This window comes from Sabethes cyaneus, chromosome 3, assembly GCF_943734655.1.
Source record: "Sabethes cyaneus chromosome 3, idSabCyanKW18_F2, whole genome shotgun sequence".
Lineage (NCBI taxonomy): Eukaryota > Metazoa > Arthropoda > Insecta > Diptera > Culicidae > Sabethes > Sabethes cyaneus.
The window spans coordinates 38,575,202-38,719,380 of record NC_071355.1 but is presented as its reverse complement, the minus strand read 5'-3'; the positions used below and the strand labels follow the sequence as shown (position 1 = coordinate 38,719,380).

Here is a 144,179-nt window from a genome sequence, read left to right as displayed (position 1 = left end):
AGTTTTTTTATTTTTGCTCCTTTTGTAATTGTTACATGACTTTTTTGTGTAATACAAAATTATACAAATAGTAAAAATACACAACTTTTCTGAAAATAGTATACCTGTATGTTTGTTTGTTTAGGAACTGTAGAACTTTGATTATAAAGAATACCCTAGTTTTGACTCCGAATTACTCGACCAGCAGACGGATACATTTTAAACATTTTACATTGGCTGATAGTTTTGCTGCATACATTTTCCCAACAATTTAAATTATTAATGCATTGAATAATTATGACATTTTGCTCACAATAAGTTAGTTGAAGAATATACGTTAGTTAAACAACGATTTGTAACTTTATAATAATATGGCGTTGAAAAACCTACACGTGTTGTACAAAATACAACAGCGTGAGTAACCGAAGATTAATAAAAATTGATGAAAATTATTCAAGAAAACTCTATTGATGTGATTCAAATAGAATGGCATTACAGGAAACTATGCATAGTTCAAAAACTAGATCTTTACTAGACAATATATGTTAAAGAATAAGATTTCCTCTTACAACTTACTTTTATTTGCACTTACTCAGATTAATAACAACTTACTTATCCTTACTCAGCAATTTCATGAAAAAAGGATCTATCAAAATTTAAAAAAGTTCCTATTTTGTTCAAATTTTGTAAACTTATTCAATTTTCAAAAATTTTATGTAAACCAACGCACTACGCAATGATAACCAATAGATGAATTATGTTCCGAAGACGTGTCGATTTCTATCTCAAATAGCAAGTAAGACCGTATAACAAAGGTTTCTTTCACCACTAGGTGGATTAAATCGGGTTTTTAGCTCTCTCGCTGCTTTTCTAACTTCGTCCAGAGTTGGTGGATTCACAGCTTGTCCATCATCCTCAATCGTCATCCTATTTCTGCTGACCTCTCCATCTTGTGTTGTCTCCAACGCCTAGCCACCTTCGATCTTCCGGTAAACAGGTTCTCGTTCTTGTCGTTGCACATAACAAGAATTGGCACGGTTCGGTTCATAATTCCGTTGATCGTATTAAAGAAGCTTCTCGTATCGTGTCTCTCGAAGGAATTCTCCGCCTCCGCAAGAACTCGATCCCAGTGCTGGCTTTTCTTACGACAGCGAAGTCTCGTTTCGGTAGCTCTAGCATCTCGGTATCTCTTTCCACTCTGGCGTGTCACCTTTGTAGCCAATATGTGACTTCTGGCTCGATTTTTCTCGTCAGTCACTCCCCAGGTAACCAATAAGCGTTAAAATAAGCAGTAAATCAGTCGTTTATTAGCATCCCTGGCGTTTTATACTGCAGGTTGTTGTTTATCAGCTGTTTAACTGCATAACTGTTGTAAATTGGCATCCACAATTCTATTTAAATTCTTCTTGTTGGTAACTAGCTGCAAATAAGCATTGTCAGCACTATAAGAGGGCTAGCAGTAAAGTAGCCGCATATTTTTCCGAAATAGCACTTAAGTAGCATTTAAGGCAACTTAAATGCTTATTGGCTTGCTTTTAAATTGCATTGGAAATGCTTATTGGTTACCTGGGTCGTTGGCACTCTGCGTCAAACAACTCATCACTGGAAGCACTGCAGCAGTAGTCGTACCCAATACTTTTCGCGCTGTAATGCTGATCGCGTCGTGGATGTGCCCCCATTGTTTGTTCACATTCGCTCCAAGTTGTTCACCGATCCGCTCTTCAGTTTTCTAAGAGTACTCTGCAGCAACTCCTCCCGCTAATAACCGCCGAATGTTCAGTCGTATCTTCCTCGTTGGCTTCGATTCGAATACGTTGGACAACCGGGCGCGGTTCTTGCTGAGTCCGAGATAGTGCTCCGAGACGACATTTGGTCCCCGGAAGGATCGCACGTCACGACATCAGAAAAGTGCCGGCCATCAGCCAGAACGTAGTCGATCTGAGAGTAGGACTCTTAGGACGATTAGGGTGTTTCCAGGTGTGCTTCCGAATGTTCCATCGTGCAAAACAGGTACTAGAGATAATCATAGTAGTCTTTCCAGGATACCCACGCGTGCCTGTTTCAAGAAGAGTCTTGACAAGTACCAAGTTTCCAATAATCTTTGTCCTTTTTCTTTTGCCTGGATCGATACCGATTGTTCCGTTGAAGTTCCTTGCCTGAATATCTCCTAGCATAAGGTTTTTAAGTATACTGCCTTACTAGGGCTGCGCTGCTTAGTCTCGCGAACAGGGCTGCCGTCTTAGGTATAGTTCGCAAGACACAGCGTTTTATAAGTCAGTGTTTTCTTGTATCCTCCATGTTGTGGGTTTCAAAGGAAAAAGCAAAAAGAAATAATGTTGCATTTCAATGCTTTCACTTGCATACCGATTACGAGGCAGCAATGCAATAGGTTATCACTATGTCATATTGCAAAGCATCGCGATCGAGATAGAAAGTAACAACTTGGAAGATTTTTAAGTTATTAGTAAAACATTGTTCTCAGACTTAATCCAATCACAAATATCGTTCATAAAAAGTACGAAAATTAATGGTCCTAGGATACTGCCTTGAGATACTTTTGATATCATATTCGATCTGGATTTTAAAATAGCATTTAATTCCTTGAATATTCACGACAGCGGGCCAGCTAATCTAATCATCAACTTACTTCTTACAGGGTTCTCTCATTCCGTTTTAATTTTAAGACATTTTGAGACCCTTTGTTCAAATTGCTGATAAAGTATTGTCTTTAACCAGCCGACTTGCGATAAAAACATATTTTATTGTATGCCTCTATCACCAACAACTAGCGCTTGTGAAAGCCAGTGTGTATCAAAACTCAAAACATATTCTCACCTAACGTTATCATTCTCAGTAGTGTGAAGGGACATACATTTGTCCTATAATTTTGTTATCGTGATACATTCTGGTTGCAACGTATGTTTGTTTTATAGGCACAGAATAACTGGCTTATCGCTCTTCGTTTTTGTCGGTTATTTCTGCGTATAAACAATGATATTTTGGTTCCCTGAACATAACCGAATAAAAATGTGGCAAAACTTCCGTACGGCTATAGCAAATGGACTACCGATTAATTGAAAACAGATGTTTTCAAACAGATGAGACAAAATCAATTTGAAATATTCTATTAAGAAAATCCGTGAATCTGAATAAAGCAGAATAAAAACACTGCAATCCAGTCATTTAGGGTTTTTTTGCGACACTCCAGACCCGAATTATAGTTTGTTCTATGCGTCCAGCTTACTTAGCCAGGCTTTAAACCAATTTTGAGAACGTCTGACCATCGACAGAAAATCTGAAAATGGTAAACCAGTAAAGGAAGCTAATCCTAAGACTCGTTCGGAAGATATGACACTTTTTAAACGAAAGCTAAAGCTACCATTGAGCGATAAATTGAAATTTGCCAGTATTCAGACGCTCAAAGGATTACCGACAAAGAGTCCAGTACCAAATGAACTGAAGACGAGTTAGTGATACGGCACAAGCTACTTCATCTCTAAAGCGCTAATGATGATGATGATTATAAATGCTCAGGATTCAATCAATTGTGCCATCAATTGTATGCTAAGTTTTAACGACTATATTCAACTTTCAACAAATATTTATTCTTGTCATTAATAGCAGGCAATTAAAAACTTTGTAAATTGCACAAACATAGCCTTAAATAATTCATGGCATAAAAAGAAAAACTTTTTAATTACAAATCAAGTCTTTCAAAGAAAATAATAATTAATAGAACCCTCAAAGCAGTTTAACTGCGTTCGAGTAAAACAATGTCAATCTCTTCATCCTGCCAAATATTCCTTCTTATATCTTAAAACTTTTTGAAACAACTTGCACAACTCATATTATTAGGATTAAATGCCTCTTACCTTTCATTTTTTTAAATCTTAATCGATGAAAGTCTCACAGTTCTGATTCTTTCAAATATTAAAAATCTAATGTCATAATTTCTTTTACTTCTTCCAAAATCCAGAACCGTCCCGGTGACCGTTCCGCAACCGGTCCCGGTTCCCCAACCAGTTCCCGTTCCACAACCTATCCCAGTGCCACAGCCCGTTCCAGTACCACAACCTATTCCGTACCCGGTTCCAGCGCCGGCACCAGCAATCGCCTATGCTCCATCGTATGCGCCAGCCATTGCTGCTGCACCAGCCATCGCACCGGCCATCGCACCAGCCATCGGACCGAGCATCGGTCCCATCATAAGTGGCGGAGGAGGTCTCATCGGTGACGGCATCATTAGCGGAGGCGTCCTCGGAGGGCAAATCATCGGCAGCGGGGCTCCACTGTTGTCCTCCGGCATCGGCGGTCTGCACGGCATCGGCCTGTCAGGCTTTGGACTAAAGAAATACATCAGATAAAGCAAGCTGGAAAGCACCCAGATAGATAGCTATCAATTGCGAAAGAGCTATACATTCATATAAACCTATACAGTCAGTCAGTTAATTACAACTAGAGATTACGTTATTACTTTTATTACGTCAGAATCGACGAGCCTCTTTAGAGCAGCGAGAAATGCAGTGCAAAACTAGGTCTTAAGTCAATTCGGCCATCCGCTGCGTAAGCTTTCGTGTTGCGCCAATACCATTTTAGAAGCTTATTTTGCTAGACATTAGATACCTAGATAAATACTGTGTGAGAACGAAAGGAGCGACGGATAACTGCGAAGGAAATATACAAAGTGCGAGCACAGTGTCACCACGAGTGACACGATTGAAAATGGAAACAAGCGAGTTTTTGTGTTTGTAGGACTTTTTTTCGCCCTTCTATGGTCAATCGCCTCGGGTTGTGCAACATCCCACAAAACAACGAACGGGGCCTGCCTGTCCCTGTAGGTGCCCAGCCGAGACTCTGTGACTGTGACTAGAGTGCAGTGCTGATTATGCGGAGCTAGCTAATTGACCACTCTCCGGTGCCTTTATATCACGGTCCGATCTGTTTCACTATTTCCACTATTGCTAAACGGTTTAAATTTCGATTTCAGATACGATGCAACGCACATACCGAAACTCCTGAAAGCTAACTGGCAATCGAACGAGTGACTATAACAATGTAGATTCATTATTCCTGAAGAAAAATAAAAATTTACCCAAAACACTCTGATTATTATAAGTAAGCACTTGAGATTGGAAGGTTTTTGGACAACCTCAAGGGCACTTGTCAAATTTTAGTCCCAATTAGTTGCTGATCAAAATTGTTGTTTTATCCGATTGGTTATTTCGAACTTGAGTCTTAAGAGCGGTGCTTAGCCAACAGGCTAGAGCTAATGGTAAATACCTACTTTCATCTACTGCCTCGAACGAAGGTACTGTCCTCGATCAACACCAAAAGTGCCGACCGACGCCCGAAGGGCTAGCACAACCTTTACCGCTAGCCAGCCATCGTACTTCGCTTAACGTGAGCCCAACACTTGGAGCCAACCGAAATTATGGAGACGATGCGAGCCTATATCGGGCTCATTGGTCTACAAAGATCGGTCATACATGCCACAGAGATCATATCAGATCAATAGGGTTTTTTCTAATGAATGAATGTTGAATTGGTCTACATTTTCGGTAAACGAATCAACAGAATTGGAAACTCATTGAATCGGAGCTAAAGCCTCAATTACATTAGGCGAGTGTACTGGCTACTGGCTAAATACAAACTAGCTAGCTACTGGACGTGATTACACTGGACAAGTTCACAATCAACTCGCAAAACTCGCCTAATGTCATTGATGCTTAAGTCGTGTACTATCAAAAATCATCGACCTTTCAGTGATAACAAAAACTTGACTCATTTGGTTGATTCCCTCAGTGAAAGTATTGACTTGTTTATACTATTTTACTGTTACTATTTACTATATTTAATTGTTGATTTTTATTTACTATATTTATTACGATTTAGTTTCTTAATCTAACTTTCAGCAAACCTAGTTGTTAACATTTAGTCACAAGTTACAGTTATAAAAAAGAACTAACAAGAAGACCTAAATGGAGGGTACTGTCGATGGGTTGCAGATCTTTTTATGAGAAAATATGAGACGAAATTTGAGCTAGGGATTTATTTATCTACTAGTTGGGCCTGAATCTTACGATCTGGAAAATATAAATGTCTGTTCAGAATTCAGAAAACTGCGGATACATTCCATTGGCCAGTGTTTGCGAAGATGTTTAATCTTTTTATTAGTTGTTTGAGTTCTTATATTGCAAAATATAGCTCTAAGATGTTGTACACAAAAGAATCATAGCCGGAAACTAAAACATAGTTTTTATGGTCGTATTGGATTTTATTTGACTGAATAAAAACTTCTGGATGTTTGCAACATTTATGTAATCTGATTAGAGGAAAATGTTGCTTAGAAAATTCTTGAACGTTTGCTATCATTAACTCATATTTTAAAATTTTACGACTTGGTCCGGTCTGATTTAACACCGACCATACGATATCGCAACAAGCAATCGAGTTGAGCAGGCGAGTCGAGCAGTCGAATCAAGCAATCGAGTCAAGCAGATGGGTCGAGCAGTCGAGTCGTACAGTAAAATCGAGCAGTCTAATCGAGCTAACTGCTCAATTAGATCAAGCTGTTCAGTCAAGCAATCCGGTCGAGCAGTTGAGTCGAGCAGTCGAGTCGAGCAGTTGAATCGATTGGTCGAGTCGAGTAGTCAAGTAGAGCAGTGAAATCGAGCAGTCCAGTCGAGCAGTTTAATCGAGCAGTTAAGTCGGTAGTCCAATCGAGCAGTTGAATCGAGTAGTCTAGGTGAGCTCTTCAGTCGAGCAGTCGAATCAAATGGATTAGTCAAGCAGTCGGGTCAAACAGTCAAGTCGAACAGTTGAGTCGAGCAGTTCATTCGAGCAGTCGAGTCGAGCAGTTGAATTGAGTAGGCCAGTCGAAAAGATTATTCGAGCAGTTGAATCGAGTAGTCTAGTCGAGCAGTTGAGTCGAGCAGTTGAGTCGAGCACTCGAATCGAACAGTTTAGTCAAGCAGTCTAGTCGAGCAGTAGGGTTGAGTGGCTAAGTCGAACAATCAAGTCGAGTTCTTTTATGAGAGTGGCTCTAAACTGTCTATTATCTGCCGCAATCAGATGAATCTGGCAATCAAATCGAGTAGTCTAGTCGAGTAGTTGAATCGAGCCATCGGGTTGAGCAGTTGAGTAGAGTAGTCCAGTCGAGCAGTGGAATGAAGCAGTTGAATCGTGCAGTTGAGTCGAGCAGTCCAGTCGAGCAGATGAATCATGGTGTCCAGTCAAGCAGTCCAGTCGAGCAGTCGAATCGAACAGTCCAGTCGAGCAGTTCAATCGTGCAGTTAAGTCGAGCAGTCGGGTCGAATAGTAAGTCAAGCAAATGTCTCAAGCAGTCGAATCGAGTAGTTAAGTCGAGTAGTCTACTCGATCAGTTAAATCGAGCTGTACAGTCAAGCAGTCAAGTCGATCTGTCCAATCAAGCAGTTGAGTCGAACAGTCGAATCGAACAGTTCAGTCGATCAGTTCAGTTAAGCAGTCCAGTCGAGCAATCAAACCGAGCAGTCTAATCGACCAGTCCAGTCGAGCAGTCTATTCAATCAGTTGAGCAATCGAGCAGTCCAGCAGTCGACCAGTGAGGTGACTGAAAATACATCCCATAATACTAAATGACGTCCTCTCAGGGACCTGTTTTTAGTTACCGATAAGCCCCTTACGATGTCTTGTCAGAGACCTGGTTATCGGTACAGACATCTTATATAAATAGATTTGTGAAGGGTATGCCCGCTGGAGTGGAACAGCATGGTTCCTTTTCCAGTAGGCACAAAACCTCCTATCTTTTTGTACCAACAGTTTGACACCGAATGATACAGAACAACAGTTTACCACTTAAAACTAGAAATACATTGCCGTAATTTACAGTAATTACAGTAATGGCGCGTAAAGGAGACATAAGAGCACTTAAAAGCATTTCACAATTACTTAAGGCCCAGACACAATGCATACGGATTTTACTACGTTGCGGCAATTTGACAGTTTTTCCATGGTTTTGCTGTCAAATTTCCTGCCACGTAGTAAAATCCTTATGCATTGTGTCTGGGCCTTTACTTCTTTTACTTTTTTGGCGACAATCCGCTTATCTACTCCATGTTGAATTCAGGAGCCGCATTTCACATTATCCTGTTGATATTGAACCAGTCAGCAAATATCATTTAGGTACAACATGAAAATGTATAGACCTATATGACTTCCTTGTGGCACGCCCGATGTGAAAAAATAGTATTTCCAAGTTTAATGGACATAATTCTACCGGTAAAATACGGAAAATGAATTAAATTATGAAATTACTGAAATTCAAATAGAAGATTGTGGCCGTGAGTGCGGGAACGATGCATTCGCTTTCAACGGGTTAATCTGGCTTGCTGGGAGATGTTCGGAAAAGATTTGTAAAAGTTATTGGTTGCGAACTAGAACGAACGAACGAACGAACTACATTTTGTGATCAAAGGCAAAAAGATAGGAGAAAAATTGATCTGTAAACGATAATAAAAGAAATCAACGAAAGAAAGAATTGTTTTGTCCCAGTTGCTGAAAAACTACGACAAATACTCAAACAACAAACAACGCAACAGCAGGAAGGACAGAAAGGAGATATAAATGAGCTGTGGAAGAAAATCCATCTCAAATAGCAAATTAATTTTTATTACGTTTCTCTAGTAGTTTTCATAACTAATTTTATAAAACCATGAGCTCCACAAGAACCTTCTGATGATCGCCATAAAATTTCACTTTGACTAAAAGGCCCACTCATTAGATGGTTTTATAACCTCTTGAAGAGGCAGGCCATGAGCTCAAGTAGATTTATTACACACTCCTGAAAGCAGCAATAAAACCGATTATGCTTTACGCTGCTTGATAACAACCGCCATAATCTAATGAAGCTTTTTGCTTTGTTCGACAAAGTTCCAAAGCACAAAGCTTGCTGTGTAAAAAGCTAAATCTCCTAGACAGTTTTGTTACATGATAACATATAGCCGTGTGCAGAAAAGGTAAAGTTTAACTGTCAGATCATGCTGATCGATTTGATTTACAGCGACCATAATAAAATATCCGTAAGAATATATAAGAATATATTGTGATAAAATTTACACGCCATCAAAATATTTTTTTTTAACGATGGTTCTGCAATTGATGAAGGGGCGGTAAGGGAAAGTAATGAAGAAGGATTTTTTGGGAATGGAGGGGAAAGGAGAGGAGTAATAGGTAGCTACGCTAAACAAGTTGTCGTTGTGACACCTACCTTTTCTCCAATGCTGGATTGAATCAAATGTTTGCTATTTTCGAAAATCAGTTGCTTAAACCTCTAGTGCCCAACCCCATCTAGTGCCAACCAATTGGCGGGTTAGGAGTATTTCTCTTTAAATCGCTATAAACCTCTGATACTTCATTTTTATATAATAACTAGCTGACCCGACAAACTTCGTATTGCCACAAATTAACCTGTGTTGTACATAGATCATGAATCTCGGATGATCTTTGTCACAATCTCGAGTTTTGCAAGCCCCCCAGTGGGCGGCGCTTCCGACGGCGGGTCACCGGCAACACTCGCGACCGTCTCGTCCTGAATGATCTAGTGTTACTATAGATAGTTTTTGTGGTCTTGTATTGACTAATGTTTTATGGAAGAGTCTCGAATTTCTCGAGTTCGATTAGTTTTTGAGTTTCGCAAAAATTTCTGTTTTATTTGTATGAGAGTCCATATCCCCCTACCACAGGGGTGAGAGGTCTCTAACTATCGTAAAATAAATTCAAGACTCCAAAATCTCCCACATGCCAAATTTGGTTCCATTTTCTTGATTAGTTCTCAAGTTATAAGGAAATTTGAATTTCATTTGTATGGGAGCTCCCCTCTTAAAAGGGGAAGGGGTCGTAATTCACCATAGAAAAAATTTCTGCCATCTAAAACTCCCACATGCCAAATTTGGTTCCATTTGATTGATTAGTTCTCGAGATAAGAGGAAATTTGAATTTCATTTGTATGGAAGCCCACCCTCTTAAAGGGGAGATGGGCCATAACTCGCTTTCTAAAGAAGAGAGGGGTCTCAATTCACAATAGAAAAAAATCTTGCGTCCAAAACCACTTACATGTCAAATTTGGTTCCATTTGCTTGATTAGTTCTCGAGTTATGAGGAAATTTGTTTTTCATTTGTATAGGAGCCCCCCCTCTTAAAGTGGGAAAATCCATAAAAAATATACCGTAGAAAATATTCTTGCCTACAAAAACACCCACATGATAAATTTGGTTCCATTTGCTTGATTAGTTCTAGAGTTATGAGGAAATTTGTATTTCGTTTGTATGAGAGCCCCCCCTCTTAAAAAGGTAAGGGGTCCTAATTCATCATAGAAAAAATGGTTGCCTCCAAAAACACCCACATGCCAAATATGGTTCCATTTGCTTGATTAGTTCTCGAATTATGAGGAAATTTGTATTTCATTTGTGTAGAAGCACCCCCTCTTAAAGTTGGGAGGGGTCCTAATTCACCATAGAAAATATTTTTGCCACCAAAAACCTCCACATGCCAAATTTGGTTCTATTTGCTTGATTAGTTCTCGAGTTATGAGGAAATTTGTATTTCATTTGTATAGGAGCCCCCCTCCTAAAGTGGGTGGGGGTCCCAATTCATCATAGAAAAAAAATTTGTCTCCAAAAACACCCACGTGCCAAATTTGGTTCCATTTGCTTGATTAGTTCTCGAGTTATGAGGAAATTTGTATTTCGTTTGTATAGGAGCCCCCCTCTTAAAGTTGGGAGGGGTCCTAATTCACCATAGAAAATATTCTTGCCCTCGAAAACTTTCACATGCCAAATTTGGTTCCATTTGCTTGCTTAGTTCTCGAGTTATGAGGAAATTTGTATTTCATTTGTATAGGAGCCCCCCCTCCTAAAGTGAGGAGGGGTCCCAGTTCATCATAGAAAAAAATTTTGTCTCCATAAACACCCACGTGTCAAATTTGGTTCCATTTGCTTGATTAGTTCTCGAGTTATGAGGAAATTTGTATTTCGTTTATATAGGAGCCCCCCTCTTAAAGTTGGGAGGGGTCCTAATTCACCATAGAAAATATTCTTGCCCTCGAAAACTTTCACATGCCAAATTTGGTTCCATTTGCTTGCTTAGTTCTCGAGTTATGAGGAAATTTGTATTTCATTTGTATAGGATCCCCCCCTCCTAAAGTGAGGAGGGGTCCCAATTCATCATAGAAAAAATTTTTGTTTCCAAAACCACCCACGTGCCAAATTTGGTTCCATTTGCTTAATTACTTCTCGAGTTATGAGGAAAATTGTGTTTCTTTGGTACAGGAGCCCCCCCTCTTAAAGTGGGGAGGGGTCCTAATTTACTATAGAAAATATTCTTGCCCTCGAAAACCTTCACATGCCAAATTTGGTTCCATTTGCTTGATTAGTTCTCGCGTTATGAGGAAATTTGTATGGAAGCCCCCCCTTTTAAAGAGGAGAGGAGTTATAATTCCCCTTATAAAGAGGGGAGGGGTCTCAATTTACCATAGAATAAATTCTTGTCACCGAAAACACCCACATGCCAAATTTTGTTCTATTTGCTTGATTGGTTGTCGAGTTATGCAGAAATTTGTGTTTCATTTGTATGGGAGCCCCCCCTCTTAATGGGGGGAGGGGTTTCTAACCATCACTAAAACCTTTCCTGGCCCCAAAAAACCTCAACATGCATATTTTCATGCCGATTGGTTCAGTAGTTTTCGATTCTATAAGGAACATACAGACAGACAGACAGAAATCCACAGACAGATATAGATTCGTACCTTCTCATTACAGTTTAATCTATCCATTTAAATATATAGGGTATGTTGCTGCTTCGTCGTAGTTGCCTATTCCCGTCCTAAAATTATTAAAAATATCAGCGATTTTTATGACACACAATGCAAAATTAGTTATTCTCTCATATTTTAGTTTGTTGCCTCTCATACGCGATCAATCAAAGTGAGCTGAGATCTATTTAAATGCTTTTTTCATTGAAGAAAAAGCCAAATTTCCTACGTTTTTTTGTGCGACGAAGTTGAAAATGTCGACCAATCGTTTCAATTTCCGTTATTCATAAAATGAAAATAACCCACGCAACGCATTTTCGTTATTCTGCAGCCGGGAACACTTGCATGACCTGCAGAAATTTTGCAGAATAACATTTGTCATGCTGTCCTACACAAATACATGCGCGCTAGCGTAGTAAACATTACTGTGGTTTTTAGTACGGACGATGAAAAATTTTGATGGACGGATTTTAAAACGGTACGACGAAATTAAGATATAAAGTCAGTTGCGTATTTTCAGTAAAATGCTTTAATAATCGCTTTTAGTGAATTCAAAGGGCACGGATCGGAAGATAAGTGGGTTTGAGTCAAATCAGCAGCAGAACTTTTGGAGTATTCCTTAAATCCACCTGAGAAATGATGAAAATTAGAGTGGCTTTCCTTACTACGACGGGAATTAGAAATAAACCCTAGTTTGATTTATAATGTTACTAGCTGACCCGACAAACTTCGTATTGCCACAAATTAACCTGTGTTGTACATAAATCATGAATCTCGGATGATCTTTGTCACTATCTCGAATTTTGCAAGCCCCCCAGTGGGCGGCGCTTCCGACGGCGGGTCACCGGCAACACTCGCGACCGTCTCGTCCTGAATGATCTAGTGTTACTATAGATAGTTTTTGTGGTCTTGTATTGACTAATGTTTTATGGAAGAGTCGAATTTCTCGAGTTCGATTAGTTTTTGAGTTTCGCAAAAATTTCTGTTTTATTTGTATGAGAGTCCATATCCCCCTACCACAGGGGTGGGAGGTCTCTAACTATAGTAAAATGAATTCAAGACTCCAAAATCTCCCACATGCCAAATTTGGTTCCATTTGCTTGAATAATTCTCAAGTTATAAGGAAATTTGAATTTCATTTGTATGAGAGCTCCCCTCTTAAAAGGGGAAGGGGTCGTAATTCACCATAGAAAAAAATTCTGCCATCTAAAACTCCCACATGCCAAATTTTGTTCCATTTGATTGATTAGTTCTCGAGATAAGAGGAAATTTGCATTTCATTTGTATGGAAGCCCACCCTCTTAAAGAGGAGATGGGCCATAACTCGCTTTCTAAAGAAGAGAGGGGTCTCAATTCACCATAGAAAAAAATCTTGCGTCCAAAACCACTTACATGTCAAATTTGATTCCATTTGGTTGATTAGTTCTCGAGTTATGAAGAAATTTGTTTTTCATTTGTATAGGAGCCCACCCCCTCTTAAAGTGGGGAAATCCATAGAAAATATACCATAGAAAATATTCTTGCCTACAAAAACACCCACATGATAAATTTGGTTCCATTTGCTTGATTAGTTCTAGAGTTATGAGGAAATTTGTATTTCGTTTGTATGAGAGCCCCCCTCTTAAAAAGGTAAGGGGTCCTAATTCATCATAGAAAAAATGGTTGCATCCAAAAACACCCACATGCCAAATATGGTTCCATTTGCTTGATTAGTTCTCGAATTATGAGGAAATTTGTATTTTATTTGTGTAGAAGCACCCCCTCTTAAAGTTGGGAGGGGTCCTAATTCACCATAGAAAATATTTTTGCCTCCAGAAACCTCCACATGCCAAATTTGGTTCCATTTGCTTGATTAGTTCTCGAGTTATGAGGAAATTTGAATTTCATTTGTATAGGAGCCCCCCCTCCTAAAGTGGGCAGGGGTCCCAATTCATCATAGAAAAAAATTTTGTCTCCAAAAACACCAACGTGCCAAATTTGGTTCCATTTGCTTGATTAGTTCTCGAGTTATGAGGATATTTGTATTTCGTTTGTATAGGAGCCCCCCCTCTTAAAGTTGGGAGGGGTCCTAATTCACCATAGAAAATATTCTTGCCCTCGAAAACTTTCACATGCCAAATTTGGTTTCATTTGCTTGATTAGCTCTCGAGTTATGAGGAAATTTGTATTTCATTTGTACAGGAGCCCCCCCCTCCTAAAGTGAGGAGGGGTCCCAGTTCATCATAGAAAATATTTTTGCCTCCAGAAACCTCCACATGCCAAATTTGGTTCCATTTGCTTGATTAGTTCTCGAGTTATGAGGATATTTGTATTTCGTTTGTATAGGAGCCCCCCCTCTTAAAGTTGGGAGGGGTCCTAATTCACCATAGAAAATATTTTTGCCTCCAGAAACCTCCACATGCCAAATTTGGTTCCATTTGCTTGATTAGTTCTCGAGTTATGAGGAAATTTGAATTTCATTTGTATAGGAGCCCCCCCTCCTAAAGTGGGCAGGGGTCCCAATTCATCATAGAAAAAAATTTTGTCTCCAAAAACACCAACGTGCCAAATTTGGTTCCATTTGCTTGATTAGTTCTCGAGTTATGAGGATATTTGTATTTCGTTTGTATAGGAGCCCCCCCTCTTAAAGTTGGGAGGGGTCCTAATTCACCATAGAAAATATTCTTGCCCTCGAAAACTTTCACATGCCAAATTTGGTTTCATTTGCTTGATTAGCTCTCGAGTTATGAGGAAATTTGTATTTCATTTGTACAGGAGCCCCCCCCTCCTAAAGTGAGGAGGGGTCCCAGTTCATCATAGAAAATATTTTTGCCTCCAGAAACCTCCACATGCCAAATTTGGTTCCATTTGCTTGATTAGTTCTCGAGTTATGAGGAAATTTGAATTTCATTTGTATAGGAGCCCCCCCTCCTAAAGTGGGCAGGGGTCCCAATTCATCATAGAAAAAAATTTTGTCTCCAAAAACACCAACGTGCCAAATTTGGTTCCATTTGCTTGATTAGTTCTCGAGTTATGAGGATATTTGTATTTCGTTTGTATAGGAGCCCCCCCTCTTAAAGTTGGGAGGGGTCCTAATTCACCATAGAAAATATTCTTGCCCTCGAAAACTTTCACATGCCAAATTTGGTTTCATTTGCTTGATTAGCTCTCGAGTTATGAGGAAATTTGTATTTCATTTGTACAGGAGCCCCCCCCTCCTAAAGTGAGGAGGGGTCCCAGTTCATCATAGAAAATATTTTTGCCTCCAGAAACCTCCACATGCCAAATTTGGTTCCATTTGCTTGATTAGTTCTCGAGTTATGAGGAAATTTGAATTTCATTTGCATAGGAGCCCCCCCTCCTAAAGTGGGCAGGGGTCCCAATTCATCATAGAAAAAAATTTTGTCTCCAAAAACACCAACGTGCCAAATTTGGTTCCATTTGCTTGATTAGTTCTCGAGTTATGAGGATATTTGTATTTCGTTTGTATAGGAGCCCCCCCTCTTAAAGTTGGGAGGGGTCCTAATTCACCATAGAAAATATTCTTGCCCTCGAAAACTTTCACATGCCAAATTTGGTTTCATTTGCTTGATTAGCTCTCGAGTTATGAGGAAATTTGTATTTCATTTGTATAGGAGCCCCCCCTCCTAAAGTGAGGAGGGGTCCCAGTTCATCATAGAAAAAATTTTTGTCTCCAAAAACACCCACGTGTCAAATTTGGTTCCATTTGCTTGATTAGTTCTCGAGTTATGAGGAAAATTGTGTTTCTTTGGTACAGGAGCCCCCCCTCTCAAAGTGGGGAGGGGTCCTAATTTACTATAGAAAATATTCTTGCCCTCGAAAACCTTCACATGCCAAATTTGGTTCCATTTGCTTGATTAGTTCTCGAGTTATGAGGAAATTTGTATGGAAGCCCCCCCTTTTAAAGAGGAGAGGAGTTATAATTCCCCTTATAAAGAGGGGAGGGGTCTCAATTTACCATAGAATAAATTCTTGTCACCGGAAACACCCACATGCCAAATTTTGTTGTATTTGCTTGATTAGTTGTCGAGTTATCCAGAAATTTGTGTTACATTTGTATGGGAGTGTATCTTAGTGGGGGGAGGGGTTTCTAACCATCACTAAAACCTTTCCTGGCCCCAAAAAACCTCTACATGCATATTTTCATGTCGATTGGTTCAGTAGTTTTCGATTCTATAAGGAACATACAGACAGACAGACAGAAATCCTTCTTTATAGGTATAGATTTTGAAAGAGTTATCGCTTACGAACGTTAACATTTTTTGGAAAACTAAGAAAAACACTAGAGGGTTAAATAAAATAAATTTATTCGATTAGTCAATGCTCGAAAACGGCAAAATGGCCTCGCATAAAAAATATTCCGATGTTGAATTCTAATATTCTTCACAGTAACAGCAATACTTATGTTTGGTAAGGATGTTACAATATTAATAGCACCATAAAACTAACAGAATTATTACGGTATGATAAGCAAATCAGCAGTGGAGTTTTAAAACCTGATTTAATCCACCTAGTGGTGAAAGGAACCGTTGTTATACGGTCTTACTTGCTATTTGAGATAGAAATAGACACGTCTTCGGAACATAATTCATCTATTGGTTGACTTTGCGTAGTGCGTTGGTTTGCATAAAATTTTTGGAAATTGAATAAGTTCACAAAATTTGGACAATAGTAAATTGTTTAAATATTTAAATAATATGTACTCATGTTTTAGGCGTGAGAAATAACTGAAGCACTGTAAGTCGAAACGTCCGCTGAAAACATTTTATTTCTTATTTCTCACCGTAAAAGTCAACAGCAATAATATGAAAAAAGAAAATTGTTGACTACGATGTTGAGGAGTAATATGCGCCAAAAGAACGATAGAGATCGTGAAGAATTGGAACAACTGATTCGAACTAATGACACGCGTAAATTTTAGTAGAAGGTGAACCAACCTCGTGAGGGCTACACACCGAAACCTGACATATGTAGGGGCGAGAGAAGTAATCTAATCATAAACAAGCGCGAGGTGGTCGACAGGTGGATGCAGTTCTTCGATGACCACCTCAATGGCGGAGTTGCAGAAGGGTATTAAACGAAAGTTAACTCAGGAATGGCCATGGAAGTTAGTAATGTCGAACGAGAAATCGGGTTACTGAAAACCAACAAAACCGTTGGTAAAGCCCGACTACCGGCATAGCTTTATAAGCATGACCGAGAAACTCTGGCAACAGCTTTACACTGGGTACTTTCCAAGATTTGTGAGAAGTAGAAGCTACCAGAGCAATGGATGAAAAAAGTGCTTGGTCCCATTGAAAGGGTGATCAGCTCAATTGCTGCAACTATCGCGGCATAACGCTGGTACACGCCGCCTACAAACTACTTCGTATAGCCTAGATCACCGATAGCACAAGGTTTCGTAGGATATTATCAGGTGGGTGGGCATCATAAGGGCTCATGCCACTACGGACGTTCTGACAGATCTTGCAAAAATGACGAGAGTACAACGTGCCAACGCATCATATCTTTATTGATTTCAAAGCAGCATGCGATACAGTCGATCGAGACCAGCGATGGCAGATAATGTTCGTACACGAACGCAGTTTTCCGAATTAACTGACGCAACTGATCAGTGCTACATTGGATCGAGTGATGTGTTTCATGAGCATCTCGGGGACGCTGTGGAGTTCCTTTAAGAAGCGGCAAGGGTTGAGACAAGGTGATGGTTTATCCTGCATGCTATTCAGCATTGCTCTTGAGGGGGCGTCAAAACGAAAGACACGATTTTCACCGAGGGGAGCCAACTCCTAGGTTTTGCTGAAGAGTTTAATATCATAGCCAGGAACTTGGTGACGGCGGGGGCTTTCTACCCCAGACTGAAAGCGGAGTCTAAGAGGATCGGGCTAAAAATAAATGCATTTCAAAAATAAATGGGCTTTCAACCGTTGGTTGGTTCGCCCCAAAATAAATGCATGAAAAAGAGCCTCAAATGAAACAAACGCGCGCCGCCCACAGACGATAAACACGACCCTTGTCGTGTTCGAGCGGAAGGTGCCGTGGGTGATATTTGGTAGAGTACAAACTGCAAGCGGAGAGTGGCGGAGGCGTACCAATAACGAACTACAGGCACTACTTAGAGAGATTCCCATCGTGCATTTGGTGAAAGTCGGTAGGCTAAGGTGAGCCGAAAACGTACTAAGATGCCGGATGACAGTGCGACGAAAACAGTTATCTTTAACAACCCCTCCAACACCAGGAACAAAGGGGCCCAACGTGCCAGATGGCTCGACCCGGTCGAAAGTGATGTGTGACTTCGGAGACGACTGGAAAATGAAATCGAGTTTAATGTAGACGAAGCTTGAAACAGCACGAGCCGACCCGGCTTCGACATTGCTGAGAAAATTGACTTACTTTTTCATAAAAAATATTTGGTTTACGATACTTATTTCGTGAGATATGAATTTTTGAATTTGATAAATGTTCAAGAAAATCTACCAAGTTTTGTCCCAAGAGGTAATTGAAAAATCATGGAGGCTAGAGTCATGTTTGTTAATTATACCACAAACTACTTTACCAGATAACCTGAATTGGAAAGATATAATAAGAAATTTTAAATAAGATGTTTTATGAAGTTAATTTTCACTAGACATGTTCAGAAGGCAAGTGCAATTTAGCTATAGAATTGAATTGCTTGTCTCAATGAACGTCGTGTCGGAATCTGTGGGATAATAGCACCCAATTAACATGACACTTTCAACTACTCAACCGTCCGGTTCGGGTTGGCCCCTTGATTAATTTACATTCTAATACGGTATTTGTACACTCCACTGCACTTAACTACAATTCAGAGAAGAAAGAAACTGGTTCATGGCTCAATTGACTGTTTACCCCACACATAAATCCATTAAAGTGCGTGATGCAAAACAAGTCAATGTTCCGACCAGACACCACCGACCGCACCGTTTCGCGTTCCGAAACCAACGACCCAGGCCAACCCAAGATGGATGAATTAAATCAACTTACCCTTTGCGTACGACCTTCCCGATTCAATTCTCTCAAACTTGTTCTGTATTGATCATGCTGTCTGTCACCTGTAGCGCTAAATAGCTACATACTTAGTTTAAAGTTCACTTTCTGTGTTTACAAAAGATCGTCGGTCATATTGCTAGGGTGAGCTCTTGCATTGGTTGTACCCGTTTTCTGCAATAAAACCGATTAAGACTACAATTAACTTCTCAACCGTAGTCCCACGATCGCCCACTTTGATCAATGAACCACCGACAGACGCACCGAATCGCACCCCGCCACCCGGCCGCACGCTCGCTCACGGGTCACGTGTAACGGTAACCGGCGTAAAACCACCTGGCGCAAAAGTGGTCTGCGCACGAGGCACGGCACGGTGATAAGGCGAAACTGGTTCTAGACGTTTCGCGAGACAACGCCACGGATTGCGAACGTCTGACTGGATCGGAGAAGTGCGTGGACCAGGGCGCGACGGGCGGTACGGTTCCACGGCAAATGATTGACAATACTCGATCACAAACATCGACAGCGCCTGGCCGCCTGTCTTACACTGCGAATTGCGCAATTGCAAACCGCAACCGCAAGATTCTACTGCAAACCATATTTGGCACCTTCTGGGCCATATTTTTACTTGGAGATTTTCTCGTTTCTTTACCCATCCACAGTTGTCTCCGAAGTCAGAGTAACCGGAATGTCGTCATTTTCGTTGGAAACCACCAGACGAGACGAAATGCGTCGTGGCGACGCCAGTCAGTCCTTTGGAGTGAGAATTTTCTGCAGATCATTTCATGAATTCCAGAATTGGTTAATTGAGATTTGCGCGAGGAATTAAAAAACAATTTGTCAAGCCCGTGAGAAATGCCGTCACGGCACGACGAAGTGCCGATGTATGATTACCCCACATGTCGGAATGCCGGCCAGCGGGGCCCAAGCTAGTGGCAAAACATATTTCGAAACCAGATTAAGTCACGTTTGGTTCCTGGATGGTTGAGTAATTTGTTTACTTGTTACGATGAATGTTTTGTTGCGAAAATTGTGCAAATTTAGCTGTCTTTTAGTTATCTTGCTTTGATTTATAACTAATCGTAAAAATGATTTAACTTCTATACTGTTTTTCTAGTTTACTGTTTTATTATTTTACTGTTTTACTGTTAATATCATACATATACAACTAGCCGTTCGGTAAAAAACTATGGCAGATTTTAATTCCATTTTGAAAAAATCATTTATGACGCAACATTCCGTCTTGGGCATAAATTGAGTGGAGTCGCCATTTGCTTAGAACTTGAATCGGTACTAATACATAACTTATATCACCTCTAAATATAGCGTCAGTACGCGAAAACAACTGATAGCAATCTGCTATCGGTTGTCTGTTCATGTCATATCTTTAGATCGCTGTGCAAACGAAGCAAAGCCCATATGGAAGGTAAAATAAACCCTGCCAGTGCAGTGGCCCGTAAATGCAGTTTAAGTCACTTTAAGCTCATTGCCTCCACCACCGCCACCGGTGGCAACAGGCCGTCATAAGCCAATCAAAGCATTTTTCCCATCAACTCGACACCAGATAGTTACATACTAAATTACGGCGTAAATAATTCAAACTTTTCATACTCATGCATATTTTTTCTTTCTACCAATCTTTGCTAAAACTTTCTCCGTTCTTCTCCTCCATTGAAACCATGAAAAGCAAGAAAAGCTTTCAACTTATCTCCCAATACAGCTTTTCGTACTAAGTGACAAGCCTCTACAATTTTTATAACGAAACTTTCGTTTGACCATATGTACACAAAAATCCTTTCATACAAAACAGAAAAACTCTCAAAACCCGCCAAAGAAAATCGTACACTTCTCGAGCAGTCACTCGACAGTGCACAGTTATGCGGTATGAATAAAATATTAGTTAGTTCAAACGATTCGCCTGTTCGGGGAATCCGCATTTCTTCCGCTAGAAATAGCCCGTAAATCGTCGTAAATATTGCATTCCATAATCGACGTACCGTTGCAAGTGCATTGTAGCGAAAGCAGCATATCATATCGAGCCCGGAGGCCGAGAAAGCGTCCCAGAACGCACTTCCGCATTTTCCATACCCACCCCCCAATGGAACACATTTCACCGATTGACGATTTAAGAATCAATGCGCAAGGAATGCAAATTTTTCCAACATTTTAATATTATGCTTCCCCGGTTGTTTTGCACGTTTGCTCCATTCGATTCGTTCGTCCTTTTATGGCAATCTATGACTATGGAATGCAGCAGTAAAATTAAATTCAAAATCAAAACCGAATCAGCGTGTCGAACTGTCCCGAAAACGCAACGTTGTTCCGTGAAAAACTGTCGCATTTCGGGTTGCTCGCACGCAACCACGTCCGTCCGCAGTCTCCTCCTAGCTAAACAAACCAATAAAATTATGCACATTTCAATTGCCGAGTGCGGTTTAGAATATTTGGTACCTATGCCTGTATCGTTCGCCGGAATCAACTCGATCGATCTAATTGCATTTGAATGCGGTAATATTTCGCAACAGCGTGGCTTCCAAAATTTCCGGGCTCAACGTTTCGATTTTCCCTATTTTCCACGGGTCAATATTCCGGTTCGTGTCACAAACGGTGCTCAATAACGACGCATTTAGGCTGCCTTGGCTATGATACGGATAGCATTGCTGTGGCATGTTGTTGGTAGGTACTTATGGCTAGGACCTTGAACCACCATCAAAGGGAAAGAGCTGCTAAAAAGCAATCAGCTGTTTGTGGTGGATACGCATTTGACACATTCCAGCGTTACGGGACACAATTAGCAACCATTTTTACCGTGTAAATTGGTTGTTGTTTCACCAAATTTTTGGTAAATAGCTTGTAAAATTAGTGACTAAAGGAGACTTTACTTTCCAGTTGAATTCCAGGAATTTGATTAAATAGGAACTGATTTGCATGGTGGGCATGGTGTCCCGTAACGCTGGAATGTGTCATTTGACGATGCTTATCGTACGCTAAATTACGTGAGATTAAATGGGAGATAATTCAAAAAATTGTTGAGTTAGATTCACCTACTTTGGTTAACACCACACCACACACTCAATTACTATATGTGAGCTTCATGTTGCAACTAAATCTTTATTTTAGATTGTTTTATAATAATTTTTAGTTTTTAAACTTTTTTTTGTTTGTTGCTAAATTTTATGCTAATTTCTTGTTGTATTTTGTTTCAGCGTTGTGCAAATTTTGCTTCTCTAGTTTGCTGCTAGTTTTCCTTTGTAGTGTTTAAAACATTTTTGTTTCATTTCAATTATTAATCATATTCTGCCTACTCATCCTACCTTCTTTACCTACCTATTCTAGAACTTCTTCTTTTACAAGCCGAGTGCTAGTGTGGCTCTTGGCGTATGAAAAGTTCCTTTCCACTGTAGTCGATCCTGGGCTACTCGTCACCAATTTGAGGAGCGTCTCGACACACGCAAGTCGGCTTCAACCTGGTCAAGCCATCTAGCACATTGCGCCGCTTTATTCCTGGTGCCGGAGGGGTTCTTCAAGAGAACGGATTTCACTGCATAGTCGTCCACCATCCTTGCGACGTGGCCGGCCCAGCGTAGTCTCCGTAACTTTCGCCAGGTGTACGATGGGAAACTCTCCAAGTAGTGCCTGTAACTCGTGGTTCATACGCCTACGGCCACTCTCCACTATCCGTTTGGACTCCGCTAAAAATAGTCCGCAACATCTTTCGTTCAAATGCGGCATGTGCACGTATGTCTTCCATAAGCGAAGTTACTGTCTCAAGTCCTTAGAGGACTACCGGTCTGATTAGCGTTTTGTACATCGTCAAATTTGTGCGGCGGCCTGTCTTACACGTTTTACCCCAGCTCCATTCTCGTTTTTTCACTTTTTGTACCGTTTTTTTTTTCGCTGCTGTACCGTTTGCTTAGTTTATGCTCTCACTTTCCTTCCATTTTTCCCCTTTTTCTCTTTACCTATTTTATGTCTCGTATTTCCCGTTTTATTGTTGCCGTTTTTGTTTTTCGTGTTCTGTCCTATATTGTCCTATTTACAGTCCTTTTTTCCTCGTGTTTTTCACTCGAGTTTTTGTTATTTTCTTTCCCGTTTTCCGTCTTTTCTCTTCTCTTTATGCCGCTATACGTTGCCAGTCTAACTTCTAACTCTTTTTATCCCTTTTTTCTCGTTTTTCGTCTTCGTTCCGTTTTTACTCTTTTTGGTGCCCTGTTTTTTTCATCTTTTTGGGTCCCTTTTTTCACTTTCCTTTCCGGTTTTCCTTTTGTAACTCCTGTTTTACTTCTTTTATGTTCCGTTTTAAACTTTTTTAGTTAATTTTCCTTCTTTTCTTTCTTCTATCTCTGTCTCATTATCCCATTTTGTCCCATCCTTGATACCCGGTTTGACCTATTTCCCGCTTTCCTCTTTTCCTCTTTCAGTTCAGTTTAGTTTCTACTGTTCACCTCTTTTTATCTCTCCTTATTGCTTTTTTGGCCCGCTGTTTCCTTTATCTTTGTTCCTTTCCTCTTTTTTTCCTGTCCATATTTTCGTCTGCTTCTTTTTTCGTCTTTTTCCTTGTTTACTTGTTTTTTTCCTTGTTTGGGTTCCAGTTTTTTCTTTTGGTTTTCAACTCGAATTCTATCCCCGTGTGTTCCGTTTTTCCTCTTATTATGTCCTGCTTTTCTGTAACGTTCTGTTTTTCTTTTCCGTTTTGTCCCTTTTGTCTTCCGTTTTCGTTTTTTTTCTCTTCTTTTTTCTTGTTTTCTGTTGCGTTTTTCCTCTTTTTCTATTCTCGTTTCTTCATATTCCTGCACTCGCTTATCCTCAATTGCGTTCTCGTTTTCGTCGTAGTTCTTTCTTTGTTGCTCTCATTTGTCTTCTTTTCTCTTCCGTTATTCATCTTTTTCTATTCAGTATCCTCATTTCTCGCGTCGTTTTCCCACTAATTCTCTCCGGTTTCTTCTCCTCTGTTGGGTACTCATACCACTGCGTCCATTATTTTGAACTATTGTGGTATGCCCCGTTTTATTATTTTACTATACGCTTCAAGCTTACCTATCAATTATTAAGGAAAAGACAAGCTGGTAGCTGGAGTGAGACATGTCCCAAACAGGGGTGACTAGGTTTATGAACCTAGTTACCCTGATCGGCGACGCAAACCAGATCTCCCCTTTTTTAGTTTGATTATAGTCACTTTGACCAGCTTGGGTCATTCATGACTTCTGCGGGGTTGGGATTTGAACCCGGGTCCTTGGCGTGAGAGGCGTGAATGCTAACCACTACGCCACGACTGACCCCATGAATCTCCCCTTTTGAGATACTGCAGTCTGCGTACTATTTGTGCTCCACAATTGCAGAGCAAGTGTTCCGAGATTAAATATCACCTTGTACGAAACCGTGATTCCGAAGATGATATTTGCTGGGACAATGTCCTGTCGCAAGACCGGTAAGCTTGCTGAGATCTCTCTTATTGAGACCCAGCAACATTTAAGTAACCCAGGGTGGATACTCGACGTTATATATTTTTAGATTATTTGAGCGATTGTACAGCCATCCTACTGGCCATAACTGTTCGGCTCTCCTTTTGTTTCCTTGCTCTCCTTGCACACAGTCAGAGATCAGGCAGAGTGAATCTCTACCCGTGAGTGGAGAGTTAGAGCCACATCTTCGTTTGTCGACTCACAACGAGTTGGCGTGTTGAGGCTAGACGAGGATCAGGACTGAACCTCAGCTAGCGCATCGTTCAAGTCCTGTTCATCCCCTACTCTGCTCTCTGTCTGTCTGTCTGTCTGTCTGTCTGTCTGTCTGTCTGTCTGTCTGTCTGTCTGTCTGTCTGTCTGTCTGTCTGTCTGTCTGTCTGTCTGTCTGTCTGTCTGTCTGTCTGTCTGTCTGTCTGTCTGTCTGTCTGTCTGTCTGTCTGTCTGTCTGTCTGTCTGTCTGTCTGTCTGTCTGTCTGTCTGTCTGTCTGTCTGTCTGTCTGTCTGTCTGTCTGTCTGTCTGTCTGTCTGTCTGTCTGTCTGTCTGTCTGTCTGTCTGTCTGTCTGTCTGTCTGTCTGTCTGTCTGTCTGTCTGTCTGTCTGTCTGTCTGTCTGTCTGTCTGTCTGTCTGTCTGTCTGTCTGTCTGTCTGTCTGTCTGTCTGTCTGTCTGTCTGTCTGTCTGTCTGTCTGTCTGTCTGTCTGTCTGTCTGTCTGTCTGTCTGTCTGTCTGTCTGTCTGTCTGTCTGTCTGTCTGTCTGTCTGTCTGTCTGTCTGTCTGTCTGTCTGTCTGTCTGTCTGTCTGTCTGTCTGTCTGTCTGTCTGTCTGTCTGTCTGTCTGTCTGTCTGTCTGTCTGTCTGTCTGTCTGTCTGTCTGTCTGTCTGTCTGTCTGTCTGTCTGTCTGTCTGTCTGTCTGTCTGTCTGTCTGTCTGTCTGTCTGTCTGTCTGTCTGTCTGTCTGTCTGTCTGTCTGTCTGTCTGTCTGTCTGTCTGTCTGTCTGTCTGTCTGTCTGTCTGTCTGTCTGTCTGTCTGTCTGTCTGTCTGTCTGTCTGTCTGTCTGTCTGTCTGTCTGTCTGTCTGTCTGTCTGTCTGTCTGTCTGTCTGTCTGTCTGTCTGTCTGTCTGTCTGTCTGTCTGTCTGTCTGTCTGTCTGTCTGTCTGTCTGTCTGTCTGTCTGTCTGTCTGTCTGTCTGTCTGTCTGTCTGTCTGTCTGTCTGTCTGTCTGTCTGTCTGTCTGTCTGTCTGTCTGTCTGTCTGTCTGTCTGTCTGTCTGTCTGTCTGTCTGTCTGTCTGTCTGTCTGTCTGTCTGTCTGTCTGTCTGTCTGTCTGTCTGTCTGTCTGTCTGTCTGTCTGTCTGTCTGTCTGTCTGTCTGTCTGTCTGTCTGTCTGTCTGTCTGTCTGTCTGTCTGTCTGTCTGTCTGTCTGTCTGTCTGTCTGTCTGTCTGTCTGTCTGTCTGTCTGTCTGTCTGTCTGTCTGTCTGTCTGTCTGTCTGTCTGTCTGTCTGTCTGTCTGTCTGTCTGTCTGTCTGTCTGTCTGTCTGTCTGTCTGTCTGTCTGTCTGTCTGTCTGTCTGTCTGTCTGTCTGTCTGTCTGTCTGTCTGTCTGTCTGTCTGTCTGTCTGTCTGTCTGTCTGTCTGTCTGTCTGTCTGTCTGTCTGTCTGTCTGTCTGTCTGTCTGTCTGTCTGTCTGTCTGTCTGTCTGTCTGTCTGTCTGTCTGTCTGTCTGTCTGTCTGTCTGTCTGTCTGTCTGTCTGTCTGTCTGTCTGTCTGTCTGTCTGTCTGTCTGTCTGTCTGTCTGTCTGTCTGTCTGTCTGTCTGTCTGTCTGTCTGTCTGTCTGTCTGTCTGTCTGTCTGTCTGTCTGTCTGTCTGTCTGTCTGTCTGTCTGTCTGTCTGTCTGTCTGTCTGTCTGTCTGTCTGTCTGTCTGTCTGTCTGTCTGTCTGTCTGTCTGTCTGTCTGTCTGTCTGTCTGTCTGTCTGTCTGTCTGTCTGTCTGTCTGTCTGTCTGTCTGTCTGTCTGTCTGTCTGTCTGTCTGTCTGTCTGTCTGTCTGTCTGTCTGTCTGTCTGTCTGTCTGTCTGTCTGTCTGTCTGTCTGTCTGTCTGTCTGTCTGTCTGTCTGTCTGTCTGTCTGTCTGTCTGTCTGTCTGTCTGTCTGTCTGTCTGTCTGTCTGTCTGTCTGTCTGTCTGTCTGTCTGTCTGTCTGTCTGTCTGTCTGTCTGTCTGTCTGTCTGTCTGTCTGTCTGTCTGTCTGTCTGTCTGTCTGTCTGTCTGTCTGTCGGGATGTTCCTTATAAAATCGAAAACTACTAAACCAATAGGCGTGAAAGTTTGCATGTAGAGGTTTTTGGAGCCTGGAAAGGTTTTAGCGATGGCTAGAGACCCCTGCCCCCACTAAGAGGGGGGGCTTCCATACAAATGAAACACCAATTTCTGCATAATTCGCGAACTAATCAATTCTAATTCTATGGTAAATTGAGACCCCTCCCCTCTTTAGAAGGGGAAATATGCCTCCTCTCCCCTTTAAGAGGGGGGCTTTCATACAAATGATATACAAATTTTCTTAAAACTCCAGAACTAATCAAGCAAATAGAACCAAATTTAGCATGTGGGTGTTTTTGCAGGAAAATTTTTTTTCTATAGTGAATTGAGACCCCTCCCTTCTTTAGGAGGAGAATTATGACCCCTCTGCCCTTTAAGAGGGGGGGCTTCCATACAAATGAAATACAAATTTCTTCTTAACTCGAGAACTAATCAAACAAATGGAACCAAATTTGGCATGTGAAGGTTTTTGGAGGCAAGAATTTTTTCTATGATGAATTAGGACCCCTCATCTTTTTAGGAGGGGGGGGCTCCCATACAAATGAAATACAAATTTCCTCATAACTTTAGAACTAATCAACCAAATGGAACCAAATTTGGCATTAGGGAGGTTTTGGAGGCAGGAATTTTTTTTATGATGGTTTTAGTCGCCTATTCCATAAAGTTTTAGACTATTCCATAAAACATTAGTCAAAAACAAGATCACCAAAAACTATCAATTAGATTTGTTTATTTTTCTAGGTCTACTGACCTCTATTATTTCTTTCAGCTGGGTCCGAACGAGCGACAGCGAGTAAGGAGAGAATAACCCCTGCGAAATGGTGCTTTCCAAGAAAACATTTTCCGTGAAATGGTACATCCCGCATTAGGTTTTTCGCGAAATGGTATTACGCGAAACTCTATATTCCGCGTTATTGGCAACCGAGAAGTGGTGTTCCGCAAAACGGTATGCGGCGAAATGTTATATAATCATGGCGAATATTTTAATGCTATCCGCTTTATTTTATCATGTTAAGCAATGAGGGGAGTTGTTTTCTACATTACTGTGAGGAAAATTTGTATATTAAAATACCCATGAACTCCTCAGAAACTTGCAAAACTCGAGATTGTGACAAAGGTCATCCGAGATTCACGATTTATGAACAACACAGTTTAATTTATGGCAATACGAAGTTTGTCGGGTCAGCTAGTATAAATCAATAAAAATCATTACTTAAAAATTGTGTCTCCCAGTACCGGACACTTAACAGAAATCACAAAATAAACCAACTTAGGGCTTATATTTCTGAAAAAGACATGTCAAAATGTTTAAAATCCGTTATTACATGCATACTTGTTGACTCAGATGTTTGAAAAATTGCCTTAAATAAAAATCAATAGTTTTTTATGCACTACATCGAAGCTCTTCTGTTTGCATAAAAAAATCGATTATCAACTGTTTTCCTGTTTTTTCATATTGAAGATAACCGGTTCGGTCTAAGTGATGTTTTCTTTCTTATCAATCTCTTTTTTTTGCAAAATATTGATTTAATTTCTGAAAGTCAGAAGTGTCCAGTGTTGAGAGCTGTCCGGCGTTTGGGGACTTCCCCCTAAGCATTTTTTTTGTAGGCTAAGTTGTTTCAACTTCACTATTATTAAACCGTTTTCAAGATACCTATATGTTTTGATAATTTCAGGTTGTTCTGTATTCCGGTTTTACATGAACCACGAGAAGTAGTCTTAATTAAAAGTAGTCAATTAACAAGGTGAAACGATAAATGGATATCAAAGTATATTGCGGTGCACGATAAGGCGTTCAAAGTTCAAATGGCACGATTTTTTTAATTTCATTCTTTACTACCTAATCGTGAAAATATTTCACTCAAAAATATTCGACTTTCGGCTCAGAAACCTACCCTACAGTTTAGTCGAGGTTCGAAGAACATACGCTAAACACAGTTAAAATTAATTATACGGCCAACAACCTACACGACAAGTGAATGAAATGAAAATATCGAATCAATTTACTGTGGCAAATTGGTCCTAACGTGTTTCACGCTACCACCAGCCAGCTGTAAATGACTAATCATTACTAGCCCCCACTTCCTATCAAACTTCTAATCAGTGAGTGCAGTGCAGTGAGGCTGTGGGACGCTGCACGCTGCACTGGTGCAGTCAAACGCAGAATGCGTGCGTACTTTAGGTAAAGATATCTCCTATCACACGAACTCAGTCGTTGGCGCTTACCCGCGCCGCGCTATGATTTGTTGAGCGCTTATGGTAAAAGCAATTTTATCACCATTCACCAAAGTGGTCCACCGGGGGGGTTCTTAGGTATACGATCGATTCACTGGACAGATACGGCAGCTTCCATACCCGGAGCAAGATCAAAGGAGCTCTGAATTCGATTACACGCAGGTCGCGTTACCTGTCAAGCACAGCCGCGCCGCCGCCGCCGCGTCGCGTTTGCCGATATAGCAGGGGCAAAACCATCATGGGCGGCTATGAGCAGTGACTTTTTGGGGTTTGTTCATGATTTGCTGTCGAGATTATTTGTTGTTGGAGGGTGTTGTTGTTGTTGTTGACTCACCACCGCACCGATCGCAAGAGGGGAGCCTTTTTTGCGGCAGTGCGTGCGGGACAGAGCGCTCCACGACTCTGGGAAGGGGCCGGGGGTTGAAAGGTGGACGACAGCAGGTTGACTATATGTCGCGACATATTCGAGTTCTTGGGTCGATACCTTCTACTTCTCCTCGGTCTCCTCCGTGCGTGGGACCACCGGATCCACGCGCAAGACCCCAGCAACGATCGAGTGCTGGGCGTATGCGTATAAAAGGGATAACATTTTCATATTTCGGCTCATAAATCTGCGCAAGTTATCGCGTGTGAGTTTAGTTCTTCGGATCAGCTGCCGGTTCTATCGCCCATTTGGAATAATCTTATCAACATGAAGTTCTGCGTAAGTGATGTGACTTTTTCGTTTAGTTTATGCTGCTGTTGTGAGAAGAATTCGTATAAACATCAACTGTGGATTAAACAGAATCAAACAAGGACTCTAAAGTTGCATAAATCGTATCGATCTACAAATTGGTTCGTTTCTAGATCAGTGAAAAAATATTTAAATAGTGCAATCAAATATCAACAACAATAACAGAAAAGTCAGACAGAAAAAGAAGATTCCGTATTACTTTTCCATTATTCACTTCATAATTACTTCCAAGTTTTACAGTTATAACAGGATGAGTTCAAAACAACAAATTTTTATAACAAAAGCTCGTTGGAGTTTTGTTATAAACTTGGTTTCGTTAGTAATTAAAAAATAAAAATTGTAACACAATCCGCACAAGGCAAATCACAAATACCTATATCCAATTATAATATAATTTGAATAGTCACCAAAATTTCCGTCTAAAAACATGGTATATTTTTGGAAAATTTCGGACTAATTGCCTGAAAAATAATAAGTTATAGGTTATAGGCATTTACATGAAGACAAAAAATATTGTCGAAGTCGGGGCATATTGTACAGGTTGGGTCACTGCCGAAAATCCAAGAAATACCTATTAAAATTTTATATAGAGACATGAAAAGAATGAATTCGTGAAAAATGACCCGTATAAATACAAATCCTCTATTGTCAATTGCATTTTTGCGAAATTTTAGCAATCTTGTAAAATCTTGTAAATATTACCACAATCGACTTTGCCGAAGTGTACTACTCCAATGGAAAAGCAACAACAATCCTGGGTTGTATTGTATTAATTTTGCTTTATTTCATTACATTTCATGTGACTGACGTTTTGTAGTGAATATTGCGCTTTGTGCCTAAAATTAAGGTGGCCCAACAATAACTACACAAGTGGCCCGACCTTAACAATACGCGCTTTTGTAGCAGTTCGCGTTACCCTACCGAAACACCTTACTGAACATGATTTTTCTGTGGTTTTCGTATGAAGCACAATACACTTAATACATTTCGATATTTATCTTGATAATTGTATTTTATGAATCAGCTGACCCGACAAACTTCGTATTGCCACAAATTAAACTGTGTTGTAGATAAATCGTGAATCTCCGATGACCTTTGTCTCAATCTTGAGTTTTGCAAGTTTCTGAGGAGTCCATAGGTGTTTCAATATACGAATTTTCCTCACAGTAAAGTAGAAAACAACTCCCCCCATTGCTTAGCCTGATAAAATAAAGCGGATAGCATTTAAATATTCGCCATCATGACAAAATATTTCGCCGAACACCATTTTGCGGAACACCAATTCTCGGTTGACCATAACGCGGAATATAGAGTTTCGCAGAATACCATTTCGCGAAAAACCTTACGCGGGATGTACCATTTCACGGAAAATCTGTTTGTAGAAAGTACCATTTCGCAGGGGTTACCCCACTGAAGGAAAGTAACAGAAGTCAGTAAATCTAGGAAAATAAATAAACCTAGATAGAGCTGATCTCCACGGGGGAGAGCCCCCCGCAGTGGCCGGCGCTTCTGACGGCATGTCGCCGGCAACACTCGCGGCCTGTGCCCGTCTCGCGCTGAATTATCTAACGTTACTATTGATAGTTTTTGATGGTCTTGTTATTGATTAATGTTTTATGAATGAGTCTAAAACTTCTCGAGTTCGATGAGTTTTTCAGTTACGCAAAAATTTCTGTTTTATTTGTATGAGAGTCCTTCGTATGATCACCACAATATATCAAAGAACTGGTCGCAGTGGTCCAAAGTCCCCAACAAGGAAAAAAAAAATGATAGTCCTTATCCCCCTACCACAGGGGTGAGGGGTCTCAAATCATCTTTAAAAAAATGCCTGCCTCCAAAACCCCCCACATGCCAAATTTGGTTCCATTTGCTTGATTACTTCTCGAGTTATGAGGAAATTTATATTTCGTTTGTACGGGAGCCCCCCTCCTAAAAAGGGAGAGGGGTCCTAATTCATCAAAGAAAAAATTCATGCCTCCGAAAACACCCACATGCCAAATATGGTTCCATTTGATTAGTTAGTTCTCGAGTTATGAGGAAATTTGTATTTCATTTGTATAGGAGCCCCTCCTCCTGAAGCGGGAAGAGGTTTCAATTCACCATAGAAAACATTCTTGTCTCCAAAAACACCCACATGTCATATTTTGTTCCATTTGCTTAATAAGCTCTCAAGTTATGCGGAAATTTGTATTTCAATTGTATGGGAGCCCCCCTCGTAAAAAGGTAAGGGGTCCTAATTCATCATAGAAAAAAATCATGCCTCCAAAAACATGTCACATGTCATATTTGGTTCCATTTGCTTGATTAGTTCTCGAGTTATGAGGAAATTTGTATTTGATTAGTATAAAAGCCCCCCCTCTTAACAGGGAGAGGGGTTATTTTCCTCCTCTCAAAGAAGGAAAGGGTTTCAACTCACCATAGAAAAAAAAATGCCTACAAAAACACCCACATGCTAAGTTTGGTTCCATTTGATTAATTAGTTTTCGAGTTATGCAGAAATTTGTGTTTCATATGTAAGGGAGCCACCCCCCTTAGTGGGGGGAGGGGTCTCTAACCATCATAAGAACCTTCCCTGGCACCAAAAACCCCGCCGATCGGTTCAGTAGTTTTTGATTCTATAAGGAACATTCGGGCAGACAGACAGAAATCCATTTTTAAAGGTATAGATTTGTATGGGAGCCCCCCCCCCTCCTAGTGGGGGGAGGGATCTCTAACCATCATAAGAACCTTCCCTGGCACCAAAAACCCCTACAATGAAATTTTCACTCCGATCGGTCCAGTAGTTTTCGGTTCTATAAGGAACATAGGGCAGACAAAAATCCATTTTTATAGGCAGAGATTTGTATGGGAGCCCCCGTCTTAGTGGGGGGAGGGGTCTTTTGCCATCGAGAGTACCTTCCCTGGCCCTAAAAACCCCTACATGCAAATTTTCACGCCGATCGGTTCAGTAATTTTCGATTCTAAAAGGAACATAGGGATAGACAGCCAGAAATCCATTTTTATAGGTATAGATTTCTTATAAAAAAATTCTAATGCTCCTAGAATACTTTTTTAAGGTTACGTCACTGAATTCAATACGCGTTTTTTGAATGTAATATTGTGAAAAGTTCTCTCTATCTCTCTTTGTCTATCTCATTCTCCATCTCTATCTCTATATCTATCTCTATCTCCATCTCTACGTATATCTATCTGTGCCTCTCTTTCTTTTTCTATCTCTATCTATATCTATCTGTATAGCTCTCTCTATCTATTTCTCTCTGTATCTCTCTCTATCTCTGTCTGTCTATCTCTCTTTTTCTCTATATATCTCTGTCTCTGTGACTCTCTCTCTCTTCTTTTTCTGAATGTCAATTTCAACATCATGGGGCGATCTTGTTTGGCACGCACCATGCCGATGCCTGGGCACCACTGATCTAGAAAATCAATTATTTTATACTTCATTGATCATACATTACTTTAATAGGGACATTATGAGTCTTTACGGCGGTAGGATTCATTTAGGTTTAGCAAAAACTGAATTCCTTGAACGCATGTAACAGGCCAGTGCATTTCAAATGCGCCAATATGACTGCTTGCTTTTTGACGTAGGACTACGTCTTTGTTTACTATACTGGGACTGGGTAGCACTTTGTGAAAACGAAAATAGAAGTGTAACGTTTGAATGAAAGATTTCAAATTGTAATAACTTCTGAACTATTGTATGAAACTGTACAATTTATATGTCGTTAGATAGATAAAATGACCAGCAATTTTATAGGCAGTAAGAGAGCAATTTTAAGGAGGGCGTAAGAGGGGGGCTCTTATTCAAATGAAACACAAATTGCCTCAAAACTCGAGAACTAATCAAGCAAATGGAACCAAATTTGGCATGTGGAGGTTTCAGAAGGCAGGATTTTTTTCTATGGTGTACTGAGACCCCTTCCCCTTCTAAGAAGGGGGGGGGGGGTGGCTCCCATACAAATGAAATACAAATTTCCTCATAACTCTAGAATTTATCAAGCAAATGGAACCAAATTTAGCATGTGAAGGTTCCAGAAGGCAAGATTTTTTTCTATGGTGGATTATGACCCCTTCCCTCTATAGGAGGGAGGCTCCCGTACATATAATATACAAATTTCCTCATAACTCGAGAACTAATCAAGCAAAAGGAACCAAATTTGGCATGTGAGGGATTTTGGAGGTAAGAATTTTTTCCATGATTTACTGAGACCCCTTCCCCTTCTAAGAGGGGGGGCTCCCATACAAATGAAATACAAATTTCCTCATAACTCTAGAACTAATCAAGCAAATGGAACCAAATTTGGCATGTGGAGGTTCCAGAAGGCAAGATTTTTTTCTATGATGCATTATGACCAGGATGCATTATGTTTAGGAGGTAGGGCTTCCATTCCAATAAAATACAAATTTCCTCATAACTAGAGAACTAATCAAGCAAATGGAACCAAATTTGGCATGTGGGGGTTTTTTGAGGCATGAATTTATTTTATGATGGTTTGAGACCCCTCACCCCTGTACTAGGAGGATAACGGCTCTCATACAAATAAAACAGAAATTTTTGCGTATGTGCCAGATTTTCTGCTATGTAACAAGCGGTAAGGTGTGAAAGTAAACTAGTTAAACCTTCTCGAAGCAAAAGATAGTGAATCGACGCCGCTAACTTACGTGCCTGTTGCCATTCATGTCAAAAGAGAAGGACATTCGAATGGCACGTCCTATTAACGATGAACGTGCTTTGGCTTTAATGTTACTTGTAATCAATGGCCCTTTTAAAGGCCACAGGGGAGTTAAAGTAAGATTATTGGAACATGTCAAGCTACGCATAATCATATTTAATACAATAATCTGTAGGCTGGTCATTCATCACTATTTCAACCTTCATGATACACACAAGTGATTTTTAAAAGAAATTTCTTTATCTCAATGGTTGCAGGCGTTGTACTTATGAACCCCCGTCCAGGTATTGTCAAAGCCTCCATTGCATTCAATGAAGAATTGAATCTGAATATTTCACTTTTTCTCTCAATGGCACTCACAGATTTTTATAAACATACATATGCCTGAAATACAGTTTACATTAGTCTTTGATCTAATGATATGTTATAGTCCTACGTCACCCTTTCGTACAACCCTTAGGGCTGTATACCTTGTAGTTTTTACATGCATTTTTTGCGATTCAGATTTTTACCCACAAAAAACCATGTTTTGAAATTTTGCTATAACATTTGTGTTTTAAACAAAAACAATATACTTCTTTTGGCAAAAATATAGGTATACGTTTAAACTTTCCAATGCTTCAAAAAGATTTAAAATTGGATGATCCGATCAAAAGCTATGACCGAAAAACAAAACCTCTTTCATAACCAGGGACATTCGCCTACATATTTGTCCACAAAATTTCTCACGATGATGGAACATCAGATGGAGAGTCGGAAAAAGGGCGTTCTAGTTCTTGAAAAAAAATGAAAAATATTTCTTTCTTATTCGACAATTTATTATCTCTAATAACGAAAAACTGACGATAGCATTATGTGCTGTTACGATTTTGATCCCCTGAAATGTACTCAATCTACGGAATCTACTGGCGTTATGACCCGCAGGTACATCTAATTGCAAATAACTTTAATATGGTTTTATTATGCTTTAAAAATCTTCTGAAGGCAGGTTCAAACGATTTATCTCCAATCATAAAGTTTTGGTAGATCTTTATATTTTATAAGCAGTCTTAAAAACTTGCACTTGAAAACTAATTGAAAAGTACAATAAAACTTTATTTTGTCGCTTAAGATAAGTGTCTAATACATGTTAATGTTCACATACCAATTATTTCGTATTAACACATCACAACTAAGTTAGAAAACTAGTCATTCCGTTTATTGCCAAAATTTTCCAATTTTCGATGCAGGACTACGTCCTCCTAAGCGAAGGTAAAGAAATATCAAAAGGTTAAACGTGAAAAAATATTCAGGTTTCAAACGCATATAACTTTTTTATTTCTTGACGCTCATGCATTAAAGCTCTCAAATCTTAAATGCATCTTTATTGTTTCAGTAAAATTTCCTGCTAAATATTCACTGACGCCTTTCCTCTCTACTTCCAGATTGTCCTGCTAGCCATCGCCTCAGCCGTCTGCGCCGAAGAGATGGCCTCCGAATCGATGAAGACCAAACGTGGCCTAAGCCTGAGCCTGGGCTACCACGCACCGGCCGTCGTGTCGCACTCGTACGTAGCACCGGCTCCGCTCGTAGCCCACTCGGCACCGCTGTTGGCCGCGGCTCCCGTATACCACGCACCCATCGCCAAGGCCTACGTTGCACACGCACCGGTCGTGCATCACAGCTACCACGCCTACCACGCACCGGCTCTCGCCGTGGCTCACGCTCCCGTTGCATACGCTCATGCTCCTTTCTACCATGCCTACCACCGTCGCTAGGCGACATCGGGCGACTGCTAGGTTATAGGCGCTGATTTAGAGGGCGCAACCTTGATTTAGGGTAGAACTTAAGTCCGTTAGTCATATTTTGTAAAAGTGTGTGTGTAACGATTTTTTTCGGAACATAATGTGAACCAAATTGTTTTCGGGAAATACAAACGAAAAGCGGTCTGAATACGGTTGGTGTTTTATATTTGATTTATTTTAGTTGTCCCACTGAACTCAATTTTAAACTCCGACATTTCCGAGACTGACGTGTCCATTCAGCAGAAACGGACAGGTAAGTTAATTTGTTTTCTAAATATCTGTTAAAAATCTCACGGTTTGTCAAGTTATCTGTAAAAACATAGTGACACAGCGATTTGAACACCTGATGAAAAGCCGAAGTAATATTATTCTCTTGGCCACCCCGATAAACTTACCGGATTTCCGGCCATCTAGAATCTTCCGCAACCGTTTTAGCATTGATAGAGTCCAGCCTAATGAAAAATGCATCCGTTGAGTAGGCTGTGATACATTTTTGCCTGATACATGAGTTTTTCTGTGATAGGAAAAAATGGGGTGTTGATTACGAAATGCCTATGAATTAACCATCAGCGCTGCCACGCGTTCCCATGCGCTGCTGTCCGTTTGGCACACATCAAAATTGGCAGGGCGTGAATCAATGTTAAGATTGACACGTGAACGCTCGTCAGACGTCAAAGTCGAGGCCACGTTGGTCACGTGGTGAAATATTTATCCGCTGACTTTTTTCAGTTGCATTGTTCAGCAGCAACTGTTGGTTTTCTCATGGAAGGAGGATTGAAAACCCAAATGGTGGTGGTGCATCGGCTTGCGATTTCTGCCATCCAGTACAGTAGTGGACTCTACATTTAACATTTATTGAAGTAAAATTGAGTGCATATCACTTATACATAGGCATATCTAGAGACATAAAAACCTTTATTAAACCTAGTGGGAAAACGATTCCAAATTAAGCCTAAAATTGCTAAAAATCACTTATGCGTACCAGCATTTTATCCAGCAAAGACAACAGAATAAACTTCGGTGTTAAAACTAAAACAACATAAAAAATTCTCATTAAAATTCTCATTTCTCAATAAAGTCGTTTCATTTCTTGAGTTATAGGTATTCTAAGGAATACAGCTAGCGTGTTTTCATACATAATTCTAATTACATGAGCAACGCAATATGTTCAAATTTTCTGCAGCATTGCTAACAAACAACGTTCACGATTTATATACATGTGCGGATGTGAAACCTCAGAAAATCAGTTCGAAACTCTTTTCTTATTTATGTCCGGGAACTTCAATAAATTATATCGAGCCTTTTAATTATAAAACACTAAAGAATAAAAAGCAAGCAGCAAAGGAATCTAGATTTATTCCAGGTTGTGCGATAATTATGGGTCTATCGTACTCAACTAACGAGCGAGAAGTTTGATCTAACGGGTTTTTCCAACCGCCAAACCGGTAGGGTTTTCCAGCTGGTTGAGTCGATAACGGAGTAGCAGAGGTAGTAGTAGCGAGCGGTATCCTATGTTTATGCCCATGCTACCAATCTGTAGAATATTCTGAATCTCACGACTGGCGTCAGTGTCCGCTGGCACCAATGAGCCAAGATAGACAAATTCGTGCGCTACCTCAAACTCATCGCCGTCGATCACTACTTCGCACTTTAGTCTGGTCTGGTGTACTGTTCAGCCACCGCCGCAGATGTTCTGCCAATAATATCCATGTAATCGGTAAAGCAGACGAATTGACTAGATGTGTTGATGATCGTGCCCCACGTGTTGATATCCACTTAGTTCATAACACCGTGTAGCGATATATTGAACAACAGACATGAGAATCTATCACCTTGATGAAATCCTCCCTGAGATTTGAACCGTCCACCATGAATTTAATCAGTCTGATAAGCTCAGCAAAGCAGTCGTTCTCGTCTATGATTTTCCATAGCGTTTTGCGGTCGATAGTATCATATACAGCTTTGAAGTCTACCAACAACTCTTCTTTCGCAGCCTTTTTGGAGGATCTGCGGCAGATAAATTCCTTGCCCTGATTGATAAATTCCCACAAATTTGTTCTTCATTGGTGATAGTCGGTAAAAATTATTTGAGAGAGCACTTCGTAGGCATTGAGAACTGTGATCGCACAAGAGATTTCCCAGTCCAACTTATCGCCTTTCCTTTAGATTGGGCAGATAACTTCAACGTTTCACCTCTCCGGCAGCTATTGAATATCCCAAATTCTTACAATCAGCCTGGCCAGCTTTCCTGGTCTCATTTTAATCATCTCCTCTTCGAAACCATCCCGCCTAGCCAATTAATTGTCCTTTAGCTGTGTAATGGCCATCTTTACTTCGCCTATTGTTGGGGCTGGCACCACCTTCACCGAAATGTTGCTTCCATTTTTCGGTCACTCACCTCACGATCGTCTGTCAAGATACTTCCATGCTTATCCTTATACAATTCGGCTGCGGAACAAAAAACTTGCATGTTTCCTGAGAGCGATACAGCTGCTTCAACTCCCCACTTCACTTTTTCATCTGGGAGATTTGGGTTTTCTGCGACTTTTTCTATCTGTGCCTTTCCACGTTCCGACCACTGATATTAAGGATCTTTGCAGCTCGCACAGCGTTCTCCTCATCCATCGCCCTCCATCATTCATCGTCATACCAGTCGTTCTGCTGATTCCGTACCATGTGCCCCGAGGATACTCTCTGCTGTACTGTTTTGATAGTATTCTAATAGTTCTCGAGAGTGGCCTCGTCCTTTTCCGGCTGTGCAGCTTCAAATGAATGCGCGTAATTTGCGGCAGGCTGGAATACAAAGTTAAAGTTACCGCTTTGATAGGATATGAAAAGTGCTGGCAGTCGAGTGAAACGTAGTCGATCTGTGTTACTATCTGATTGGTATAGGAGTTTATGATGGAAGAAGGTACTACGTACGGCCATGTTCTTCCTCCTCCTCTAAGCGTTAAAACCCCGGAAGACGATATTGATGTCACATTTAGGGGGGCGGTCGCATTCATGGTCTTGCGTTCTTTGGGTGAGAGGAGCGAGCTAGGATTGTCTTTATGCATCGAACTGTCAGTGAAAACCGGGTAAGAACTGTCACTGCGAACCGGGCTAACTTGATTGGATAAAACAGGTAAAGTATTTATTTGCGAAGTTTAAAACCCCTCGCAAACCCGAGTAGAGGAGTTCCAGATAAGCTAGTCCACCTCATCGAAGCTCAGTACGAGGCGTTCTCGGTTTTGCACAACGTCGTCTTGTCCGACCCTATAAGGGCTGACTGCTGGCGTGAGAAAGGGCTGCATTTTATCACGGCTCCTATTCTCATCATTATGGATGAGATATTAGTTGGAGCAAGTAGTAGACAGTAGACCAAATCGAGGATTGCCTTGGAATCCTCTGACGATGGAGCAGCTAAAAGATCTCGACCTAGCCGACAACATTGTCTTGCTCGCACAATGTCGAGTTCTCCTCTTCGAGAGCTCCCAGGCTGCTGGTCTCACAGTCAACGTAACAAAAACTAAGTCTATGGTAGTGAACACTGACAATCCCACCAACTTTATAGTAGCGGGACAACAAGTTGAGCAGGTAGACGCCTTTCAATAACTTGGTAGCCAGACAACGCCCGATGGTGGTACCAAGACTGATATCCGTGTGGCTGATCAGGAAGGCCAGGGGTGCTTTTGGAGGCATGCGAAACATTTGGCGCTTAAACTAGATCACTCTACATACGAAAACCCGAATTTTCAATTCAAACTTTAAATCCGTACTGCTGTATGTTCTGCCGGACCGGGGGACACGGACACATAAGTAGGTAATTTGGTGGACACTTAAAGCAAAATCAAATGGAAGTGTCCAAATTATGACAGCTGCTGGCGAGGGTCAAAATAGGTTGGTTACTCTACTATTTCACTTTTTGCATCAAATATAAGAAGAAGGTTTTTTATGCCTTCGGGAGAAGCGACACTCAAAGAAGTTGAAGCACTCCCAAAGGCTTTCCCTACTTCATAAATAAACTTTATCAGTCAGTTTTGCACCAGAAGTGCCAGTGGCAGAAAAAAAGAACAAGAAAACAAAAACAATCAATCCATCACTAAGCTGACTTCTCTCTTTCAGATGATACTTTAGTATAAGTTGAACAACAAGCCCAGGCACTACCTGCATAGTTTCGTCATCCCGGTTTGTAAACAAGTTAGATTAAACTTCTCGTCCGGCAGTTTGACTACAATAGACGGAGTCGGAGGTAGAGGCATAATCAGGCAATTAGATAACCCGCAAGCTGCCGAGAACTACGCGCGAATGTTGAATGAGGCAATGCCTTCTTCCGAGGAGTTAGGTGCTTCAAACCTCGAAGACGGTTGGGGTAGAATACGCTCGGCCATCGGAGGGGCCGCAACCGCTATTGAACCTCGGAGTACACAAAATGATTGGTTTGATGGGGAATGCCAACAAGCGGTGGAGGGGAAAAAATGCTTGGAAAAATTATCTAAGTATTGCCGCTAGAGAGAACCTAGCCAAATACCGACGAGTTAGGAACCAGAGTCCTGAGGAGGAAAAAGCACCAAAAGGAGGACAGAGATGCTGTAGAATTAGAACAACTATTCCGAGCTAATGACACGCGCAAGTTTTATGAGAATGGTTTTATGAACCAAACTCGGAAGTGCTACACACCGAAACCTGATATGTGTAGGGACGAGGGAGGGAATCTAATTACAAACGAGCGCGAGGTGGTCGACAGGTGGAAGCAGTTCTTCGATGAACACCTCAATGGCGAAGTCGCAGAAGGAGGCGGAACGGAAATTAACCTAGGAGCGCCCATGGAAGATAGTAATGTCCTAGCACTAGATCTCCAAGAAGTCAAACGAGAAATCGGGCTGCTGAAGACCAATAAAGCCGCTGGGAAGGGCCGTTTACCGGCAGAGCTTTATAAACATGGTGGAGAAACGCTAGCAAAGGCTCCACACTGGGTTATTTCGAGGATTTCCGACAGATCTTGCAGAAATGTCGGGATTACAACGTGCCCACGCATCACATCTTTATTGATTTCAAAGCAGCATACGATACAGTCGATCGAGACAAGCTATGGCAGATAATGCACCAACACGGTTTTCCGGACAAAATGACGCGACTGATCAGAGCTACATTGGATCAAGTGATGTGTTTCGTACGCATCCTGAGACACTCTCGAGTCCCTTTGAGACGCGACGAGAGTTGAGACAAGGTGACGGTTTATCCCCAAGCAACCAAAAGTTCGGATTTAAGGAACGAACTCGGAAGTTCCTATTTGGTTCAAATTTAGTTCAGCAGGACTTTCTTGCTGATCAACATGATACTACATTTCCAAACCGAACTTGATTCCTAATAAAGTACCGTTAAGATTTGTAGTAACTTGAAAGTTCATCATGCGACTAGAAAGTGCAACATGCGATTTGAAAGTTCAACATACGACTTGAAAGTTTAACATGCGATTTGAAAGTTTGAAATTGAAGCGAAATGCGAAACTTCGACGCAAACACTGAAACGGCGTTTTGATTAAATAGTGAAATTTATACTCCGATATTAAAACAAAAAATGGATTTTTCTAAAACAAAAAAAGAAATGGTTTGTTCTATACCTTCGGTAAAGCGATTGGTGGTTGCATTGGTATGGGTTGTGGCTGAAACGGTGCGGCAGTTGGTCGTAGTGGAGCGACTAGTGGTTCCAGCTTTGCAATTACTAGAGGTAGAGGCAGACCTGCACTATTCAGAACCAGCATGTTTTGAAAGGTCACTGGATTCTGGTTAACCATTTCCTTGCGTTGGCTGTTGGCTGGACGCGCATCTGATGAGAACTCACCGGAGTTCCTCACATAAGCCCATCGCCACATCGTAGGACCGGATGCCATTCCGCTTGATCGTACATTTATATTTTAGCCATGCTTCTTTGGAGGTGATGTCGGTATCCCGAAGAATTTTTTTCACATCTTGAACTCGCTGTGAATTGGGCCACAGCATAATGTTTCCGGATTTGGAGCTTTGGATGGCACCGCCGAAAGCTCATGGTGGCCCCTTGCGTTCATAGTCTCGACTACGGCAAACGGCACATCTGTAATCAATGAAGCTGTAATTAATTTTGGGTTAGTCAATATTGTTTGCATTCAGCCTTATTCTTGTTTTCGTTCGAATGACATTCGTTCGAAAGTTAAGCCGATTCTCATTCTTGTTTTCGTTCGAATCAATTCAAACGTTCGAACTTTCGAATATGAGAATATTGCTTCCCGATTCGTTCGAAACAAACTATTCGTACGAATGCAGGATACGGTCGTAAACAAGATAAAAGGTGATTGTATGTAATTACTAACCTGGATTTTGCGAAAAATATTGCTGCAGAAAAAATTACCGCTTGCTGCTGCTGAAACATTCAAAACAAACTGGTGAACTGTCAAATGCAAGTTCACATAAAGCTTCGCGCGTATTTTTTTCGAACCATCCAGTTCGAAAAATGTTTCGCGCGTACTTTTTCTGAACTGTCACGTTCGGATGAAGTTTCGCGGGTACTATTTCAAAACTTTCACGTTCGAATGAAGTTTTGCGCGTACTATTTCTGAACTTCAAGTTTAGATCATGACTTTAAGTTCAAAAAGAAACCGGGGGCTGTCCTTGATGTTACAGTAAATGAGGAATCAGTACATCGAGTGAAATTTATGCAGATCTCATGTTTCAGCAATGGAGCAGTGGTATATGTCTAGGTTACCAAGAGGAGTACTCGAGTTCGAAACTCGAGGCAAGTTATGAAAATAAATTAATATTAATAAACAATCATTATTCTTCTGATCTAGGTTTCCGATTAAGCTTATCATTAATAACCAAAACAAATGGTTTAGTTAAGGAAAAAACAAGGCAAAGTGGAAAATTACTTTTTAATTTTGAGATTATCAATTTTTTTTTCGAGCTGAACAGCGTTCTATACAGCGACCTAAACAAATTTTTTGCGAACTTTCTAGTTCTGTTTGAAAGTTGCTTAGCATTCCTGCTTAAAACTTGAAAGTGCGGTTAGTTGCTTAAAAATTTAGCTGAATAGAATTCTATTCATGATAATTTGGGTAGCTGATTAAGCTAAAAAATTCACGTTTATCGGTACTTTTGGTTGCTTGGGTAGAAACCTTGGAGCGGCAGAGGCAATCTACGTCAGACTAATAACGGAGGCTTATAAGGTTGGGTTATAAATCAGTGCGTTGAAACCCCATATATTTGGGATATTCTCTGAAAGAGGCTCCTGGTCCAGAGAAAACAAAGTTTGTCTTTGTTTGTGTTTTGATGACGATGAACTGGAAGTGGTTGATGAGTTCGTATATTCGGAATCTCGCATTCAACCTGACAGTCGAGCCTACTTTTTCCTCTGCAAGACGGTTCGATAAAGGAACATTGGCGTAGCTAGAAGGGGTTCCTGGTGGACCAGGCCCCCTTCAGAAATTTTCCCCATTGGAAGCATTCGTCTCCATTCAAATTTGACCTTTCGTCGTCAATTTGCCAGTCGTCTCGGAATTTGCGAATCACTTTCGACCTGGTCAAGGTATCTTGCACGTTGTACCCCCTGTTCCTGGTGCTAGTGCAGTTCTTGAAGAGAATTATTTTCGTCGCACTGTCGCCCGGCATCCTTACGATGTGTCCGGCCCACCGTAGCGTACTGACTTTCGCCAAATGCTCAATAGGAATCTCTCCCAACAGTGCATGTAGCTCGTGATTCACCTTTCCACCACTCTCCGCTTTCAGTTTGTACCCCGCCAAATATCATCAGTAGCACCTTCCGCTGAGACACGGCTTCAAGCTCATAAAGAATCACTATTCTTCGTTCGGTGGCGTATGCTTCTTTATCGGAACGTTCTGCAAAGGTCTAAGTAGATCCTATTGCGCTTAACTATGCCGCTGGATCTTCCGTCTACAGTTACCGTCGTGGGAGGCACGCGTTTGTTTCCTTTGAGCCTCCTTCTTTCATGTATTTGGACTTCCCCACATTTAATTTTAGCTCAATCCTCCTAGACTCCATTTTCGTCGGAAAACCCCCTCAAGAGCGATGTTGAATAACATGCAAGATAAGCCGTCCTCTTGTCTCAAACTTCACCGCTACTCAAACAGATTCGAAAGTCTCCGAGATACGCACGAAACACATCACTCGATCTAATATTGCTCCGATTAATCGCGGCAGTTTATCCGGAAAACCGTGCCATAGCCGGTCTCGATCGACTGTATCTTATGCTTCTTTGAAATTAATAAAGATGTGATGCATGGGCACGTTGTACTCCCGACATTTCTGTAAGATCTGTCGGATGGTAAACATCTGGTAGTTGCGTAGGTCCCCATGAAGGCCGCCTGATAATTTCCTACAAATTCCCCTGTGTTATCGGTGACAGCCGGCGTAATAGGATTATAATGAATTTTTTGGAAGGCACCCCCTATGCCCCCTCCAGGGAAATTTCCTAGCTACGCCAATGTCAAGGGACTTACTCCGCCGCGTAAAGCTGACGATATACAAAACGCTTGTCAGACCAGTAATCCTCTACGGACTTGAGACGGTAATTTTGCTTACGCAAGTCATACGTGCACTTGCTGTATTTGAACGAAAGGTATTGCGGACTATATTTGGAGGAGTACAAACAGATAGCGGTGAGTTGCGCAGGCGTAGAAACCGCGCGTTGCAAGCACTGCTTGGAGAGATTCCCATCGTACAGCTGGCGAAAGTTGGGAGACTACGGTAAGCCGGCCACGTCGCAAGGACGCCAGACGACTGTGCGGTGAAACCCGTTTTCTTCAAGAACCCCACCAGCACCAGGAATAGAGGGGCTCAACGTGCTAGATGGCTCGACCAGGTTGAAGTCGACTTGCGTGTTTCGAGACGCGCAACGAATTAGCGACGAGTAGCACAGGACCGAGTACAATGATGATAGAAGAATTCTTGATACGGCAAGAGCCACCCCGGCTTTCGACTGGTAAAATAAATAGTAACCAAAAAAGGACTAAAAAATAATGATCCCGAATTGTGTTGTATTTAAATTGCGTTTAATTAAGATTTTAAATTAACTACGATAAAATAAGAATCATTTCTCAGATTTAAATATTAAATGCACCAACTCAAACCTTTACCGTACATTCATATGCAGCATTACTGCAGCAAATAACAAGCTCTCAGAATTATATTCCATATTAACTGTGTCATGTAAAGGACGCCTCTGGGGCTGATACAAAAACAAATAGTTATTAAAAAGTTACAAACGAGCCAGGAGTTTCAACCGTAATCCGATTGCGTAAAACCTGCAACCAAAACTCATGCATGCAGGTAGTTACTACAGCAAGCAAATTTATGAAACGGCATTTTACCTCCACCGAGGATATATTTATGTGACGGATTTCCGCCGCACCAACTCGACCGGTGCAGTGGTGCACGGTAGCAGCCGCTCAGCATCCAATGAAACTTTGTAAATGTATAATATGTAGGAAACATAAAAAAATTAGTTTAAAACTTAAAGTAACATTCACTCCAGATATATCTTTATACCCAAAAAAAATTTTTTTTTGGTTGGGAAAGAGTAATGAAATCAGTCGTTTGTTAACAATATTTGTATGCTACAAAAACTTCATAATACTGCCAAGGTCGAATACGCGGAACTATGCAACCCAGATTGTAAGCCAATTATGTCACAATTCCAATTTACGGAGATTATTATGTATGACTACACATCATACATCGTTGGACCTAGCCAACATCCTAACAAACTGCATTGCAGCAATGTGGGGACGTGTTGTCAAACAAATACGTAATCGATACCTAACCCTAAACAATTGTTTTAAATTTTACCGATTGCAAACGTTGTCGATTGACAGTCCAAAAGCAAGTCAACAAATTTGTTAGTGACTGACTGATACCTTGCAGTATCGGTTTTATTTGAAATCGATAAGCGAAGCACCTGTCTGTCACTAAAGTTAGAGTGAAAGTAATTACGGTTCGAACGCATATTCCGGTACTGGTTCCTTTCTGAGCTGGTGGGTGCCCTATGAACAGTGACATACGCATAAAGATACAAAATACCTGCCCCCTCGGTAAATTGACCGAAAAGCATGGTAGAAACCAGTGCAGCATGAGCAGTATGGAATTATATTTACAATCAATCGCAAAGGTTGGTACACGATCGATGGATCCCATGTTTCCTGTCTAGATGTGTATTCAATTACGTAGGATTTTGCAACAACACCGACATTCGAACGAATTCAATTTGCATTTTGCATTTCTAGATAAGAAACCTTGTAACGAAATTTCAACTGAATGAGGGAGCATTTGATTCATGTTGCTATTTAAATGCAGGGCATACGGAAATTTTCTAACTTGATTATAAGCATTATAAGCATGGCAGGATACATTGGAAATGATATTTCCTTCAGTTTGTAAAAGCGATAACGAATCGTATCGGTCTTTCTGAAATGACACTATAATAACAGTTATGCTATTGATACGAATTCCACCCACCTTCCTGATATCGGGATAATAACTAATATAATTACTAATAAATATTATTTTACTTAAAATCGATTTAACCAAAACAAACCGGACTTGAGAAACTATGACGTTAGTATATAGGGCATCCGCTTGCTTCGATCCTATGTGAGTTCTTGATTAATAAAAACTTTCGGGAGCTTGAAAAAATATCTGTTTCAAACTAGGAATGATCCACATTCCAATCTTTTAACATTCATGACAATATTGGCCTTGAAAGAGTGGACAAAGTGAACTGGAACCATAACTATTTACGATAGATGAGCCAATAACTAGATTACGATAGAGTCCGGCAAACCAAAAGTGTTCACCCCCTCGATCGACAATTACCCACCACGGCAACAAAGTATCAAACTGCGAATGCATTCCACACCGATTGCTCAAGAATGCCAAAGATACCAAACAACATGCGACACGATGATGGACAGCGACCGAAAAGAATGCACCACAAAGATGTGCCGCAGTGTGACGAGCTTACACGTAATTACTATCGCGCGCAATCAACCCAAAGATGTCCACCGCTTGGGGGTCGATCGCCAAAAAACAAAAAAAAACACAACAACAACAACAACAACAACAACGACGCCAATGGGTCTTCTTCTGTAACGGCCGAAGGGCTCACCCCGGTGGGAGACAAAGCTATAAATCGATCGGTAAATGAACAATTCAAATCAGACCCAGGACGGCTGTTTTCGCGCGCGCCGCCGCCAACGCAATTGTTTAACTTTAACCCGAAAGGGGCGATCGAGTGTGCGTTTTCCTGTTCCACCCAGCCAGCCGGCCAACGGAGGTCGTTGGTGAAGAAGTTCGGTACCACTTGTCGAAGTTCTGCTGAGATCAATTGAAGAATTCCATTGAAAGTGAGAAAAGTGATAAGAATAATCGTCCCAATTACGAGTTACGTGAATTAAAGTGTGATCACTGAAGCTGACTGAAGCAACAGCCGACAGCAGTTAGAAATGAAAATGAAAGTTCTGGTACGTGACGGTATTATTCAACGCCAAATGTGAATGGGGATCGTTAGTGACACTGTCACAGCACGGTCGGTGATGGTGGACATTCATAATATGCAATTAGTTTTTTCGGCACGTGAACGATATTGCACAACCACGTGCCCGGTGTAGGCATATTGTGTCACATATTGCCGGGGAGGAAAAACAGAAACACACGTAGTACTAATAAATGATTACAAATTTGAAATGTATTACAGTATACGGGAGGATAAGAGATCTAATTTATGTAACAGCTATGTAATATTGGCTTCTAAGTTCGAACTCTTATTCATTAGAAATCAGCGATCGAAGAGTTAAGCTTTTTTTTACGAAACTACGAAGCGTTTGTTAACTAAAATGTACGATTAATAGGTTTGTTATCAGAAGAAGGTAGAAATAAAGGTAGAAAATATTAGTCAACAGCTCAATTCTGTTTATAATTGCAAATGTATCGAAAATACTAACCTGCACATAAACAAAAGGAGGGGCCCGACCTATCAGAAGAATGTTATGGCCTGGAAAAACGGAGTAATCGTAAGATAGCGAACCTATTAGTAAGGCCCAAACAGAATGCTGCATCAACACATCCGTTACCGTCAATTTGACAGTAAACCCACGGGAAAACTGTCAGAATAACGCTGACCGACACGTTGACGCAGCATTTTGTTCGCCCTTTACTTATCACAAACATGTCGGCAGATTACTTAGATTTAACTTTGATTTAAAACTGGTCTAGAAATTAGATTTGGATCCGGACTAGAAAATGAGTTAAAATAGAGTTGAAATTGGATCTAAACCCGGACTTGGAAATTAGACCCGAATGTGAGCTAATTTGGGTTTGAAGCCTTGTTTCAAATTTTGTTTTATTTGAAATTGGACTTAGACTTAGCCTTAAAATTGAAGTAAATTCGGCTGGAAGTTTTACTTTGGACATGAAATACGACTTGAAAGAGAATTTGAAGTTTTCATGTGAAATTTAACTTGAAATTGGAATTGAATTAGACTTGGAAGTTGGAATTGAACATGAAGTTGAATTTGAAATTATGCTCGAAATTGAACTTAAAATTGGAGTTCAAATTTGACGTAAATTGGATGTTATTTGGACTTGAGATTAGACTTGGAATTACATTTGAAGTTAGACATGAAATTAGAATTCAAATTGTACTTGACATTAGACATAAAATTAGACTTGAATTTGGACCCAAAGTTTTTCTCAATTAAGTCAATTATTGACATTTTTTGTCTCTTTTTTTTGCTTTTCCATTTTTTCTCCTTTCCAGTTTCGCTTTTCCACTTTTTGCTCCGTTTTCTTCTATCCTTCTGTGCTGTATTTTTTGTTTTTGCTCTCACTTTTCTTCTTTTTCCTTCTTTCCTCTTCTCTCGATTTCCCCTCCTTTTCTCTCAATTCTCTTTTTTTCTGTACAATGTTTTTTATTCTTTGTTCTGTATTTTCGTCCACTGTCTCATTTTTTGTTATTTTCTGTATTTCCTCTTGTTTTTCACTCATTTTTTGTAATTTTTCCGTCCTGCTTTCCCTCTTTTCTTTTCCCTTTTCCTTTTATTTTGCTTCCAGTTTTCGTCTTGTTCTAACTTATTTGATCTCCTTTCCCTCACGTTTTTCGTTTTCGTCTGTTCCGTATTTCCTCTTTTAGATGCCCCATTATTTCTTCTTTTTCGTTACATTTAATCTGTGTTTTCCTCCAATTTTTCCCTTCCCTGTCTGGTTTCGCTTATCTCCCGTTTATCGTCTTTTTCTATAGGGGAGTGCCGTCTGTTTTTCCAAAAAAAAAATTTGCCGATAGCTACCAACGAGCTCCTTAATCCATTTGAAAGGTATATCCTTCTAGTTGTCTGAAAAAAAGCTTCAGTCGTTTTGGTTATAAGCTAAAATAATTACAACCACAAATGTGAAGATGTGTTTTTGTCTCACTGTTCCCTAGCAGGTAGGAAGAGTGAGACAACTAGTATTGAATACTAAGCCATATATTTGAATTAAATTTAAACTATTTTTTTGGTTATAAAGAATAGTTTAGAAGTCGTGCTGTTTATTGTGTGTATACAGGATACATTTTTGAGGGGTGCTTGAAAATTCCAATTTATTTTCGCATCTACATATATTTCATAATAGACAAATTCTGGTCATTTGTTACCTTACACTTCAGAATTCGTTTACAGTTAATTCATATGGATTGATTTCCAATATAGCGCAAAAAATTTTTCTCAGTGTTACTCACGTTTGTTTGTCTCACTGTTCCCGGTAGGAATGTTTTATATTAAACTAGCTGATTGCCCTATCTCACTCGGGATTCCTTTGTCGCCAAATCACTTGTATCTGTCTTTGTAATGAAAACTCTTATAATGCAAGAAACAAAACCGTTCTTTTCATTTGAGTATGTTTACTCACTTTGTGGGTTCCTCTCACGTTGTTTCCCAACAGGTTGTAAATCTGTCTTCTTCTCGGTAATCCATATAAATCGACACATAGCCTTTTTTACGTTTTTGAACCTCCCTCTTTTTAATGGCCCCCCTATGCCCCCTTTCAGAAATAAAACTACTTATATAACTGCTATCGTTCCAAATGCAAGAGAACTTACTGACTTACTTAGGTGGCTTGCCGTCCTAAGACAAAGCCTGTTGAACAAAATTTCTCCATGTAACTCGGTTGAGGGCTACCGCTCTCCAATTCCTCGGACACCGAGTACTCTCCGCCAGATCTCGCTCCACCTGGTCTAACCATCTTGCTCGCTGTGCTCCTGGTCGTCTTGTTCCTACCGGATTTGAGGCGAACACCATCTTTGCAGGGTAGTTGTCTGGCATTCTTGCAACATGCCCTGCCCATCGTATCCGTCCAGCTTTAGCCACTTTCTGGATACTGGGTTCGCCATAGAGCTGTGTGAGTTCATGGTTCATCCTCCGCCTCCAACTTCGTTCTCCTGTACACCGCCGAAGATCGTTCTTAGCACTCGTCGTTCGAAAACTCCGAGCAATTGCAGGTCCTCCTCGAGCATTGCCCATGTGTCATGCTGGTCTAATAAGCGTCTTGTACAGGATGCACTTTGTACGGGGACTTAGTCTGCTCGACCGCAATTACTTGTGAAGCCCATAGTAAGCACGACTTCCACTGATACGCTTGCGAATCTCACGACTGGTATCATTGTCCGCCGTTACCAGTGAGCCAAGGTAGACAAATTCGTCGACTACGTCAAACTCATCACCGTCAATCATTATACTATTGCCCAAACGGCGTCGTTCGGCCTCAGTTCCGCTGGCCAGCATGTACTTTGTTTTAGACGTATTTACCTTTAACCCAATCTTTTCTGCTTCGCGCTTTAGTCTGGTGTACTGTTCAGCCACCGCCACAGATTTTCTGCCGATAACGGCCATGTTATCGGCAAAGCAGACACATTGACTAAATTTGTTGAATATCGTGCCCCGTGTGTTGATATCCGCTCGGTTAATAACACCTTGTAGCGCTATGTTGAACAGCAGGCATGAAAGACCATCACCTTGACGAAGCCCTCTGTGTGATTCGAATGAACTTGACAATCCACCCGAAATCCGAACACAGCACTGTGTACCATCCATCGTAGATTTAATCAGTTTGATGAGCTTCCTGGGGAAGCTGTTCTCGTCCATGATTTTCCATACACTCAAAATAATTTTCACGTCGAAATTACTTGAAAAGTTATGTGATTATTTTCCATCTAACTTTTCCCGTACTATTTACGTGAATTTAACGTAGTTTGCATTAGTATGCGTGCATTTACGTGGAAATCAGATAGATGTTATTGTATTTTCCAATAATGTTCAACTGAAAGTCATGTAACTCCCTGTAGAGAAATTTACTTGATTTTTCATGTGAAAAGAACGTGTGGTTTATTTTGCGTGTAGCTCTTTCCGGTCGATGGTATCATATGCGGCTTTGAAGTCAACGAACAAATGATGCGTAAGAACTCTGTATGCACGGCCCTGTTGGATGATATGCCGCAGCGTAAATATTTGATCCGTTGTAGACCGACCTTCGACGAAGCCGGCTTGATAAGTTTCCACAAATCTCTTCGCAATTGGTTATAGACGGCGGAAAATGATTTGGGACAGCACTTTATAGGCGGCATTGAGAACGGTGATCGCTCGATAGTTCTCACAGTCCAACTTGTCGCCCTTTTTATAGATCGGACAGAAAACCCCATCTTTCCACTCCTCCGGTAGCTGTTCCGTATCCCAAATTCTAACAATTAGTCGGTGTATACAAACGGCCAGCTTTTCTGGTCCCATTTTAATAAGCTCCGCTCCGATGCCATCTTTCCCAGCTGATTTGTTGTTCTTGTTGCAAGATGGCCTCCTTAACTTATTCGCCTATCGTTGGGGCTGGCACCTCTTCCCCGTTTGTTGCACCGTCGAAATTGCTTTCCCCGCTGCCATGGTTCTCCGCCTGGGCACCGTTCAGGTGTTCGTCGAAGTGCTGCTTCCACCTATCGGTCACCTCCGTCAGAATACTGCCAGTTTTATCTCGACGCATTTCAGCTCGCGGCACAAAGCCTTTGCGGGATCCGTTCATTTTCTAGTAGAACTTTCACGTTTCCTGAGAACGATGCAACCGCTCTAACTCTGCATATTCCTGCTCTTCCAGGTAGCGCTTTTTCTCCCGAAAGATTTGGTTTCGCTGCATCTTCTTCTGTGTCTTTCCACGTTCTGACGTGTGGCACTGCGCATCTTGGCCGCCCGCGCAACGTTCTCCTCATCTATCACCCTCCGACATTCATCGTCAAACCAATCGTTCCGCTGATTCTGGGCTACATGCCCGATGGAGCTCTCCACTACACTGCTAATGGCTGTTTTGATGGTGTTCCAACAGTCCTCGAGAGGGGCTTCGTCCAGCTCGTCCTCTTCCGGCAGCGCAGCTTCGAGTGAATGCGCATAGTTTGTGGCGACGTTTGGCTGCTTCAGCAGCGCGAAATCTAACCGAGGCTGGCGTCGGTACCGAATGTTGTTCACAACGGAGAGTCTTGGGCGCATCTTAACCATCACTAGGTAGTGGTCCGAATCAACGTTAGCGCTTCGATAGGATCTGACGTCGATAATGTCTGAGAAGTGCCCACTGTCGATCAAAACGTGATCGATCTGTGATTCTGTCTGATTTGGTGACCTCCAGGTGTACTTATGATGGATTCTGTGCTGGAAAAAGGTACTACGTACGGCCATATTCTTGGAGGCGGCAAAGTCGATAAGTCTTAGGCCCATTTCATTGGTCCGTTGGTGTGCACTGAACCTTCCAATCACCGATTTGAATTCCTCCTCCTGGCCGACCTGAGCATTGAAATCCCCGATGACGATCTTGATATCATGTTTTGGGCAGCGGTTGTATTCACTCTCCAACTGCGCGTAGAACTCATCCTTGTCATCATCTGTACTTCTGAGTTGAGGGCTGTGCACGTTGATGATGCTTATATTGAAGAATCGGCCCTTGATTCTCATCCGGCACATTCGAGGATTGATTGGCCACCACCCAATCCATCGTTTCCGCAACTCGCCTATCACTATAAAAGCTGTACCCAGCTCGTGTGTGTTGCAGCAGCTCTGGTAGATGGTATGTCCATCCAGAGCCGGCGTTACAGCACGCGAGGCCCTGTGCAGATTAAGCAGCGAGGCCTTTTTTGTATGCCAGAGGGGCATTGGGTTGAAAGCCCACTATGACAGTCTTAATGATCATCTTTTGAGGCAGGCTTTAATTACTGTACACAGTTTCCGGACTTCTCATACCCATTAATGAAGTTGAGCTAGATAGTTGTAGAGGCGCCTTCAATATCAAGGAAATCCCAAAGTGCCGCCAGTTGATATTTAAGCGATTTCTTATTTAACGTCACAACGCAGAATAGATGCAGTTTCCGTAGATTTACCGTGTTGATATGCATGATGATTTCTTTCCATGGAACGGAGAGTTCTTTAAAAACTCATTGCGGATATAATTATCCGCGATTGCTTTATCAACTTGAAAAGCTTTGAATTAAAATTTTTGATCTGGAAGCCTTTTGCATGACCTTTTACAATATTTTTGAACAGTCAATTGTATTGTACCGTGGACCCCCGTTCGTTTGACCGCTTTTAATCTGAACACTTTTTAATTTGCACCCCGTTGGTTTGCACAACGTGCAAATTAAAAATGGTTCAAATGTCATTCTCAACATGACATCATTTGCTTATGCAGACAATGCGCATAAACGCGATTTGTTTGTCCTGATCTTGCGTGTTTAATCTGTTTCACATTGCGTTTTCCCAACGATTATGATAGAAATCCGATCGGAGAATGAAATATTCGCTGCTTCCAACTTCCAACTGAATCAAACCACCAAAATAATAACAAAGAGTAGGGCGACCAGATCACACAAGTTCCAGCATATGTAGAGTTGCCAGTTGTTCAAATTAAAAACTAACCCCGTTAGTTTGCATGAGGAATCGTTCAAACGAACGGGGGTCCACTGTATAAAGACAGGCATTGTCCATTAGAATTTTTAAAAGTTTTCTCTAGTCATCACCAAGCGTGAGGCCCCCCTGAAACGCGGGCTCCGTTCCACCGCACGGGTTTACCGGCCTAAACGCCGGCTCTGTGTCCATCTCTGAACGTACGTACCGTTGAGCTCTGCCAGCACACCTCTTGCAGCGCTACGACGTCGAATTTGCGGCTCTTCAATACGTCGCAGAGCACTTGAGTGCTCGCTTGGAAGTTGAGAGATCGGCAGTTCCACGTCCCGAGTTTCCAATCCATAGTCCTTTTTCATCGCGTGGGTCTATTCCAATTGTTCCAGTAAAAATTTGCTTGTTCTTCGTTCCGTGCTTTAGTATTTTTCGTGGTGACGGCTTGCAAAGCCTGCTATACCAACCCCTGTTTCGCCGGAGGACCAACGAAGCTCGAAAGAGTCCTCCTTCCCTGTCGGCATACGACCTTGGCTTCCACCGGGGTTGATTTCCCGATCTCCACCAAAGTTGCTCGTACCCCAGCAGGTACAACGAGGAGGTAGGGAGGTAGGTTTGGATGCTCAAACGCTTTTGTAGAATTGGACCTCGCCACCACGGATCCTCGACAGCTTCTCGCTTATACGACGCTATTCTGCAGTGCCACCACGATACCAAACATTCGAGATTCATCATGTTTCAGGTACAAACCATCTATTCCATGTCCTTTTTTCGTCACCTTTGTCCATACGCAATGTTTCGAGTCGAATTTTCTTAATCACTCATAGTAACTTTCCTTAGGTAGCTTGTCTTACTAGAGTCGCGCTACGGAGTCACGTGATGGGTTTAGGCTTTGCTTTAGTTCCGAGACAGAACATTTCTTTACTCCGCCGTTCACTCCGAATCAAACGCTATCGTGAGCCGCTCCTATTGTGGAATGCAGACGTTCACCAGATTGAAAAAACGTCATGCCGTCAAGAGCCAATCTTGACAGGAGAACAGACGCTTAGTGCTAACAAGATTATTCCTCATAGCAATACCTACTGCATTCACATGAGTACCTTCTTTCCTGTTTGCATGAGACCCTAGTTTCCATCGGGATTGATGGGTACCCGATCTACACTATGTTTGCTCATTTTTCGGCTGGTATCACAAGGAAGTATGGATAGGTTTTGCTGGATAAGAGGCTGCTATTGATTATAGACAAGAATCTACATGCTTCAATCCAAAATAGTCGACTGTTTCAAACAAGCCCGACTGGCCGAAAATGACCAAAATACCCAATTTATATGAAATCGAAAAAAATACTCATCTCTGTTGACATAATAGTCAAGTTAAATTTTAACACAACGCAGTTTGTAAAAAACTTCAATCCACAAAAACCTGATACTCCCACCAAATTTCATTCTTAGAAACCAACAATCTGTGTAACCTTTCGGTTACAAATTTTAAATAATTAGCTTTGCCAATTTAAGATCTCAACCTGCTCGAATTTCCTTAATCCTAAAGCCCTAAGTCCACATCTGAGTAAGCTGTCGGCTGTGTGAACGATAGCCCTCCAAGTCTTCTGGGCGGAGGGATGGTTTACAGGGGAAAGTTTTCTCTGATGCGAATGTCTCTCATTGCTAACAACCAGCCTCGGATAAGCTAACAACTGTGTGGGTGATAACACTCCAAATCTTCTAGATGGAAGGGTCACTCAGGCGGGATAACTTTACCGAGACGGCATACAGTCACCTATATGGGTGATAATATACCAAGTCTTCTAGGCGGAACAGTCACTCAGTAGGAAAACTTTGCTTACTATCACCACCCCGATTTGCAACTGTAAGGGTGGTAACCCTCCAAGTCCATGGATGGACGGACCACTCAGACACTAATACGCCCACAGATACGTCGATAAATACGAACACGGTGTTCAATACCACAGGGTGCTAACCAAGAGGATTGTTGCCAATTCAATAGGTTGTTTAAAATCGGGAAGCTTCGGATATCCCGCTTTTAAACTTGAAAAGCTTTAAAAAGGCCAATCCGTAAAATGAAGCTTGATTCTTTCTTGCAATCCAAAAGAAAACACAGGTGCGCGACGGTGATTTTTTTAAAGTTGTACAGTTTTTAAAATTAAATTGTGACGGAAGATAATGTTGTTTTGTTCAAATTCAAAACTATTGTGATAGTACAATGTAATCCAATATCCGAGAAGACAAGTGATTGTTAGTAGCAAAAAACAAAAGGTCCTTGAGGGGCCTTTTGTGTTTTGGTTCCAGAAATTTGGACCGTTTCTTCGACAGTCACCAAAAGTGCAACACAAGAACACCGCATCCGCATCTAAAATTACGACCACGAAGCTACGAACATCGTTCAAGGTAAAGAATCATTCATCACCGGAACGTCAATAAATCGGTGGCCGGGAAGTACAGACCCTGGTGGATTCGTGTGCTTCGGCTGCTTAGTCCAGCCTAGTCCTACCGGCTTGACCATTGCCGGCGGTGAGGGAAGACCGCAGAGAAGAAGGAGCAACCGCTAGCCCCTCTAGTACACCAAAACGAATGCGCGCAAGTAAACTTAATAAGGCCGTGAGAATTCTCGGGATAGGGAACAATAAAAATTGTAATAGTGATTATAACTTTGGGTTTAAGCAATATTATCCGCCACTAACTTCCCTGATTTCCGCTTACCGAACTCGAAAGGAGTATTCAGCCCTCTTCTTTTGGTTTCTTTTGAGAATTTTGCTTTTTCTATTTTATTTAGCCTTTCAACAGCAGCAATTGAACTGGTAAGTTTTTCCCTTGGTTAAACTTTGCATATTGTTTCGATATCCGTTTCTGTGTTCGCGCGAGTTACGTGGTGATAATAAGCATTGTTGTGACTGCACCGGTAAGCAACATAAATTCCTCTCAAACCCCCCCACCCCACTGAGCAGTTAGAGGCTAACATCTGAAAGCTATGCTAAAAGAGTATGAGAAGGACCGAAAGTATAAGCTGAAAATTTGCTTTCCACGATAATTCCCGTTAGCCCACGACGACAATACAGACATTGCAACATAGTTTCGTTGCATATAAGAATACAAGTTCCATCATATTCGATTTTATTTGCCTGCATATCAACCAGTTAGCACTTCGGCTTTCCACGAAAATTGTACTACACTATATGGTGGCATGAACACGTACTGAACGGTGGAAGAAAGTGATGTCGGAAAATTTCACCAGTCTGATAAAATATTTTCACTGGAGGAATTTGAAAGTTCCAAGGAAATGCAGTGAGTGAATAACGATCACTCACTCACGCCTTAGATACTTATACAGTTTGCTGTGCTGAAGTGTCGGTTGATGAATTTTTGTTATAATTTGTTGAAAGAACGTTGAATTATAATCAACTTGATTTACACTATTTAAATATCTATACTAGCAATAAGTCAGTGTTTCCATTAAAATTTTGAGTAGTTTGTGTTTTGTCAGTAAAATAGGAAGCCGCATTTTATTTTAGTAAACGATCATTTGGTTATTTTCGAAACAGATCCTCCTACTACCGCTGACAATCGCATCCACGATGGCCATAACGACAGCCCCGATTCGAAATCCCGCCGGTGACAACCGATTACCGGCCGGCTCAACGGCAACCAGTAGAAAGGAGAAACGTGGCATTTTTGGATTCGGGGCGTACGCCCCTGCCGCACCGGTTTACGGACACGCGTTTGCCCACGCACATGCCATACCGGCGGCTTTTCCGGCGCCTGCTCCCCTACCGCTGGGTCCGGATCCAGATGGCATTGTGGTACCGGCTGGTCCACTGGATGGGCCCTTTCTAGGAGCGCACGCTCATACGCACACGGTGGTCACGAAAAAAATCGGCGTCCCCATTCCGCAGCCGTACGCAGTGCCGGTCGATAGGCCATTCCCGGTGCCAGTGAAGGTAAGTTTTGTTTTCACAAAATGGTGGTCGGCTGCTATATCAGCGCTGCTGCGTGTGTTGCGTGCATCAAAAAGGCTCCTTCGCCATCTTCGATTGATGCAGATGTGCTTTTTGTGTTCTTCAAGGCTCTCATTTGGGACATCTTTTGTGCGACTTCAGTCGCAATAGAAGATAAATAAATAACATAATAAATTCTCAAGGAATTGTTTAAACAATCGTTTGACCAATTGAGTCCCTGGGAAATGATTAAAAAATATATTATCCAAATAGTCTTACCTACTATTCGAATAAACAATACCGAATCATATTACTTACTCATTCATTTCTTCTTTGGCCGCACAGGTTCACGTACCAGTACCGGTGGATCGTCCCTATCCGGTGGCCGTACCGAAACCTTTTGCCGTCCCGGTAGATAGACCCTATCCAGTTCCGGTGGATCGGCCGTACCCAGTGCCGGTGGCTCACCCGGTGCCGGTACCCGTTGTTAAACATGTCGGTGTGCCAGTGCCATCACCCGTCCCGGTAGCTGTTCCCAAACCATTCCCGGTTCCAGTGCACGCACCGGTGGTCGGCCCGGACCCGTGGGTCGCTGCCAAGCTGTGGTGAAGCGGCTAGCGATGGTCTAGCTTTGCTTCAACATTTGCGAAACTAGAACGTAGGCCTTACAAATAGTACAAGTTGTTAGTATTGAAATGGTAGAGGGTGCCGAATTTACAGATAAAATAGATAACTGTAAGTGATGAAATAATACACAACAAACTAATAAGACTATTTATTGTAGAATTAAGTAAATAAAACATAGACAATCAATTAAAAAATCAACAATTATAATTCGCGAGGCTGTGATACATCACAAACATGATTTAGCAAATGACAATTATAGCTTCCAGTACTATCACATAATGCCGTTGAAGGCGACTCAATCTTTTATTATTAATCCTATATCATAGTTTCAGACTCTTTTCAGGTCCTACGATTACTCTACAAAATAATGTCAGTTATAAAACATCTCCCAAGGTTGTGATGATGGATTATACTGTATATTCTCATAATAAACAACAGAAAAATATTTGCTTCGAATTGTGGGCGGTTCGCCAGAGCCTGCGCCGGATAATTGGACCTTCCAAGACAGCGTTACGCGTTAGCATCCGTCAGTGGAACGTATAGAGTAATAGCAGAATCGTACACACCGCAATCACTCCTCCTAGGATTAGGGAATCGCGCCGTTTACGAATGTTGATCCGTTGAACCAAACTGGAAACCGTACAGAACAATGTTAAGATGAATTAATCTATCCAAAATGTGTTTCTTTATGTTACATCTCCCACTTACCTTGAAATTATCGGGAATCGATGCGATATGTCATGCATCCTGGTTTGGAAGCGCTTTAGATGCTGCCGCTGTGAGCTCAAATGCTCCTTCGTTTCCATCGCAATGCTAATCTGATCGTTAACCATGGAACTCGAACTAAAGAAAAAGTAACGCTCAATAAAATTTACTGAGAAAACCTCCTTCTATGCGTTATCCTACTTATGCAAATGTGTGTTCTCCTTCAAATACATATCCCTCCGGCTCAAGCCGGATGTGGAAGGGGAGCTAACGGAGGACGGTGCCAGGCCGGATCCGCGCAGTAGCTCCTCTCGTTCCATCCTTGTCGTATGGTTAGCTTGAATTTTTAGAAACTCTTGCCGATAACCCTATCGAAATATACAGTTAAATTCCGATTGTTAATAACATTCATCGAGCGAAACTTACATGCAAGATTTCCCGATGCCGCTGCAGCACATGCATGACGGCCGCTCCGCTACCAGGGATTTCAGCCATTTTCTCATTGATGCCCGACAGCTTGTCCAGCATCTGTTCGATTTCCAGCGAGAGTGATTCGAATACATGATCGCCCAACAGCGGAGCCGTGTCGGCCGTCGCTCCGCTTCCCAACGAAGACGAACTCAACGGGCTGCTGCCGACTCCAACCTTATTGAATGCAATCAGCTTCAGATCGATGTCATTTTCCAAATGACGAGCCTGCTTCCGTAGGCCTGCCACATTTGATTGAACGGTACATTTTAAATCATCATGAGTAAATGTAAACAGTGGACTTTAGAACCAAAAATTTAATGTAATACTCACTGTCCCAGTCGGAAGCGACCATTGTTTAGAATGATTTGCACACTGACTACCGGGCAGTAGGTATTGCCTTAAACAAAACAAATCTTTATTTTATGAAAACTGATCCAGTTTTGCAATTTATTCATGAATCACATCACAAAGTTTCTTTTATTACTATAAACTTTCATTCGAATCGAATTCGAATGGACGAAAACACCGCAGCCACGACAGTCGACTTGACGAAGGACCGAAAACTGTCAAAGTCATGATGAGGGCGGTCATCCTTTTTCTTGTACACGCATAAATTTGGTACCGTTCAAAATTCTGTTTGCAGCCAAGTTTTTAGCCAGGCTTTATTTTCGGTTTTTAACGTAAAGCTACGTTTTTGTTTTCTATCCAGTTTTTCACGAGCCATAATGGCAGACGTGTTCGTAATATTTGAACAGCACTTTTTGACATTTCCCTAATACATCGCACATTTTCCTTCCGCACACGTCCGCCATTATGGCTCGTAATAAGCTGGATTGGGGTACATTTAAAAAGAACAAGAGTAGCTGAATTGCAAGAGCAATTGCAGTTTACGACTACTGTTTTTTTTTACCCACCCCATCGGCAGCAAACCATGTTTTCTCCGTCAACATCTCGTGTGTGCGGAAATGAGATAGCAAGTCAGCACTGCGTTTCACTCAACTACCAGCAGTCAAATTTTGAGCCCCGGGCATGCTGTCGCTGACGTTTACTGCAGTTCGATATCCAGCTTTTTACGAGCCGTAATGGCGGACGTGTTCGTAATATTTGAGCAGCATTTTTGACAAAATGACCTTGACCAAATCAAGGTGACGTCATCTGGCAGATACTGGCGCCCTTGTTTACAAACAGACCGCAGAGTCCAAAAAAGTTTCAGCTGTTTAAACGGCAAATTTGTTGTTTAAACCGAGTTTAAAGGGCATTAGGACTAAATTTAAAAGCCATTATGCCTGTAAAATGTTCAAAAACACGCTACATTCGTTATAAGCGGAAAGGAAAGTTTTCCAAAATGTAAACAAGGGCGCCAGTATCTGTCAATTGACGGTATGATGATTTGGTCTATTACTGCAAATATCGCTTTGCATCCACGGTTGCAGCCAATAGGGTAACCAACCTATTTTGGACCCCATCAGCAGCTGTACATAATTGGGTCCTAAAGCCCTATGTCGTTTTTAGCTTGAATCGATGAGGTTAGGGTTAGGAACACATATTTTGATATTCAATTTTATATTTTTAGGCTATTGCCGTTAAAAACCTTTTTTTTAATTTTGTGAAATTTTGAACAAAAAATAAACATTTGGGCAACCTTATATAGACAAACTATAGTTGTGCATGGTTGTGTCAAGCGGTGTCTAGACAACACGAATTATAAAAAGAAACCATAGTATGTCTTGAAATGTCACGCAAAACCTTTTGTTTACCTTCACGCTCATGTGATAGTGTGTCAAAAAGTCAAAAGTTGCAAAGTCAGGAAATGGCTTGGCAATCGCGACCTAAAACATTTTCTGAGTTTACAGCTCATTTTCCGGTTCCGGTTATCTCAGTTTAATTAAGGCCTTTGTCAAAATCAGCAATAAGCGTAGTGACTGCACTTGGTCACAGCGTGGATGGCTTCAGTTTTCGGATACAACACCCGCCATCGAGATGCGACCGTGTTTGGCTAGAAACGCACAGAAATTTTTGGTCTGCCGTTCGCCCTACTGCTGATTCACATCGGAGTAGCAGAACATACCAATCTGATTGATAATACGGTGCCAGTTTCGGTTGGCGTTTTTTTTTTTCATACTGTTCTGCGGGGTCGATTGTACCGAGATTATACTGTTGGCCATCAGTTTGACATCGTTTAGTCATTCTTAGCGCAAACTAGATTTGGACAAAGTCTAGCACCGTGAATCGATGGATTGGAATACATTGCCCGAATCAAAACTTTTATCCGATAACTAGTACAAATTTTATGTTCCACTTCCTCACGACCAGCAAAACGCAGACAAGCACAAGAGACAACTGCGAAGCTGTAACTGTCAAAACGATCAGCTGCTCTAATGTCAAACCAGAGTTGCCAGTGAGAAAAAGTTATCATTGTTGCCAGAAACGTGTTATTTTCGTTATGTCAAGGAAGATCTCTAATGTCAAGGGAGAATAAATTACAATATTTTTGTTTTTTAATTTTTTAGTGCTCTGCATCTTTTTAAAAAAGAAAAAACTGTACTCTGGTAGTCATTATGGAAGGCTTTATCGTTCCTTCTAAAAAAATCATCTTTTTATCACAAATTTTAGGACCCAATTTGGACACTTCCATTTGATTTTGCTGTAAGTGTCCAAATTATGTACAGCTGCTGATGGGGTTCAAAATACGTTGGTTACCCTAAAAAAACTTTGCAGCAAAAAAATCTCGCTTGCATTTTTGCAATGAATGCAAATGATGTAAAAAGCTAATGCAAAATTGCGAAGTGAGACACCCCTTGGCTATCTTATCTTAAATCATTTCTGTACCTTCGGCGCACTTTTTCGTTACATTCCAAGCAATAAGTGCGTCGAAGAAACCGAAACGATCAAAGCTAAAATAGCACCATCCAATTTTCCTTTACGAATATAGCTGAAAACTGTAACAAGTACATGGTTGATGATTTGTAAATACTTTTTCTGATAGCTATTTAGTTTCGTTAGTTTATTTATTTATAATTAATTTGTTTATTTCAATAATTGTTTCATGTTGTAAATAGTATTTGCGATAATTATTTATATTGTTAATTATTTTGTTAATATTTATCAATTTGTTAAACGTTAGAATATATTTAATTTGGTATTTTATTAAGCAAAAATCCTTTTGATGTTTCACCGCAAGCAAGGCAGCGATCGAAACATATCTAAAATCAAAATAAATGAGTTCCTGTACACTCGCTTACTAATTCGCTTTGACCACCGATGCGACCGATGCGATAAGAGGATTGACCTTGCCGAAAAAGTCTAACGACCTTTGCGCTGTCGGGAGAGAGGTTGCTTCTTTACTCTATCCTTTGGGAAAGGTCGGTTAGCCTGACGATAACCGCTCGCAAGAAGAAAATGATCTTCGCTGAGATTTGTCCTTCGTGCTTTTAATGCGATCAGACATTTTCGCCAAACAGCATCCGGTAGCGTCGTGTTACCTGACGGTTGATCTGAGGATCCGTATGCTCTAATAGATCACTTCAGTTTGACTAGTCGTAGAGGTAGGAGTATCCATAATTTGTGTCCGGTCGATTATTGATTAGAGGTGATAACCGTATGAAATTCCTTCATAAATTTGCTAAGATAGTTCTTTCTCTAGATAGTCAATCGTTCCCAGCCAGTGTAGATCGTGCGGGCAAATATATTTTATTCGGCAGATTCGTCGATCCCCAACTGAGCTGTACCATCGTTACCAATTTGCGACCGCTCCTGCTTTCACCGTCAACTGTAACACTTGCCCGGCAGCACGGAAAACCGGAAGAGGATCGCTACCGTTACATCGCGTCCTAGCGGATGATCAACCCGCTTAGACGGTCATCAAAAACCCGTCTATTGTTCTTCAGTTTCGGCCGGCTCGGCGTGTGCAGCACGCTAAGCAAATTCATCTAGAAGGGATCCGCGTGGGGCGGATCAGATCGATGGTTTGATCGCCTATCCCGCCAAGCAGCAGCAGCAGTGAAGTAGAGTGATGTCGCCATTTTGATCTCCGAGGGCAGCCCTCGCAGAATCGTCCAACACGAGCAAGTAAACCTCATGTAAAACGCGTTTTGAGTGAGTACAAACTTTGATAATTTTTCTGTCCATGCGCATGCGACCAAAATAGGGCCACGACTCTAAAGCACACAGCAAACCGATAGCTACCAATCGTACCCCACCGCCCAAAACAACAAGGGGTAACGAAAACCGATCGCACACCGCACACGTTAGATAGGAATCAAAATGGGAACGAAGATAGGGAAGAGAAGTTAGACTAAGCCTAGTGATGAAACGCAAACGACATCTAAGCATAAAAAATTGGTAGAATAAACGCACCTCCTTTTTGAAAGTGAAAACTACGCAATGCGATGTTATTGTTAAATAAATGCATGTATCAGGTACCATCAAAGTGATTGTTTTATGAAGGTAGCGCTCTCCCGTATTAGCCGCTGGTGAAAGATTTTCATGTGGTTCGGTCCGCCGTAGTTTTCCGTATTTTTTTCCGTTGGGGTTTTTTACTGGGGTGGCTGACCCTGAAATCAGCTCGGATAACTCCGGAATCACCATTAGACAGACTTAGTGGGAGATTGGGGCCGGACCAGTGATGAAAGATAACCCTCATTGAATCTGTTGGCAAAATTGAAATCGTATCTTTAGGCGCGCTGGTCATCGAGTAGGCTAGATCTTTTGACGCTAATCTCTGCGGAGTATTTCGAGTCGCTGTTTGAGTCAGCTAACTTGCTTCCTTTCCCGAGTTAGGGATAAAAAGGAACCTTCTCCCGAAAGGTCTCAGGCTGGGCAATCTTCAAACACGGCGGGTGGTCTCTCATTAGAGAGTGGCGCTTAAGCTGGCCAGTTACAAAACCAAGCTGTCAACTTGGACCACTGGACCACAGACAAACAGACATAGGGTTTATTTTTAATTCCTGTCGTAGTAAGTAAAGCCATTCTAATTTTCATCATTTCTTGGATGGATTTAATGAATACTCCAAAAGTTCTTGTGCTGATTTGACTAAAACACACTTACTTTCCGATCCGTGAACTTTGAAATCACTGAAAAGCGATTATTAAAGCACATTATTGAAATTACGCAATTGACTTTATTTACAAAATTCGTCCTACTGTGTTACCTGACTCACTGCGCATAGCGTTGTATTCGCGGTATCGTGTTGGTTCGAAAGGTTTCGAAAAATATCGCCCTTGTATCGAAAATATCGTTGATTTTGATCACTAAAAATAACGTACTTAAACGTTATATTGCAAGTGCTAGTAGTACGCAATAATTGTATTGTGAAACTGAATTGTTATTTATGCAACTTTTTACAAGTTAAATGCAATAACAAAAGCACAACTTATAAAAAATCGATTGTTATCGATATTAGCTGCATATGCGTTATAAACGAATAAAACGCATGGTGACGTTTTATTTCAATAACACGTATATTCGCAGTGAGTCAGGTAAAACAGTACCCAGGTAACCAATAAGCATTTCCAATGCAATTTAAAAGCAAGCCAATAAGCATTTAAGTTGCCTTAAATGCTACTTAAATGCTATTTTGGCAAAATATGCGGCTACTTTACTGCTAGCCCTCTTATACAGTGGACCCCCGTTCGTTTGAACGATTGCTCATGCAAACTAACGGGGTTAGTTTTTAATTTGAACAACTGGCAACCCTAAATATGTTGAAACTTGCATGAATTGGCCGCCCTGCTCTTTGTTATTGTTTTGGTGGTTTGATTTAGTTCGCACTTGCAAGTAGTGAATATTTCATTCTTCGATCGGATTTCGGTCATAATCGTTGGGAAAACGGAATGTGAAACAAAACAAACACGCTAGGTTAGTACAAACAAACCGTGCTTATGTGCATTGTCTGCATAAGGAAATGATGTCGTGTTGAGAATGACATTTGAACCATTTTTAATTTGCACGTCGTGCAAACCAAAGGCACAGACAAACAGACATAACTCTTGGAAGAAAAATCAACAAAAATTATCGTACCTCACGTTTAGCCTGAACACTAGCACCATCTATGATCGATATTCCCAAATATCAAATAGCAATATGGGTGTCCCTCGAAGTAGCAAGTATTTTTTATGGGGTATTCCCCTTCTTTCGTCAAAAAGCGCCACTTTGACCAAAACGGAGACATTCCCAACTAAGCCCAAATTTGAAATGACGGTTTTATCGGTACGATGAATGGAAAACGAGTGTTATGTCTGTTTGTCTGTGCCAAAGGGGTTCAAATTAAAAAGTGTTCAGATTAAAAACGGTCAAACGAACGGGGGTCCACGGTAGTGCTGACAATGCTTATTTGCAGCTAGTTACCAACAAGAAGAATTTAAAAAGAATTGTGGATGCCAATTTACAACAGTTATGCAGTCAAAAAGCTGATAAACAACCTGCAGTATAAAACGCCAGGGATGCTAATAAACGACTGATTTACTGCTTATTTTAATGCTTATTGGTTACCTGGTTAGTGTTTTAAAATCCGTCCATCAAAATTTTTCATCGTCCGAACTTAAAATCACAACAATGTTTACGAAGCTAACACGCATGTATTTGTCTAGGACGGCATGACAAATGTTATTCTGCAAAATTCCTGAAGGTCAGGCAAGTTTTCCTGGCTGTAGAATAACGACAATGCCTTGCGTGAGTTATTTTCATTTATGAATGACGGAAATTAAAACGATTAGTCCACATTTTCTTCATCATCGCACGAAAAAATGTAGGAAATTTTGCTGGCAGGACTTCTTTAATGATAAAAGTCATTTAAATAGATCTCAGGTCACTTTGATTGATCGCGTATAATAGACAACAAACTAAAATATTACGGAATAACTAATTTTGCATTGCTTGCAAATAAAAATGCAAATAAAAAGCTGATATATTGAATAATTCGTGTTGGATACGACGGGAATAGGCATTTACGACGAAGCAGCAACATACCCTAACACTAGTTTTCCATTCTTCGTACCGATTAAACCGTCATTTCTTAGTTGGCTTAGGCTTAGTTGGGAATGTCTCCGTTTTGTTCAAAGTGGCGCTTTTTGGCGAAAGAAGGGGAATTCCCCATAAAAAGTACTTGCTACTTAGAGGGATACTCGTGTTGCTATTAGATATTTGGGAATGTCTATCATAGATGGTGCTGGTGTTCAGGCTAAATGTGAGATACGATAATTTTTGTTGATTTTTCTTCCATGAGTTATGTCTGTTTGTCTGTGACTGGACTATCCAGCTTTTTACGAGCCATTTTTTTTTCCATGTGTGGACTCATTACTACGACCAGTATAGTTGATCTATTGTAATATCGCCCGGGTGTTTGCTGTATGACCTCCACTGCATTTCTTTTTGCTATAATCGCTATTGAGTGAGCGATATGCTTATTAAATTTATGCGTGCTTGTGTGTATTGGAGTTTACCCTTCCTTCAAAGCTTGATCTACTTTACCCACTTATTCCTCGCTGCCAGCACTATCCCATATTATAGCCGTCCCTGGCGAGGACTCATTCGTACCTCTGACCAGTATACTTAACTATAGGAAAGACACTTGCACTGTCAGGAGGCTTCAATGGGTAAATATATCCAGCTTTTTACGAGCCATAATGGCGGACGTGTTCGTAACATTTGAACAGCATTTTTGACAATTACCTAATACATCGCACGTTTTCTTTCCGTACATTCCTTTAGTTCTACCGTGAACGCGCGGAAAGAAAATGTGCGATGTATCCAGCTTTCCACGAGCGATAATGGCGGTTATTGAGCACAAGTGGGCACAATCTTTTGACATTCATTGGAGGAGCGTCGAGTTCGCCCTGACGGAGTTACTATGGAAACATCCATGATTGTTTGTTGTTCGAATCAAGGTTCGAATGTAAAAATGTAAACATTGTTCAATTTTGCAGATCAGCTAAAGAGGAACATAAATGAACGGACAACAAGTTTTATGAATTGTGGCTTCGCAGTTTTCGGATATTTCAGGGAGAATGGCCAAATACGCAGCGGAAAGTTTCTTATCAAAACGAGACGCTGTTCGAGAGCAAACTTGGCAACGGTTCGACTAATATGAAGTTCAATGTTCACGTTTGCCTCTGAGTGCATTCGAATGTTTAATTCGCACGATTGTAGAAAGTATCCTGAGCCGGTGCTTTCAGGAAATTATGGCCACAAACCACTACAAAAGTTTGAATCCGTTCAATTATGTTCCACTTCAGCTGATCTGCAAAATGAAACAATGTTTATATTTTTACACTCGAATAACAAACAATCATGGATGTTTCCATAGTAACTCCGTCAGGGCGAACTCGACGCTCCTCCAATGAATGTCACAAGATTATGCCCACTTGTGCTCAATAACCGCCATTATCGCTCGTGGAAAGCTGGATTAGGGAAATGTCAAAAATGCTGTTCAAATATTACGAACACGTCCGCCATTATGGCTTGTAAAATGCTGGATACTCATACAGATTTTCGGTGAAACAAACTGAATTTTGCATAAATCTGTCTCCCGTACCTTTGCATATCGCTCTGCTGTTTGACATAAGCGACCACTCGCTTGTAAGCAAGTGGTCGTTTGCTTGCAAGATCTTGTGAGTCAAAAAGAAACGCCCGTGTCACGTCAGTTCGTCAGTGATTATGGCTCGTAAAAAACGGAATATGATGGATGTTCTTTGTGTTACGTACTACGTAAACAGTCCTCATTAACAGACCCGTTGGCGACTTGCCGGCAAACTTCCGCTGATCTTTGATGGCTTGGAAAATATGAAAATGAAACGTCACCCAACTGTTGCCATTTGACGGCAATGATGGAGAGTTTTGCTCTCATTGAATCGAACAGCAGCAGCAGTGCCGATAGTGATCCCGACAGGAAGAATAATTTTTATCGTCAATAAATGGAATTACAGGAGCAGGAAAGACTCTCAGCATCTTGGACTGACCCGTAGTGCAAAGAACTTTGGACCGGCTATGGAAGCCGGTCTGTCCTTTATACAGTGCGAACAAACAATCGAAAAACTAGAACAGGATGAATCCTTATAAGTCGCGATTGTGTTTCAGTGATTGACTTTCAACACCGGACAAAAGTAGTGTTATGATTAATTAAACCCCAAAACGTTAGATCGGACAACGTAGAATAGATTCAACAAGTTTACAGTGTTTTATTGCAATCCTTAAACAAAGACAAGGCTAGTGATTTTGCATCCCAAATCTAGTTAGGTGAAACAAAGAAAAAGTCTGCCTCCACCTCTATCAAGGTAAGTTTTTTCTTCTGCTAAACAATAGACGAAAACATTTCCTCGTTCGAAATTTCAATATCCGTCCTTTCCGGAAGCGTTCCGTCCCCTACTTGTATAAAATCCAGCTCGTTCGGATCGGCAAATGGATCTTCTATTGCTGGCTCAGACAGAAGCTGCACTCCTTCACTGGGTGGGGCCGCCGTTCGGTGCGTTTTACGATCTGGGGAAAGCAGTGAGCCGGTGGCGATGTCTCGGAAATTTGTCACTCCTGCTCTCGGTCGAAAGGATCCCGTCGCAGGGGCAACGTTCTCATTCTGCCACCATCGCCGGGGATCGTCGACGATGGTAATCACTTTCGGCTGTTTTGGTATCTTCTTCGCCGGTTGCGTTGAAATTCTTTTACGCTGATACTTACGCTTCTGCTGCTTGTTTCCGGATGTTGATGGTTGCGCTTCTGGAAGTAGTAAATGTATTGTTAGGTATAAGCGTTTGTGTAGTAATTTAACAATGAGAAAGATATTTTCGTTTCACAATTCCAGTAAAATCTGGCGTTAAGTTATTCTTTATACTTTTGAAGCTCTAATAGCGAATTTTTAAGAAAACCACTTCAAAACAGCGATTTTTCAAAAACCCATGAAGATTTAGAAAACGTTACGCAATTTATTAGTACTATTAGCACATACTCCGTGCTCTACCGAAGCTCTTTTTATTTCGATCAAACGTGATGTTCATTTAATTTTTTTATGAAATTATAGCAAATTGCCATCAATTAATTAGCGTGTGTTGCCATAAAACAAGAATCATTGTCACATCTGGATAAATTAATTATCCACAGGCCGAACAACTTTTCGTATTTCTACAACGGAATCTGAACCACGAATTGGTCATCAGCTATAAATTTTATAAATTAAGTTATGTACCTTTCTTCGACATTTCCTTTTGGTCTAATACAACCATATCCGGCGCGTTCAGCTGCGTAAGCGTCTTGTACAGATTCGCGCTGCCCAACGACTCCTGCATAATCGTACCACGTTCGTCCCCATCAGCTGCTTCGGACCCTGCCGTTGCCATCGGTTCTTGCGGCTGCTGGCATGGAGCTGGTCCCGTTATGGCAAAGTATTTTCGACCGTCATGACTCTCCTTTTGGTATATCGTCGCTACCACAGCAATCGTAAAACTTTGCGTTTCATTCGGTTCGCTTCGCTGCGATTCGCGAAAGTCGCTATATTCGGCCGCCTTAAGGATACTGTAATCCCCTTGCTCCAGCACTCGAACGATAAGCGGAATCTCGTTGATCATATGCAACACGGCAAAGGGAACTTCCCCTCTGGCCTTGGCTACCGTCATCGCCGCCGTCTTTACGGCAGGAATTATCACCGTCGTCACACTGGGTGGTGATATCGATTCTCTTTCCGCTCCGGTTTGACTAACCAGTCCGTGGAGTTTCTGCTGGTGCGACCTCAGTAGGAAGTCTTTGCCGAACAGTCCACCGCAGATGTCACAACGGTGCTCTTCCGGTTGCTGGCGTTGTTGCCTAGAACTGAACATTGTGTTCCGTACTCGATCCGTACGATTTGCAGAATTTATCTGTAGGGCTGTGTGGCTGTAGGACTTGTGCAAAAAACTTGGATTCTTGAAGCACACGGAAATGCTTGAAACGCAACGTGCACGATCACTGGATGACACGTGGCGTGTCTGAAAATTTTTGTCAAGTAAATAACGAATTATCCAAAATTGATATTTTTGTTGGGTTTAGCATTAGATAGAAGATTTAAAATAAATTAAAGCTATAACTAATATATAACTTACAAAATTTGCCTCAAATAAATTTGCCGTTTATCCTCGTAACGTACGTCGCAGAAACTGCTTTTGCGCTACAGTTGGACTTCGTAAGTTTGCGCCCGGTTGCTTAGATGGTTTTGATCGTTTCTCGGGTTTCTTGTGCTCAAGTTATGTCGCTTTTTTATGAACGGAGTTATATGCAAAAGCTTACCGCATACACGCAGAAAAATGATAATAGTTAGGAACCACGACTTAAACTGATTTTAGTCGTGGTTAGAAACAACAATTACGTGTTGTTGAGTTCAACTTGTATCATATTCTTGAATCAAAAAAATATTGTTTAAACTGAATTCATATTTCTTTTAACTCTACTAGATCGTTTATTAACCCAAAAATACTTATTTTTGATTCTACAATCTTTTCTTCGATAGAAACAAGCTATTACCGTGTACCCCCTCTGGAGTGAACTTCTTTAATCTGAATTGGTATGAATGCGTTCACATTAAAAACTGATGAAGCCATCAAGCGTCATACACAATTGACGGTTAAGTTGACCGGGTAAATTTGAAAAAAACAACTTAATTCGTTTCCTCTAGCTCAGCAGCTTTGGCAATATAGCTCATACGCAACTTATCTCTTTCTAGTACTCAGAATAAACCATTTTCGTTGAAACTGTCGAACCAATTTCCTTTTCTATAAACTGAATGTTCAGATCATCATAGGGTAAATTAACCGTTAGTGAGCGCTTTATATAGTGCTTGAGTGATCTTCCATGAATTATTTGGAACTGGTAACGCTAAACACCCAATACGAGTAACTTTTGATAAAGCCTAAAGAAATGCCAATTTATATTGCAAATCTTTATATTTTTCACAGTTTTTAAAACAGATTAGAATGTCCGTTTTCCTTTCATGGAACCTTGTGGATAACGACCGGGTCCATTACAAGAATTTTAGTGTATTTTGCATGGAGAGGGTCCGCTAATGGCGACATAAATTGCATTGTTAATCGTATAATAGATCCATGTCAATTTTGAGGCATTAATAACTAACGGGTGACAACTAAAATTTTGAAATTTTTTTCTCAAACTGTCAAAAAAAGACAAAGATACATGAAGAAGATCTTCGGCTGTTCGGCGACGCTTCCGTTTGATGTCGAAACAGGTGCGTTGTCAACTTTGCGAATGCATCTCTTGATTCTACCAATCCACTGTTTGCAATTCGTGGTTCCCCAGTTGTTTTTGTACACCAAGGAACTCAAAATCCCGAAGCAAACTTCAATTGGGCGCACTGAGACACATTTGTCTGGTCGTGGTTTTTGGGTACAAATGGGATCGAATGGGTATTCGGGAACGATTGTATTTTTTTTGCGTAATGCGATGATGCTCTCTCCGGCCAAAACACGTATTGTCCATCTGTATGATGTTTTTGTAGAAACGGTATCAAAATTTTCTTTCGCCTGGTGCACATCTTAAATGATGCCAAACCAGAGGGCTTATTATTGAAGGCACAAGAAAGAGAACGATGTCTTGCTGCGTCCATTAATTTGGCTGGCCTTCCACTACCTTACTTGCGAATAGTTGTTGGGGATCTTAGGATATGATAAAAAATCGAAGCCGCAATATATTCGCTTTTTAAATGTTGTACCGCATACTTTTTGCCGAGATTTATGCTGCAGTTCGTAGAAATGTACAACGTGCTCCCGAAATGTTTCTTGTTTCGACGCAATTTTAAGCAAAACTGGGCAAGAGATAAACAAACAATATTGACAAAAAGAGGAGAGAGAAAGCTAACACATACATACTCTCATTTCTCTCTGAGCTCGCTTTTGTTGAGTATAGGGGCCTCGAAAAAATTTCAAAATTTTAGTAGTCACCCGTTACATCAAATTTTCTTCGTGATGAATGCATTATGCTCATCGCCAGCTCATCAGTGATTTAAATTTTTACAATCGGTAACTGTCTCTTGTCCTATTCGCTGGCGATGAATCGCCGACACAAAAGTGAGAAAAACACGAATTGATTACGCTTACAAATTACAAACTCTCTCTCGGTATCTCTGTCTCACACTCATTGTTCATCAAAATGGTTTCAAGATCTAGTTAGGATACGGGAGGGTATTTCCAGCACACTAAGCGGTAGCCTGAACAATATTCAGGAATTACGTTGAAACTATATTCATTCGAGACAAGATTTTCGTACCAGTTGATAGAATAACATTTACTGAATATTGGCGTGTATTTTGGTCTTAATAAAACGCTACTGAATTTGAGTTATAGTCGCGAGAACTGATGAAGTCGCTGCGGCTAAATTGACCCCATTTTCTATAATGGTGTCTGTGTTTTTTAAATCCGACCGGCCGAAATAGCCAGCACAGGAATTAAATCCTCTTCAAAAACAGATCAAAAAAGAGACCGATCGATAAAATGTCGCTATTGCCTACATTCCGGGCTCATTGAAGATAATTAGTTTTGCAGTGACCACAGCTTGCTGCTGGCGCTAGTGTATCATTGAATCGTTCATGTACATTAGCGCCAGAAGCAAGTGATTGTCACTCAAATACTAGCTATGTCAACACGATACAAGCTTTTCAGGCGTTTCATGCTTCACATATTGGTAGTAGTGTAAATAACGCACCATATACTGGAATTAAAAACAAAATGCTGCTAATGGCTAGTGAATGAAAATTGATTTATATTTTCATATCAGACGGGAATTTTTGTGTTCTTCCGTGAAAAAAGAAGTAGAATTGTTCTGTTATACCATATTCACAGCTGTTTAGTTTCTGGAATAAGTAAACGTGATCATAATTGTGTGTTTTCCAAACCATCATCAAGAGCGGATACGCGTAAGCGATTGCTGCTGGTTTTTTCAGCCTGACTACGTGCCAGTGGAAAAGCAGTGGTTTTGATGTTTATTGAACAAAATTTAGCAAATTACTTACATTTTTTGAAAATAATTATACCACATTAAAGCTTATGAGTGCTACATTCATTTCAGTATTGTTATATAGCGGCAAAGTTTTTATTTGGGAAAGCGCAGCAAAAAAGGGTAATGTATGCCGAATTTACTAGCGTACTGGAAATACCCTCCCGTACCCTACAATGGAATCCGGAGTGATTCGCGATTGGGGCGCAACTAGCAAAATGTAAACAAATCGCCTTAAAAAGACTGATAATATCCATAGCAAGAATCCTTTCTTCTGTTTTAATCGATAGAATTATTTAAAACAAGTTTTTAGTGAAAGCCTATCCAGCTTTTTACGAGCCATAATGGCGGACGCGTTCGTAATATTTGAACAGCATTTTTGACATTTCCCTAATACATCTCACGTTTTCTTTCCGCGCGTTTACGGTAAAACTAAAGGAATGTACGGAAAGAAAACGTGCGATGTCTTTGAGAAATGTCAGAAATGCTGTTCAAATATTACGAACAGGTCCGCCATTATGGCTCGTAAAAAACTGGATAGAATTGTTTAATCAAAACACAAGACAATTCGCAGTTCAGCCTCTTTCATTGTTATGAAGTAACAGGCTTATTTCCAAATCGTTTTGTAAACAGGCGTTAGTAAAGTGTGAAACTGCGTTGTTTTCATGACACAGGCGCATGTAAACAGGCGAAACTAAATTTAAAAAATCAAAATAAGGCGAAACAGAGTTGGACGAATCTCACTTTCAAAATGCTTTGAGGCTCATTTTAAGGGGTTGAACCAGAAAACTTAGATTTTGAGCTTGAATGCACAGATTTAAAGCAATATTGCTGTGAAATTATAGGATTGCTTTATTCTACACCAATTTATGTTTTCAAACTCGATTTTTGACACGTTTATTTAAATTACGACTTGAAAATGTACTTGCAAATTATCAGTGATATTCCTCTTCTTCTTCAGCAGCATAGAACCGGGATGGCTCGTGCTGTTTCAAGCACTCGTCTCCATTCACCTCGGTCTTGTGCCACTCGTCGTAATTGCCTAGTCGTCTCAGAAGTCGCAGCCATCGTGCACGTTGGGCCCCCCTGTTCCTGGTGCCGGTGGGGTTGTTGAAGAGGACTATTTTTGTCGCACTGTCGTCCGGCATCCTTGCGACGTGTCCGGTCCACCGTAGCCTGCTAACTTTCGCTAGATGTACGATGGGAGTCCCCCGAAGCAGTGACTGTAGCTCGTGATTCATACGCCTCCGTCACTCTCCGTTTTCAGTTTGTACTCCGCCAAATATCGTCCGCAGCACTTTCCGCTCGAACACGGCAAGGGCGCGTATGTCCTCCATGAGCAGCGTCATGGCATTTTTGATATTTCCCTAATACATCGCACGTTTTCTTTCCGTACATTCCTGGAAGTTTTACCGCGAACGCGCGGAAAGAAAACGTGCGATGTATTAGGGAATTGTCAAAAATATCGTTCAAATATTACGAACACGTCCACCATTATGGCTCGTAAAAAGCTGGATATTTGGACAGCATTTTTGACATTTCCTAAATACATCGCACGTTTTCTTTCCATACATTCCTTTAGTTTTACCGTGAACGTGCGATGTATTTACAACATGTCAAAAGTTCTGTCCAAATATTACGAACACAGATTATGCGGTTCGCCATAATGGCTCGTAAAAAGCTGGATATCAGCACGTTACCATGTCGCTTGTGTTGTAACGCAAAATGATCTATCCAGCTTTTTACGAGCCATAATGGCGGACGAGTTCGTAATATTTGAACAGTATTTTTGACAATACCCTAATACATCGCACGTTTTCTTTCCGTACATTCCTTTAGTTTTACCGTGAACGCGCGGAAAGAAAACGCGCGATGTATTAGGGAATTGTCAAAAATACTGTTCAAATATTACGAACTCGTCCGCCATTCACTTACACTTAATCAGCTCCAGGCCGTGGTTTCCTCTGCTGTACGAAGAAGTCGTCTCCATTCTACTCGGTCCATGGCCGCAATTCGCCACCCACGTAGTCTACGTAGGGTCCGCAAGTCGCCTTCCACTTGATCGATCCATCTTGCTCGCTGCGCGCCCCGCCGTCTCGTTCGAGCCGGATCGTTATTGAGAACTTTTTTAACCGGGCAGTCGTCCGACATCCTCACGACATGTCCAGCCCATCGCAGGCGACCGATTTTTGCGGTGGCAGCGATGGGTGGTTCCCTAAGCAGCTGATGCAATTCATGGTTCATTCGCCTCCTCCACGTTCCGTCTTCCATCTGCACTCCGCCGTAGATGGTGCGCAACACCTTCCGTTCGAAAACACTAAGGGCGCGTTGGTCCTCCACGAGCATAGTCCATGTCTCATGGCCGTAAAGGACTACCGGTCTAATCAGCGTCTTGTAGATTGTTAACTTCGTGCGGTGGCGAATTTTGTTCGATCGCAGCGTCCTACGGAGTCCAAAGTAGGCACGATTTCCTGCCATAATGCGTCTTTGTATTTCTCTGCTGGTGTCGTTGTCTGCGGTAACCAGTGAGCCCAGATACACGAACTCTTCTACCACCTCGATTTCATCACCGTCTAAATGAATCCGGGGAGGGAGGTCAGCATTCACTTCTTTAGAACCTCTTCCTTTCATGTATTTTGTTTTCGATACATTAATGACAAGTCCTATCCGTTTGGCTTCAGCTTTCAGTCCGATGTACGTTTCCGCCATCCTCTCAAAGGTACGTGTAATGATGTCAACGTCGTCAGCGAAACCAAGAAGCTGGACGGACTTCGTGAATATCGTGCCACTCGTGTCTATACCCGCTCTTCTTATCACACCGTCCAAAGCGATGTTAAACAGCAAACATGAAAGCCCATCACCTTGCCGTAACCCTCTTCGAGATCCAAAGGGACCCGAGACTGCCCCTGATACTCGAACAACACACATTACTCGATCCATCGTCGCCTTGACCAATCGCGTTAGTTTATCCGGAAATCCGTAGTAGTGCATAATCTGCCATAGCTGATCTCGATCGATCGTGTCGTACGCCGATTTGAAGTCGATGAATAAATGATGCGTGGGCATGTTGTATTCGCGACATTTCTGCAACACTTGCCGAAGCGCGAAAATCTGGTCCGTGGTGGCACGGGCACCCATGAATCCCGCTTGATATTGCCCCACGAACTCCTTTGCAAATGGTGATAGTCGACGACATAAAAGTTGGGAGAGTACCTTGTAGGCGGCGTTCAACAGTGTGATTGCGCGGTAGTTGCAACAATCCAACTTGTCGCCCTTTTTGTAGATCGGACACACGATGCCTTCCGTCCACTCCTCCGGTAGTAGCTCATCCTCCCAAATCTTGACAATGGCCCAGTGCAGCGCTCTAGCCAGTGCGTCACCACCGTATTTCAGCAGCTCGCCGGGTAGCTGATCAGCCCCAGCCGCTTTATTGTTCTTCAGCCGACCGATCTCTTCTGCTACCTCCTGGAGGTCAGGGGCTGGTATTCTGTCGTCTTCTGCACGTGCTCCAAGATCTATTGCCATATCGTCACCTCCATGTTCAGCTACATCGCTGTTAAGGTGCTCGTCATAATACTGCTTCCACCTCTCGATCACCTCACGTTCGTTCGTGAGAAGATTACCGTCTGAGTCTCGACACATATCGGCCTGCGGCACATGGCCTTTGCGCGAGCGGTTTAACTTCTCGTAGAACCTCCGTTTATCGTTAGCACGGCACAGTTCTTCCATCGCCTCGCGATCCCGATCTTCCTGTTGGCGCTTTTTCCTCCGGAAGACCGAGTTTTGCCTGTTCCGTGCTTGTTTATATCGATCCACATTCGCCCTCGTACGGTGTTGCAGCATCCTCGCACGTGCTGCATTCTTCTCCTGCACTAATTGCTCGCATTCGCCGTCGAACCAATCGTTTCTCCGGTTCGGATTCATTGTACCTAGTGCGGCTAGTGCAGTGCTACCGATGGCGGTCTTAATGCCTTTCCAACCATCTTCAAGAGTTGCTGCGCCAAGTTGCTCTTCCGTTGGTAGCGCTGCTTCCAGCTGCCGCGCGTATTCCTGGGCAACTCCGGTGACTCGTAGCTGCTCGATGTTGGGTCGCGGCGTACGACTTCGACGCGTGTTATGCACATTGGCGTAACTAGGGGGGGGCTAGGGGGGGCTAAGCCCCCCCTAGAAGATATTTAGCCCCCCCTAGAAAAATTAAGCTGGATTTTTAAATTTAAGAAAAAACTATAGTTAGATAACTTTACATAATAAAAACTTGAGAGTAATTTTTATATGCATCACAACTTAAAGTTCCTATGCATCAATATACATTTAATTTTAATATGCCAAGGGAATAAAATGGTCGAAAAAATGCCGGGGGCTATAGCCCCCCCTAGAAATGAGCGCTAGTTCCGCCAATGGTTATGCACCGTCGAGAGTTTTGAGCGCATGCAAACTGCAACTAGGAAATGATCCGAATCTATATTCGCACTGCGGTAGGTGCGAACGTTTATAACATCAGAGAAGAATTTACCGTCGATTAGAATATGGTCAATTTGGTTTTCTATTCGTTGGTCTGGTGATCTCCAGGTGGCCTTGTGGATATCTTTGCGGGGGAAGAAGGTACTTCGGACTACCATTCCGCGGGAGGCTGCAAAATTTACGCATCGTTGGCCGTTGTCGTTCGTTGCGGCATGCAGGCTGTTTGGCCCGATTACCGGTCTATATATAGCTTCCCGTCCTACCTGCGCGTTCATGTCACCGATGACGATTTTCACGTCCCGTCGCGGACAGCCATCATACACCTGCTCCAGCTGCGCATAGAACGCCTACTTCTCATCATCGGGTCTCCCTTCGTGTGGGCAATGCACATTGATGATACTGTAATTGAAGAAACGGCCCTTAATCCTCAACTTGCACATCCTTGTGTTGATCGGTTGCCAACCAATCACACGCTGGCGCATCTTTCCCAGTACTATAAAGCCGGTTCCCAGCTTGTTGGTGGTGCCACAGCTCTGGTAGAAAGTAGCCGCTCGATGCCCGCTTTTCCATACCTTCTGTCCTGTCCAGCAAAGTTCCTGCAGTGCTACGACTTCGAAGTTTCGGGGATGTAATTCATCATATATTATCCTATCGCAACCCGGGAAGCCGAGCGATTTGCAATTCCATGTCCCGAGTTTCCAATCGTAGTCCTTATTTCGTCGCGTGGGTCGACGCCGATTGTTCCGATCCCTATTCTCGTCCGCCATTATGGCTCGTAAAAAGCTGGATACTACAGGCGGTATTGCTGTTGCAGTTGGAAACCGTAATAATCGACGTCCGACATTCGGTTTTATTCTTGTTCTGTGTGTCGCAACTACGTCGCACGTGGTGTGCTGAATAGCGCATCAATGTGCGATCACAGCGCACCACGTTCGACATAGTTGTGACACACAGAACAAGAATAAAACCGAATGTCGCACGTCGATTATTACAGTTTTCAACTGCAACAGCCATATGTAAACTACAGATGCGCAAAGAGCGTAGCACAAAACACCAATCGAGGCTCCAAACGAACAAAGTAAACAGACTGGGTCTTCGTTGTGTTACGTGTAGTCAGGGAAGACCAAGTTTTGTAATCCACCTGAAATGTCAAAACTTAGACCACAGACTAACAGACGTAACATTGAAGCCTCATTCCAACGTCAATAAAAACGATCATTTCAAATTTTCGCTTAAGCTCAGACTCAAATACCAGTCGCTACGCGAGAACGCCGCTCGCCTGCGTTGACGCTGTTGTCAAATACAAGTAAATTTATAGCATTACTAAATTTGTAGCAAACTACTCTGCGTAAATGAAAAGACTGCACCAGGTGATAGTAGTATTTTTTGCAAGTTTTAGGGGTGTCAATGAAACGATGTTTTGTCAGAAAATTTGTTCGAAGTGTTACGTCTGTTAGTCTGTGCTTAAACTATTGATTTACTATCAACATATCAATCAGTTATTCTCAATTTACCATATAATGCTTTAAAAATTTCAATTGACTTATTTCCGATGCAAAATATGCGTCGTAATTTCCGATATTCCACGGGCATTCCTCGCGATTTACGCAACTTTCTGCTGATTATATGGAGGTCGATCCAATTCTGACTGATTTCCAAAATTGTTTAAATAAAGTAAACAAAAAAGTGTTGCCGAAATACGTAGTTTTTCTCTTTGCGCGTCTGTACTTTATCCAGTTTTTACGAGCCATTATGGCAGACCGCATAATCTGTGTTCGAAATATTTGGACAGAATTTTTAATATGTCGTAAATACATCGCACGTTCACGGTAAAACTAAAGGAATGTACGGAAAGAAAACGTGCTATGTGTTTAGGAAATGTCAAAAATGCTGTCCAAATATTACGAACGCCGTCCGCCATTATGGCTCGTAAAAAGCTGGATACTAACATCCTGTGAAGAGAAATCAGAGGCACGTGAAAGTTAAGTAACAAGTGCCTTCGGACATAACGTGTAACGTATTAGGAAATTTTTTTTTGTTTCGTTGGCACACGTTTGAAGAAGACTTATCCAGCTTTTTACGAGCCATAATGGCGGACGTGTTCGTAATATTTGAACAGCATTTTTGACATTTCCCTAATACATCGAACGTTTTCTTTCCGTGCATTCCTTTAATTTTAGCGTAAACGCGCGGAAAGAACGTGCGATCTATTAGGGAAATGTCAAATATGCTGTTCAAATATTACGAACACGTCCGCCATCATGGCTCGTAAAAAGCTGGATAATTTTTGTACTTTGTGTTTAGGAATTAAAAAGTTTTCATTTCTAATATCCAGCTTTTTACGAGCCATAATGGCGGACGTGTTCGTAATATTTGAGGAGCATTTTTGACATTTCTCTAATACATCACACGTTTTCTTTCCGTACATTCCTTTAGTTTTAACGTGAACGCGCGGAAAGAAAACGTGCGATATATTGGGGAAATGTCAAAAATGCTGTTTAAATATTACGAACACTTCCGCCATTATGGCTTGTAAAAAGCTGGATAGGTGACGCAAGACTACGTAAGTCTCGTTGTAGTGATAGTAGCATGTATCCATACTTGTAATCATTCGATTCTTCATGTATACATGCCATATGCAACATATATACATGCTACATGCGTTGTATCTAACATTTACCAAAGTAGTAACATTTCATACGTTCAATCCCCAAAAGATTTCTTTCTATGTGCATTTGGAAACAATTTAAGGTGAAATTAGCAGTCATCGATTCTGCCAATATCAAAAGCAGTTTTTTTTTGTTTGAAACAAAAATTCTGTTCATAAAAATATATTCGCTGTGTTCAGATTGACAAGAAGAAAGCAGTATTTATATTTTTTCAAACAGAATCCCGCGTTTGGGCCCAAAAACTGCTTCCGAAATTGGGCTCTCCGACTAAAAGTTAATGACTGCTAATTTCCCGTTAACAAAATCAAGAACACAAACTATTGCTTTCCTGCTACCTTACAGAAGTTAAAGACCGTTTTTATTACCCATGGTTCCCCACGTTGAAGGGATTTTACCAATTCAATCCTATTTTATCAATAGCACATCTTTTCACTACACTTCTAATGAAACGGTAAGCATGCGTATTCATACAGAGTCATATAACCGAGCACTACAGCTGTAGCACATTTTTTCCAACACAGATATCAAAATTCGCCTAGGTTTAATCGTCTCGCAGTGAAGAATTTGCGATCTGTTGGGACAACAAACTTGTGTCATTTGTTCTAGCACACTTCCCTAACATAGACATCAAATTGGACTAGTTTTAATCGCGTTCGTAAGAAATCTTTTGGCACGAGGGGGCTTTGTCACTCTTTCTGGCGTACTTCCCAAGCAAGGACATCAAAAAGGGTCTAGGTTTAATCGCGGTGTTAAGAACTCTTGTTGAAATGAGGAAACTTTGTCACTTGTTTTGGCTTATTTCACAAGCACAGATATCAAATTGGTATGGGTTTAGATCATCGTAAAGAATCTTCCAACCAATCACGAATCGAAAATTCTGACAAAACATAGGTTCATTATTATCAATTTTCCAATAGTTCAACATCAGGAATCCATACTTTTCTTCATTTGGGCCAATTCTTAGAAGATTTTCCAATCGATTGGTGTAAGAATATTAAAAATCGTTCGAGAAACCACTAAGCTAATTTCAAAAGCTGACCACTTTTCGAGAAAGATTTTTTGGAATGACACCCTATACCAGCTATCTTCCAGAAAGACGTAGTCCTAAGTCAAAAAATTTAAAATGCGATAAAAAAAACCAATGTCGTAAATATTTTATTCAAACAGTTTTTTTTTTTAATATTTTTGTCAATTTTTACAGAAAATATATCATTATACCAGCGTTCTTTATACAATTTCATGCAATATTTTAGTATATCTTGTGCTATTTAAAATGTATTTGTATTTACTACTTGTGATTGCGTTGTCTATGTGAATATGATTTGTATCGTACAGAGGCGATTGCAAATTAGGCAAAGCCTCTGCAAAAAAATTATGTCGTATTGGGTTTCTAATGCACATGCATGATGGGCATTGGCAAAGAGAAAAAATGATCTTCAGATGCACCGAACGACCGACTGCGATGCCTTACCCTATTTCTTGTTACGTTGAATTTCGGAACTCTCCACACTCACCGGCTCACGCCTTTTCTGCTGCCCGACGTGCCCGACTGCTGGCTTGATAGCGCTCGGCGTAGTTTCGATTTGCTTTGCCTGCCTTGCTTTATGATGTGCCTCTCTTCTCTTTTCATCTTTTTCTTGCAACAAAGCTACCCCACCCGCCCGTGCATCTCGTCCACAACCAACGCACTTGGTCTACGTTTCGGACTTTTCTTGCTGTTGCATGAATGTGTTGGTTGAGTACTGCCTTTGCCTCTATGCGAACGAGTCTCGTCGCCTTCATAGTCGCCAATCGCCATCCATTCGTGAAAAGCGAGCCATCATCAGTGCAAAGAAAAGCAAGTGTGTGCTTTTCGCGATTTCGGTGGAGCAAGAAAAGACATTTTGGATTTCGTGCGTGTGATAGCAAGACACCATTGAAAGTAAATTTTTCGTTCACTGACTGCTTCGTTGCAAAGAACCGTGCTTGCATGGCTGGAATTTAGTGAGTATAACAGTAAAAAAAACCTTCATGGCGAAATTTGTCAGAATGTTCCGTCGTCTGACTCGCATAAGAAGAACTTGCTTGAGCCCGCAGTGGATGCAGAAGTAAGAAAAAGAAGCCCTGGTAGCGCTGCAGTAGCGCAAGAAGTGAATAAAAAAGAAGAACGTCCGAGGGGGACAGAGTGTAGTGTAGAGAAAAGCAAATTTTTCTGAGACCCCCATATTCTCCACTGATTTTCCAACACAAACGTACGGTAGTGGCAGAAATCGCGACCGTGTCGGTCGAAAAAAGTGCGAACATCGCACAACGGGTGAGTTCGTATGCGTGCGGTGTCTTTTCCAACGCCCTGCAGCAGTGTGCGTGAGTAAAAACTTCAAAGTCGTCCGATTGCGAACGTGTGTGCGTGCGAACGAGCGGTGACATTTTCTTTTTTCTACACACTCATCGCAGCAGCAAAATTCGTCGCGATCGCTCATCATCGTCGTCGTCGTTCCAGTGAAGCACTTTTTCATCTATTTTTCGAATTTTGCGGAAATTACTATTGAAGAAGAAGAATCAAGAACCGAGAGAAAATGTGAGCTACGGAAAAGCGGAAGTGTCTGTGCTGAGTGCAGTGCGCGAAACATTTTCACAGACATGAAGATCTGCCAGCAGCAGAGGAAATCGGTTCGGGTTTGCCTTTGAGGTGGATCAGTAGTTTTTTAGATTAGGAAGTTCTCGTTCTGCTTTCTGGTGTTGCGTTGGAAGAGCCCACGACAAATTCTCAACAAAAGTGTTTGAAAGAAGCTCTCCCCGGAACTATTCCTGGAATAGTCATCGAGGGAGGACATTCACACCCTGCAGCAACGGAAAAGTAGTCGGCCCCTGGTGCTGCCAGGAGAAAAAAGTGGCCCATTTTCTTTCGTTTTTGTCTTTCTCTTGATTTTGGGATTCCAATGTGAAAGCACAGGTGTGTGTTAGTGGGAAATTTTGACAGCCCCCTTTCGGAGTGCTGTGCGAACATCATCCAATAACCTCGCCGTAATCGTCTTTCAGTAACGAAGAAAACGAATAGTAAAACCGAAAGGAAGAGTGGTAATAGCAAGTGCAAGAAAGAAGCTCCGCTTGTCCGGATATAATTTTTCTTCGCCTCACGTTCGCCAAGATGGCTCCGTCTCCGGAGCTCGGGGGTCAACCGAAAGCCCCCGATAAAGCTGGAACGGAAATTCCCAGTACTGCAACGACGGCCGGTATCGGATCGTCCGAAGCAGCTCCAGCTGCTGCTAGTACCAGTAGCAGCAGCAGTGCATCGCAAAATTCGTCCGGTGTAAAACATTCGACTGTACCGACAACTACCACCACATCTGCGGCGGCAGCAGCAGCAGCGGTGACGGCCGTTTCCGTTTCGGGCGGTTCCGGTGGTTCCTCAACGGCAGCAGGAACCGCGGCTGCTGCAGCCACATCGCAGCAAACTCCGCAGGACAGTAGCAAGGTGAGTCAATCATTTGTGGAACTTTGCTCTGTTTACTCGCTCGCTGCGAATGTCATTGGCACAATTCAGCCGATATACCGAGAGAAAGAAAGAAAAAACGCCCCTTTTCGTTCGCCGGTATCTTACGTACGGACGGACGGACGGATGGGGGGGCTACCGAATGATGGCAACGAAAAAAGCAATATTGCACGATGTCGATGGCAAGAAACTGTTCGGAATTGTAATTGAAAATTTAATCAAAAGCAGCATTTCGGAGGTTTTACTATTCCTTAGTCCTTTGTCCAATCACGGTCGTGATTTAATAAGTTCTATACTTATTTGGGGTATTTTTGACATCACTTGCTAGAGTTAGTCAGAGAAAAACTGGAGTATGCATTACAGTAAAATTTTTGTAATTAAAATCCATAGCTGTATTAAATTACGTTTCAATATTTATACTAGGAAAATAAAATCGGAAAAGAATGATGTATGTTCTGAGACTTATCCAATATGTACACTTTATTGACCGTATCGCTGCCAATGCAGGGCAGCAAAAATCCATTCCAATACCTCTATAATACTGGCTATACAATAACCTATACTAGAATGAGTCAACACCAAATGCAGTAACAGCCGATGCTCTGCGGTTTATGACAAATGAATTAGAGATGTCTACGTGATTTTCGTTCCGTCAGTCTATACGCATTCAATTTATCTAGCAATACATCCCACGCTTAATCGCAAAATGTTGCTGCATTTTCAGAATGAACCATTGAACATTTTTAATTTCGCTTCGACAACGTGGTTGAAGGAGAAGAAAAGAGAGTAAATTTTTATTCCAATAAAGAAATCCTTGGCTTTTGGAGTTTGTTTGAAAAATATGGATGATCCAATCAGTGTCACTGGCTGGCGTATTGGCTACAGGCACTGTATGGATTCCATACAGTGCACTCCAAAGTTTGAACGTGTTGCAGAAAAACGTTTTATTTTGTTATTTTTCGACGGTTGTCGTTTCTTGTCTCAGACACAGAGGAAGGATACGAGACACAAATACGAGGACTTCCCATTTTGAATTTTACGAACCATAAATAAATAAATAGACGGGGTTGTTTGAATATTTGTGTTTTGAGCAGACTCTGCTAATTGACTTCATCGCTGCCGAAAGTTGCTTGATCAACATGCAGACGACCAATTAATGAAATAGATAATGAAAATCTCACTACTTCGCTGCTCCAAAATGGAATGACAGTCCAGTCAATTCGATAGCATAGTAAGCATAATGAGTTAAGGCCGCTTTAAATGAAACTTCGATTTGTTGTAATTTAAATTCGTCCGGCAGACAAGGTGAGACAAGAATGGTTCAATCACTTTGACTCGATTTTGATTCATTTGACAGTACCGTCTCAGCCCACAGTGGTCAAATTTTGAAAAAAAAAAATCAGAGGTTATGTACAAGACACGACCGCATATAGGTGACGCAGGACTACGTAAGTCTCTTTGTGGCGATAGTAGCATATATCCATGCATGTAATAATACGATTCTTCATGCTATATGCTACATGCAGCATATATAGGGTGTGTTGAGACTGCAGGTTGAGAATATTCAATTATTTTCGAATGAATGTTAATAGCGCCTCAAATCTTACTTCAACATCAAACACTATTTAGTTAAACAGCTATGTATTTATGTATTTGATTTGATGATATCAAAAAATTGTTATGTTAAAATGGTTTGGTTGTGCTGCAGGTTAAGAAATCCAAATTTTCGCATGTCCGTTTTATTCATTCCCATGATTGAAAGCTACTCAATAAGTTAAAGTTGTTTGCAAAATGCTTCGTACCTTACTGCCTTATACTGAGTTGACAGTCAAATAAACATTAGCATCAATGCGGGTCCCTCCTACCTTGTCTTGTCCATCATTTTTGAAAGGAATTAATCTTAATGTAATGCTTGACTATGCAAAATATGTAAAGAATTGCTAGCAACTAACTGATGTAAAGCATCAAATGAAACGTTCTAAACTATTCCCGGATAAAAGAGTCGTTGATTTTCCTTGCTTTGAGAATTCTATCTTACGTTACATGCACAAATGCAAGACAACAGTTTCGAACAAATTCTTGCAGTACCTATATGGATACAATCTGGCAAAAGGAAAGGATGACCGCTCACTTTTCGATGACGTTTCACCTTCAGGACATCAATTTGGACTAATCTCAATCCTAGATGTTAAAGGCGGTTGAAGAAAAGGGGTGGTTTTAAACTTTAAGAAAATTGTTTACCTTCAGGACATCACATTGGATTAAGGTTAATGCGGAAACGATAACATCGGTTGAAGAATAGGGGTGGTTTTGCACTCTGAGGTACTTCCCAAGCACAGATATCAAATTGGTACAGGTTTAAGCGCCGTAAAGAATCTTCGACCTATTGGGACGAGGAGTTTCTGTCTCTTTTCAACAAAAAACACATGCTAACCATGATGACGTCTTTTCTTCGACCAATCAGAATGCCAGGATTTCTAGTTGGACAATGCTTCATGATTTTCAGTTTTTAATAGTGTACACTTACGAAATACATAGTAGCGTTCTTCATTTGAGCCAATTCTTAGAAGATGTTCCGATCGATTGGTTGAGTTTTCAAGTACAGGACAGACTTTTTTTAAAGGTCGCAGTGGTGCAGGCTCCTATAAAAAAAAGTCCGTCCTGCAGTACTTGAAAACTCAAACGTAATTTGGCATCCCCAGTAGCTCACCTGGATAATCGAACGCTCCAGAGAAGGTTTACCCGTATGGTTCTTAGGGATTTGCTTTGGCATGGTCCTGAAAATCTTCTGCCTTGTCCATCAGGTTGCTATCTACTAGAGGTGTGCGCCGGTCAGATTATCGGCGGCGGCGGCGCAGGAATCATTTTTGTTATTTTATTTGAGAGGTTTTATACTTTCGTGAATTCGCCTCTAAACCTCTAAGGAATCATTTTTGTTCGGCGGCGGCGTGCGAGTATTTTACACGCAACTTCCGCAAGCGTACGATAAGCAACCACCGATGCTGCGTGCATACATCCTGCTACCTATTAACTAGCGAGCGCACAGCCTCGAAGTGTCTTTCTGCACACAGCCCGCTTACAAAGCCTCACTAACTTGTGGGAAGTCAACAGCCCGTGTGGGCTAGCGGAATACTAGGATACATTGATACTAATTTTGCCTTTTTACCTTTGTTATACAATATAACAAAGGTTTAGGAATTGGTCGAAAAACGCGAAGTTGATCCGAGGCCCGGAGGGCCGTGTCACACATACCAATCGATCAGGTTCGTCGAATGAGCAATGTGTGTGTGTGTGTGTGTGTGTGTGTGTGTGTGTGTGTGTGTGTGTGTGTGTGTGTGTGTGTGTGTGTGTGTGTGTGTGTGTGTGTGTGTGTGTGTGTGTGTGTGTGTGTGTATGTCTGTGTGTGTCTGTATGTGTGTGCGCTTCAATTTTCAATCGCCTATTTCTCGGAGATGGCTGAACCGATTCGTCTGCTATAACTTTTATTCGAAAGGTATTATTACCTAGTATATCACTATTAAATTGTTTCGTGGTCCGACTTTAGTTTAAAAGTTATAAGCAAACATGTGAAAATTACGTGACACGATTTTCTCCGGAACCACATAACCGATTTCATCGACCTTAGTACCAAATAAAAGCTTTTACTGTTGCTAAACTTCACGCCAATTTTTATTAAAAACAAACAAGTGGTTTAAAAGTTAGCCTTAAAAAACCAGTTTTGACAAGGTTCAAATGATCGCCTGTTTCTCAGAGATGGCCAAACCGATTTACGCGCTATTAGTTTCATTTGGCAGGTAATATAGCCGGATAGATCACTATTGAATGGTTTTTTGATTGGATGTTTAATTTGAAAGTTATGAGTAATTGAATGCACCACACTAAAATTAACAATAATTTATAATTATAACCAAGACAAATAACCTAATTTCAATTATTTTAATATCAAACGAGAGGTTTTCACATTACGAATATATATGCAAAATTTCATAAGAATTGGTTTTACCGGTCAAGTCTAACCCTCGAACACTCGCGCCAACTTTTATAACACAGTTACTCGCGCGCACAATAGCCCAAAACCATAGAAAATGTGCGCACTAGAGTTTTGACTAGGAAAACTTGGTTTTAAGTGTATCAAATCTTTGGAAGAGTTTCTTAAAATTGAAAGCTCTATCGTCTGGTAGAATCTGAATTTTGATTAATCCCCCTAAAACTGAAATTAAAAAATTATTTTCCTTCAGTTTCAATATAACACATTGATGTGTTCTGCAAAGTTTTAGAGCATATTATTACAAGAAATTTCGCTGAAGACAGCAACCTTCTATCTCTTCAACGAAGAGATCTTATTTATTGTATATAAATTTATAAAATCAGTTTTTCTATTTCAGCTGTTTTTGTAATTGTTGTATAACTTTTTCATGTATTACAAAGATGTATAAATAATGAAAATACACAACTTTGCTGAACATAGTATACCTCTAAGTTTGCTTGTTTAGGAACTGTAGAACTTTGATTATAAAAAATACGCTGATTTTGACCCCGAATTATTCGACTATCAACAGACGGATACATTTTAAACATGATATATGCTAATCTATTTTCCTAACAATTTAAAGTATTAATGCATTGAATAATTCTGACATTTTGCTCATAACAAGGTGATTGAAGAATATACGTTAGTATATACGTAATATACAATTTGTAACTATATAACAATATGGCATTCAAAAACCTACACATGTTGTACAAAATACAACAGCGTGAAAAAAATTGATGAAATTTATTCAAGAAAACTTTATTGTTGTGAATCAAATAGAATGGCGTTACAGAAAATTATGCATAGTTCAAATTTTGTAACCTTATTAAATTTCCAAAAATTTCATGTAAACCAAACGTGTCGATTTCTATCTCAAATAGCAAGTAAGACCATATAAAAAAGGTTCCTTTCACCACTAGGTGGATTAAATCAGGTTTTTTCTTTTTTGTTCACCTTACGCCCTCACTTACACACGCGGATAAGACTGCGAGCCCTCGCGAGTGATCGGTGTCAGCTGCTTGGATAGCAATGACGAGCGAGAGCGGCGACTGTGGCCGATAGCTAAATACACACTCGCAAAAACTTGTCGCAGTGCATGAAAAAATAAGAGCGAGAGTCCGTAGGAGATACTCATGCCGGCGTGTTTGTTAGAACTAAAACGCGCGTGTGGGGGTAAGACCGGCACCTAATTTTGGCCCCAGTCAGTCTACAACCGCGAAATGAAAAGCAATAATGTCCAATATGTCGCTATTGATTATGGTTGGATTCGGCTAATCAGTTCCGAATATATGGCCAGAGTAATTTTCAGTAAATACGGAATATGAAAATGGACGCAATTCGAAATTAACCAAACGTATTATGTGACACTAGAAATTACACTAGAATTTAAAGACAGGCACGATGAAAGTCAAAACATGTACTTGAGCCTCAATGACTGAGTAAGTTCCGTATCCACCGACAAAGTGGCCAGTCCTTTGACTTGAACTATTTGACTATTTTATATAAACGAAACCAAGTCGCGCTAAACCATAATAAAATTGATAGCAGAGCGTAGTTTAGCACGTGTTTATTGAAAGGTAGCTAATTGAAGAAGAATATAATAAATACATTACAATGGTTTGTAACCTATTCAGGTGTAACACAACGAGTGTCTAGGGTTGTACATCTAACAAACCAAACAGTAAATAAACTTTTATGATCTGTTTCTACGTTAAATAGTGCTTTTCCTCTAGTAATCGGTAGACGGTACGCGCGAGTTTTCAAAAAGTTGAAAATTCTGCGCAACTTTTCTGCGGCTTACAAAAGAACACTGATAACAAGGGATTTACAACCTGCAGACGGTTTGGAAGTCGCAGAAAATGTCGCCCATGACCAGAAAACTTATTTCCGTCATTTGCTGGTCATCCGCAATGGCGAAAAATTTAACTTTTCCCTCGTTGCCTGTGTTATTATGATAACAAACTCTTCAATCGTTGTGTGGCCCTTAAAAGAACCGATTGTTTGATTACCATAACTCCAGCTTGCAATAAACTTGCACTAACGCATTTAACGTAATTATCTGTTCGGTAAATTGGAATACCGATAACCGCAAACCAGGTACGGCTTGTTGCAACGGACCAACCGGAAAGTCTCAGCAGCTATGCGATCGATGAAGCTGTTCCCTGAGTCACGATGAAATACCACTCCAAGTGGCCAGCTGCAAGTGACGGAGGATGATATTCCATCACGGCAGCGAAACGAGTGCTCCAGCTCCAACACACGCTCAGCATACTTTCCTTTCCTCAGCAGCCGATGAACACGACCGACCCGACCGGGAACTGCAGACGTGCACGAGTCGAGCGTGACTCGTTTGCCCTTGGTGCTTTTTCCTTTGTCGCGTCCAGACAATAAGATGTTGGCAGTAGCTCAGCTAGCGTTTGAATAATGCTGTTCGCCGGACCTCGTGTTATGTAGCAGAGCAAGCGACAAGAATCGGCCACACCTATTTTTCATGGTCCTTCATTCTATCATCTACGTTAAATAAAATGTAGCATTTCAATTTCAGTCGGAACAAAAGAGCAAAGTTACCAGTGAGCCGTTCGCCTTTTGCGGCCAAAGAAAAATTACGCTACGTATTATTACTGTAGCATTGGTGATGCATAAATTTGTGTTGCTAAACAAAACCGAGTGAAAAGCCCTATGTTCCAAGTTTCCTAGGTTTCATCAATTACCGAAAACCGTTCTTTGAAGAACGAACAAATTCTTATATGAAGATGCAAAAGATGTTACTAAAACTATTTCATTTTATTAAATCCATGGTTTTATGCATTTTGACGCTTGACCGAACACATTTACTTGGAGCTGGTATATTTGTTGGCTGCTTTGATACCTTCCGAGACGGCCAACTCAAGCAGCAGCAACAAGCGAACAGAAGCGCGTGAGGTGATCGGTTAAAATTATTTGATAAGAAGCGAACAATTAGAATCAATCGAATTAAATAGAATTAAAATCAGTGAGCGAAAATTTCTCAAATCTTCATGAACATTATGTTTCGTCCTTAAAAGAACATTTTGTCGACGTGATATGTTGGAAATTTTAGCCGTCTTTTCCGTCTTCTTGGGCAGCAACAAAATAACTTGGATGTTGGATGTTCGGATAAACACTTCTCTGAGCAGTGCTGACACCGGACAGCAATTTGTACAACTCTTCGTTGTTGCGGATGGCCAGCTGCAAATGATGATAATTCTGGTAGTTTAGTTGTCGCGAGCAGCATATTTCCTACCAATTCCAGAACTTCGGCAGCCAGATATTCCATCACGGCAGCGAAACGAGTGCTCCAGCTCCAACACACGCTCAGCATACTTGCCTTTCCTCAGCAACTGTTGAATACGACCGACCGGGAACTGCAGACGTGTACGACTGTGTCACTGTGCTGTTCTGTGACTGTGCTCGTATTGCCGTTGTCGCTTTTTATGCGACTATTTTTACGCGAATTTCGGATTTACGCGGTTTTTACGCGAATTTTGGAATTTACGCGGTTTTTTTACGCGAATTGTGGAATTTACGGGTTTTTTACGCGATTTTCGGAATTTACGCGGATGTGCTCAAAACGTCTATTTTTTCGCGGAGTGTTGAAATCCACAAAGTTCTTTTACGTGAAATTTTGGTTTTTTACGCGAATTTTGGAATTTACGCGGTTTTTTTACGCGAATTTCGGAATTTGCGCGGTTTTTTACGCGATTTTTGGAATTTACGCTGTTTTTTTTACGCGAACTTCGGAATTTACGCGGTTTTGATTAAGCGGGACATATCCTTCGCGTAAAAAGCGACTTGAGTGTAATTCTAATATGCCACCAAGAATTGATCGCAGAATCTTAGTCTCAAAAACGCGAATAGCTTATTGGTCGTTCTCTTTCAACGTCCACGCTTCGTGGCCGTAGAGTACCACCGGGAGAATTAGCGTATTATAGAGCGCGAGTTTTGTACGGAGTTGCAGGCTACGGGATCTCAGCTGGCTACGTAATCCGTAAAAGGCCCTGTTGGCAGCTGCTACCCGCCTTTTTACTTCACGACTCACATCGTTGTCACATGTCACTAACATACCAAGGTAAACAAATTCGTCGATCACTACAAAAGCATCTCCACAACCCGACGGGCTACCACGCCTTCCGCCAGCAACCACATACTTTGTTTGGGTAGAATTTATGATAAGCGCTATCCTCGCAGCTTGCTCCCTACGATGCGTGTACACTCTTCCCCAACTCTACGGTTTACACCGATGATACCTAGAGGCAGCTGAGACTTCGTAATGATGGTACCGCTTCTCTGTACACCTACCCTCCGACTAGCGCCGTCCAATGCAATGTTGATCAGCATATTCGATAATCCGTCACCTTGCTTTAAACCATTTAACGTCACAACTAAGTCCGATATCTCACCCGCTATCCTGACGCTTGATTTTCAACCATCGAGGGTAGCACATATCGACCTAGTCAGTTTTATTGTAAACTATATTCAAGCATAATCTACCGCAGCTCGTTTCGTTTAACTGAATCGTACGCCGACTTGAAATCTATGAACAAATGGTGAGTCTGCAAGTTGAATTCCCGGAATAAATCGAGGATTTATCGCAAGGTGAGCATTTGGTCCGTCGTGGAGCGTCTCGCTCTCGAAAATCTGCCTTACCTCATTAAAAGGTCAAGAAAGACAAAAAACACGAGCTTGGTGTATGATTAGCTAAACTTTATTAAGATGTTACCTATCTATCCAAAAGAGCATGGATAAAATCCATCAAGTGGTAAGACAGTAATAAGCGTTTTAAATTTAATCTGACAAGTTTACTAGATAGCCAAGTTTGTTTCCTAGGATAGTTTATTAAATATCTTGGATTCCATATTTTGTTATTTTGTTTCCATTGTGCGAATATGTGTTTGCGATGAGAAGATACATAAATTTCACGCTCATATTTCAGTATCTTCAAACAAGTGGAGATACCCACTATAATTTTATTCTTTCTTCTACAGGTCAATTGTCGTTTGCTTTTTCCTTAAGCCGAAGCGAAGTTTATGTGTGTCTTGTTCCAATCAATGCGAAAATGTGCAGTCTTAAATTACCCAAAACTGACGCTGTGTGCGGTTTACTGCAAGAACTTGATTTTCAATCACAAGTTGATGAAATATTTATAACAAAAAGAAAAATTATTTCCTTTGCCCCCATTGATTGCCAGAATATTTTACGGGAATTAACTTCTGCAATCATACACCTAAGCAGAAAGTCTATCAAATCAATCCATTGGTGGTTAGTAGAGAATTGTCTGTGTCTCTCTAATCGAAAAGGAGCCACGCGTACGGTCATGCTCTCTGGTTTCGGATACTTCACTTAGGAGAACCTGTACTTTACCGTCATCATTTCTTGTCGACTTTCGTCGGCTGTACGTCCGTCATCGTCCGGCCTGTAAATAGAACAGAAATCCAGTCCGATATGACTCCGGCGGAGTCGATTTATGAAAACATTTTTAGGAAGGTGAAATTAAAGTAGTTCCAACAATTATTCTGTTTCTTCCATTGTGTGCCGCTTATTGCAAAAAAAAAGTAGATACTGTCGACGGTCGTTGATCGGTGACTTTTTTCCGTGCTACTTGCTGGCACCGTTTTTCCATTGCCCGTCATTCTGTCCGATTCCGCCGTAGTACCGTACGTAAGCCCGTCGTCATCATCATCCGTCGCTGGCGACCGAGCAGGACGGCAGCGAGACAAGGAAAATCGATTGTATTTTTGTGTTGCTCGCATTTCCTCCGCTAGATAAAATGTCGCTAGAGTGTGAGTGTGATATGATACTCAGCACCAGCAGGACTAACTTTACGGCTGGTCGTGCGGGTGAAATAGACTTTTCTGAGGATAATCGCTTATTCTTTAGAAGTGAATTAAGACGATTTTATGTGATTTTAAGCTGGAACAGCCGTAGTTTTTAAAATTGTTCTCAACTCTATTCTATAAACCAAGTTGATGAAATAGTGCAACAAAGTGTTCACCACTTGCTACTGCCATTTGAAATGTTCGTCTAGAGTTGGCCACTCCTGTCTGTATGGGTGCCTGCTGCTGTCGCTGTGATAGCTCAGTGTATGGATGATGTTGTTTTTGACTTTTCAGGCCTCCTCCCCAACACAGGGGCGGCTCAATGCTGTTATGACGTTGCGAAGGCAATAATTCGCTCAAGTACGCTAGCTGGTGTTGGTGGATTCCTTGGTTCGATACAATGGAACAAAAGTGGAGCTGTTGGAAAGTCTACACAAATATGGCGATGTGTCAAAAAATGCAGTAATGCGACGAGTGCGGCACGATTCGTGCGCGTTCGGTAGAGCAAGACGGCAAAACTTTGTTGTTTCTCTGTTTTGAATCTGCTTTTTGTTCCCGTTGGATTGTGCCCAACAGAAGCGGGAGTAATGAACGCATGTATGATTTATTGTGGTTTCCTATAAGAATTTCTGTACATCTTATCCGAAGATGCTTACTCAATTGGATGATTACGGTCCTGTCGGGCGGTAGTATTCTTATTTTCGTCTTAATACTTTCTTAATTTTTCTTTATTAATGTTCACCGTAATTTGGCAGTGGTTAACACAAGTACTTTGCACCAGTTGGTTGGCAGGAAACTCAACTCAAGTCAGTATTTTTTCAGGAATGGAACGTTCGTTCAATTCCGTTTTAAACGTGAATCAAACGTGACAAAGTTTCCCCGTCCCAACGGGTCAGACATTATTCGATTCACTTAAAACTAAACCAACTTGATGTCCTGAAAGTAAAATATGGTATAAAATTGCGTGACGTCTCCGCCGTGTGATCGTTTGTTTCGACATGCTGGTTAGAATTCATTTAAAGCAGAAGCCTCGCATGCAAACGATTGCTGATTTTTTTGCTTACCAAGCCGCAAAGTGTTGAGAAAGATAACAGCTAAGCATATCAGGAAAAACAGTGAGCGTTTCGCCTATTATATATGCCCGAAACAACGCTATAATTCATTTGGAGAAGGTGTTTTTAGCCAACCTTGCTAAGTATTTTATTTTCAGAGCGAAATTTTCAGTGACCAGAGAATTTTTGACTCTTGAATTAATTAAGCAATGTGTTAATTTTATAGGGAAAAAGATTGATTCAATCAATATTTGAACCAGCAAATTTGGCTGTCCTCGATATTTTATTTATATAATGACTATCTACATCGGTATAGCTGATATAAAATATAATTACAGTAGACTCTCGGAAAAGTTAATCGATTGGGGAATCGGTCGATTAACTTTTCCGAACTATTAACTTTTCTGAGTAGTCCTAAAAGTCATTGAAAATGATGAATAAAAAAGCTAAAAATGCATTCCGGGATATAGGATACATATTTTTATGTACCTGGAAGTTGTAATGGAAAGAAATATGTAGCAATATCTTTATGAAATTATAGTTTCATAGTTTTTTATAAAATAATACCTTTCACTAAGTTTAAAACAGTCGGTTACACTAGTTTACTTTTGTTTTTTCGTAGTCTACGTTTTGATTAAAAATAAGCGTTCGCGCTAATTTTTAGTTCCTTGCTGTTCCTTCTTTTGCAGTTTAAATTCAATCTGAGTTTGCGCTTTTCCAGTATATTTTTAAAAATCCTGAAGTAACTATATGCCCGTATTGAACTATTGTTGCAACTGTCCGATACAAGAGTTTCATTTAATCCCAGTTATGATGCGACTCTGTATGAAACTGTGGAAAGGTGACAATAAGCCGAAGAATGAGAAATAAAGATAGAAGGTAAACACACGTGTGTGAAGAAACGCTTGGACAACCAATAAATTCAAACTTTCAGAAAAGTTAAGGCAAAAATTAACTTTTTAGAGCGTTGCATGAGAGCTGATATACGCTTAACTTTTCTGAACAATTAACTTTTCAGAGAGTTAACTTTTCTGAGAGTCTACTGTACACGGATGAATTTATCATATTTTGAGTATAACTTGTTTAGTTGCCAAATTTTTAGGAATCAAACCCCAAGCCTTGAGGCATTAAATTAACAAAGCATTATATTATAAATGTTGACAATAATATCAACTGTTAAATGTTTATACCTATGCTGTGCTACCTGAACAAAATATCTGCGAACATTTAATTTTTATTGTTGAAAAAGTAGCAGGTAAACTTGCAAAAATTGGCAATATTTGTTTTGTTACTGCCCATAACATTGGCGGCAATATATTTGACACTGCCCGTTAAGTCCAAAAACATTAATGGGGGCAACATTTGCTGGAATAGTTGTGCTGTTTCTGTACTTTGTTTATTCGCCGCAGAACACCAGTATGCTTGATTCTCGCATCCAACAGTTTTTGGTCTTCTTCAGGTTCCGCATGACGTTGACCCATTACTTCTCATTTGGTTGGGCAGAGCTCTGGCGAATTGGGCAGGCTTTCATTCTTTCGTACCAGCTATAAGTTGTTAACGGCATACGACTTCATTCCGTAAGGGTAGGATACCAAATTCGGCCAAAATAGCACGAAAAAACCATGTTGCTTCCGGTAAGGCAGCAGCCATTTTTCCAGCTAGACACTCGTTTACGTAAATTTTCTGGCAATAAATAGATAGCTTTTCGAACCACAGGTATACATACATACCCTGCTGAAACAGATATTCTTTAGCTTGCTTCAACAGTTTCATATGCTTGAAATACTCTGTCACCTTTTCCCCTTGCGGTGGCCGTACAAAACTAGTGCCCAAGAAGTCGTTACCTTGACATAGGTTCCGTAGTTCATTACCACGTAATTGAATTTTGTCACTATCGTCTTATACGGCCGCCAGAATCGTGTTTAAGTCGTCTTTTTTGCGATATACAACGCAGAAAAAAAAAAGATTTAAATAATATTTATGGCCGTTTTGCGTACAAAAAGAAATTTCATGTTTGCTACTGAAATTTACCATTGGAATAGTGGTATTTATTGCTATATAAAAATTAGATTCTAAAATGAAAATAGATCACTTTTAATTCAAAACAATTACGCCATTGCAAATAATTTCAAAAGTTTTTGTCACCCCCCCCTCCCCCCTTAGAAATTGGTTTGAAAAATCGGGGGGCAAAATAATAATTTGTAGGGTAAGAGTTAATTTTTTTTCATGAAATCAATTGTCTCCACAGCCTGAAAAACTCGAAAACTGAGTGTACGAGTTGAGTTAATGCTTTTAGCACGAAACAAAAATGGAAATTCGAACAACGAAATTTCTGAAAATCGGCCGAAAAATTTTTCTTTTGCTTTTGTCTTTTTTCGGCCGATTTTTGCATGGAAAATAATAACGTATATTTTAAAAGCAAGAATAGATTTGGTTTTCACTTTTAAACTGTAAATAAAAATGCCTAAAATCAATATTTTTTTTGCTCGATTAAAAAAATCTCTTTGTTTTTTTTCGCCCCCCCCCCTTCAGTGGCCCAACACCGGAAGGACAAAAACTTTATAAAATATTTGTAATGGCCTTATACTATTACAATAATAATAATAGCAGGCTGCTTTAATGATATTTTGTTTTGGCGTAAAACCACAGTTGTATTGTTTGGAACAAGCTCGATTTTTTCTTCTCCATGTTATAAGTAGGTAATCGGAGTCCAGTTCTAGCTTGTTCCCTACGATAAAACTGAACCTTGTCGTGGTGTAGGGCTTTTTAACTAATCAGTAAATGAACAGCGGTCACGTTTACTTCTGAATGTGGGTATATATCAAAATACTTTTGTGATTTCAAGTGGGACTCGGGGTAAAAATTTACCAAATGTGATTGTTGCGTTGTTCAGAAAGTGCTTTTATTCCGTTTAAGAATAAGGCCAGTATGGGGATCTCTGACAATAAATGAAGTTTTCTGGGATTCATTCCTATTTATCACAACTGTCACAAATATCTCCGAAAAATGTCGGATTGATTGAGTTGGTCGGGGGCTTAGGGTTAGTAAGGGGATGTAAGCGGGATACCAGATCCGATTGGATGCCGATGCCGAAGGACCACGCTGTAATGATTACGGGTAATAGCACTTCTTAGGTAGCAGATGGGAAAATTAGGTCAATTCGCGTGTTCGAGTTTCGGCGGTGCTGCTAGATAAAGTAGGATTTTTGCACTGGCCCCGTGGCTGTCCTGAGCTCTGATGGCCGCCCGCGGGCTCTGTCGATGGGAAGGGGTCGAGTCTTAAAGAGACGTTTAAGCCCAGAGCTTTACAGCACATTGGTCTCGAGGGTTGGAAGGCGGGCGAGTCTATATTTTGAAGCTTCTGTCGACTACCGCGAACGTCCAGCTTGTGCTGCGCTCAATTTACTTTATATCGTGGGAATGCACTGTGAATGCTAAGGGGATGAAAGATTAAATTTGCCCTGATAAGTTGATAACCACTAATGCTCCGAAATTTGTCTTACCTATTGGTTCATTTGTGGTTATTTGTGTTGGGAAACTGAAAGCGGGCGCGCGCGGTTGAAGACCGGTGTCAGGCGGGGCTGATGAATCCTCCACTTCTTCACTATACCACATATTGCAACTCGAGTGGTACAAAAAGTCCAAAGCACATTTACAAATTCGATCTATTATTTTTCTTCTCATCATCATCATTATCATCATCATCGTTATCATCATCATTATCATCATCATCGTCATCATCATCATTATATTTAAAATATGACATTCCGGCCTTTGGCAGAGAGATCTTAGAGTCAGTTCGTGGAGTCCGCGCAGGGCCGAAACGCCTCCTCCTGCGGGTATAGGCGTGACGGCTATGCTTGGGGCTCTACCTGTGTTTTAGTGGGCGCCAGTGCCTGTCTCGTCAGGTAGAATTGATGTTTGAGGTCTCCCTGACACTTTGTTGACAACACAAAAGGGCCCAGCGCAGAGTTTTATACGCTATTAAGCGACCAGTTGGATAACCCGAAAAAAAGGAAAAAAAAAGGAAAAGGATTTTATGTATTTATAATTTACTTAAGTCAATGTAGGGGTCAGTCCCGACATAGTGGTTAGCATTCACGCCTCTCACGCCGAGGACACGGGTTCAAATCCCAACCCCGTAGAAGTCACGAATAACCCAAAACTGATAAAAGTGACTATAATCTAAACAAAAAAAGTCAATGTTTAATTTATAACTGTAATTCAATTATTGCTTAAGGGCAAAAAGCCTACAAAAGCCAGAACAAAAACAAATACAAAAAGATTATGGCTGCGGGAAAAGAGCCCGCAGTCTAAAATAATGCGAATATGAAGAACACAGCCTCGCCGGCGTAAAGGGGAGATTCATCAGCAACGACACTCGGAATATCTACAAAACGGTGAGGAATAGCCATGCCTGTGCTGTGCGATGATAGTGCTGGCAACTTCCATACTGATAAAACAGCAAGCAGCCTGGTGGAAAGAGTACTTTTAGGTAGGAACATGGTAAGAATTGTGAGCGATGGCCAAGCTGTGAAGCCTCTAACACAGGGGATGAATAAGAAGGTAATTAGCGAGGTCAGAGGAGTGGTTGGCTGGCCTAATTTGCCATTTTTAAAAGAGGACATCGACTCGAACTTTGCGCATTCTTTCGGTGCCGTGGTAAACGTGAGGTCGTATACAGCGGATTTCGAGCACTACGGTGAGTGAAATCTAACAATTGTACGGCGCAAAACAAATAAAAGAATTCACGCCATATTAAAAAATAATGAAATCGCCACCACATATAGGACAAGTTTTAATTCAACTGATCAAGCTGCGTATATTTTACCCGGAAAATACCTCGATTCCGAAGCTGATAAATAATATTTCGAAATTCCCTGATATTCCCTGATTTCCCTGATCCGTAAATGAGTTCCCTGATATTCCCTGATTTTCCAGGTTTTTCCAGGAAATCGAAACATGCGGGTCCTTTAGGGCTCGTCCGTATCGTTTTAAGAGAGTATAATTTAAGGCAGTCCTTAATAACATTGTTTATATGATTTGTAACAGAAAGTGAGCTAGCAAAAATAATTACTGGGTAGCGAACAATGCCGTTGTAAGAGTATGGAAACTCGATGTTCCTTATTTTTCGAAAAAAAAAATGTCATTACCGAACATTTGTCTGAGTCGCTATTCGAGCAAAACGTTCCAAAGTTATTCATGTCAAGTTGTAGTTTGAGACAGTCAGCGTCTGTCTTGATTGGTAAGAACATTTTTACATCATCAGCATATATTAAAATTAAAGCATTGAATAACATATCTGGAAGTTTATTCATCACCAGCCCTAACAGCAATGGACCCAGATGGCTACCTTGCGGAACAAACGAACCTGGAAAAAATTTGATTCCGTTTCTACAAAACCATCTAGCGGATGGACAATACATGTTTTAACCGAATTGTTCCTGAATACCCATTCGATCCTATTTGTACCCCAAAACCATAGTCCGACAAATCGAGAGCCACGAATTGCAAACATTCGATTGGTAGAATCAAGAGATACATTCGCAAAGTTGGCATTACGGCCGTACAACGCTCCTGTTCCGACATCAAACGGAAACTTCGACGAACAGCCGATTACGGACCGTTTTCAAATGTACACTAATTTTTCCTTAACAATGGATAATGCATCTTTAATTTCAGTATATCAGATCTTCCTCAAATATCTTTGTCTTCTGCTGACAGCTTGTGAAATAAATTCCGAAATTTTAGTTGCCACCCGTTGGTAACAGATTCTCTTCAAAAATCCGTGTTGCGTAGAAGAAATGCGTTCTGAAACTTTTTCGTACAAATAATTGTACACAATCTGTTACTTATAAAGCTCTGCTGGCAAGCGGTCCTTACCGGCAGCTATGTTGGTCTTCAGTAATCCGGTTTCACGTTTGACTTCTGGGAAATCAGTTCCGAACTCAGTCGGAATCGGAAATCGGTCGGGGACTTTACTATCTACCATGAGCACTTCTAGGTTACCTTCCGTTACATCTCCTTCTGCAACTTCGCCATTAAGGTATTCATCGAAGAACTGCTTCCACGTGTCGACCACCTCGTGCTCGTTTGTGATCAGATTCCCTCGCTCGTCCCTACACATATCACAGGGTGGCAACTTCCTGGAAAAACCTGGAATAATCAGGGAATTTTTCAAACAACCCCAATGATCGATTCATTGAGTATTCAAGAACACTTAGAAATAGATAAAGAAGTACGTTACGAATTTTTGGCTCTATCTTGCACCCGGACGAGTAAATCCCGATCAATCCATGCAAAGTGAAATAAGCCGCGTTGGTCAGAAAGTAGAACAGCTACCAGTGGTAAACCAGTGGTAAAGCGAAATTAAAAATTAGCTCAATTAAACTGCTTTTTTGCATGGCTTATGGCTCGAAGAACGAAATTTAAACATACGAACATTTCCGCATGGCTGGCAGGAAAAGCACCACGGCGGGTTCGAGAGCTAGCCGCAATGGGCACTAAAGCTTCGCTTGCGCCTGAATTTGCGAATAAACTTGCGCGGGAAAAAGAACAGATGAGGAACTCACGGGAGGAGTGTAATTTGCTGGTCGGCAGAATAAGAGAAAGTGATTGAAGAATTCGCCTAGGGAAATAGAGTAGGTGAGGAAATTTTTCTCAATTCCTCGTAGATTGATAAACAATTCAAATATCAATGATCGAAATACATTTTCAGTTAAAATTATATCGCAATATGAAACCTAGAATTTTATTAAACACCGGGAAAAACCTGGAAAACCTGGAATTATCAGGGGATTTGAAATGACCTGGAAAAACCTGGAATAATCAGGGAAGTTTTCGAACAACCGCAATGATCGATTCATTTAGTAGCCAAGCACACTTCGAAATCGGTAAAGAAGTACGACGCACACACAATAGATTGGATCATCGATAATTAGTTCCGTGATTCGCGAAAATATGGCAAATTTAAATTTGCAGACACTCGCGTTTCGTTCGGTGTTAGTCAAGTCAAATAACATTAGAGTTTTTGGACGGACCTTTTGCGGCATGTGACTCGATTCGCAGAACATCGAAGTAAATGCGAGTGGCAGCTCGACAAAATTTGACTTTTCCCGTAACTCTCTTCGCAGAACAGAGCCAAAAACCTCATCAAAGACGTTTCTGCGAAATAACGTTTTATAGAATAATTATAAATCGATAATCTTAGTAGAATTTCGAATAATCGAGAAAAATGTGGGGAAATTCCATTGTCTCACGACAGTCGTTAAACTGGCTAATGAAGGTTACAAGTTGTAACCAAAATACGAGTGTAGCAACTCTACCTTCCACGTTAGGAATTTTAGGATCTGGCTTGGACCCGGAGGAGTAAAAGCCGATCAATTCATATAAAGTAAAATAAGCCGCGTTGGTCAGAAACAAGAACAGCAAACGCTGGTATTAAGTAACTAAAATATTTCTTAGAATGCGCAGCCCAGTTTACCAAGGGCGAGCGGCGAAATTATAATTAAACACAAGCTCAATTAAATAGCTTTTCCTGCATTACTTGTGGCTCGGAGAACGAAAATCAAAAATATGAACATTTCCGCGTGTCTATGACACCATCGCGGGTTCTAAAATTAACCGCAATGGGCGCTATAGAGTTCGAAGCTGCGAGAAGATAAGAGTGGAGCGATACTCTTCGCCAAATCAATTTTGTTTATCAATTTTTCACCCTCCGCTTGGGCATGAGCTTGCGAGTTAACTTGCGCAGAAAAAAGAACGAATAAGAAACTCACGTGCGGAGTGTAATTTTTCTGTCGGCAGAATAGCAGAAAGTATTGGAAACCCGCCTAGGGAAATAGAGTAAGTGGGGAGCTTTCTCCAATTCGGTAGGTTGGGTTAAGACCCGCTGTATGTGAAAAATATACGAAAATTGTTCTTGACAAGTCAGGCAGAATGGTTGGCATACGGAAAAAATGTTGTAATGAAAGTTTTCCATTTAACTTTATTTTAGAGTCAAACTTTAGCTAACATCGGTTACAGAAAAACGAATATGTGGCTCGAAGAGAAATTTACGTCATTTCGTCAGGTATGAAATTTGCTAATGGTAAAAAGCGCGGTAAAACCACTTGATCGTGAAAGTGTAAGTCATTAAATTAAATTTAAAATAAATTCAAGTCATTAAAAATTTTAAAATCGCTTGTATTGAAAGCAAGAAACGCACATTTAATAGTCATTGAAGACAACGAATTTCGTAACAACAAACATACGGTGGAACAGTAGCTACTGCTCTAGAAGAGGATACGTGATGTGAAAACAAAGATAGAAGTGAATTTTGGATGAGAAAATTTCGGTAAATGGATAACTTTTCTCACTTCCTCGTTGATCGAAAAATAATTCAAATATGAATGAGTAAAACACACTTCCGGGTAAAATTATATCGCAATATGAAATCTAGAATTTTTTTAAATACACTTGGAAAAACCTGGAAAAATCAGGGAATTTCGTTTTTCGTATCGAGTTGCCACCCTGTTAGATTAGTGAACGCAGCATCGTACCTCATAGCTCAGCTACATACTGAATTTTAAGGATAAAGCTTTACCGGGCATGGCCACATGAGGCGCTAGGAAGGGGTTTGTAATGACCAGAGGTATTTGCCAGTTGCCAAAGCGCCAGTTTTTTTTGTATGGGCTTATCACTTTGACCACAACATTACTGATCTATTGTAATGTTGCCCGGGTGTATGCTGTATTCTGCACCGCATTTCTGTGCTTTATCGTTATTGAGTAAACGAAAAGCTTATATTTTTTTATGCGTGCTTATGTGTTGAGGGTTTTACCCTTGCTTCGATGCATGCCCTACTATACCAAACCTGTTTCGCCTCGTTATAGTTAGCACTGGTGAGTCCTCGTGAGGTTCAAAACCATTACCTCAATAGGTCCTCATACCAGCATACTAACCATAAGAAGCGTCTTCGGGATAATGTATAATTCAGCATGAAGGAAGGGTGATGAGGGGCCAGAGAATAAACCCATGCTAAGTCACTTTGACATCGAATGGCCTGATTCTACTAAGATTCGAAACCACGACCATTCGCTTGTCAAAGCAGACTCGGTAACCTTGCGGCTACAGAGCCCCCCTTCTTACCAGTTACTTATTTACTTATTCAGCCGAGATCCGGGGTGGCTCTTGCCGTATCACGAATTCCTCACCATTGTACTCGGTCCTGGGCTACTCGTCGCCAATTCGTTGCGCGTCTCATCACACGTAAGTCGGCTTCAACCTGATCGAGCCATCGTGCACGTTGAGCCCCTCTATTCCTGGTGCCGGTGGGGTTCTTGAAGAGAACGGATTTCACTACACAGTCGTCCGGCATCCTTGCTTCGTGGCCGGCCCACCGTAGTCTACCAACTTTCGCCAGATGTACGATGGGAATCTCTCCAAACAGTGCCTGTATTTCGTGATTCATACGTCTCCGCTACTCTCCGCTTTCCGTTTGCACTCCGCCAAAAAAGTCCGCAACATCTTTGGTTCAAAAACGGCAAGTGCACGTATGTCTTCCGTAAGCAAAGTTACTGTTTTAAGTCCGTAGAGGACTACCGGTCTCATTAGCGTTTTGTACATCGTCAGCTTTGTGCGGCGGCGTATGCTCCCTGATCGAAACGTCTTGCGGAGGGAAAAGTAGGCTCGATTTATAGCTTGAATGCATCGTTGAATGTCCTTACTCCTTACTTAGCTTCTTACCAGTTGTCTTTCCCATTTCATATTCTCTTGTAGAGAATTTTGAACTGTATTCAAAAACCAGCAATTTTTCAAAAAATGGCTAGGAAAACAGAAAAACCAGGCATTTGAAATCATAAATTGAGTTGCGCCACCCTGTAGGTAGGAATTTGGGATGACTTGAGCTGTAATGGGAGCTTGTTTATTTATTTTCCCCATATCATACCGACAGTCTGTCAACAAATTCAATTCAAACTCCTAGATAACAACTGTCAAACTGTTATGATAGATTATCGAGCCCACGCGACTAAGTCAAATGTTCAATGTCTTTATGTACGTTTAATGACTGAACTTTTGTAATAGAGCTTTTATTATGATTTTTAACGTCAAAAAATTAAGTCATCAATCAAAAACTTGCTGACGACATACAAGACGACAATATTTTTAAAACATAAAATCGACAGCTTTCATCGGCTGTGACGAAACGGTCGAAGCATTTAGGAACCACATTTTGGAGGTTTACTTTTCCCTGTGGACCTTTTGCTCCAGGCTGCCAAGGGAACCCTTATACGTGTTGAGGATCTACAACAGCTGCTGATATTTTTTTCCTCGCTTACCGTAAGTGATCTTGAAATCCGTTGCAGTGAATTTTCCCTGGAAAAAATTTGGATCTCCTGTTCGATTTTCCTTAATATTTAGTTCTGTTCGGCTTACCGTCTAATAAGTAACGAAAATAACTTTATTTACTAATGCAGTTTTAACATTTTTGGTCACTTTAAACGTAATCAACCTAAAGTTGCTTGCACTTTGACTGATTCATTCCAAGAATGACAAACAGTTGTACCTATAAATTTGGGAAAGCGCAAGCTTTGTACCATGAATCATATTTTAAAGCTGGTAAGATTAGGAGACACCTCCAGCCGAAAAAAATTTCTTCATTTAGGTTCTTTCCTCTACTAAATTCTTCCGACTACCGTTTGCAACGACCGAAAGAGCTATCAATGCATGACTCTTCTGTTAAAGTAAATGATTTCAATTCAATTGCAGCTCTCCACCTTCCACAACCAACAGCCCACGATAACCGATCAATCGAAATCCAACACCTGTTTTCAAGTGGGGGCGGCATCTTTTTTGACAATGAAAAAGGAAGGACTCCAACAAGCGTGAAGTGTTTTATGCTTTGGCTGTTGTGTCAATCCGTTCGTTGGTTTGGCAAAAACTACCGCCAAAGTTAGTCTTGTAACGATACATACCTAACTGTCGAAGCTTTTGCCTTCACATCCGCAATCAGAGAAAGAAGATACACTGCCGGTGCCGCTGCTAGTTGGTAGCGGCGATGGTGACTCACAGCCTGGCATCCGTTATCTTATCGCCACAGCCTGAGTTGCGATTTGGTTTCATCACTGCGCTTATGACCACAATCGCACATTACAAAATAGAAAAAAAGGGAAAAAGTCCACCACTTATCAATGAATAGACAGTATTTTCTGTTTATGCAACAAACGACTTCAGTAGAATCAGTATATTTACAGAACCGAACTGTACGCTCAACCGATTCTGCTGCGTATCCATAGGCAAAGGCAAAGGCTTGACGTTTCTTTCACTCTGTTGTCTCGGAAAAGTTCTGCCAACCTAGTGTACTCTAGTGCGCATGTCTCTAGAACATATGATTTTGAAATTTCCATCCAGGCTGGACTCTCTACTGCTCTTTTGTCTCGCACACTCGCGGAACGCCACGGCGATTCGCTTGCCTCTGCAATCCAATCCAGTCAGTAGTAGAGCCTGAGTGTGACGCGAGGATCACGTCAAAAAGACCCTCTTCTGTACATAGTCGTTTCTGTTTCTTTTTTTCTCGATGGATTGTTAGCAAAAAAAAAATCATTCGATGTCGGTTGTGCACTGTCCTCGATTGGATCACGTGTGCGTTTTGACTCTCGGAGCCAGCGACTGGAACGCACCATCCAAATGGATACCGTGTATAATTTTCACGAAATGATTGATATAATAGACGTAATTTGCACCCTCCGAACCGAACTCCACCCGATTAACACCAACAGCGACGATGTGGGCTCTGCAAATCTCGTACAATGCAAGGTTAGGCCCTCATAAGGTTCCCACAGATTTTTTTTTATTGGTGAAACCAACGCAATCATAAATGTTCTATTCGGTTATCAACTTCACTAATGCTATCGTTTCTTTTTCTTTTCTTAACCCACAGATCGATAACATGGCGGAGAGTGATCTCAAGGCGCTTCTGGAGGAAGCCATCACCTACAAACGTCCGAAGGACCGTGAGCACAAAAGTGAAATGTTCAATGTAAGTACCAACCGAGCCAATCAATCGACAAGTGGTCATCGTAGCAAGAGGACAGTAGTGCAGAAGAAATTTTGTTGATTAATCCGTTATGAATCGCGATGTGTGTAGCAAATAGGGCCTCGGGTGGGGGAATCCTTGTTCTCGATTACATAACTCCATCCTGGATGCTATCTCACATTTGACATTTTTCGCTGTGCTTATGTGCTGTGATGCGAACATGAAAAAATAAAAATTCTTGTCAGAATTTATGCTCACACTTTGGGGGTGGCTCTCCGATCGAACGAGTGGCTGCATGACGTCGTCATTATTCGAGAGAATGGCATTGGCATGTGGTGGAGAAAGGGATATGACAGCACGCAGCACACAGTTCCTGTGGGAGAAAATGCTGTAGTGCGCTCCGCTCTGAACGACGGCGACTCGCTGTTTCGCAACTGTCAGTTGGAAGAGAAAATCCTTTTTTCCAGCGTTGGTTTCGCGACGCAAAACAAAGCTCGTAAATGTCAGTTGGCGGGGTATCGTAATGTGATGTGTACAGTAAACAAAATTGGTTTTTATGACACTGGATTAAACGTGCAAAGATTAGGTGGCAAAATTATCGAATTCTAGATATCGTTGTCGGGGGTTTCAGTTAGACTTTTGCAACCACGTTGCCTTAAATTTATATCGTTCATATTGGTAAATAGCCGTATAATTGATCAAAACTATCACTAAATTCAAATGAGTCTTATTCTTGAAAAGCGCAATTGATATTTGGACGAATAGAATAATGACAAAATTGACATTATGTTGAACCAAACTGGGCATGAAACAATATATGTAAATCGAAAAACCTAGACAGTAAAAAATCAAACTTCACACGAAATAAGGGCAAACTTCAGATTTCAGATTAAAAGAATAGATTTTTGAAATGCAAAAAATTTGAAATAAAATCAGAATTATGCTGAATTTGAATCTATTTAAAATCTCATCACATATCCGTCCAGTTAGCTTCGAGGTACGATGCTGGTCTAACAACCCAGTCGTCGTATGTTTTGCTGTATAGTATTGGTCAGTAGGACCAATGGATTAGCCCCGTAATAATTCTGTACTCTAATAGCCGGCTGCGAAGACTGTCGATAATGAAGGGTCAAGTTTCAGGAAGACGTTTGAGCCCGAGGCTTTGATTTTTTCTTAAAAAAATCACTCAACAAAGCTGACGAAATACAAACCAGTTTCCGCAATATTTAAGTATAATTTAGAAAAAATGAAACAGAGACCCCTACGATAAAACTGAACCTTGTCGTGGTGTAGGGCTTTTTAACTAATCAGTAAATGAACAGCGGTCACGTTTACTTCTGAATGTGAATATATATCAAAATACTTTTGTGATTTCAAGTGGGACTCGGGGTAAAAATTTACCAAATGTGATTGTTGCGTTGTTCAGAAAGTGCTTTTATTCCGTTTAAGAATAAGGCCAGTATGGGGATCTCTGACAATAGATGAAGTTTTCTGGGATTCATCCCTATTTATTACAACTGTCACAAATATCTCCGAAAAATGTCGGATTGATTGAGTTGGTCGGGGGCTTAGGGTTAGCAAGGGTATGTAAGCGGGATACCAGATCCGATTGGATGCCGAAGGACCACTCTGTAATGATTACGGGTAATAGCACTTCTTAGGTAGCAGATGGGAAAATTAAGTCAATTCGTGTCGCGTGTTCGAGTTTCGGCTAGGCTGTGCTGCTAGATAGAGTAGGATTTTTGCACTGGCCTCGTGGCTGTTCTGAGCTCTGATGGCCGCCCGCGGGCTCTGTTTAAGCCCAGAGCTTTACAGCACTTTGGTCTCGAGGGTTGGAAGGCGGGCGAGTCTCTATATTTTGAAGCTTCTGTCGACTACCGCGAACGTCCAGCTTGTGCTGCGCTCAATTTGCTTTGTATCGTGGGAATGCACTGTGAATGCTAAGGGGATGAAAGATTAAATTTGCCCTGATAAGTTGATAACCACTAATGCTCCGAAATTTGTCTTACCTATTGGTTCATTTGTGGTTGTTTGTGTTGGAAAACTGAAAGCGGGCGCTCGGTTGAAGACCGGTGTCAGGCGGGGCTGACGAATCCTCCACTTCTTCACTATACCACATATTGCAGCTCGAGTGGTACAAAAAGTCCAAAGCACATTTACAAATTCGATCTATTATTTTTCTTCTCATCATCATCATTATCATCATCATCGTCATCATCATCATTATATTTAAAATATGACATTCCGGCCTTTGGCAGAGAGATCTTAGAGTCAGTTCGTGGAGTCCGCGCAGGGCCGAAACGCCTCCGCCTGCGGGTATAGGCGTGACGGCTATGCTTGGGGCTCTACCTGTGTTTTAGTGGGCGCCAGTGCCTGTCTCGTCAGGTAGAACTGATGTTTGAGGTCTCCCTGACACTTTGTTGACATCACAAAAGGGCCCAGCGCAGAGTTTTATACGCTATTAAGCGACCAGTTGGATAACCCGAAAAAAAGGAAAAAAAAAAAAGAAAAAATGAAACAGAGACGTGATTGAAAAACTACAAGGTATACAGCCCTAAGGGTTGTACGAATGGGTGACGTAGAACTATATCAGCTACTTAGATCAAAGACTAATGTAAACTGCATTTGCGGCATATGTAAGAATCTGTGAGTGCCATTGTTTAAGTGAAGAGCGAAATATTCAGATTCAATTCTTCATTGAATGCGATGGTGGCTTTGAAAATACGTGAACGGGGGTTCATAAGTACAATGCCTGCAACCATTGAGACATGAAAGGTTTCTTTTAAAAATCACTAGTGTGCATCATAAAGATTGAAATAGTAATGAATGACCAGCCCACAGATTATTGTATGTTGTTGTGACATGTTTCAATAATCTTACTTTTACTCGCTTGTGACCTTTAAAAGGGCCACTGGTTACAAATATCATTAAAGCCAAAGCACGTTCATCGCAAATATGACGTGCCATACGAATGTTCTTCTTTGACTAGTGATGTCCGAAATTTTCAATTATTCGATTACCGATTAATCGGTTAGCGTTGTATGCAATAATCGATTAGTTCAGTAATCGTGCTAGTAGCGACCATAAATATTCGAACTATTCGTTTAAAAATTCGATTAATCGGACAATTATGGGGATTATTCGCATTTTTTATCCCCTTTGAACTATTCGATTACGGAATTACTCGTGCCGGCAGTATTCGATTACAAATTATTCTATTTTATTCCATGCTCTAATCGATTACTCGATTAATCGAGCGATTACCGGACATCACTACTTTTGACATGAATGGCAACAGGCACGTAAGTTAACGGCGTCGATTCAATGTCTTGCTCCGAGAAGGTCTAATACTAGTTTACTTTCACAGCTTACCGCTTGTTACATAGCAAAAAATATGACACATACGCAAAAATTTCTGATTTATCCTCCGACCACAGAGATGAGGGGTCTCAAACCATCATAAAATAAATTCATGCCTCCATTAGCCCCCAAATGCCAAATTTGGTTCCATTTGCTTGATTAGTTCTAGAGTTAAGAAGAAATTTGTATTTCATTTGTATGGAAGGCCCCCCCTCTTAGAAGGGAAAGAGGTCTCAGCACACCATAGAAAAAAGTCTCTCCTCCAAAAACACGCACATGCCAAATTTGGTTCCTTTGGTTGATTAGTTCTCGAATTATGAGAAATTTGTATTTCATTTGTACGGGAGCCCTCCCTATTAGAAGGGAAAGGGGTCTCAGTACATCATAGAAAAAATGCTATCTTCTAAAACCCCAACATACCAAATTTGGTTCCATTTGCTTGATTAGTTTTCGAGTTTTGAGGAAATTTGTATTTCATTTGTATAGGAGCCCCCCTCTTACGCCGTCCATAAAATTGCCCCTTCGCCCCCTCATAAAATTGCTGGTCATTTTATCTTTCTAACGACATATAAATTGTTCAGTTTCGTTCAGTAGTTTAGTAGTTATTAGCATTTGAAATCTTTCATTCCAACGTTACACTTCTTTTCGTTTTCACAAAGTGCTATCCAGTCCCAGAGAGTAAACAAAGACGTAGTCCTACGTCAAAAATCAAATAATTATCAAATTAAGTTATATTGGTGTGTAGCATACAAGTGACAAAAAAAAGATAAAATTGAGTCAATAAAATTAGAACGAATAGGGTAACCAACCGAATTTGGACCCCTAGAGGAAGTAATTTACATTTATTGGAATAAATTATTTATTAGCTTCTTCTGTTATGCAATTCAAGCACGACTCTCTTTTAGAACAACTTACCTAAATGGCAAAGTTTTGGGTCATCTATTTGTCGATAAAAATGTGCTATAGACATTTTTATTGACTATGTAGTTTTCATATTTTGGACCTTTTCACTTTATTTTAGACAGTGTCGAAAATGTATTTTGGACACGGCAAATATCAACGAATATATTTTGGACACTCTAAGCTTCATTCAACCAGGATGATAGTGCAGTCTTCTTTTAGTATTTAAATTCATTTAATATCAGAAATTTATCATGGGATGAGATCGTAAATTTGAATATAAAGTCAATCACGACTTTAAATGGTTTAAATCCGTTTTTTAATTATGCTTTTTTGGAAGACTTCAGCCAAATTTAATTACTGTAAAAAAATACCCTCCGTTTATCATTTAACATTACAGTTATCAGTCTTCATGTTTATTGATTATATCGGACGTGAAATTTAAATATTCGATTTAATATAGTTGAAACGTTAGCAAATATCCTCAGGCAGGAGGATAAAATATTCAAAATTTAATGTAAGCAAAGTCCAAATTATTGCATTCTTGGTATCGGATTCGTCGAGAAAATCCTATCGAGAAATACTTGCTTCTGCGTCCGATTACTGGAAACGTTTTCAGGGGAGTTAGAGCTCTAATTTGCAGCTCACTACCAGTCTCGATTTGCGAATTATTTTGTTCATGATACGGTATTTAGTAGTGATGGGCAAAACAGTAGTTTATCGTTATCGCGATATCATTTTGTATCTAATATCGGTATCGCTCGATATCGGATTTTAAATTATCGATATCGTACCGATAACCGATATTTTAATGAAAAACAATTTTCAACAAGTTTTTTAACTGTAAGTAGAAATTTGCCCATTTTTAGCCAAATATGGAATCATCTGCTCTTACATTCAAATTAAACTAAATTTAATCTGCACATTTGACTACATACATGCTTATAGTTCCGATACTTTGAAAAACGCTCCAAAGCTTTTGCATAATGCAATTTTTTTTTTATTTTTGGGTCTTCGAGTTGTTTTTTATCTGACTGGATACTTTTCCAAATAAACTTAAATTTACTGTGTTACCTTTCAAAATAACATGTTCCAATTTTACATCGTAGTACTTGTTCTAACAAAGTACACCAAACCTCCGACATTTGACCAAATTGACCAAACTCGTGACCTTAGTCATGACCTTGAAATGCGGTCAGGCATATATTAATATTTTTTTTTGAAACGATGATTCTACAATTGATGACTTACCGTCCCTCCGACATTTGCTTTTTTAGTTAACGAGTAAAACTTTTTAACCTTAGAGCGGTCGCGTTAAAAAAAGTTACATAAGCGGTCGCGTCGTGTACTGAGTACACGGCGAATAATACTGCCTATATCTCAGGACTGACATGAAATAGAAGGTTGCGGTTTTCGACAAAGTTGTTTATCAATTTAAGACGCATCTGGAAACGAACAATAAAGTTTGAAAACTGATCCGCTAGATGGCGCAAATGGCGACCAAAACAAATGATTCTAGAATCTCGATACTAGAATCTCTAATATCTCGGGACTGAGAAGAGATAGACGATTGCTGTCTTTGGCAAAGTTGTTTATCTGGACGAGATCAATCTGACTGCGGATAACAAAATTCGGAACTGATACGGTAGATGGCGCTTATAACGAGCATATTGAGTTTTTTTTTTGGAATATCTCAGAGTCGTGACGAGATAGACTGTTATTGTGTTCTACAAAGTTATTTGTTCGAACAAGACACATTTGGAAATTCATAACAAAGTTTGAAACTGTCTCAGTAGGTGGCGCGCGTGGTCATATTATAATCTTATGATGATATCTCATGACCATGATACGATAGAAAGTGGCGGTTTTTGACAAAGTTGTGTGTCTAGACAAGACGAATTTGAAAATGATCGGTCAAATTCAGAACTGTCCCGCTAGATGTCGCAGTTGGTAAAATCATATTTCTTTTTGCGATATCTCAGCTTATGTCGAATAAACGGTAAAATGGCTTATCTGGTCTGGAAAAGAACACCAAAATGTTTGTAAATAGTATTCTTTTGACGATTTTCCCAAAACAGAGTTTGTGAATCATCGACAATGTTGACAAACTGAATAATGCACATATCACCTAGGGATACATGATACTTATTCAACTTACCCAAGTAGCACACTTACGATACTTTTATTTAAATCAATTTATTAATGACTCACATTAGTTGTATAACAATTAGTTGTACAGTTTTATAATGAGTATGTTATTAGGGAAGCTTGCTATGGTATGTTGAGGTAATGCTTTAAACATTAGAATGTTAGAATTATGTTGACACTTACCATAAAACAATACAAAACGAGCATTTGTTTGTTTTATTTCCTGCTGTGATAATGAGAATGAAAAATGTACATTAGATTCCTAACAATTCTATAATATTCTTATTACGGTCACTTACGGAAATAACACACACGTAATACAAGGAAAGAGTAAAGAATTCGAGCCCAATGAAAAAAGCAAGCTGTTTTGCAAATGAGTATCAAGAGAGTGCACTTCAGTCGTGTTGTCGTGTTAGCAAAACAAATAGCTTTGGTTTTATCATCACGCACACGTTAATAATTGCAAGCATCAACGTTGCCATTATGCCTGTCTGCCAAGTTAACTCCGGGATACGTTGCTGGCCCAACAAGCCACTCGTCGTATGTTCGAGTCTCGACTGGGCGGTGCCGCTTCAGAGTTAATAGGATCTTTGCACTAGCCCAGTGATTTTCCTGTACTCTAATAACCGGCAGCGATATCTATCGATAAAGAAGGGTCAAGTTCTGAAGGACGTTTATATCCATGCATGGTTTTGCTTTGCTGATAAATCTAGATTTTACCAGATTTTTTATTGCATGCCAGACAAAGTTCTAAATCTTCCAGATATTTGGTAATGTCCCAGATTTTTGCCAGATTTTTGTTACTCCGTTCTGCAAAGGAGTCATCGCTCCTAATTTCAGACAACATTTTGTATCGGCGTTGATCAAAACTGGCAAGACGTTTCCCGAAAAAGTCCTCCCCATCGGTCAAATTGATCGCCAGATTTTGACATTTATTCGTGTTTGCCAGGTTTTCGAATAAACCTATTAGCGACCCTGGGAAGAATAGGGACTCAAACACTCTAAAATATTTTTTTATGAATGTGATGGAAACGCAGCACGGGTTTCCAGGAATCTTGTTCTGGTGATATTTCTATATAGACGATGTAGACGACGAAATTGCTTCGTCAAAAGCATTTTGATCAGTCTGTGCTCTTCATCTTGTCTTTTGATAAAAGTTGAAGCAATACGTATCAATTGCTTCTTTCAGGAAACCATAAAAATAGCTGTTGATTGACTGGAATTGACAACGCAATCGATGATGAAAAGGACAACGATACGTTATCTAACGTGTTTTGACTACAGAAACCACTTTGTAGCGAACAGCAGTGTTCTATGCCATCATGGTTCCGCAATATTCCGAAAATAATTTGATTTTCTCATCATCTCCACCTACTACTACTTCATTCCGAATTTAATTTACCTTCATCGGAAGCATATTGACATGATAAACAACTTTGTCGAAAACATCAACCTTCTATCTCGTCATGGTTCGGAAATATCGCCAAATGAATTAAATTTCACCGTATACTCCATCTAGCGGACTAGTTCCAAACTTCAGAGTTCGTTACCAAATGCGTCTTGGCTTTACAAACAACTTTGTAGTAAATAGTAACCTTTTAGCTCATTACGGTTTTAAAATATTCTTAAATGAATTTAATTGCTTCATTATTAGCGCCATCTAGCGAATCAGTTCCGAATTTTGTTGTATATCACGGGATGTGTCTTAACTAGATAAGCAACTTTGTCGAAAGTCTCAACCTTCTATCTATTCACAAACTTGAGTTATTGCCCGCCGTGTACTCAGTACACGACGCGACCGCTTGCGTAACTTTTTTCATTTCAAAAAAGTTACGTTAGTGGTCGCGCTGGTGTACTGAGTACACGCGCGCGGACACACCATTTTTACAAGCATCTTTCGACCACTTTTTTATTTCTTTTTTCTATATTTTGGCATCATTAGAAAGAGGAAGAGTAGATCTTCGAATACAACCAAAACCTGGTGTGATTTGATTAAAATTTCGATGATTTTTTCGCGTTTTTCGAAAACGCGTGTACTCAGTACACTAGCGCGACCGCTCTAGGGTTAACAGTGGGTTAAATCGCTTATTTCTCGGTAGCTTCCCTAAGACGCAAATTTAAGCAAAAGGAATGAGAGTTCATTTTCCTTCGCCTACAAAGTATAACTCTCATTCACAGGATACAAAATTTATTATCGATATCCGATATATTTCGGACGCTGCGTATCGGATATCGTATCGATAAAATATGCGCGATATTATCGATATTATCGGATTTATCGATATCGTCCCAACCCTAGTATTTAGTGACAGGGTATCCCTTCCGAGTCATTTTCTTCACCCATTCAACAAGCTGAAGTTCGTCAGCATGATCAAGTGCTGAAGCAGTTCCAGGTGTTGACTGGTTTTTGTATTAATTGCTTAGCCGAAACTTGATCGTTGATCTGGAAATGCCATACTGGCGACATGCTGTTTTAACTGCCACACCGTTGCTGATTTCTTGCAAGCACTCATTAATTCCTCCGAGCGGGTCACTCTATATGATTTTCTTGTATTTTGCATGATGTATTCCCTGATAAACAAGATATTTTAAATAATAAATTCTTATAAATATTCTTTTTACTTAAAATGCTTCCTCAGTGTCTGTTCTGAGTTCGAAAACAGACACTGAGGAAGCCTGCAAGTCGTAGGCGAAATATGTATCTATCGTGAATAAAATATACATAGTAGAATTAAATTGGATAAGTTTTCTCCTTTTTTAATTTTAGGTTCTTAGGTAAAAATAATTTGGTATATCGGAAAAGCATTTATACAGTATATAAAAAGGATTTTCCTATCAGTGTTGCCAACTTTTCAGTTTCCCGCATGATTAGTTACATTAATTAAGGGAATATTAGTCTCCTAGCAACAAGAAACGCGATAAACAAGGAAGCTCATGTCTATTAGCGAGATAAAAAATAGTTTACAAGGCTATGATCAAACAACTAACGTATATTTTACGCCTTTTAGAAGTAACATTTCCTCATCTAGTGTTATAAATCAAACGAAAAACTGAAAAGCTGGCAACACAATAAGAAAAACTTTGCTATATATAGTTTAAATGCTTTCCCGATATAGTTTTACATTGCATAGAGAATCACTGCTTTAAAAAAAGTTATTTTGCTTATAGTTTTACATAAAAAATGGGGTATTGCTTGATTTAAAACGCTATAACTAGGGATCGGTAAAGAATACTTCGGGGTGATGAGTGATTCTTATGTAAAAAAATCTGCGAAACACGATGAAGTTGGAATTTTTGATATCAAAATGTCTTCATTGAGAGAAAAATGAAAATTTAGTTTTCAAATTGAGTTTAAAAATATTTGGCAGCACTGGTGCTTAAAAATAATATTTTTTTCGAATTTCTTGAGTAATTTCCTTTGAAAATTTGAAAATAGTGTCTCTAAACCCAATACTTCCGGAGATATAAGCAAAAGAAAATAAGAGGTTTTGACAAAAAAGGGTATTTTCCTTAAAAATGGAGGTGCTCCTATTAATCGAGGGAATGTCCGATCGGCACCAAATTTTCGATTTCTGCTTTCTGACCGAAAACGAACAATCTGGCGAAATTTGGTTCAAATTCGTGAAGGTCGATTACACGGGACTCGAACACTTCGCCTGGAATGACCCATATATATTATACAAAATGGGGTCCAGGATACTTCCTTGAGGCACACCTGCAGGAATTTTAAATGTTTGCGAACAGACACTATTTAGAGATACCCAGAACACTCTGCCTGACAGATAGCTTCTGATGATCTTGATAAGATACATCGGAAAATTGTATCGATGCAGCTTGAACACCAGGCCGTCGTGTCACACATGGTCGAATTCTTTTTCGATAGCTAAGAGCGCCTTTGCTGTCGTCTTGGAAGCCGGCTTATTTCGCTGGATTATGTTGGTAACTCGATGGAGTTGATGGATGGTGGACCTTTCTTTGCGAAATCCAAACTGTACCTCCAGGAAGACACCATTCTCATCAGCAAACGACATAAGAATCCGGTTTTGGATTGACTTCTCAAACAGCTTGGCGAGGGCAAAGAGATGGGCCGTTAGCTCTTGGAAACAGCAGGATCCTTTCCCGGTTTCAGCACTGGAATAACTTTAACTAGTTTCCACCTTGAAGGGAAGTAGCCAAACTCCAAACACCGGTTGAACAGGTTTGCTATAAAAGTTAATGAGCCGTAGCTGAAGTGCTTCAGCTTGATATTAAACGTGCTATCGAATCTGGGGGCCTTTATGTTTTTAGATCCCTTGGTGGTGATTTTTTCTTCCTCCGGTCTGATCGATCGACCTCGGCGATTCCCTTGGCAACAGAGTTTTTCACTTGGAGTACTCAGTAAAATTCTATCGCCGGAGCCAGCTGACACCTGACAAGAGGAGAAATAGACTTTGGCTTCTTTTTAAGGACTTTAGTCAAAGACCAAAATGGTTTTGAATGAGGTGGAATTTGTTGCAGCTACTGTTAGAATTCCGTGTTGCTTAACTCTTGAATTCGCTCCTGGGTAACTGTTTGCCATCGATTTTTTCTACCGGTTCCCAGTACGCTGCACGCTGTCCGAAGGCATTTATTATTTAACTTACATGCATTTCAGATTTTTCTTCATAGGATGTTAGTATTGGTCAAAACAATTAATTTAAAGAAGGTCTTAAAATATTCTATCTTGGGTTTTCAAAAAAAAATCAATTTTCAAGGTTATTTAGGGGTCATCCCCACTCAAGTGATCATATCCGTTGTAATCGACCACCTCAGATTTCAACCAAATTTGGTATAATTGCTCATTCCGACCCCACATTCAATTTCCCAAAGTTTTGTACGGATTGGTCAATCGGGGATGGCATGCAGGGAGATGGTTTTGCAGTTTGTTGTCATTCCGGAGAGGTTAGAACATTAGATTCGGATCTAATTTCGACTGACTAAAAATTAGCATGGCCTGTTATGTTTACACGGTTGTAATTTTGTTACATGTAACATTTAAGATTTGCGCAAAAACAGTCGATTAGATTTTTTCCCAGTCTTTCTGTGTCTCTTGGGATCCAAGTTGATATCTTAAACCTGGCCTTCTCTAGAATCGAGAAAAGGGTGCATTGCGTTTTCGCAATGCTGGAAGGAAATAGGTTAACTCGTCATCAGGATGGATGTAGATCGCAGTTGTGGGCACCCCAGCACACTTGTCACAACGCGGACCCACGTTACCGAAGGCATTTTGTACATTGCGTCACATCACGATACTGCGGGCGGTAGGGATCCCACTTCACGATTACCCGGAATAAGTCCCGGATGTTGCGTAATGTGCTGATGGTTGTGGATCCCTTGACGAAGTGAACCAGAAGCAACTGATCCCGAAAGCTGTCCTTGGCTTCAGCTCGACGATTCATCGAGTAGATGGCCTATGGCTTCAGTCCAATCCTGTACAGTTCAGTTTGTATGATTGCAACCTCTATTGGTGGCAGACCACGTAGGACCACCTTCAGTGGCTGGTTTCATCGAGGGAATGTCGTGCGTGTAGTGCGGCGTTCGGGTTTCAACTAGAAATTTTTTCATCTGCGCGAATTGTTGCAAACTGCCGAGAACATCAGAAGAGACAAGTGCGACTCTATAGTTTAAAGCGTCTGTCGACTGCCGCGAACGCCCACGTCGTGCTGCGCGTAATTTACTTTGTATCCTTTCTTGGGACAATGTATAATTGCCAGGGGGATAGCAGATGAAATTTGTTCCATGGGTCGAGCCCTGATAAGTTGGTAAACACTAATGGTCCAAAGGTTTGTCTTCCTATTGGTTCATTTGTGGTTGTTTGTGTTGGCAACATGAATGCGGACAACCGGTATTAGGCGAAGCTGACGAGATCTCCTCTTCTTCACTATACTGCATTTTACAATTGAAGTAGTACAAAATGTCCAATGATTCAATCTATCTATTTGTGTTTTAGTGTTTTATTCAGTCAACTGGTAAACCAGTGTTCTAAATAAGAAGCGAACCACAATTGGTTTCGAAAAATCCAGCTGGTCCTCACATTTGGTGAGCATATGTATATAGCTCTCAACTCAACCGCCCCCGTTTTTTCCTAACCCTTCCGCAGGAACTGCTCAACAAAACCGAAATGGAAGACCAGGAACAAAATTTTCCCTTCACAAGTCGTTCTGTGCAATCCAAGCGTGCCTCGAGTCGGCCCACGCAAGGCGGCTCCCTACAGGACCTCCAGGAGGCAAGTCTGCATGATTACTGCTACTCGGAGTTTTCCTTCGCAAACGACTATTACACAAATCTGAGCGGGGGGCTGGGAATGCCGCCTTCCCGGCGGCACCATGGCATCGGCAGCTCCGGGGTAAGCTGTGGCCCTGGTGGCGGCGATCGGGCTATAATGAACCCACGACAGAAAAAGTACACCAGCTCGGTATCGTCCCGGCAACGGGAAGGCGGAAGTCTGCCGAGCAACGTCAACGTGGAATATCCGGTGTTCAACGAGGTTGGCCATCATCACACAACCGGCACGATCACCAAAATCAAAAAGCGCGAGGGTGGTTCGAAGAGCGACTATAGTGCGATGTTGCTGACGGCACCGATGACCAGCGCTGGGGCGGCCGAACTTATCACCACCGTAGCGGAGGTTGCCGGTGGTACCGGATTTTCCAGCGGAATGAAAAATACCGAATCTCAGCTGATTGACGGCTGCGGTGGTGGCATCGGCGGAAGCCACACCGTCATCGACATGGGAGAACTGGAATCTGACGAAACGCAGCACCTGCTGGCGCACGATGCGCTGCAACAGGTAGGATTAGAAAACCCCTTTTCCTTTCGCTGTGTCCTTTACTAATTTTTAACTTACAGAACCTGTACGACTCGGTGTTGGACGATTTCGAGGGCAACAGCACGGACCTGTACGGAAGCACATCTAACACCGGGAGCGGCAGTACGACCGGCGGTGCCGGTAGCGGTTGCAGTGCGCTGAAAAAAATTCCACGCTTCCCGACTGCCAGCTACACTAGTCATGCCAAGCTGGAAATTGGCGAACCGTCATCCACGGTGCGCCCTTCGTCGGTTCATCACGTCGACAAGACCGTCTCGCTGCCGATGCTCGAAAGCAACAAGAGCGTCGACATCACGCCGATACAGCTCGGATCCAGCTACCAGGCGGTCAAATGTATCGTACCCAGCGACAGCAGCAAGAGCGACCAAGCGAAGCACGTCCTGATGGGCATCAGTGCCAACAACACCAAATACATTACAACGCAGAGCTTCAATCAGATAATTTCTCAGGTAAGTTTCACTGCTGCTTGTAGTTAAAACAATCTAATGTTTTTGTTTTGTTTCCCCGGATCGGTAGAAATATTTGGACGAGAACGGAAACTCGGTGCAGCAATTTGGCAGTTCGGCTTCGTCATCCGCTGGCGGAGGCGGAAGCGGCGCCGGAGGTAATAGCGGTAGTGGGGCAAGTGGCAATAACAGTTCATCGTTGGGTGGAAGCGGTGGCACAGGAACCGGAAGCGCCGGAGGCAAGAAAAGCCGCAAACCGAAATCCGATCGGAATACGGTGCTGGTGATACCGGAAAACATCGAAGGTTACCGGGGTAAGGATACTGACATTGAGTCATTGGTTTGCTACATCGAGAACAAGGACAAACAAAAAGATGGTAAGGGAAGCGGAGGAGGAGGAGCAGGAAATGGAACCGGAGGTGGTAGTGGTGGCTCAAATCCCAAGAACGGAACGCTGTTGAAGGTTGGTGCTAGTGGTAACAGTGCTGGAAATGGAAACAGCGCTACCGGTGTCGAGAATGGGCTTCCCGAAGAAAGAGCTTCGAAGAAAAAGGGAGAGAAAAAGAAGGAAAAGGCCAAGCTGAAGAAGAGTAACTCGCTGGAGGAGTTGAGCAGTTGCAGCAGGAAAAAGCAGCAAGCAGAAGATGAACAACACACGCAACGACAACCGAATCACTCTGCAGAGCAACAATCAGTTTCTAGGGTACCGGCGCAGGAAGCAACAGAGCCCAGTGTGGTTACCTTGAGGAACAACAAAGCAAACAAGAAAGGTCAGAACGGCAATAGCACAGGATCGTCGTCAGCTTCTTCAACGACCTCATCGCAATCTTCGAAGGATACTTCGGCCAGCACGGCAGCAGGCGGAGGTAAACGCGGTGAACGAAGGTCTTGGGGAACGGAAGAACTTAGTTTCTTGGAAGACAGAAACCAGCTTGGTGCCAACGCGAACGAGAAATCTGAGGAGAAAGTCTCCTCCAAGAAAGAAAGTAAAAAGGAAGCCAAAGATAGTGCCGAAGCTGCTATCCCTACCTTCAATCTCACCAAAAAGCGCGATTCCTTACGAATGTCAGTTGAGTCGTTGTCTGCGGTTAGCGTTAGCGGAACAGCTGAGACGGCCGAGTTTCACGTCGTAACAAAGAAGAAAAAGATGAAGAAAAAATCTCAAAGCTTGTTTGCCGAAGAAACAAACACGGGAACTAGCGCCAGTTCAAATGCCTCCAACAAACGACATTCGACTGTTGGCCAAAGCTACAGCATGAGCAGTGCCGGTAGCAGTGGCCGCAACGCAAACATAACAGGCCGATACCAGCCTAGTCACAACTTTACGAACGATCGCGACGTTTACATGAGCTCACTAGCGAGTAGTGGAAATGACGTTTCACGAAGGAAATCCACCTCGTCAATGCCACCCTCGGAAAAGTCTGACTCCAGTGATGCCGAATCGGTGCAGTCGCTTCCAATCGAGCCCACTCGGAAGCAACAACAGAAGAATAGTGCTGCAAGTCACCAACCGAATCGAAACCAATCGGGAATGGTTCCACAGTCGTACGCAGATATCGCCCGGATTCCAAACGCCGATAAACTGAACAACAATCTGTTAGCAAGTGGCACAAGCAATAATACCCCGTCAGCGCTGGACAGTACCAGTGCGGACCGGTGGCCACCGGTACAGGCCACAACCAGTGAAGATTTAGCTCAAGCTCTTAAGTCACCGTCTGCGTTCCCCGAACTCGTCCCCGATTCATCGTCATCATCGCTGCCTCAATCACAACATCCAAATCAACAGCAATGTCAACAGCAACAGCAGCAGCAGTATGTGAATAATAGTGTTAATAGCGTTAGTAGTAACAATGTAGGTAACAACAATAAAGCAACTTACTCGCAAAGTCTCCTGATAGCGGCAGCGAGTACCAAAGCAACGTCCGCCACAGAGGAGGAAGATGTGGTCAGACAGCGAGCAGCCAGTGGTAAGCTAGCTGCTGCCAGCAGTGTGATTAATGAACCGACTGTTAATAGCAGTTTTGCCGCCAGTACCAATAGCAACAATACTAGCAGTAGTAGCAATAGCAGTACCAGTAGCAACAGTAGCAGCAGCAATTCCAAGCTAGCGTTGCACAAATCAAAGAGCGTAGATAACACGGACATCTACTATTCGAACGAACACTATCCAGCACTCGAAAAGACTGTCAAGTCAAGCAAGACGGGTCCTTTCCCTGTCGCTTCTGCAAACAGCACGAATTCGCCGGATGCGAAAATCTCTTCCGTTAGCAAAACAGGCCCAGTGGTTGCTACTTCGGCTACCGGACAGTTTCAGAATTCCCCCGCGTACCCCCCAAGCATGCCTGCTGTCAACAGCAGCACGAATCCGAGCAGTTTGACCGGTGCCAAAAAGTCGAAAAAGAAGGACCCATCGTTCCACGCTGCCTCTGCATCAATCACTGCAACCGAAGTTGAAACGATCAACAATGCTCGAAACGTTGCATCCTTCCAGCCTCCGTTGCTGGATACAATTAACAATAATCCGGTGCTGATCGAGAATGTCGAAGAAAACGCTATCGACTACTCACAGAACAACGGACTGATGAATCGAAACACGAATGGACCGGCCAATCCTCAGCAGCAGTCTCATTCGTCTCAGAACGCCCCGAAAACGTATGCCAGTAACAATAACAGCAACTTCAATTCGATCTCCTCTACAACGTCGAACGTCGTTGTTTCCTCAAAGAAAAACAAGAAGGAGAAATCTACCTCCCAGTCGAACACACAGCCACAACAAATCCACGGTCCTCTCAGCCATCAGTCTGTCCTCGCCCACACTAACGCGGTTGCGAACTCAGGATCCAACCATCGTCCAGCAGTGATAATCATGAACGACAACAACGACTCTTCGGGATCGACGAAGCACGAGTTCACGTTTGGTTTCGACATCGATCAGGACCTACTGTTTGGTGACTTCCAAGAAGACGACCTGAACATGGTTGATCAACCTCCACTTCATCCGCAACAACAGCAATACCACCACCAGTATCACAACCAGCAGAATCCTTCCTTACATCATTCGCAGCAACAACAACAGCAACCACAACAACAATCGACTTACCACAACAGCAACGATCATAATGTTCCTTCCCCGACGAGTAACACTTCCGGCCATTCAGCGGATTTTGGTTATGGCTCACTGCATCAATCGCTTTCGATTTCGTCGCCCTCTTCGAGCAGCTCGTCGTCACAACACAGCCAGCAACAACAACAACAACCACCGCCTCCACACCATCAACAGCATCATTATCACAACCAACCACAGCACCAGCAACAATCGGACTCATCCTTCGAAGCATTGAACAACTCGACTGACCCTGGTAAGATCCCTTGTCCCCGAAAGAACCCAGCAAATTTATCCATAACCTTTCATTACAGACACTTATCGGGACAGCATCGAGCACAAGTTCCACCAACCGCCACCGCCAATGGTGCTTCCACCGGCACCTCTTTACTCTCAACCACCACCGCAATTACCCCCGCCTCATGTGCTGGCCGCTCATCAACAGCAGCAGCAGCAACAGCAGCACCAACACCATCACCACCAATCACGACAACAAGCTCGCCCAGTTAACACGACAAACCACTACAACCTGCCGCCGCCAGTCATTCCGGGTCCTCATCACAGCATACAGCAGCAGCCTCCGTTGCCACTGAAGCAGGACAGTGCAACCAACACGTCACCGGCGATGGTCATTTCGCCGAATACTGCACCGGCCATCATGACGGTTCCCCCGCCTCCGTTGCCACCAGTTGCGTCGGCGGGGGTGGCAGCGCCACTCCCGCTGGTTGTTGGTCAACCGCCAGCCACGGTTGTACTTCTGCCACCGGTAGTTATTTCCGTTAACACGAACAACACCGGTTACGTTAGCAGTCGCAGCAACAGCACCACCAACAGCCCAGCGGCAGCCGTTGTCAGCTGTAACAGCAGCAGCAGCAACGCGAGCAACAACGCAACCAACAATACCGCTAGTCTCATCAACCAATCGACGACCAGCAGTGGCAGCAACAGCAGCATCAGCTCCATTGCTTCCCAGCAGGAACCGAAACCGCAGCGGCAGTCCGTCAGTACTGCCACCTGCGGCGGTTCGGCTGTTTCTATCATCCGCGAAAAGGTGAAGGAGATCAATCTGCGCTTCATTGCCCCGGAACAGTTGCCGACCAATCACAACCACGACAAAATTGTGAATTTTGTTGGAATGGGTGAGTAGCTTTTGCTTAATTTTTCACTTATATGGTACTTCAGTGGTAAATTGATACCATAAGGTCGCCATTTACCGCTCATTTCAAACAAAAAATGCTTATATCTTTTTAAAATGGTTCATTATTGTAAAAACTATTGACAAACAATAATTTTGTATGTTTAATGATACGAATTAAACATAAATTTCCACTATATTCATAAAAGCTCATTTCCAAAATGAATAATCTTTATAGTGAGAAGCGAAAAACGACATTTTGATCGCGTCTTTATTAAGACCGAGTGCAAATGACTAAATTAATTATTAGCTCAAGCGAACTTGTTGCTTTGGTTATTTAGAAACTATTCTACTAAATAACGTTAAATAAGTCAACAGTATTTATATTAGCGTTCTATTCTGCTATAAATGCCAAACCCAAAACAAGGGCCAAAACGCGGGTTTTATTTATTTGGCAACGTAGTACCGGTGAATGGATCATCATATTTCAAGTGAGCGGTAAAATGGGTCATGCTCATGAGATTGCATTACTTTTTTTTTTAAAAAAGTCACTATTACTAAATATTTAGAAACTAAGTAAATTTTTCTTGTAAACACAATTGTTTTCGCTATCTTATGACGCAAATTGGGTTTCGATGGATTTTCTATGGACAAACTAACTTTAAATGAGCGGTAGATGGCGACCATACGGTACTCATGTGGTAAATTCTATGGACAGAGTATAGAAAAAATAAAGCAAAAGACCAAATCTCCTTGAAATGTATCGTCAAGACTTTGCTTTGCTTTGATGTGCTCGTAGACTCATGTTTTCGTAATGACGAGAACGTTATAATTGCAACCATAACAACCGCAATTGAGTGATTTTAGTATGTAAGCCTCTCACATTCTGGTAATAAATCAAAAATCAAATGCCAGATATTACCTTCGTTTCCGCCAAGGACGGTTGATGACTGGACGAGTGTGTCTGTACTAGACAGGTCTCAAAGTTTCGACGACGCGTACGCTTGCCTACTATAACGCGTTAGAAAGATAAGAATATACACAGTCGAACATGCTGGGAATAACCTGACTGTGCCGAAGTTACCATCCAGGCTTCCAAAATGCTTGCAAAACGCACTTGCAGATAACAGTAAATTAGAGTTAAGCAACCAATGCTTTTCCAATTAAAAGCTCGCAAAAATTAGAGCTGTAGACACGTACACCAATAACTTTTTGGGTAAAGAACATTAGTTTAAAACTTATCATCTCTAGAAACATCTGCAAAAAGTGGCGAAAGCGTCATCACGCCATACTTTAATAACTCGACTTCACTCCACCCATTCCCTGGTTGTCCGTCGCTAACTCCTCAAAAGTCTCGATATCGGTCCGGATGGTATTCCGGCTACTCTGCAGCATTTTCCACATCCGGTCAAATCATCATACACAGCTTACCAAAATTATACGTTTGAGCGCTTCACAGCGATTCGTCACGTGGCTGAAATCTTTCCTGTGTGACAGACTTTTACAAGTTAAGCTTGGATCGGATTTATCATCGGCATTTTCAAACAAATCAGATGTACCGCAGGCTCAGTTTTTTTATCATATTTTTCAACGACGCAGCTCTTGCCATAGACAATGGATGTCGTCTTGTTTACGCCGTTACTTGAAAACCTATCTAACGATTCCTAGCATAGAGAATTGTTATAGCCTGCAGTCTTTGCTAGATAAATTTACGACGTAGTGTAAACTGAATTCCTTGATTATTGACACTACTAATGTGAAGTGGTTACTTTTTATCGCACTCAAACACGTAGTTCACGTTAATAACCTTGGCGTTATTCTCGATAGAAAACTGATATCGATCGTGTCTAAAGCAAGTACTAGCAAGTAAGATTCATCGGAAATTACGACGGGACTTCAAGGTTTCTCATTGTCTGAAAGCCTTCTACTGTTCACTTGTACGTCCGTGGTACTGTAAAATGCATGTGTGGGCTGGACTCCGCACCAGCTCGAGAATCGTAGCACTGACTCCGCACTGTCGTGTATTCTTACAGCTGGTTGCGAAGTCTGTTGTCTAAAAAAACAGAAGGTCAAATTTAGATAACGCAATTAGCACCCAGGCTTTGCTTTTAGCTTTGCTACCAGCTCGATTAGAACTTGCGGATTGAGCGTGTGCAGAGAAGATTCGTTCGTTTAGCCTTGAGGGATTTACCCCGGGCAAGACTCTCGTCTTATTCCGAATCGCTGCCACATAATTGAACTAGACACACTCGAACGACGCCGCAAACTACAACAGGCCTTACTCGTGGCGAACGTGCTTTGCGATGACTCCCCAAAACTGCTGTCCATGATGAACTTCCGTGCATCACAACGTGTGCTGCGACCATCCTCAATGGTTATAGACCAGTTTCACCGAACGATTTTCGTTTATTTTGAACCAACAGTGTTTTGTGTGAGGATTGAGAACATCTTTACTATTTTGACGATCACACCTTTATATTTAAAGGTGGAAAGAAAATAGCTATTGAATTCCATATGATTAAGTTATGATTTGCCACCAAAAGTATCTTTTAGAAGTAGTTCATTTTAATTGCTTCATTAAGACTTTTTGTCAGATGATGTATAACAAATAAACAAAAATTGGGTTAAAACCACTCAAAAAAAAAAAAAATAAACAAAATCATATTCGATCTATCACACGCACCATGTTTCATGTAAGTGGCACTGGAAGTATGAAAGAGAAAGTGAATTCAATTGTATGTCTGCCGAAGCCAGAAGAGGCTCTGCATGGTTGCCAATTTAAAATTTGCATTGAAAATCCTGTTGTTTCAGCATGTTCCTGTATTCATTCTCAGCTCAAAAGTTCATGTGTTTGATAGACAAAACAAATTACCCCTGTGACGAGAGAAGGTGTCAAATGTACGTAGATTTTATTAGGGAGTACGAAGCCTGGAAGCGGCAAATGAAGCCGACGATCCTCCCTCCAGATAAAGAAGGTGTGTTACTTACTATGTTGTCAACGCATTTTCTGATGAGGTTTTGATTTCTATGTGCATAACGTTTTCTGAGGTGGTGACTCAAACAATGAAATAGGCCGATTGGTATCGGTACTAACTAAAGGTGGTTTTTCTTTGAGAAAATGGGTTCAGTAGAATTTCTTCAGCCTGTTTTACCTGATCACCGTAAGAAACAGCAATATTTTTTCGAATGTAGACCAAATGAAGTGACCAAGCTATTGCGATTGACGTTGGATTCAAATGCCGACAATTTCTTCATTACGAGTCTGTCAATACCGCTTGTATCGCCCAAGTTGCTAAGATCTTCGACCTCCTAGTTTAGATCAATGTTACAAATCAAGCGAGAAAGAAATGATACCGAGCCGTATGCGAGTGGGTGTGAGCAGCATATCGTCCACTGACGCAATCGCTTATTCCACTGACGCAATCGTACGACAAACAACCGCTGGCGCTGGTGAAGTATGCATACATTCTGCTACCGATACACTCGCAAGCGCTCAGTCTCACAGCTTCGTTCTGCGCAGCTCGCTCACGAAACCAACAGCTTATGAACTGTCGAGAGCCCGCAAGCGTGAGTAGGATGTATGGCTCCAGATTTTGCTTTACTTCTTTTTCTCTCCATTTTACGCTCACGCTTCGGGTAAGCGTTCGGGCCTTGGTGAGCGTTCGGTATCAACTGCACAGGTTGCAATGACGAGCGAGAGCGACAACCGCCACGGTTGATAACTGAATACAAACTCGTAAAAACTTGTCGTAGGTTGTGGAAGAATAAGAAATGGAGTCAGACAGGGATATGCTCATGGCAGTGTGTGCGTTAGAACAAGAACGCGTATGTGAAAATTAAACCACGCGAATGCGGGCTTCGCAACACTGTTCTAGATGTAATTTTTTCGTTAATTCTGTTAGCGAAGTTTTTCGATAAAACTTATGCAAATGAGTGTGCTAGAAAACGTGGAATGAAATACGAAAGGGGCTAGGAGCCGAAATTCAAATGCCTGAATTTCAATAACTGTCACAAAAGGCCGAAATTGTATTTGGCCAAAACACGAAGGACCGAACCCCTGTTTGGCCGAATCACAAACTTTTTTTTTGTGTGTTGAAAAACGTAATGATCTTTCCCAAAGAGGACACGAAGTGCCGAGGCCACAACCTTCTCCAGAACCTCGGTTTTATAGTACGCGTCGCTGTTTTTCACGTTTTTCTCGATAAACACCACTGCCGGTGGAAGCATAACTGTCCCATGTTACATTTTGTCATTTTCGACAATTTGTTGTCTAACTTTATAATTATATATATATTTTTATAATATGAATCGAAAACATGGTGTTTATACTAGAAAAACTCAAAAAAATTTGAAGCCAATTTGTCCCACTAGAAAAATGAACGCATATTTGTCTCGCTGCATATACCTTTTCATATAAAATGGTTTCAAGTTGTATACAAAATTTAGTGAAGTTTTTCAACATTATCTCAAAGAGGGATGAATAATAACATGAAAACTAAGTAATTTTAGAAAAATCAGTTTTTCAACTTTGAGTGCGATTTTCTCATTTTCGTGTTTTGTAACATGGGACAGATATGCTTCCGGCGGCAGACCAGTGGAAGCTTCCCACGCTTGGATACGGCCCCCCAAACCATCACCGACGCGGCGCTCTGGAACCGCGGGATGTTTATGTTGGACGGGGGGATGCTGGCCAACGTCGGCACCCACAGCCAATCATTTTGGATATTATGCGGCTGTTGCAAGATGAAGAGTTTCTCATCAGAAAACACGAACTCCTGACCAGCGTGCCGCGAAAGTATCAGTTTTGCTCTGTCCAGCCTCTTCTTCGTTGTAACCTTCGTTACCCTGCGAACCTTGCGTTTCTTGCTTGCATCCCAGGTCCTTCGCCATGATGGTGTGGGCAGTCCCGATCGACACATCCAGGTCAACAGCGGTCTTCCGCTCCTTCACCACTTTGATGGCTGCTGACGTCATCGCCGAACACGGCCGCCCGGATCTAGCACGGTCGTTGGCCGAGCCCGTCTTCCGGGACCGACGGATGGTGGTATAGATGAAATTCCGCTTCATCCCGTGGGATTTCAACCGCCGAAATATGTCGCCGGGTCGCTCACCGCTCGCGGTAAACAAATAACAAATGTCATCAAGTCGACACCTTGCGCGTCGGTTAGCCTCTATACCTATTGGCTGAAACCAATACCAATACACAGAATGCACATGATGCGCACTTACACAACGATGAAAAGTTGTATTCGAACTTATTGAACAACCCTGTACATTGGTCGAGTGGTTGGGTGATATTTACGTGGGGTTACGTGTGTGATTCCTGTATGGAGGCGTAGTCTATTCGACCGCAGTTGCTTGTGAAGCCAATGGTAAGCACGGCTGATGCTGATAATACGACTCCGAATCTCACAGCGGTCATTGTCCGCCGTTACCATTGTCCCAAGGTAAACAAATTCCTCGCCTACCTTAAACTCATCGTCGTCGATCGTTACATCACTGTCCAAGCGGCATCGGACATCCTAATGAATGCAACCCTTTTATTTATTCTTCGAGTTTATTCAATTACAAGGATTATTTAACCCTAAGATCTATCTCCCTCAATTAAGTCCGAACACGCGACATATTGTGATCGCAGCAGTTGGACTGAAGTAAAACTCAACTAGCTTTTGAACTCCAACACAGAGATTGTTATGGTTTGACACGATTTGGTTGTTTGTTGCTTCGTTGATATGCAACTGGATTTGCACACAACACTTCTCCTCAACGAAGTCAACGATCCAGCGTTATCCAGAGCTATTCGGACGCCCATTGCATATCTATGTTTCTCCAGCTTCACTCACTTCAATGGTTTGGTCATCAGGTCGGCTTCCATCCCGGAGGTCGGTAGATACTGCAGGTCGATGATCCGTTGTTAGGGAAGATCTCTGGTGAACGCATGTTTCGTGTCGATGTGTTTGAACCTCCATTCCACCTCGGATTCCACCATCTTGATGCACGATTGGTTGTTCGGTTGGGTAGATGAGTTCTTCTTGATATCCTTCAATAGTTTGCACATCGATAGCAGCTTCTGGTATTTATCAACCAGTGCTACGAACGCAACACAGGTTTGCTTGTGTGTGCTCCAACTTAACCAAAACTTGATCAGATAACCGAAGTTGGATTTACGGTCCTCCGTCTCTAGCCCAATCTGCGTCGACAAGCACGGACTGTTTCCTACAAGAATAAAAATTTATTTGGAAGATGGACTGAAGTCAATTCAAAAGCTGAACAACTTCAACTACACAAGCTGGCGCTTCAAGGTGGAGCTTCTCATGATGCGGGAGGACTTGTGAAACCGACTGCGAAAGCCGAAGCTGTTATTTGGACAGCTGGAAATACCAAGGCCAGGGGGGTTGATCGAAGACAACCGACATGCGGTGATTCGTCCGTCGAAGTCTACGAAAGAAACCTGGAAAGCGCTCACGTCAAAGGTCCTGTTGTTGAAGCGGATACTTCACAAACGTTATTCGGAAGGAGTGGATATGGCAGAGGACGTTTTCGCCTTGGCGGAACTATTCAGCAGTCTTGCGAATGAAGCTGGAGAAAAATCTCATGGTCATCTCATACTCTTGAGAAGTCCTCTAAGCTCGTTTGACACCTCAAGATTCTGGAGACCTAGTCGGATGGAGGGTCCTGACCCTGGAAGTTGTCAAGCGAAAACTCGTGGACGAAGCCGCAAAACGGCAGAGCTCCGGGACGGATTCGGCTAGGAAAATCGGAAAGGGTGGAAAGAAATCGCTGGCCTGTCACCACCGCAAGAAACTGGGCCCATAACCTATCGTTTGTAGCAGTGGGACTGTTATTACACGAGTGTTATTTGCAGGGCGTTTGTTGGTCGAATGGTTGGGTGATATTACTGAACACCTTTGTCGCATGCGAATGAACTACTCTGGATTTATCCAGATATTGTTATTAAGGGCTTGCTTACAAGAGGCACTAATTGACAATCGTTTACAAAAGATAAATCCATGAGGAACTGAGGACTGAGGAAAAACTCGTAGTCGGCAAACCTATGAAACGAATCTAGACGTTTCCGATAAGAGACGGTTGCGCAGAAGCAGGAAATTGTGACTATGACTGACATAGCTGAACCGTTTAGAATCGATTTGCGTATACGACTTGCTCAAGTAACTTTCCTCCTAGAAAAGAACAGTTATTTATTTATTTATTTAATAACTTTCTTCATCTGACCTTATGTCTAAGTGAAGGTTTGAACGGGAAAAGCCGGTTTGAGTTGCGATTAATAATTTCATTCTCAAATCGCCACAAAAACCCATTATCTTTTCACGATTAATCAATTTAACATTAACATTTAACTTATTACACAGAACAGGGTGTCGATTTCCTGGAAAAACCTGGAAAATCAGGGAATATCAGGGAATTTATTTTTGGATCAGGGAAATCAGGGAATATCAGGGAATTTCGAAATTCAATCAGGGAAATTTTGTTTACCCGGCAATATTGTTGATCAACTTTGGAATCAAATCCATTTTCGTGTAAAATATACGCATCGGTTGATCGGATTGATCGGTTGAATTAAAACTTGTTACATGTCTAGTGGCGATTCGATTATCTTTCAGTTTGCCGTAAATTTCTTATTTGTTTTGCGCCGTACAATTGTCAAACTTCACTCGCTGTAGTGCTCGAAATCGGCAATGGCAGGCAGGGATACAGACTGTTATTTACACGCGATCCACAGCGTTTTCACCAATTGCAGAATTCTACACTCAGAAGCCCCAAGCATTGATCATCTTCCTTCAGTGTCCATGATTCATGTCCGTTAAGGGTTACCGGGAGCATTAACGTTCTGTAGAATTTGCGTTTATGCGAGTTGGCAACCTTCGGGACTGGTTCAGCTGCTTACGTACTACGCAGAAAGCTTACATGTTTCTCTGTTCTGACGTGATTCGCAATGAGCATGCGACTCTTGGTCTGGTTCTTCTCATCTGACATTTTCTGGCATTCGACATCAAACAAGCCGTTATGTCTTCCCCACGTCGTGCCTATCACTTCCCTCGTAGTTGTTGGCGCCATGGCGGATCCTCCACAGCCTACTTACGTCTTATTCCCTTTCGTCATGCTGTTCTGCGATTCGTTGATCAAGCTTTCTGATGTACTCCACTGCAACGTGGAGTGGATCTGCGTGGATCTTACGACGAGATAGTGGTCAAAGTCGCTAAGAAAAGACTGTATATTGTGACTTCCAAAAAGTATTGACCGTTAAACAGGATCGATCTGGGAGCTAGAGTCTTGAATTTTCAAGTCGTGCGCACCCCATAAATCCTTTCGAACCTGTCATAGAATTCGTCTCTAGCAAAGCAAAGCAAAGTCTTGAGCATTAACCGTCACTAGACATTATCCTTCTTTATCGACAGACTTCGCAGCCGGCTGTTAGAGTACAGGCAAATTACGGGGTCAGTGCAACCATCCTACTGATTCTATCTAACAAAAACCGGTTAGCCGAGATTCGAACTGGCGAACAACTGGCTTGTTAGATCAGCATCGTACCTCGAAGCTAACTGGGCGGTTCAATTCGTTCCTAGTATCATCGAATTTATGATTTGTTGGTGACTATACGTTGATTAAGCTGTAGTTGAAGAATTTGCCTTAATTCTCAACACCCATATACGGTCACCGGAACGAACGGCCGGCCACCGAACTACCTTCGAGTCATTGTTGCTCTCAAGCCTCGATAGTTGCAATCCGAAATCATGACACACAGCTTTAGTCTTATAGTCTTAACTTCGTCTTATAGACTTAACTTAACTTAACTGTCCACCTCAATGGTTAAAATATTTGCCATTTGGACATTTTCTAACAATATATCTAGCTAAAGTTTTGCCGTACCTCGAAGCCAGCAAAACGCACATTTTTGTACCAAAAATCTTTGAGGAATCATCTTCTTAACCCCATACTTTTTGCAGCAAAGATAACAAGCTGGAACTTCCAGGAAAGTTTTGTTTTAGTTTAACTGAAAACCCGCAGACATGTGTCCACCTTCCAGCGGCAAAGTTACTAGTTTGAGCTGACTGAAAATTAGCAAGATTTGTTATGTTTACACGGCTGTAATTTTGTTGTATGTAACATCTAAGCTTTGTGCAAAAACAGGTCGATTAGATTATTTCTCAATCTTTGTTTCTTTGGATTCAAGTTGATACCTCAAACAAAACTGTCCCTAGACTCGATAGAAGAGGGCGTTTTCGAAACGCTGGTAAGAAATAGGTTAAGAATCTTTGATATGTGTTCTTAAATCATGAAGAAATCTAGCTTTAGTTTTCAGCAGCTCGCATAAGTCATGCTAAAGGGTTAAAAACTTAAGCCAGAAATCGCCCAAATAAGCTTGATATTCGAGTTTTGAGGGTCAGGGAAAAATACTTGAAGCATCAGGGAAAATCAGGGAAAGTCAGGGAATTTTATTTTTGGATTTGAGTCGACACCCTGACAGAAATACAAACCAAACACAAAAAACATTAAATTCGTATCACATTAAACTTGTCATGATCCTATTTTTAAAAGTATTCGTCGAATTCGTAAAATCAAATTGGTCATATACGTCATGAAAAACACTGCACATCGCCTGGATTGATTCGTGTTGTCCGTATTGCGTACGATGATAAACAGGCCGAACAAATTCTCGGGATCTGTGCGGACGAGGCATAATGTTAGGGTTCATGCAGGTCAGAAGTTCAGGAGCATCGATTTCGCTCTTTAGGAGTTGAGCAACGAAGACAGCTTGATCCAAATCTCTTGCTACTCAGCGTTTTGATATTAAATAACTTGCATCTGTCCTCATATAGTGGGAGATTTCTAGGGTCCGACCACGGAAGATGTCTCAGCGCGTATCTGACGAATCTACGTTGCACAGCTTCGATTTTGGCCGACCAAATATATGTAAACGGACACCACACCACAGAAGCCATGTCAGCAGTGGTTGGAGAATTCGCGAAAAAGTGATCATTTGAATCGATGAACATCCCTCATGAACATACACTATTCACCTGCCTCGCCGGTAATGCACGCATCAGCTTTGAATTTTATCACGAACAGAACCTCAATGTGAACATCAGAATTCTTTCAAAAATTGAATATTGAACATTGAGTGTGTTCGATTTTTCGGATATAGAATGCCCGGGGACGTCGGAAAGTATTCAAAATAGTATTACCACGAAAAGGGAATAGTTTAAAGTAGTGTTAGTGGCTTTACAAGAAGCAGAAAGCGTCAATTCGCACTTTTGCGTAGCTCACGATATTCGTATATTCAGCGATGCTACGAAGCGTGAGTGTATGTTGCTCATTGTTATAGGCGAATTGAACCACTCGCGTAGCTGTTTTATCATGATAAAAACCGTTTGCCGATGCGATGCTCGGCGTATCTATTCATTTTGCGAGTTTTCCAACCTCTGCATGTCATGAATTGATCGCACCAACGAAAAGTATAAAGCTCGCAAGCAATGTAGATCACGGAAATCGTCGGCTATGCGCATTATATATTGTTCAATACTCGGGTACTTTTTCATTTCGACGTATCTGCAAATGAGAGATTCTCTTCGTGTCTCCTCTCTTCCGCTTTTTACGGCGATACCTACTAATGCATTGAAAAGAAAATTTTCAAAACAGTTGGCTAGCTAGTGACTCCGGCAACCGATTCAGGCAAACCTGATGTGTCAAAATGCATTCGTATCGCCGTAAACAGCGGAAGAGAGGAGACATGAAGAGAATCTCTCATTTGCAGATACGTCGAGATGAAAGTACCCGAGAATAAATCATCTGACGCTGTTGTCTACATGAATAAAAACACTACCAACTAACTTAATTAAAGGCTCTTGAGAGCAACAGTTGTTCTTTGAATTTACTACATGAAACATGGAAATCAAAACAATTATATACGCTGTTAAACAAACAACACATAACCCGAATGGGTTCATTTTGGCCATATTCGGTGCGTCTAAAGTCCAGTCGAAGAAACTCTCTATTTCGTAGAAAACTTGGAATGACACTGATGTTGATTTGAGCCAGGATCGCTGGGCAATCTAATTCGCCGATTAAAACCTTTCTAATGAAGAGGACTCTTTCAATTTTCCGTCGGCTTTCCAAAGTGTCCATATGCAACAAACGACAGCGGTCTTGATACGGAGGCAGATCGTATGTGTTTCTCCATGGAAGATCTTTAAGCGCGTATCGAACGAATCTACGCTGGATGGCTTCCAATCTGGACGACCAAATACCTGAATAACGGCTCTGCACTACAGCTGCGTATTCAATTACGGATCGCACAAGGGAGTAGTGAAGAGCCTGCAGGCAATATGGATCCCGAAATTCCTTGGTGACTCGAAAGATAAATCCCAAGTTTTTATTGGCCTTCGCTATTATATACGAGTAATGCTCACGGAACGAGAGCTTCTCATCCAGGTGTACGCCAAGGTCTTTAATAACTGAGACTCTATCCAGTGACTCGCCATCGATAGTGTAGCTTCATTGAATCGGTTGTTTTTTGCGGTTGAAAGAGCATTTACGCACACTGTTGAGGAGCTCGTTCGTTTTGCACCAGTCGACGAAGTTGTTGAGAAGCCTTTGAAGCTCGCGGCAATCTTCATTAGACTTTACACTGAGGAAGATCTTCAAATCTGCATCCTCGAGGTAACACAGCGCATACATCATTGAAGATTAGTGAAAACAGCAAAGGGCCAAGATTGCTACCTTGCGGAACACCAGATCGAATAGAAAATTGATTCGAACGTGCGCTGCCCAGTCTCACAGAAAGACGCCGGTTAACTAGATATGACCTCAGCCAGTCTACAAAGGTCGGTACCGCACCCATCCGTTTTACTTTGACCAGAAGCAAATCATGGTCCACACGGTCAAAGGCCGCCTTCAGGTCTGTGTATATAGTATCTATTTGAGTGCTGTTTTCCATGTTCTGGATGCAGAATGATGTGAACTCTGTGAGATTTGTGGTGATCGACCGTCCTGGAAAAAATCCATGCTGGTCACAGGAGATATGACGCTTTACTTCCTGAAATAGAAGCTTATTTACGAGAGTCTCCAGTAGCTTCGATCCTGCGCATAAAGAGGTAATTCCTCGGTAGTTTTCCACAGCTGTGCGATTGCCTTTCTTAAACACAGGAAACAAAAATGATTCCTTGCTGGCATCTGGGAATGATGATTGACTCAGCGACAAGTTGCAAATTGCGGTTAAGGGTGCACATAACGTATCTACACAGTTCTTGAAGATGATTGGTGGTATACCATCTGGTCTCGGTTGCAAAGACGGTTTTAGCTTCTTAATTGCAGCTGCAACGTCTGTTTCGGAAAAGGAAATATCTCGCATGTCAAGTATTCCTTGTGGTACATTTCGGAGAGCATCGTCGATTATTCGTGAAGCATCTGGTTCAGTCTTGAATACGCTAGAGAAATGATTTGCAAATAAGTGGCAGATTCCATCTGCAGAGCTCGCTGTATTTGTCCCATGTGACATTATCGATGGAAGCCCTCGCTTTTTCCGTTTACCGTTCACAAATGACCAGAACCGTTTGGGATTCTGCTTCAGGTTTTTTTGAGTACGTTGCACGTATAAGTGAAGACTAAATTATGATTCGCTTTAGAAATGAAGTTAGAGTAGTGGTTTTGAAAGGTCATTCTAGAGTCCAATGCAACCCCTAAATCTTTAACTACACAGACACGTTCAAGGCGGGATCTTCGATCTCGTAAGCGTACACGATTGGAGTCTTGCTTCGACTAAAGGTGATGACTGAGCATTTTGACACACTGACGGTAAGATTATTCAAGTGACACCACTCTGTAAACAGATTAATATAATCTTGCAGTTGTTTGCAGTCTTCAGCAGATCGCACAGTGAAGAGCATTTTTAAATCATCTGCATGCAACAGCTTGCAGCCAGGAGGTATCGCAAAGCAAACATCGTTAAAGAATATAAGGAATAGTAACGGTTCTAAGTTACTTCCCTGTGGAACTCCTGATCGATTACAAAAACTGTACGATTCAGTAGTGCCTAACTTTACTGAGACTTGTCGATTTGTTAAGTAACTCTTAAGCCAGCGGACAAAGCCATCAGAATTTGGTGATCAATACGATCAAATGCAGCTTTAAGATCCGTGTAAATGGCATCAACTTGCGCAGCGTCTTCAACCTGACGAAGACAAAATGAACAGAACTGTAGAAGGTTCGTGTTGATTGAGCATTTAGGGAAAAAGCCATGTTGTTCTACAGAGATCTACGATTTCACTTTGCTAAGCAGCAGCTTTCCCACAAGAATCTCCAGCAGTTTCGACCCGGCACATAAAGAGGTGATACCTCGGTAGTTTGCTATGTCACGTTTATCCCCTTTCTTGTAGATTGGAAAGACATAGGATCTTTTCCAACACTCCGGGAACTTGTTCTGTTCTAATGGCATATTACAAATCTTTTGCAACGGTTTACACCGAGCTCCAGCACATCTTTTTAGCACCACTGATGAAATTCCATCTGGACCCGCAGAAAAACATGTTTTCAATTTCGAAAGGCCAGTTTCAATATCAGCTACGAAAAACAGGAGAGGAAGCTAAAAATTTCGCAGTGTGCAATGTTAAATGCAGCATTGTTGTTATAAGTTGTAAGTGTGTTTCTATAAACACACTTTGTACGGTTGCTTCCTTTTTTAGGATTTTTTCTTGCTCTTCCTCTTAGATCATGAATGATAATTTCTCTCTTTTTCTTTTACAGCCTGGGAGGACATCATCTGCGGAACCAATGGTAGCGCCAAATATTACGACGGACAATAAGCACCCACACACATACCCCCACGCTCGGTGAGGCGACGTCGCACCAATGAAGGAATGTTGAAGAAATCGGATTTGGAGCCTCAACGTAAGCGATCGCCAAAAAAAAACAAGAATAAGAAAACAAAAACTTTCCACAGGTCGGCCCGCGACACAAACGCGCGCACTTCGGACTGAAAGTGACGAGAAAACGTGAATGCCAGAGAAAAATAATACCGAAAACAGGTAGCAGGAAGAAAGCAAGACTAAATCGAGCAGCAACAAGAATCTATGTCATTGTAGGAATAGAAAAAAAATGATTGAAGAATGAAAAAAAATCAAACGATAACTAATGCCAAGCATTAACAAAAAAAAACTATATTAAACTAAACGAGATACGCGCGCGTGCCGGGGTAATAAGAGTGAGTGAGAGCAAGAGTAAAATCTTCACAAACCTTAGATGGAGTTTAAAACACTCCCTCTCATATAGACACAACACACAGACACACGCCCACACTCATGCACGCACTCACAAAGAAAAACCGCCCGCACGCAATTTACGTTCTTGTTTTCTCTGCTTCTCGAAGTGAACTTGAACATCGTTTCATTTTTCCTTCGGACAATATTCTTAAGTTAAGAAGCCTACCGCCAGCCAGCCAGCTCTGTTTTGTATATTACCAATAGCGATTGTTATGGTTGTTGTCCCTACACGTGGACGGACATAGAAATGACAAACGAAAAAAAAATGAAGAATATTTACTGGCAAGCATCAAGTAGCCTGTTCTGTCGTACCCTTCGTGTTTGGTTTGTTTTGTGGCGAAAAAAAAGAACGTTATTAAAACCAGAAACCAATCCAACTGTCTGTTGGATTAAACTGTTGTATATTATCTAAAGGAAAGGCGACACAAGAAACAAACAAGAGAGAAAAAAAACATGAATAGAGAGAAACAGAGAACGGTGAGGTTTACTAACTCTAGTTAAACATTATTATCATTATTATCAACATACTGTTTATTTTATTCAAGATTCTTTAGTTTGTTTTCAGTTTTTTTTATTGCCTATTGTTTCGGGAAAAGTTAAGAATAAAAACCAAAATGCACGAAAGTGAAAGTGAGTTTGAGTGAATCGAGAGCGAGCGAACGAGAGAGAGAGAGTCCCATGTTTTTGAGTAATAAGTAGTAGGGAAATGGTACGAATCAGTTGGTGAAAATAAAGAATATCAGTTTTTTTCTAAACACATAAAACGAAGGATATCATTACACTTAGTCATTGTGAATGTCGCGCCGCAAGAGTACGTGCGTGGGTGTGCGTATGTGTGCACGGGTGAGTCAATCGAGTGCGAGTGTGTCTTAACGGTTTATTAAAAAAAAACTACGGTCGAACAAGAGCGAGAGAACGAGACAGTAAGTTGTCCCATAACAGTTAATGTGATTTTTAGAGTAACTAACTAATCGATAGGCGAAGAAACAAAGCAAGAAAATCTACGCTAGGGCTGCCACAGAAGTTGCGAGCGCGTGCTCCCCCCCTACTGAAGAAGCTGTCCCTCCGGTTAGGTGCCGTGGAGTGGAGGAGGTTGCCCTGCCTATTCCCGATGCCACACGCACTGGAGCGGGGAGAAACTAGGGTTTAAAACATTAAAAAAAAAAACAAGGACTGCTGCAGCTTCAAAACTGTATCAAAGTTACTGACTGTATTTAAGAATATATTAAAAGAAGAAAAGAAAAAAATAATTTATATTTAAAAGAAATGAGAGGAAAATAGAATGCTTACATATTTAGTATCTAATAGCAAAGAAAATTAAGAAATGGAACAGAAACCGACGCTAGGGATGGTATGTTGCGCGATGTTGTTGCGATAGAAAAAAAACAAATGAATGAAATAATAAATCGAGCAAAACAAAAGGACGATCCATTAGATAGTTTCGGAAAAAATTAAAAGAATAAAAGCAAGGATTACCTATTAATTTCTAACTAGCCAGCTGTGAAAACAAAACACCGACGTACCATCGTGTGTGAGTGTGCCCTCTAAAATCACACAAACACGCGCGAAACCATCACCAAACTCACACACACATACGCGTCTTTTCAGCACACATACCCACACACACACACCAGAAGAAAAACACTCACCCATCCTCATCGTTCTTATCTATTGTCGTCACAGGTCGCTTATCATCATTGCCATCGTCGCCATGGTCAACGCTGCTCATGTATTTCAGTGTGTGTAAAATAATATAATAAAGAGAAAAAAAAACTAGAAGCGGAGCAGAAGCAAAAAAAAAACTTGAAATCCAGTCGAGAAAATTGTATATTTTTCCTGTTGTTGATTTCTGCTTAACCCATGCGAACAACGGCGCAGATGTGCGTGCGCGCAAGCGCGAGTGTACGAGTAGTCGCATAGAATTGTTATTGTTTCATCTTTTTCTGCTTCGGGAAAAAGAAGTTAAAAACCAATAAGCAAAGAAAACAAAACAAAAACAGCATTTTGGAAAATGCCCTCCCCCCGAAAACGTGATGAAAAGCAAATAAGTTGGCAAGTTGAGATTCATCAATGTTTGTTGGAACGCGAAAAAAAACAGCCAGAAAGAAACGAAAGTTGGGCAGATGTTTAATTTAATCGAGATCAAAACTGAATAAAAAAGAAAGAAAACAAAAAAAACGGCAAACGACAAACAAAAGCGCGAAAAAAATGAAACTTTTGTTATATATTGGATAAGGTTAGAATCGCGCGCGAGTGCGACGAGTGAATTGGCGAGACTTGGGTGCAGTGCTTGGGAATGGATGAGAGAGGAAATGATTGCACGCGAACTTATTAGCCGAGCGAATGAGCACGACGAGGACAGCATTCATTGAAAACGGAAGAAGCAAAGAAGGAGAGAAAGAAGTCACACACACACAGTTCATAGAAATTTTCTTCTCTTCCTGTTCTATCAGTAGAGGAAAAAAAACATAGGCTAGACGCGTACATGGATTCGATTTTGTAGGCATGTTTTGCGTGCGGAGCGAGGCTGCAAAATATTTAAAATTAATAATACGTAGGTGTATAACAAATGGCCCCACACTCTTCAGTGGTGGGTAAATAAAAAAAAGGAAAGATTTCGCGCATCCCGAACTTCGGAGTTCGGTGAGGCCTGCGGGCGTTCGAGTTGAACCTATGTATGTGTGTGTATGTGTTTGTGGCACGGCAGTGTAAGCTCTAGTGTTGTGTGGCTGAGAGTGATGAATGCAAACGCTTTCAATGGGCAATTGTGATTAACTTATGTATAATATTGAAGAAAGGTTAGCATTAACTTTACACGATAAGGTAAATAATTCATGCAAAAAATATTCGAGTGAGCGTGAAGAAAACTAAAAAGTGTGTGCTTGCGCGTGTTGACCAGTTCGTTAAGCCGAAGGCATTCAATATACCTTCATAATAATAATTGTTGCGCGAATGCGTGAGACCGTTGTATTTTTCGAGCCTTGCTGAATAAGTTAAAACAATCGGCAAATTAAATGAGTGTGTGCGCGATGCAAGTTGAATCGGTACAGCAGCGACTGCTTCGTGCGCTAGTAGTGAATCACATTCACAGAACACAAACACACACACACATACATATATGAGAACGAACTAAGTAAAGTAAAAGTGGAGAAACGATAAACCGGAAGGAAATAAAAAAGGAAAGAAAGCGTGTTGCATCAAAATTAGGGAAAACAAAAAATTAAATCAAGATGAAGTGTAAGGATGAAGAATGTTTTTAATTTATGTTTGTAAATTATTATTGAGAAAAAGAGAAAAAAATAATAAAACAAAAAAATACCGAAGCAAACGATTTACTAGTGTTAGGAAAGAAGGTCTTATCTCACTTTTAGTGTCTCACGGGAAGTACCTTTTGATTAGTATCTATCCCTTCACTGACCCGTACGGTGCTTCTAGTACTGCACAACACGATAATCGTGTACTGGTCCCTGTTGGACAAAGTCTTGCTGACGATGCTCTGACTGATTACTGGATTTTGGATTCGTTACCAAAACGTTCGTGGACTTCGGAATTAAAATAACTTACTTTTGATTTGATTTTGAACCGAAATGTGTCGGGTTAAGACTGGTAGTATTCTGACGGACGATCGTGAGGTGACCGATAGGTGGAAGCAGCTCTTCGACGAACACCTGAATGTTCGTCCCAGACGGAGAACCTTGACGGCGGAGAAAGCGATTTCAACGGTGCAACAAACGGTAAAGCGGTGCCAGCCCTAATGATAGGCGAAGTTAAGGAGGCCATCATGCAGCTAAAGAACAACAAGTCAGCTGGGAAAGATGGCATCGGAGCGGAGCTTATTAAAATGGGACCAGAAAAGCTGGCCGTTTGTATGCAACGGCTAATTTTTAGAATTTGGGATACGGAACAACTACCGGAGGAGTGGAAAGATGGGGTTATCTGCCCGATCTATAAAAAGGGCGACAAGTTGGACTGTGAGAACTATCGAACGATAACCGTTCTCAATGGCGGCTTTAAAGTGCTGTCTCAAATCATTTCCCAGCGACTATCACCAATTGCGAACAGATTTGTGAGAGCTTATCGAGCCGGCTTCGATATTTACACTGCGGTAGATCCCCCAAAAGGGTCGTTTGTTCGTTGACTTCAAAGCCGCATATGATACTATCGACCTGGAAAGAATTATGGAAAAATCACAACAACCGAGAAGCCGAGAACAGCTTCCCCAGGAAGCTCATCAAATTGATTAAGGGCCCTATTCTCACAGTCTTCTCACCTAAATTTTTTAGGTAACTCCGCTCACCTGGGCGCGAGCGGTAGCCTTCAACCGAGTTACATGGAGAAACTTTGTTCAACAGGCGTTGTGTTAGGACGGCAAGCCACCTAAGTAAGTAAGTAAGTACTACTGCATTGCCTACAAAATCTGCTGCCCCTGAGTGCTCTCGGAGAGGTCATCTCTTGCTCTGCATATCGATTCGGCGTTGTGGGAGCAAGAAAATCTTGTTCTCGATTAGGTCAAGGTCATTTAGCTACTCCATCGTTAGAGGATTCCCAGGCAATCCTCAATTTGGTCGGTTATCAACTAATATAGTAGGTTACCGCATTCAGTTAGGTCTCCTTTTTTGGGACGATGACCAGTAATGTGCGGAAAGAGCGATACCTTCCCTAAGCCATAGCGTCCCAAGATACGTTCAAGGTTTACGGTGTTGAAGCATACTTATGCGTTGATGTACAATAGGTGGATTCAAATGTCCCTTTTCGGGATTCCCTCAACCATTCTCCATCAACGCCGCCTGCAAGGTGCTCTCCCAGATTTTGTTGCGTCATCTATCCC

At 41.4% G+C, this 144,179-nt stretch overlaps 6 protein-coding genes across 7 annotated transcripts in view; 4 read left to right on the top strand and 2 right to left on the bottom strand.

The window, feature by feature from the left end:
* LOC128739482 (tetra-peptide repeat homeobox protein 1-like) overlaps nt 1–4,343 on the top strand; it is a 12,939-nt gene extending 8,596 nt beyond the window's left edge. Inside the window, exon 3 of the mRNA XM_053834976.1 lies at nt 3,956–4,343. Coding sequence (XP_053690951.1) covers nt 3,956–4,343 — 388 coding nt within the window. The remainder of the gene's footprint in view (nt 1–3,955) is intronic.
* A 31,258-nt stretch (nt 4,344–35,601) lies between these two features.
* On the top strand, nt 35,602–35,946 carry LOC128739481 (larval/pupal cuticle protein H1C; the record flags this gene model as incomplete). Its single annotated transcript, XM_053834975.1, has 1 exon — nt 35,602–35,946. A coding segment is annotated over one exon (345 nt), but the record flags the coding sequence as incomplete, so codon positions are not given.
* Nucleotides 35,947–46,902: 10,956 nt separating this feature from the next.
* LOC128739480 (tetra-peptide repeat homeobox protein 1-like) lies at nt 46,903–58,496 on the top strand. Its single transcript, XM_053834974.1, has 3 exons — nt 46,903–46,965; nt 57,445–57,840; nt 58,183–58,496. The coding sequence occupies exons 1-3, from the start codon at nt 46,903–46,905 to the stop codon at nt 58,444–58,446; spliced, it is 723 nt and encodes a 240-aa protein (XP_053690949.1). The 3' UTR covers nt 58,447–58,496.
* A 232-nt stretch (nt 58,497–58,728) lies between these two features.
* Nucleotides 58,729–60,164, bottom strand: LOC128743020 (Golgi SNAP receptor complex member 1). Its single transcript, XM_053839527.1, has 5 exons — nt 59,971–60,164; nt 59,596–59,879; nt 59,371–59,537; nt 59,173–59,307; nt 58,729–59,094 (listed from the first exon to the last, which is right to left on the bottom strand). Exons 1-5 carry the CDS (start codon nt 59,990–59,992, stop codon nt 58,992–58,994), a joined length of 711 nt encoding a protein of 236 aa, XP_053695502.1. The 5' UTR covers nt 59,993–60,164; the 3' UTR covers nt 58,729–58,991.
* Nucleotides 60,165–68,527: 8,363 nt separating this feature from the next.
* LOC128744262 (mucin-19) lies at nt 68,528–142,691 on the top strand. Of its 2 annotated transcripts, none has more exons than XM_053841119.1 (7): nt 68,528–68,910; nt 107,041–107,139; nt 119,663–120,352; nt 120,412–120,840; nt 120,908–124,196; nt 124,255–125,079; nt 138,837–142,691. In XM_053841119.1, exons 2-7 carry the CDS (start codon nt 107,050–107,052, stop codon nt 138,893–138,895), a joined length of 5,382 nt encoding a protein of 1,793 aa, XP_053697094.1. In that variant the 5' UTR covers nt 68,528–68,910; nt 107,041–107,049; the 3' UTR covers nt 138,896–142,691. The 2 variants fall into 2 exon arrangements, with proteins under 2 accessions (XP_053697094.1, XP_053697093.1); XM_053841118.1 differs by lacking the exon at nt 68,528–68,910 and adding an exon at nt 82,421–84,184.
* On the bottom strand, nt 68,928–70,440 carry LOC128739479 (uncharacterized). Its single transcript, XM_053834972.1, has 2 exons — nt 69,813–70,440; nt 68,928–69,346 (listed from the first exon to the last, which is right to left on the bottom strand). Exons 1-2 carry the CDS (start codon nt 70,438–70,440, stop codon nt 68,928–68,930), a joined length of 1,047 nt encoding a protein of 348 aa, XP_053690947.1.
* Nucleotides 142,692–144,179: the final 1,488 nt, after the last annotated feature.

Coding starts and splice junctions, on each gene's coding strand:
- LOC128739480 (XM_053834974.1), top strand. CDS start 46,903: ATGATGGACAGCGACCGAAAAGAATGCACCACAAAGATGTGCCGCAGT. Junction 46,966..57,444: donor GCAGTGTGACGAGCTTACAC/GTAATTACTATC, acceptor TTTTCGAAACAG/ATCCTCCTACTACCGCTGAC. Junction 57,841..58,182: donor CATTCCCGGTGCCAGTGAAG/GTAAGTTTTGTT, acceptor TTGGCCGCACAG/GTTCACGTACCAGTACCGGT.
- LOC128743020 (XM_053839527.1), bottom strand. CDS start 59,992: ATGGTCGCTTCCGACTGGGACA. Junction 59,880..59,970: donor GGTCGCTTCCGACTGGGACA/GTGAGTATTACA, acceptor CAAATGTGGCAG/GCCTACGGAAGCAGGCTCGT. Junction 59,538..59,595: donor GGCATCGGGAAATCTTGCAT/GTAAGTTTCGCT, acceptor ATATTTCGATAG/GGTTATCGGCAAGAGTTTCT.
- LOC128739479 (XM_053834972.1), bottom strand. CDS start 70,440: ATGTTCAGTTCTAGGCAACAACGCCAGCAACCGGAAGAGCACCGTTGT. Junction 69,347..69,812: donor AAAGGAAATGTCGAAGAAAG/GTACATAACTTA, acceptor TACTACTTCCAG/AAGCGCAACCATCAACATCC.
- LOC128744262 (XM_053841118.1), top strand. CDS start 83,858: ATGGCTCCGTCTCCGGAGCTCGGGGGTCAACCGAAAGCCCCCGATAAA. Junction 120,841..120,907: donor TCAATCAGATAATTTCTCAG/GTAAGTTTCACT, acceptor CCGGATCGGTAG/AAATATTTGGACGAGAACGG. Junction 124,197..124,254: donor GAACAACTCGACTGACCCTG/GTAAGATCCCTT, acceptor CTTTCATTACAG/ACACTTATCGGGACAGCATC.